Below are 139659 nucleotides of genomic sequence, written 5' to 3' on the forward strand. Positions count from 1 at the left end.
TCGGTATCGAGTATCGATAAATACTATGCTTTAAACTCATGGTAGAGCTACTGGTATTTGGTAAGTGCTTTGAAAAATTGGTTAAAATAGCACATTTATCAGCACCGTACGCGCCGATCACGCCGCATAGTACACGAAATGCGGATTGCAGCGCGTACGGTGCAGTGCGGACGAATGTGCGATGTTTCGCATCATTACATACAACGAATTCTAAAATGCGGTTCGTTCGACACCACCAGCTGCCTGCTGGCTTTGCGATCACATTTAATAATATATCAAGATCATAAACATAATCTAATATATAAAATTCTCGTGTCACAATGTTAGATAGCGTACTCCTCCGAAACTGCTTTACTGATTTTAACCAAATTTTATATGCATATCCAGTGGTCTGAGAATCGGCTACTGGGTACTTTTCATATTGATAAGTGCATTTGTTGAATAAATAATAGTAAACTATTACAACTCGAGACTGACGGCGACCATTGTTTGTGCGACGGGATAGCGATGGGCGTTGCCACGGTGACATACTTATTTAGTCACTTCAATAAAATAATACGGGCGAAATACTTTATATGGCAAAGAAACGTTTGCCGGGACAGCTAGTATTATGTAAAAAATTAAAAGATCTATTTTGTAACAAGTATAAATCGTTTATTCCTAACATAAATAAAATTTAGATAACTTATAATTACTTATTTACATACAGGAACGCCAAAATAATTTATAATCTGCTATTATGATACAATTTAAAAAATATCAAAATCATAGGAAATATTTCTGTACTACCTAATACAACTTACATAATGTATCTAAATAGAGCTCAGTATTGGGAGCTATAATGCTACCAATTTCAATGTTATTCATTATTGAACTTTGATATTATTTTTAAATTTTGGTGAAAAAAATACTTATTATGGCATTTTTTTTAATATGTCATACTATTTCATGAGCAGATACATACATAATCTACTCTATTTTTGTTCTGACAGAATGCAATAAGTCTTGTTATACAATATCTTATAGAATACTTAATAAAACAATTTCAAAGGTGTTTTAACTTTGTTCTTATAGACCTTTCAGGCACTATTATTTTTAAAATTCATAATATTATGAATAATGTTAGCTATCAAAAATAATTTCAATATTAGTAAGTTTTCCACGCTTAACATGGCCTTACAAAGTGATTCTTTCTACATTGTGACAGATCGACAAAGAAAACCTGTCACTTTCTCTTTTAAGCCTACCTAGCATACGCCAACGAGATATCTCATTCTCGAGATAATTAAAAACTACTCGTCTCATAATGTCAAAATCTCGACATTATCTCGAAAAAACTTTATTAAAATGTGTTATTTCGATGATAGATCTACGCAAAAAAAAATGTTTGTCATGCTAGGGTCAATAGAGATGAAGAGACAAACCATCAAACATCGAGAAAACATGTAGAGTGAGATATCTCGTTGGCGTATGCTAGACAGGCTGTCAGTGTTACTATTCTTCACATTTCTGCTGTGGTAATGCTTAGCCTGTTGCGCGTTGTAAATTCGCTAGTACAATCCACAAACTTTGTTTGCAGGTATTGCCTTGTCTGAAAAAGAAAGAAAATATTCAATTAATAATTATTCTTAGAATTTACCCAACTTATACTATTTTTTTTCGTCCATTGGGAATATGCGTTTGCATTCTCGACGGTCTTAGGAGGCCCAGGTATGGCCTATGTGTATGTGGGAATCCCCGAGGCGGTGGAAGACAAAAGTCTCGCCCAGGGAATACCCACTAAAACCAATGAGTATTCATGTGTTCCTACTTTTTAAATTATACTTACAAACATTACGTTACTATAACGTCGGTATACATAGCATGGATCTTTAGCATGGTTCTTTTTATTAACAAGGAAGTTAGTAACTACTCTCTATACTCTTTAGTCTATTGAGTATTTACTCTTGTACCCAAACTTTTAACCAACTACCAAAATTGATTTTTTATAGAAAGTTTCGTACAATTTTGAGTCTAATGTGTCTCAAAATTTTAGACCATGTCAGGCCTGTCCCACCTTTAAAGGGGCAGATCACAAGGGACTCACAAGCGAGCGGTGACGGGCGCGCAAGATTTTTTCGTCGCATATATCTACGTACTGATTTAACCGCTGTGACAGAATCATTATAAATCTGATAAATATGAACAATTGAAAAAAGTCAAAAAAATATTTCAATAAAGTAATTTAAGACTTTAAAATACAAAAAAAGATAAAAAAATATACACAAACATAGCAAATAAACCAATTTGTTACAAACAAACCGCATACTACACATAAATAAACACAAGTTACTATGTTTAAGTTGTAAAAAAATCCTGACCAGCTCCTACACTATAATCGAATTAAAACTATTATAAAATATACGTTGGGTTACTAAAATTTGATTATAACTATAAAAAAGTTTGCTATTAGTAGCTACAGTAATTAAAAGAAGATTACTTTATTTTCTAAAAGGTGACAATCTTGATTTCGTCAGAAAGGGTACCTCTTACGCGATAGAAAGAGAGCGCACATGTAGGTAAATATAATTGTAGGCACCTAGCACTGCGCGGTCGGAATTTGAACTTTATAGTATCGCAGCAAGAGTTGTTATTTTTTTAAACGGGTTTCACGTGTTGGAACTTTGTTGGTACTACTAATATATATTCTGTGACCATGTCTTAATTAAATAGACAGTCATTTAATATTTTGATTCTAAAGTCTAGTGTGTCTTAAAATTTTAGACCATGTCTTAAATAGACAGCCATTTAATATTTTGATGAAGCAACTTACCAATCATCTTAGGATACGGCAAATTCAAATTGTCCATAATCTGTATAAACTCCTTCAAAGACTTAGTTAGTCTCGGGTTATATTTCTTCTCCTCTCCAACAGTCGTAGCGGTTACACCTTTATAGTCATGAGCGGGGTACAGCGTATAATGATTGGGTAGAGTGAATATCTTCTGATGGACCGAGTTGTAGAGGGTTTCCGAACAACCTTCTTGGAAGTCTGTCCGTCCGCAACCTCTTATTAGTAGGGTATCACCAGTAAATGCCAGGGACTGAAAGATTAAAAAAGTACATGTTAGCTGTTAGCTATGATTTTCAAAAGGACAAAAGAGTAAAATTGTAGTAAATGCATAAAGTTAATATACCTAGCGGAATAGAGCAACAATTTCGAGCTGTCAAACGAAACCAAAATTGGTTTCCATCTGTGTGAAAAATATGTGTACATATACACTTACACAAGCATGATTGAATATGAATTCCAGGAGAGAAAATTGTCAACGTGCGGCACGCGTGCCGACTGGACGTCAAAAAAAGAGTGCTGCTGTCATGTATCACACGTCTCTTTTTACCACGCAGTGTTACTGATAGTGACATCTCGCTTGCTCAGGCCTTTGTTTCTCTATTCCGCTAGGTATATTTACTTTATGAGTAAATGAGATCTTGTTTGTGTAACAGTAAAATTTATTCATAGGCTACGAATAATAAAAAGTAAGGAAACGTAACTCCCATACAATTACCGTTTGTTTTAAATTTGGTTCTTTTCGAACTGTCATGTATAAACGTCAGCCTGATACCGCTCAAGGCCACCTAAATATTGCAAATGTATTGAAAATGTGTAGGTACCTAACGGCCGCACTCAGAGTGGAAAATTAATTAGTTAAATGTAATTAATTCAAAATTTTGACATAAAGCCCCATACGTTATCTGTCAAACTCTTCATTAAATTGAAGGTTAATCGTAATTAAATGTCTCTGAGTACAGTGGTAAGGTACACTTTTTTGACAAGACGTATTAATTATAGAACATGTTTTTTGACGGGAGTTACTTTTCCTCAGTTTTTATTATTCGTAGTTCATAGGCAAGTGACGGATGTATGACTTTAGCAGGGTTATGTCTGCCCAGCCAACATATCATGTCTAAAATTGTGTTGTTCTATGATTTGTGTTGAACACGACAACAGAGCTCCGTTGACTACTAATATTCGATGATGAGTAATTAGGTTAGTACAACTACTTAGTACTAAATAAATAAAAACAAACATATCAGCCTCTAAAATATTACCTGTCCATGACAAATATACGTCAAGCATCCATTAGTATGACCAGGAGTGGCCACAGTCAGCAGCTTGTGGGACCCAAACGTGACCTCTTCTCCGTCCACTAAATGTATGTCTGCTTGTGCACCGGATGCTTTGCCAATAACTGATTTGCAGCCTGGGAGGAGAGACTTCAGCCTGCCTGTGCCGGTGACATGGTCAGCATGCATGTGTGTGTTCACTGGAAAATTGTTAAAATTGTTGTTGTTGTTGTTGTTTAAATTTTTTGTTGTGTTGTTGTGATTGTTTAAAAGAAGAATAATATAAATTTTCAGTAAGGTCTATTTAATGTTTAATAAAGGATTAAATATTGTAAAGTCATTATTACATTTCGTTTTTTGTTTTCAGTAATGAAAAAGGAGGCATTTAGGGAATGCAATCCCGCAAGATAATTTCAATCTCTGTATTTGCGGGATTGAACCATCACAATCCCGCTGGATCCCGCATGGTGGACTTAAACTTTTAAAATAAATCGTTATAAAGACTATACTGATTTAGGGCTTGATGATACCTACTTCATACCTTAGATATAAAAAAACTAAACATTGTGTTTGGAAATGGCTACGTAATAATATTAGTTAAAAAACTAAAAAACAAGCCTATTTATTTTCAACATTTTTTTTTTTCGAAATACTTATAAAGAAAATTGTTTGCTAAAAGATTACATTACATACATACTACAACCCAAGCTTATAAAATTATGTTAAAAAAGTTAAGGTATTAATTGTGTCTGCCAAACGGTTTCTGATATTCGACACAAGGTAGCCACTAGCCAGCATCTGTAAAAGTTGACTAAGCTTCCACGCTGGTTAGTACAATAATTTCATCATCAATTTGTCATTTAATGTGAATGATTATAGGTGAATTGAATGTAAATTGTTTAGTGGGCTGCTTGTAGCCAGTTCACGCACCCCCGCGCGCAGAGCACGTTTGAATCCTGCTTCTTTGTAATTTTCGACCGAGATTAGTCCCGCAAAATACATGCGGGATCCCGGTATGTCGGGATCCCAGTATCCCGGTATTGCATTCCCTAGAGGCACTGTATGAGACATAAGAAATATAAGGCAGACATAAATTCTTTTCACAAAATATTCCTTTTGCACATACAAAGTCCCTGCCTTCCCAAACGAAGCTCGTTGACGTAGGCAGAAAGGCAGCTACCCTTAAGTGGAACTGGGCAGGTCACGTCTCCCGTATGCACCCGGACAGGTAGGCGCGTCTAGTTTCGGAATGGCTACCGACTGGTCGGCGAACGGCGTGGTCGACAGGCCGACCCAAGAAAAGGTGGCGCGACGAACTAGATGCGTTTGATAAAGAGTGGAAAACAACATCACAGGATCGTGAACTTTGGAAAGAGAGAGGGGAGGCCTTTGCTCAGCAGTGGGACACTGTAGGCTGATAATAATAATAATAACATACAAAGTCGCAGGCAACATTGAACCCGATTTTTACACATTTCATCATTCAAATTTCAAATTTATTTGAAAACTACTACAAAGCCATTCAAAGATACTTACTTGCATACAGCAGTTTAAAATTCAACTCCTTTATAATATTAGCGTCTCTCTCTGCGTGTTCGATCACTGGATCTATCAGCACCGCCTCTTTACTGTTCAAATCACCTAGTATGTATGTGTATGTACTGCTGACTGAATCGAACAACTGAAAAGGTAAGAGGAATTAAGAGTAATTAATAATAATAATTGTTATTGAATAAATGGTTTTGCAAATAAGATATCACAAGTGGACAATACCAGTAATATTTAATTAATTTTACTAAAGTGATTTTAAAAATTGTTATATTAAAATTATGATTAGAAAACCATAATAAATAAGATAGGTATAATGTTGAAGGGGAAACTATGCATCTACAAACAAAGAAACCACCTCTATAAAAGATATTGTACAATATCTATTTATCTAGTAAACATCACATAGGTAACCTTGAGTCTGTTTTATGATGATCACATAAAATAGTTATTATTATCTCACAAAACATTATTATTTATTTTATTTATTTATTTATTTAAAAAACTTCATGCACATAAAAGACCAAAGGTGGACTTAATGCCTAATGGCATTATCTACCAGTCAACCTTTGGGCGGTACAAGAACAAAATTGTGTAGGTGCCAGTCAAGTTACAAAAAAAAGAAAAACTTATACTTAACTTATCAAATAATTATTATATATCATAACATCAGTATTCAGTAAAACACAGATGTTAAAATAAAATAATGTTTTGTCCTTGTCTAGCACATTAAAATAATGATATAATAAACAAGAACATTGTTTAACTATAATGTCTGCGTAAACAGTATATTTCGATTACTAACAGAAAAAACTATTAAATAAAATAACACTAATGAATTACCACAAACATAGATCAAGATAGATACCTCATGTCCCTCCATTTGTATGAAAACAAGCATGTCACTTTTTTATAGCCACTGTGACATACCGATGATAAGAAAAGTACCCATTATCTAGGCCAACATTTCTATTTAAATTTGTACAGCTCAATACTGCACTTTTAGGCATTTAGGCATTTTAAAAATTCCGATTGACATCCGATTGCAATAGCAGATTAAAAACAGATTTCCAAAAGACGAGCATTGCTCGTCGTTTGGGAGCGTGATATGGCACGCGAAGTACATACACATGCGGTATCTATCATGATCAACGTCTGTGTGAATTACATTAAAATTAGTAAAGCTACTTACTTGCCTAAAAAAGAAATTGGAATCTCTTGATAATGTTGAGGACATTCTTACTGCATTAGGGACTAACTTCATCAGCTTCATAGATTGTAATGACAATAAAATCATCTTGTCAGAGATATTATACTATCAATATTATACTATGGGCTTGCACAATAATGGTTAAGGCAGTCACCCTGAAACAGAATAGTTATTTGTTGATGCCTGTACATAATTTGCATAAACAATTACGAATTATATTATTGCTATATGAAAATACTTCTGATTTTATTAATTCATTACAAAAAACTATTAATTGGCCCCCTTGAATGTAAAAAATGCATAATAATCTACAAATTAGCCACATTTTCAATTATAACTATTAAATAAGTTATTTCTTGAATACACAACAAAAATAAGACTACTATGATGAATGATGATGAACAGTTTAACTGTTCATTATATTATGGATTATGTTAATTGCATTAAGTACCAATTTTTAAGTGAAATGCATGGATACTTTCACACTCATAAATCTTGGTAAATTCTAAAAGGAGAGTTATTTGCTGGGGTTGCTGCTAATAGGCCTTGTGGACAAAATATAATACAATATAGAAAACAAAGTAAAATAATAAGGAAGTTTGATTTACCTTTGCCAAATGTGGTGTTTATTTTTTTTAAGTCCGTGTTTATTGCAATACCCAGAAACTGACTAATGACGTGATATCAACTTTGCTAATTATCACAAGTTATCGACAGGGAATGTCTTCGATTGAAGTAGTTTTGCTAGAAAATAAACAGAACCGATTCAAAAGTAAATAGATGAAAAAGACTCAACAATAGTTATTTAAAGTAAATTGTTTTTTTTTAAACGATGTTATCTTACTTGGTGCTTAAAGTAATATACTGCCCATTGTTTGCTAACCACAATCAATGATAAATTAGCGATAAATTAAATAAAAAGAAATAATCAGCATTTTCGCTTTTGACCAAAACAACAGACAAGGACGAATCCGTCAATGTCAAAGTCATGTTATGTCACCATTATGTCACTGTCAAGTCGGTTTGGCACCCACCAATGAATAAGAGCGTTTTCACACGAGAAACGACACGACACGACAAAATGCGGTGACGACTCCGGGCGCCATCACACGGCACCGCATGACACACGATTTTGAGACGACAATCCGCTATGTCGTCACGTTTTTTGTCTACAGATAATATACAAATAAATTCTTTATTGAAAAATTGTTAAATAAATAATTAATCATAATCTAACAGCCTGCCAAACTGCATAGCGGTTTTCTGGCGAGCATTACGCCGCCATATTACATTTACATCATATCTAGTATTATAATATGATAATAATTAACATTTAACATGGGCGTAGCGAGGTACTGGCAGATTTTTTATACTATACATAAATAATATTATATTATGACTACGTTTTATAATAAGCTTAACTATCAGCTTAAGACCCCAACAATAGATGACATATTTTTAAGAAGTAATGGCTGGTTTATACGTATAAATTGCTTATCGAGGTAACAGCTAAATTTTAACTTAATTTTAAGTTATTAATTGCATGTAAATACAAAATTTAGTAGCAAGTAGCAAGTTCAAATTTAGTTAAGTAAGTATAAAGTCATTTAAGTTAAAATCTTGTTGACTACTTATCTACTTAATACGTGTAAACCAGCCATAAGTGAATACGGTGTAGTCGCAGAAATCGTCTCTCGTGTGAAAACGTTCAAACGACAGACTGTGTGACGTCTGTCGTGCAATTTATATTTGTCTATGAATCGTGTCGTGTCGTGTCTCGTGTGAAAACGCCGTAAGGAAACAGACTTATAAAAGTCAATGGTACCCACAGATTACTAAAGATAAATCTAAAAAATGAGCCAGGCAAGGAGCCATAGATCAGCCAATTTATAAGTATACCATTACCATTTCGCTTATTCTCTGCAGAGTGCAGACTGCAATACGGTAAATGATGTAAAACTCTAAAGACTGTGTTAAGATATTGTCTTCGTAGTTCGTAACCGTGCGGAACTCACTTTGGAAATACCAAACCTAGTATTTTATAAATATCCTACCGAATTTTTATCCTTACCATAACTTGATTTAATCTTTACAAAAAAATTAAAATGTCGAAAAAAACGAAATATCGGGGAAAATGTTTTTAAATCATTTTGTAGCAAAACGGTTAAAAATATTATTACTAGTAATCACGGTCAAAAAATACAGTTAAAGCAGTAGGTGTTTAGTCAGTAGGTATTATTACTAAATGTTTCGCCATGCCAACTTGTTGCTTAAAATGTGAGTTGAGTACCTAATTTCTTTTAGATATTCAAACCACTAAGAAATTTAAGTCAGCAAAGCTTTAATAAAGCTGTATCATCATAAGCTCACAGGCAGGCCACAGCAAAAGATGCTGCAACCCACAGGACCAAAAATGTATTTCCAAGGCCAACGAACGAGTGGTTGTTTCTTTATTAAGTTTGCCCTATCCCATTAAGTCAAAAGTAAAGATAGACAAAGAGGCAAGAGCAGCGAAGCAGAAAAATGTCGCCGCGACATTTCTGTCTCTCGTCGACGCAGCCGAAAATATTCGGAAAGTGATTTTGTACGCAAAATTATTGTTATTGCCTCATTGTATAAAATGTGGTATTGAATATCATTATTCATTTGAATCTCGGTAATTTTCTGGTAGCGTTTCCCAGTTCCCACCAAGTTCCCACTCACTATAGACTATAGAGTAATGCATGTGTGTGCGTGAGGACGGAGGACGGAGCCCGGAGGTATTGCGACTGTGCAATCGGCAATGTATTGATGTAAACATTCTCTTGTCATTCGTTTACAGAATTTCAGAGTGTTTGCAAGATTTTCGATGCACTAAATGGCGCGCCTTGATAAATTTGTGAACAGCTGATGAAGCTTCTGTGCAAGTGATTATAATTTGGAATATTATTGAAACAACTTTATCAACCTTTACGTGAAGTTTTTTTTATGAGTGCGCAAACGTAACTTGTTTACACAAACAAAGGAACTCTACAATTTAACGTTTTCTAAAATCTAAACACGACTTGTAACTCGAAAAGAAGAGTTGTATGTTGGACAGCACTAAGGTGAGTTGTAAGCTTTTAAAAAAATTAATTAGAACTTCTGTGTATTAGTCTTATTCCAAGAATCATAACTTTATGATCCAATGTAGAGTTTGCCTATTTTTTAGCCCTGAATTAAATCATAGGCTTATTAATTTTATGCATTACACAATAAACGATTCATTAGTATTATGAAGCTTTGTGTATTTCTAAGATTAATAATTAATAATTAATAATTTCTTTCTCCATATCTGTATAACAAACTAGTTAATCGATATAAATTTCAGTACAATTCTCTCAAAGAAACCAAAATTATCCTATTTGAAAATCTACTAAATTTACCGTACAATGAAACAGAAAAGTTACTGACAATTATTTAAATAATAAAGTTGAGATTGTAGTGTTTGTTCTTGCCCGTACTTAACTCTAGATTAAATTGTTCTGTATAATTTTGTAAAATTTGTAAAAGTATATATTAAGTGCATGTCTTAGGTACGTTGTAATGATTATAGTTGCAAAACTTCTGAAAAATTCCGAATAATTCCGGAATACTTCTGGGAAAGTTTCTTTAAATTTGAATTATTCAAAATGAATTTAATAAAAAAAATATGAATTTTTATTTATGCTGAAAAATCGTATTTTGCATCAATCATCGATCGCCGCCGCGCATAGAGCGTCGCCCGCCGGCCGCTATCACCGCTTCGCACGCGCCGACTGCCACCGGCCACGGCGAAATATTCGACGGAAATATTCGAATGCGGGGTATACGACTCGCTCGCCCGTACGAGCGGGCGACGGCGGTGCGGAAGGGAGATGCTCCCCGGAGAAGTTTTCCCTCACCCCGCGGAAAGATTCGTACCCCGCATTCGAATATTTCCGTCGAATATTTCGCCGGAATAATTCAATGGAAATATACGTGTTTGTTTGTGGTTTGTGGTGGTTGAGTGAATTATTTGTTCAGTGGCACATTACGTAGGTACTTAAGTAAAATATAAATTGTTTATCTATACCTACTTCTAGGTTTAATATTATAAAGGCGAAAATGCGTCTGTTTGCCTGGCTGTCTGTTACCTCTTCACGCTCGAACCGCTGAACCGATTTGGCTGAAAATTGATATGGAAATACTTTGAGTTCCGAGAAAGGACATAGGATAGTTTTTATCCCGGAAAAATGTACGGTTCCGGCGCGATAAACGAATTTTGGCGCAACGGAGTTGCGGGCGTCATCTAGTTTTATCATAAATTAGTAATGGCCAATGGGATTGATTAATCTATACTTACCTACTTATTACTTACTTATATCCATACTATCCATACTGATATATCCTATTGTAAGTAAATCAGAATAAAAACCATAAAAAATAAACGAACTGATATGATTAGGTATTATCAAAGAAAAGTAACAAGCCGTTACCAGCCGCTATTTATCGCTAGTAATGATAATAAGCCAAAAAAGCCGTTTCTCGCCGCTTGGCTAATAATGTTAGTAACCGGCATCACATATTCTTAGATACACAACTAAAGATAAATAGTTTACAACTTCCAAGCGCAATTTTCCTCGTTATTTTTGACAGTTGAAATATTCCCAAAGTTTCGGAATATTTCGGAATACTTCCGAAGTATTCGACGGGAATAATTCGGAATCTTTCCCGCCAGCATCTATAGTAATGATGTAATACGCAACAATGTATTCCTTGTGCATCAGTGAATGTGTATATAAACTCCCCCACAGGACAGGCTTCGCCTAGCGTGGGGGCCAGAACTGTTGGTTACTGTAAACTGTTATCTATGGAAATAAATTTATTATTATTATTATTATTATTAATAATTATAATTATTAATTATTATGAAATACACATAAATGTGTATTTCAATTTTTAACTCGCGTGTTTTGTCGAAATACGTAGCTGTAACTTGTTTGTTGATATTGATAACACGTAACTATATAATTTAAAACCTGTAGCTTACAAGAAATTAAAAAATCCTTTATAATTTTTAATTAAAATACCTATTAAACATGGCATAAAATGAGTTGACTACCTACCAATTTCGTAAGGATACATTACATTTAATTATATTAGTACCGTAATTATTACCGAACTAATGAACTCCTGTTTATTTTTCGTAGTAAGTTATAACTTTGTATGTATGTATGATAGGTAGGTTTTTGTCACACATTCGTCAGATACCGAACTATAAATCAGTATCATTAGGTATAGCGAAAATTACGCGAAATTTTTTATGCTTCTGAATTATTACTCTTTGTCAATAGTGTATCACGCCTAAAAAAATTAAAGGAAATAAGTAGTAAATTTTCGCGCGTTTTTCGCCAGAAAAAAACTATAATTATACAGTATTATTTTTAAAATATGTTAAACCAGTAACAAGTTGACCCAATTTGAGGACAATGATTTAGAAATAATCGGCCAAGTGCGAGTCGGACTCGCGCACGAAGGGTTCCGTACCGGTATAGAGTGAAAGTAGACAAACAATTGTGTTTTTTGTATGGGAGCCCCCCTTAAATATCTACTTCATTTCAATTTTATTATTAATTATTAAAGTACAAATATGTTTAAGGATTTTGTGAAAATTTCAAGTGCGTAGCTGCTACCATTATTGATTACAAGCAAAAAGGTCAAAAAAATCACGTTCCTTGTATGGGAGCCCCCCTTAAATATTAACTTTATTTTATTTTTAGTATTTGTTGTTATAGCGGCAACAGATATACACAATCTGTGAAAATTTCAGAAGTCTAGCTATAGCGTTTCTTGAGATACAGCCTGGAGACGGACAGACATCGAAGTCTCAGTAATAGAGTCCCGTTTTTACCCTTTGGGTAGGGAACTCTAAAAATATCTGTATTTCTAAACCGTAGTCGTAACAGATGAATGTCAGCCCGTGACTCGTTTATCAAACAGCGCCATATCGATTTAACCCTGACCTAATTATTCGTTTACGTCTCTAGTAACAGGGATTCCAAATTCGAATCTAGGAGCGAACTCTGCGCTGATCCTCTAAAAAAGTTAAAGATTACCCAGTTGGTGCTCTATTTGAAAATCGTACTCACAGGTCGGTTCTTAGCTCACAGGAAAATAAGGTTCTTAGCCATTGGCGCCTTTCACTTCCACGCTACCCTCATTTATTGGATAAGGCCGATAAGGGGACAAATTAACCCCTGGATCTTGTCCAGAAATATGTCAAAATCAATGAAATTATTTCAAAGTAATAAAACAACGACCCAGAAACCTTATTAAATTATATTTTGTTACTTTGCTTACAAAAACTCAGATCAAGAAGCGATACAATTTTACGCGTGGATTTTAAATCGCGACGTGTAGACTGTAGAGTTCGAAACTTGACATTTACAATTTTTGAGTCTTGACTCTACTTGCTAATGTTCGGTGGTTTTTTTAGGTTTAAAGGTCTTTGATTTTTTGCCATGAATCTCTTTTTTTTCTTTCTATTTCTCATATAACGATCTATATTTTATGAACATTACAAGTTACAAGTTCACTTTACGCAAACACAGCAGTTGCATTATAAAGATTTCACGATGCAACAACGTTTTAGTCATTCTAAAAGGCAGTTTCGTGTACACAGTTTATTGCCGTCAATAAAATAACTACTATACTATACGTTACGTAATTTGTTAGACAAAGAGCACCGTGTAGTAATGCATTACAGGTCCAGACCGTCAGAGTATCTATTTATTTCGCACAGGAATAATAAGTTTAACGGCCCTTTTCAGAAATAATTCAGGATTACTTAAAGTTAATTTAACTAAGACTTTAACGTAAAATGTACGAAGCTTATGACAAAATCTGCGTTTAATGTGTCTGAATGCGGCCGCATTAAGAGTCTCAAGTTTAAGAGATCTCCTGACTCCTGAGTCCTCAGAGATGGACTTTTTACCTGCGACATTTTTTCTAAGCAAACAAAATTGCAGGCAAAGTCTAGATTTTTTTTAGTTGTACAGCAACAACGAACAAAAGCTTAGAGTTCGGCGCCCGCTCTACCAGCCCTACCCCCCTGGCGAGACGGGGAGTGGCTGCCCTGCCACTTGCATAGTGATATATGGCTAATGCACTGTGGCTGAAGCCTCTTGCACTCTAATATTTTTTTTATTTCTAAAGTAGAAGCGAATTTTTTGCCACAGTCTAAAAAAACTCTATTATTTTTAATTGTGTTTGTTTGTGTTGAAGCAGCGAATTTTTTGCTACAGTCTGATATAAGAGAGAATTGTTTCTTAAGGTACTGGAGATTTACGCAGAATTAATTTAAGACGTAGTGACCGTGAATCTCATATTATGATTCTTTTTTAATTCAAACAAGTTTCTTAACCCCAACCACATAGAGTTGTTAAATTTGGCGTGTCCTATGTAGGTGTATAATTATTGTCTGTCTGGTATAGTATAGCTCCTAATCGGTTGTACCAATTTTGATCTAGTTTTGTTTGAAAACTGACGTGATCAAGAGGCTTCTAGGGACAGATATCTATAATCTATCATCAACAGTCGGATTTTTAGGGTCCCGTAGCCAAATGGCAAAAAACGGAACCCTTATAGATTCGTCATGTCTGTCTGTCTGTCTGTCTGTCCGTTCGTATGTCACAGCCACTTTCCTCCGAAACTATAAGAGCTATACTATTGAAAATTGGTAAGAAGATGTAGTCTGTAAACCGCATTAAGATTTTGATACAAAAATGGAAAAAATATTAAAAATTTTAGGGGTCTCCATAGGTACAACTGAAACAAAAATTTTTTTTTTTCATCTAACCTATACGTGTGGGGTGTCTTTGGATAGGTCTTCAAAAATCATATTGAGTTTTTTCTCATATCATTTTTTTCTAACCCGAATAGTTTGCGAGAGACACTTTTCCAAAGTGGTAAAATGTGTCGTCGTCCCCCCCCCCCCCCCTCTAACTTCTAAAGTAGGGGCATGATAAGTCTAAAAATAATATATGATGTACATTACTTTAAAAACTACCAACGAAAATTGGTTTGAACGATATCTAGCAAGTAGTTTTTTTTATATGTCATAAATGCTAAACCTTAAACCAATAAAAAAAAAAAAATTTCATCTAACCTATGTGTGTGGGGTATCTATGGATAGGTCTTTAAAAATCATATTGAAGTTTCTTCTATAATGTTTTTGCAACCTGAATAGTTTGCGAGAGAGACTCTTCCAAAGTGGAAAAAACAGCATCGCCTCATCGGGTACATCGTCCACTAGCCGCAATGTACCGCGGCCTGGGCGACTCCGCATCGGCATCATCGGGCTTTCTCACTACACCGACCGGTCAGCAAAGCAGAGCACATCTCTCCTGGTCAGCACGTAGCATCGGCCCCGCACGGCAGCTATCCGACTCACTGGATCCCGTGCAGCAGCTTATAGTTCCGACTCACTGGGACTCACTGCAACAGTTCCGACTCACTGGAACTCTCTGGCATTGGCGACTCAAGCGACAAGACTTCAAGATTCGACCTCCGGTCTTCGGGGGGGAGTGATGTGGCGGTACCCACAATTCGCCTAACATTCCTGCATCGCGCTATCGAAGTTTTCTGAGCGCGTCGGTATATATACGACAGCTGAAATGTATCACGTGGGCTCCGGCCTGACCGAGCATAACACCTCGCTCGGTCGGAAGATCTTCCTTTGACCTGCACGCACATATCCCCACATAAGTAAAAACTAACGGAAAAGGATATTAGTAATTGCATTACAACGGCTTATCGGTGACTGACTAGATAAGAGTGTAGATGAAGCACTTTCCTATATCGATGCCCTAGATTTTACAGTCTTACCCCCTTACTAATAAACGCTGTTTATATTATTGACTTTGATTGATTATCAAATGACAACTTCAAAAGCAACGAGGGTCTTTAGGTATCTTGTTGGTATTTCTCAGGTCCATAACTAAGTACGGGGCAGATTAGAACAACAAGAGACCTAAGTAACAGTCAACTGTAACAAACATTTTAGATTTTAAACACAAATCAAACACAATATTACGTGCACTTTTTCCACTATATTCATTAATTACTACAAATTTAACATAGACACCCTTCATAGTAATTAATGAATATATTCATTAATTACTATAAAGGGTGTTTAAGTTGTTGAAAAGTGCACGTAATATTGTGTTTTATTTGTGTTTAAAATGAATTTCCACCAAGAACTGACAGTACAATCAATTATATATATTTTAGATTTTAAATATTTATGATTAGATTAAGGAGGCATATGAGCGCCATTTCAGTTCTTTAAAGGTCACAAAAAATTACTTCTTCACGTAGAATTTTAGTCCAAAGCACAGACAGATCAAGATAGACACCGTGTGTCGCTCCATTTGTATGAAAACGAGCGTGTCACTTTTTTATAGCTACTGTGTCGTCCCGATGATAAGAAAAGTGCCCATTATCTAGGCCAACGTTTCTATTTGATTTTCTACAGCTCAATACGGCACTTTTAGGTATTTAGGCATTTTTGAAATTCCGATTGACGTCCGATTCCGATAGCAGACTAAAGAACAGACTTTCGAAGGACGAGCATTGCTCGTCGTTTGGGAGCGCGATAGCCGATACGGCACGCGAAGTACATACAGTATGCGGTATCTATTATGATCTGTCTGTGGTCCCAAGTCTTAGTTTAAATACCAGCTATTTAGTTACATAGTTAATGGAATCAGGCGTTACTTTGCGGAAATCCATAGTTTAATTTTAGTTTGTTATTATTTTTAGCAATATTCCGCGAAAACAACTTCGACCTTTAAGTAAATGAGTGAGTGTACGCATAGGCATGCGTACAGCACCTCCCTCCTCCCACACTGCCTATGCGTACACTCGCATGCAAGAACTTGCAAACACCACCACCACAGAAGCAATAATGTTGGCAAATCCGTGCAAGGCCCCTCACCACCATGCAGGTTGAAAACCTCGACGCGCGTTTCGCCCCAACACCGGAGCATCCTCAGGATGCTCCTGATCATCCTGAGGATGCTCCTGAGTTTTCGCGGAATATTGCTAAAAATAATAACAAACTAATTTTTTTTTATTTAGTTACAATCAATTGTATGTTGCATTTTCTATTATGAAAACCCACAATAGTCATCCGTAATCAAACACGTGCTATGATGACAAACCGTCTCCAAATCGTTCCAACGTCCTTCAAATGGAGCCCAGTAAAAAACAGACAACTGCGCAATAGTGATAACAATATTTACCTCTTTGTGCTCTGTAGGTGTAAATTATAGGTATAATAGATATATAGACGTAATGCTTAATTGTTTTTAAGAAACCCTTACCTTGCATACATTTACATTGTCATGATTCACAATAATTCGTTTTATTTGTTAATAAAATTAGATATTTAATATGAAATAAATAAATTATTTTGGATTTATACATTTTAATTAATAAATAATAAGAGTTATACGTTACAGACAATATAATATTATGAAGTTTGCGTCAACTAGGTCGTCTAGGTGGAATTAAAAGGAAAAGTGAAATTAAAAATTAAGGAAAACTGTTGTTACCAGGAAAGACGCCAAATTGCTGCAAAAAGTAGAACGCTGTTGATAAAACAGGGGATTTTTGGCGCATCGCTCATTATCAGGCAAAACTTTGATTGCCCTTGATGTGTTATAATGAGGGTTTTTAAGTTGGTGACATCTGATGGCTGTTTGACACGACAAAGACCAGATTGATACGAAGCTCCTCGTAGCCTACCTCATCATTCAATTTTCAGAACCACGAAGCGCTGGCTGGTTCAGGTCATACCGTCTGAACCCTAGCGGGAAACCCTCATTAACTCTACAAATGGGCTCCTAAGGTCTCCTTACGACATTCGATTTGTGTCTTGCAATCTAGTGTTTCGTTTTAATTTGTAATTTCGTACTGAGCTAGCAACGAGTCGTGACGTTCACCTAATAAGACCTTGACTGACATTTAAATTAAACAATTGTTTCCAAGGAATATCAAGAGTAGCACTATTTGTTAGGGATTCCGTTTACCCAGGCAACGGCGAATGAATCACAGACTTAGACCCAGCTTTGTATAATATCCTGGATATTGGTCACTTAGCTACCTGAAAATTAATAATTAAGAATGGTCTTACATGGCCTACCATTCGGACCCTATCCTGGCGAGAAGAATCGGTGGCTGTTTGGGTCGCGACTCGCGGGTCGCGGGTTCAGTTCAGTTCAGACAAAAATCTGCGTTGATCGGAACGATGATACCTTTAGGGTGGGTTGCACCAGAGGCGTAGTTATAGTTAAGGTTAAGGTTATCGTCAAATATGGCGTCCATTATGGACTTTTGGTAGGAATTTGACAGTTCATTTGACATTTTGTTAAGTAAAAGTTATAGTTAAAGTAAGTGGGTGCAACCCACCCTTAGAAACCCGCACGACGTCTATTCCGTAACGACGTTACCTTTTAGCAAGAAGCTTCAAAATGACTGAATGCAGTCCTGCTTCATGATCCTTTGTTGAGCTAAGCGATGCCATCCCAGGTAGCACAAAATTGCTTTATAAAGGCTATGAGCGCGATTTTTACATAGCCATTGGCTATGAAAGTAGTGATATAATGGCTTTGTAAGCTTCTATTCGGCGTCTTCGTGACCAAATTAGGCACATTTTATATAGCTTTTTCTCCCTTTAAAACCCTTTGAACCCATTGATCCGACATTGGCATACATGATGATTACACTTGGATTATGCAAAGCGAGTGACGGAACTAATTGTTTCATACATTCACGTAACGATTGTACTTGGCCGTCGTTCATTGCAAAAACTCTGGTTTCTTAAATAATTATCTTTGAAATGACCTACATGCGTTGAAAAGATATTTAATTTTAAATGCCTAATTTTCTTTTTAGTGATGAGGCTACTGATGAGGTGCAAAATTTTGCGCTTAAAATTTCAAAACTTCATAATGTTACGTAGAGCTCAGGTGTTCCTAACTTTAGAATAATTATACCCCAGATAACATTTTATGCCATGAAACCTGACTATTTCATACTAAACATAAGCTTATCCCGACTAAAAATTGCGAGGGTAGATTAAAAAATCGCACACGAAGGGTTTCCCTACCACTATAGAGCAAAAATAGGAAAAAATGTGTTTTTTGTATGGGAGCCCCCCTTAATTATTAATGCTATTTAAATTGAAATTATTAATTATTAAAGTATAAATAAAACTGAGTATATTGTGAACATTTCAGAAGGCTACCTGTTGTCACCATTGATACCGAGCAAAAAATTTAAGAAAAAATCACGTTTGTTGTATGGGAGCTCCCCTTAAAAAATAAATTTCTTTTGTTTTTATTACTTGTTGTGATAGCAGCAACAGAAATACATAATTTGTGAAAATTTCAACTCTCTAGCTATTACCGTTCTTGAGTTACAGCCTGGAGACAGACAGACATACATCGAAGTCTTAGTAATAGGGTCCCGTTTTTACCCTTTGGGTACGAAACCCGAAAAACAAATCTATATCCTTAACAATGGTAAGATCAATTTATTGTGAACTTTAAAAGTGTAGATCAATTGTAGAGATTAGAGCGCACGTTTTTAATTCAAGGCTGATGTAGGTATTTATACGCGCCCGACGCCAACCGCCGTGTTACAACATATCTGCGGTAATGTAACTGCAGCTTGGATGTCAGCATTATCATCACCATTATTATCATCATCTTAAATATCAACATTATCACCATTGTCACCATCAAAGTCCACCTCACTATCTCTGCATCACCCTAAGGTTTGGCTGGATGAAAATGCCATGAGGCATTAAGCCTGTCTTTGGACAACAACGCGAAAAAAGTTTAAAATAAATAAATAAAAGTCATCCATATCTTTGGGTCTAAATGCTCATGCACATTCTCTGCATTTTAGTAGAATTTCATTTTACCACAATTTCTACCTAGTATATTATGCTTATTGATTATTCTAAAATTAACTATGACTCCTTCAGAGGCAGTTAAACTCAGACGCCAGCCGCTCGTAAGCTGCACTCATGCTGCAGTCTGCACTGGTTTTGATTGAAAGATTGGATAATGAAACTACAATATTAATTGAATGTTTATTACTTATTACTGTTTCTTCATGGGCTTCCTGCTCAGTGGACACTTATTGCTTTAAAGATATATGTAATTTTAATGTTTTTGATGAGATGATTTGTATCAAATGGGTCCGAAAAAACATCGCTGGTTTCTCATAAGTTCAATGATCGGATTTAAAAATCGTTAGTCCCCTCTAGTTGTTACCAACTTACCATAGTGAATTTAAAACCGAGGGTCTGGATTTGACATCCTCTCTGTTTCCTATTAGAGAGGGGTACCAAAGCAGCAATGTCCATTGTCCATTCACAATAAAGGGTCCAGAAATGCTTATTTACAAATCATACTTTTCGTTGCCATTTAATTCGGTGATAGCATAAACACCAATACAATCAAATTCTAAGCAATAAATGTTAATTACTAGTATTAATGAATAATTAATCGGCAACTAAAACAGGTAATCAGTAAATAAATCGCTTATTTTCTCCGATTACGCCATTAAAATTAATCGGCTCGGTTCCTTTGCGCATCGGCTGAGTGGTTACTGGTTTAGCATTCGAATCGTATGCGATAAGGCGGTAATATCGATGATTAAATTATTTGTTGTTGCATCTGCTTGCAATAAATATTAATGGAGTAACGTAATCGATTTATCGATAGGGTAATGGATGAATATTTACATGTTTTCCTGCTGCTCATTATTTCCAGCATTGTTTCTGATTGCCGGTTAAAAGTTTATAATCATAAATTGATGATTATTTTGGCTAGGCCGAGTTCCTCAATGGATAAGTCAAATATTCTCCTAGTTTTGTGTTTATAAAATCCTTTAGAACATTGTTATTAAGTTTTCTTGCCTTTGACATTCAATTAAAAAATATATTAAATGCCCGTTCTCTACAATAACCTATCAATGCCACCAAACAGCCGCAGAAATCGTTTCCGTTGTTTGCTTTTTGCTTTGAAGTGGTATTTACTGGATTGAGAGGGAAACAAAAAACTTTGCGGCCTTCGCGTACGTAACTCTGGCTTGTCCACAAAGTCTTTTGCCTTGACCTAGCCCAAAACACGAATATTTTATCACAACAAGTTCATTATATAAAACGTACGCGCAATAAGATACCAAAACATAGTTGTTTGTTTATGTCACCTTACAAATGCGTAGATAATACTATATCAAAAAGTTTAAGCTGTAAATATTAGATAAACCGAATATAAGATTTGGTTTTAGTCAAGTAGATCGGCTGCACATTCCTACCGTTAAGGGAATTATAAAAAATATGGAACAATTATTCAGACATCAATCAAGTGTCGAAATTGTAAAGTATACAGAATGTACAGATTTTTTTAACACAAACAATATTTTGATGAACAAAACACAATGGATATCTCGATGTCTGATTTTCAATTGATTTATAGTAGGCTGATTTTCATCAAAGTCAAGTGGCTAAATTCGGAATCCATTTTTGTTGTTTGTCCATTGATTGATTCCATATAGAGCACTCGATTGCTAAATTTGATTTCAATTAGCCTAATGCTTTACCATTATTAAATTGTAGATAATGATAAATGTTGTCTTCTAGCAGCACTGAAGTAGATGAAGAACAAAATATATTGAATACATTATACCAGCTCTATTATGTACTTTCACTTAAAGACCTTGATCTTTGACATCTGCAGCAAGAGGCCCTTTATTATTTATTCAATTAGAACTCAATTATTTATTCGTTACGAACTATTAAATTTTAAAATTTTCCGATGAAAGTATGTATAGCACTCAATACCTTAGAATCAGAAATTCTTTAAAAATCTAATATTTCTTTACAGATAAACCATGCCGACTCTTTTGGAAGCATTGGAGCGAAAGTATGGAGCCAAGGGAGAAGCGAATCCCTCCATAGATGATATGCCCGTAGCCATATTTGTGCCTAAACGTTCGCCAAGACTTAGCGTACCAACGTTGCTAGTATTAAACGACTGTGACATAGACAGGGCCGGGGACGCCATAGCTCTGGCCGATAAATGTGCGGATGTCGTTGAACTGGACATCGCGAAAAATAAGCTTAGTGATTGGGAAGAGGTAAGACTGATTAATTTGGACACTCTTGGTTGGAAATGTTCACGTGTATACACAATATTGCCAAAACTTAATTATTTGTTGCCTAAATATAAACAACCTTAAAACAATTTAAACATTTCATACTTATGAACGATTAAATGTAACGTTTTAGGTATTCGCAATATTGGAACAAACTCCTCGCGTAAGATTCTTGAATCTAAGTTTTAATAGGCTGACGGCCCAACTGCAAGCCGCGCAAGCTTTGCAACCTAGATGGGATAGCCTCAGTAACCTTGTGCTAAATTCGACGTACGTCGGCTGGCAAAGTGTGCATGGTCTTCTTAAAGCCCTGCCCGCTCTCGAGGAGTTACATCTGAGCCTTAATGAGTACTCTCACATAAATCTGAGCGGGAAGGATGTCAACGAGAAAGATGTTTGCGAAACTTGCTCGAGGCTCAACGCGGACGTACAAGAGCCAGTTCACAAGCAGCTGAAGAAGTTGCACTTCTCCGGTAACCCGGTTAGCAGTTGGCGAGAGATCTCGAAGTTAGGATACGCGTTTCCGAATCTAGAGACGCTTCTAGTGAACGAATGTCCAATAACGACGCTGGAGCCGGATCCGTGTGAGAAATGTGATGACAGCAACGGGAACAAGGAGTGCCATGATGCTTTTCCGTGAGTATTACTTTTACTTACCAAATTGAAAAACTAATGGGCCTTGAAATCATTTTACTATTCAAATTGAAGAACTCCAATAATGCCATAAAGCTAGAGATCCATAATGCCTCTGCCTTGAATACCATAAAATTCGAGGACCATAATAATTATATTTATACTATTAATATTAATTTGGTATTGAATTTTGAGAATGACATTTGCGAAATAGATTTTGCAGATGAAATAACAAACGTCTCGCCAATGGATTATGGTTAACCATATTGTTGAGTTGTGTTAATCGCCTTATCAAGCGGTCAAAACTATTGACCTCAATCGTTTATAGATTTACCCTCCCACACTCAAAGTTTTATGTTTCATATGTTTGCTATTAACTATGAACTTGACTCGAATACTTTCTCAGAAAGTGGATTAATGACATGTTAAAATATTTAAACGGTCAAGCTAATCTTTATATTTTTAAGTTTTGAACTTAGTTATAAACTTTGTGATAACTCGTAATCATCTACCAAGAACTCCCAGTAATTTTTTACATAAAATTTTACTGGTCTGGTTTCCGCTAACTGCAAGTAACTATCCTTCAGATTTTAGTTAAAGGCAGTAAAAATTTATATTAGACGTCGCCTTTATAATTTTATACCTCTTGTGTCCTCAAACTTGAAATTGCCAGTTTTTTTGTGTTAATAAGCTCCGCCTGCGCTGCGTCTCGAGAATGGAAAAATTTATAGTGTCAACTTTTTTATGTATGACATAGACTCAACAATGATAAGCGAAAGTTGTTAAAAGGGCAAATAATAGAGCTTTTAGCTGTGTAGTATCTTCTTTCCTACCTTTTTTGGGATGTTGATGTAATTATCTAACATCAACGCAGATAAACAGGCGAAGGCCTTAATTCAGATAGTGTAACCAATTATATAAGTGCCCAATGCCATATTAATAACTATATTTCCGTTCGCTATTGACCCCCGACCGAGGTAAAGCGTAATTTCGATTATCAAAAGATATTTCGTAATAATAATGAGCATATTATATTTTTTAGAGTGATTTAAAATTATATTTAACATTGTGCTACGCTTCGATTTTGTTTTTTATATTTACTGCGCTAACGCTTTTAGGAAAATTAAAGATTTAACTTGATGATGTTAGACAATATATTTCTGACGAATAGAGTCATACTTACCTGGTTCTAAAATTATATTTTTTTATAACCTTTTAGTGAGCCCGGGGATTCTTGGCACTTAACATTAGAATGCCTATTTCTTTCTTACCTATCAACAGCTATAGACTGTTTAGCTGTTAGTTGTTACTACTACATCTCATGGTGATAGTTTGTTGTAAACATTATATTGTTTGTTGTCAGACATTTGCGGTTCTTGAATCTGAACAACACGGGGCTGGCGACGTGGGACGAGGTGGATCGACTCGCCAAATTCCCAGCACTCAAGAACTTGCGAGTACAGGTGAGTAATAATATACACTTTTCATGCACTTTTTCCACTTTTATTAATTAACAATTATGTTTCACACGACCGGTTTCGATAAAATCATCGTCAGGCCATTTAGCCGAAACTTTTTCGTTTTCGCTTCGTTATAGAAGGTGAGGTATAATAACAGGTGAGTCCGTTTGAAATATTCCAGATAATAATTTTTGGAGAACACCTCCAATGGTCTATTGAATTTTTCTTCAAACCAACTAGGAACAAATTTGTTCCATAGTCCATGGGTCGACTTGCCAAATTCCCGGCACTCAGAAAAGGCTTTCAGAAAATTCCAATGGTACCTATTTAATGGAGCTTGCGTGTAAACGTCTAGCTCCAATGGTCCACACCATTAAATTTTTCTCCATACCTTTAAGAGGATACACCAGGGGCTAGAGAAATGAAAAAAAAGTACGTGTAATATCTATAGCTGTCTCCCTTACCTCAAGCCCATACCGCAGAACGCGATAGAGACAACTGCAGAAAATCAACGATTCGTTGTCCCCTGATTCCTTCTCCAAAACTTAACCGATTTAAGTACTTTTTTCATTAAAGATTAAAAAAAGGCTTGAGCTGTGTTCCTATGTTTTGCTTTTTTTTGTATACTCTAGCCAAATCTGTTTTCTGGACGTTTGAACACAGCGGAAAATCTGGCCATTTTTTTGGGTTTTTGAACGTTCATATCTTATTTAATAATTAAATTATGAAAAAAAGAAAACATAGGGACATTGTATTAGTGGCCGTAGATATTCAGGAAAAAAATTATAACTCTACTAGCATTATCCAGGGAGGAAACAGGGGACAACGTTTGTATGGAAAAAAGGGCGGTGTGGACTCCTCTTAAGCAGATCTGCCCCGTGGTTCAGACTCCAGACAGTGTTATTGATGCCGTTGCTCGTACTCCATTCCAAGCGTTCCACAATTATGTAGATTTGTCTGCTATTAGTTTGTTTTCATCCCACATAACTGTTTTGTTTTCGAACGGAGATGCTTTACAATTTGTATTATTGTTTGTATTATTAATTACAGAAAAGTTATTAATTTGTACATCAATGTGAAGCGTGCAGCGTTAGCTTATATAAGTAAACCTTGGTAGTTCCGGATACATATCGAAAGTCGACCTTGCGCTGATTTTTGTGTATATTTTGTTGATCGTCTGCTTGTGTGTTGAAAATGTTTTAAATCTCATTTATTTCGTCATTATAATCTTGATATTGCGTGTTGGGCGTATGTTTACAATTTTTAGCATTTTTATACAAATATTTGTGTTGTTATTGCCTCGTAAAGGACTGTACTGCGCAATACTTTGATTGGCACTAGCTATGATTTCAGACGATTTATATATTATAGAATATTTAACTAGCTAAAAGCCGAGCTTTTTGAGGGCTCGCGTCGTCATATCTTGACTGACTGATGATAACACATTTACATATAAATAAAAATTACTTACTTATAATATGTTAAAGCACAAATCAATAGGCGTGATAGTTTTTTTCGCAAAGTATATTACAAAATGTAAACATTGTGGGATATACTAGGGCTCGCTTCATTCGCTCTGATAAGAAACTCTATAATCAACTAATAATACAATCACCAGTTACTTATTGTGTAGATTTTAAAGCCGTCCAAACAATTCACGAGAGAAGGATACATCTTAAATAAATTTTGAGATATAATGATGGGTTAGGTTTACATTTTGCTGGGTAATTTCAATAGAGGGTCAATCTTTTTTCGTTTGGTTCAACATCCGTACAGCTTGTATTATAAGATCATAATAACAACAAAGAATCGAACATGCGTCGATGCATTCTACAAATCCGCATAACGATAGCTAGGTGATTCGATTCTATTATCGCGTACATAATTACAAGCGCCAATCGTTGCATCACTACTAACGAGTCACAGTCTCATGTAGAGATGTGATTATCGATAATAGGATATCAGTATTTTTTTCGTATTTTCTTTTATTAAAGTACTAGATAACGCACGCAACTCCGTTGCGCCAAAATTAGTTTATCGCGCAGGAACCGTACATTGTTGCGGCATAAAAAGTATTCTATGTCCTTTCCCGGCACTGAAAGTATCTCCATACCCAGTAAAATCTGTTCATTGTTTGGGCGTGAAGAGGAGACAGACACTGTCGAATTTACAATATTAGTATGGATGGTAATAATAAACATAATATGTTTAAGAATAGGTCATAACTCATAAGTCATAATATAGAGCCCAACTCACAGAAAGTTAGTTAATGGCGCAATTAAATTAATCCTCTTCTTAACTAGCTATCGACTATCGTTTAATAAATAGCGAATATTTCATCACTAGTCTTGTACAACACTAGATGACAAACAACAGCTCACTTAATCTGACCCAGTTATGGCAGTAAATTATAGGAAAAGCACGAGCCTCGTTAGAATTTATAGGATCAAAATGGCGCTCGTAGGAAGACAGTTTATTATATCATAGATGAGATAATTTGCAGGGATTCTATCGCGACCGTTATCGTTGTTACGTATAGCTGTTAGGTACTCAAGTACGAGTATAAGTAGGCTACTTTTACTAACCACACTTACAATCACATAAACAGATAATGGTTGGAAATGTTTAATATTGCTAATTGTTATACTTGATGATGATTTCCAAAGAAACATTCGACTAATTATGATTTCAGAGAATAGTATAATTACCGACTTCCAAAAAGGAGGAGGTAATGAATGAATGAATGAATGAAAAACATTTATTTCAGACAAAACAATGCGTGCGGCTGTATGTATCTTTTTTTTTGTATGTTCAACGATTACTCAGCCGTTTGTGATCCGATTTTCAAAATTCTTTTTGTGTTGTATAGGGTTTAACTCGAATTTGGTACCATGTTCACAAAAGTGGTGATCCGATGATGGGATCCTGGAGTAATCGAGGGGATTTTTTTAAATTTGTATGGAATCATATAGTGATTTCAATTTTTTCTAAAGTATTCGAGGCACATGCTACCAAAAAGTAAGACTTCACATCAGGTTATACCCTGGATCCGAAGGTACCCAACAGAATTTTTAAATCCTTATAGATAAAGGTTCGGGGATTTTTGCGGTGTTTAAACCACTGAAAGCATAAGCCAATATATCAATTTGATTAATCATCATCATCACAATTATAATTATACCATGGGTCATCACATTATGACCCAATCAGTGGTACTTTTCGTACTTTTCGTGATATTTTGCATCGAGTTTGATGATTGTTTTGCTGTTTATGGACCGATTTTTATTAAAATTCTTGTTGTTGTATAGGATATAATCTAAATTTTGTATAACAATTACGAAAATGGTGAACTGATGATGGGATCTATGAGCAGTCGAGGTAAATCCTAGAAATTTGTTAAAACACGCAAAGTTGTTTCTAGTAACTTAAACATATATGTTACAAATAAGTGAAATTTCATACGAAGGTGTCCCTCGACCCAGAGACACTGAACAGAACTCTTGAACCTTTAAAGATAAAAGTTTGGAAATTGTAGCATCGCTTAGATAACTGCAAGCATTTACCACATTTCGCTTACAGTAACATAATGTAAATAGTTAACATTCGTAGTGGCTATTTGCGCATAAAGCCTTATCTTGTAGATAACTAAAAAGAGTGAAATTATTATTTTTGACAAAAAATTAAAACCAACTTCCAAGGTAAAAACAATAATAATATGAACTAAAAAGTATTAAATAACTCTTACTCTTTAATATTGCCTTTTTCAGAATTCGTCTAAATATCAACTATTTCTGTACATACTACAGTCTTCATTATTTTGAAGTCGGTACCAGCTAATTTAATCGTGAGTTCAGTCAATGTCAGAATATCTGAATTTTTTGGGACTGGTACCGACTTCAAAGTAGTATGTACAGAAATAGTTGAGATTTAGACAAATTCTGAAAAAGGCAATATTATAGAGTAAGAGTTATTTAATACTTTTTAGTTCATATTATTATTGTTTTTACCTTGGAAGTCGGTTTTAATTTTTTGTTAAATATAATAATATATAACTCTACTTACTGCAAATTATGAAACATCATAAACTTTTAAAAATTGCCAACATACTTGTCATAAGAATGAATACCAAAAAAATGAATAATAATGTCACTTCGCCAGACAAAGAGAAAGTCCAATTACCGAAAGCTGCTTGTATCTTTCACACATCTGAAAATATTGGCATGTCTTGTTTTCTCACCCTGGTAATATGTATACCAGTTACCCAACAGTCAATTATAGATAAATATATGAAGGTATGGGTTAATCAATGAGTTTCTAAAATACTAGAGTAGCAATGTCTTACAAAAGATTCTGAGAAATGCGTAACCACTTTTTTGTTCAAAAGACAATGTCAAGTCATATATTCGTTATGTCATTATGTATGTGAGATATGCCTGCAGGCATCTTCGAAGTGGCAACGCGTTGCTACCGTAAACTTCCAATCTAGTTACGTTAGTAACATAGAATATCATTGGGGCTAGTGGTCAAAACTTAAAAATCTATATTTCCAGCGACTTTAGTAGGAATGTTAATCTTCTCGTTAAATCTGTCGAAGGTGAAGTTAAAGATAAACCACTGTTATTACTAGGGCAGTGAGTGACGTCCCTCGGGATCTCGCAACTGGGTGAAGGTCCGCCGGTTTTAGTTCCGACCGCGGCGTTTGCGCAACGCTTTTTATACGCGTTACTATCGTATCCAAGATGTTCGTTCTTGTACGCTAATAGTTAGAACAGAGTCTGTTTCCGTCAAAATAGCAATAAAATTATGTATGATGATGCGCAAAAGCATAAAAATATATATATTCTTCCTACGAATAATAAAAACTAAGAAAGAGTAACTGTGTCAAAAAAATTGTCCACCAGTCTACAAAACGTCACCCGAATACATGCATACTGTATGCATGCATACTGTATGCATGTATTCGGTACACAATTTTGTGTAAACATAGAAGTGACAATTAATGTCAACGGCTTTATTCCGTAAATTTGAGTGTTAGACGTGTTTCGTTGTTATTGCCGTATTTTAGTGTGCGAAAAGGAACCAAATTCAAAACGGTTGAAGTATGGGAGTTACGTTTCCTTAGTTTTTATTATTCGTAGTATTCTTTTTACTGTTATGTAGTCCTAATGATTGCTTATGTTTACGCGAATAATAATAGTTTTGAACCATTGTGTAGTTTTCCCTCTTGTGACTACAGCGTCTGGAAGCTGGAAAATAGCCTAAACGTTGGGGCTTGAGCTATTCCTGAAAAAGTTCACCACAAAATCCCCAAGTGTTCAAGCAATTAATACAAGCAAAAAATAGAGCCATTAGCAAGCTTTTTGAGCGGTTAAAAATTCTAAAAGTCAACTCCGTATTGTAGTTTATTGCTTAAGCTTAATAAGTCGTAAAAATTATTTAGGTTACTCTATCCAATATTGTGGTATGGCATTCTCAAATAGATCTCTACTCTCTATTGCTGGCGCATCAACTTTAGATCATCGAGTAAATACTTCTATCTTACATTTTTCTTTAATATAAAAAAGTTTGTGAAAGAATCGTCCCTTGTGTGACTAACCCTGAAAAACGATATGAGAGTACCAAGTGGTGTCTAGCGCATTTGTATTTCCAACCCTCCAACTCCTCAATGTAAACTGTGACTCAAGTCTGAAACTTTTATTGCCTTTGTTTACTACAGACCTTTTAGAAATGGCGTCTATTGAACCTTATGTCATCGATATATGAGCCCTGACAGGGGTAAAATAATTTTGAATTCTAGTAAAATAACTTGACGCTTGGCCCTCGTATAAAAAGTTAGAACTTGTCTAATGGAATCCGAATTTCGAAACAATATCTGACGGGTGTTCATAAGAATTGTACTATGTTTCGTTATCAAGGACAACAAGGCCAGAGTCAATGATATTCTATGTTACTAACGTGCCAGAGTAGACAGAATGATAGAGTATGCCGTCTTAGAACTGATGTTGAAATTTTTAAATTTGACGTATTATGACGAAAATCGTCGCTAGGGTTGTTAACTTGTTACCTACGAATTTAAAACTATGACATATTTGCTGGACGTGTTCCTCTTTGGTCGTATTGTTGTTTGTGTTTTGGCACATGCGATTAAAATTGTCAGAATCCAATTTTGAAATCTTTATTTTAAATATTTAAAAATAAATTATATCAGCCAGCGCGAGGCACATTCCGTTCATAATCCTAGTGAAACCCGACGAATTTGACAGATATTGAAACCTGTCCGTCTCTTTGCAGTCGAACTACTGGTCGTTATGTCTATTGTGACAAGGCCATTGTGACATCGTGATGTTATAGTCAGTCATAGTTACTTCAACTGCAATTGTCCATGTTTTTATCGTAACTATACTGATTCCGTTTGCAGTAACATAATTAGAGGATATGTCTCAATTAAACATTGACTAGTCAGCACTGCGAATTAATGGTTTAATTCCGGCCTAAGAGGCATTGGTCACTACGCTGTTGGCTCATAGAAAACCGAACGACTACAAGACGATTGCTAGAGATGCAGATACAAGATATAGGTGACGATTACTCCTTTACGCACTTCTCTGTCACGCTTCGAGGCACGTGAAAGTGTTGCAGTTTTTAACGCCTTGAATGACATACCTAGTGCTATATTATGTACTATATCTAGAACACGATTCACGTAATATTGCGACACGGTTAACCGATTGTGATTTGTGTTGTTACATTGCTACCGAGTTTAATTTGGAAGAGTTACATTATATTAGTAGTAAAGGTTTCTAGAGTTTAGTTATTTAATTACTCTTCTACTAATATTTTAGTTTACAGTCTGTCAAGAAAGTGAATAAATTAAAAAGTGACACCATCGTAGTGTCATCCCTTTCAAATCAATCTACGAAAAAATGGATATACTTTAGTTACTTTGTTACAACATGCGTTTCAATGGAAAATTAAACTCTACAGACTATTATTATCATTTTTCAGAATATGATTTCTAAAAAACCAAATTGTGACTGTAAATAATATTTAAATGAAATAAGACATCGACATAGAACTAACCATCCAAAACTAAACGACCATAAATAATATACATAATAGTATGCCCTACATTTCTTCAATGTAAATATCTATACGGTCCAAAGACGTGATTCCATTGAAGGGAAATGTCAGACTCGAGGCTGAGACCTTCAGTATATTTGCTAAGCTTTCAATTTGCTCGTCGCCAACGTAATGGGTTTTCCAGTAAAATGTGGGATTGGAATCTCAGAGAGTGGATATTAAATCCCTATTAATCCAATAAACCTAGATGGAACGTGGAATATTTTTGATTTTATGTAGATGACCTTTTTACGCTTAGAGATTTAGATGCAAGTAGAGATTTACCTCAGAAAAGAAGAATTTGGACTTATGTATCGGTAGATATGGGAAGGTCTATAACATAATATTAAATCTGTTACTTGTAATGCTAACAATATAATGAAAAAAATAGATATACCATTGAAATATAATTAGTACAGTTACAGTACAGTACAGTACTATTGTACTGTTGAAAGTTTGAAACCCTTCTCATATAATGTAAAGTTCTATAACTAAGTGGTGGCAATGCTAGTGATGATGATTATTATAATTTCCAAGTTACCGTCAACATAATTATAAGGTAGCAGCTTCATTGTTCGTTGGACAAGCTATGTTCGAGGCTAACAAGTTATATGTCTACCCGTAACTGTAGTGGATTCTTATCAGAGGTAAATGGCTATAATGACATCTAATATACTATCAATTAGATATCTTCCTCATTGTAAATAGCTATTTCCATACCAGTAATGATAATAATTGTATAATGAGTCTAGGTATATTTTTAGCAGCACCAAAGCATGCAAGTTACTTATACATATTATATTGTATAAATTAACAGATTCTTTGTTTTTCCAAAAAAAATTATCAACTACTTTTGATTCAATGAATAAATAGCTATCTTTATCAGCAATTAGGCAGATTAAGAAGATAGCTGACGAAGTACTTTATTTATGAGTTACTAGATGTCCCGCGCGGCTTCGCCCGCGTAAATTAGAAATTTTACAGAATCCGTAGCTACATTTTCCCATAAAAAATATTTCCCCCGTTTTTCCCACATTTTTCTGAGTTTCTTCTGTTGTATTAGTCTTAGAGTAATAATATAATATAACCTTCTCGATAAATGATGAGTCTTACTCGATAAATGATCTATCTAACACTGAGATAAGTTTTTAAATCGGACCTGTAGTTTCTGAGATTGACGCGTTCAAGCAAACATACTCTTCAGGTTTATAATATTAGGTAGATATAGATTTTTTTTAATTATCGCTTGACAAACTCGAGTCTCGATCTAAAAGACTATGAAATGGTATAATATGGTAGTGATGATGATGATGATGAAGAATGTAATTTGCATAGTAGCATATGCTTTCTGTTCTTAAAACAACGCCGAAACTCCCAAACTTGTATCTATAAAGAATCAGGAATTCTCTCAGCACCTTCCGAACCACGGTATACCAGGTATACCTCGGTGCAAAATCTTACTTGTTGGTAGCATATGCTTAGAATACTTCTCACGAAACCGAAGTCACCATATGTTTCCCTATAAGTTTTGAGGAGTTCCCTCGATTACTTATGGATCCTTCATCAGATCACCACTTTTCTGAATATAATACCAAATTGGGATGATACCCTATATACCAAAAGAAAAATTTTGAAAATCGGTTAACAAACGGCGGAGTAATCGTTGAATATAAGAAAACGAACATAACACCTCCCCCATTTTGAAAGTCGGTTAAAATTGTAGCCTATGTGTTATTTATTTAATATTTTAATCAGCACATGAATTGAATAACAAAATTTTTTTCAAATTAATCGTAGCACCATCTGTCAGGACAAACTAAAATTGAAATAGAATAATATTGAATGCGATGATAGCGCCGTCCGCCGGATCTAATGTAAAACATTCCAAAATCAACAACTCCTTATAAATAAGAAATTAATTGAAAAAACATTTTCCAGTAGACCAAACTGTAAATCTAAACCATTCTCGAATCTCCACGAACACACACAAAAAATTTCATCAAAATTGGTCCAGTCGTTTAGGAGGAGTTCAGTCACATACACACGCACACAAGAAATATATATATTAAGATAAGCTCCTAAAAACTTCTCCAAAAGGAAGGATGTCGCTAAAATAATAATTTGTTCGCTGTAAACTTCACAAACATGCTAAACCTTTGTCCGATTACTACCTAAGGTTCAACGTACAGGTTTGACACTGTTTTTAACCATACATGTGATTTAATGACGATTTCCGTTAGTATGACGAACTGTGTTGGGTTTGAACTGGTTCCGTGATTCAGCCTGCATCGGTCGATCGCATTGACAACCCACACCTCTACTGGCGCCCTTTGTCACGGCCATGGATGAGACCTTTCCTAGTTAGGTTAATTGGCTTAGACATCGGAGGATTTTGTGTACTTTTAAATTGCATGGTTTGCTTAAAAAAGCCTATCTAATTTCATTCGGAAAATCTTTCCTAAAACTCTTGAATGACGCAAGTAAATTTCGCAATGCCCCTTTTAGATCCCTTAGGAGCAAAGGAGGCATAATTGTATTAAAGCTAGAAGGGGCCCCACTTACACGCTGGCTAAATATATAATTCAATAAAGGTACTTGAACTATTGACGTCGCATGTCCTCAGCCTGACCCAAAAACTCCCCTCACAAATAAACACGACTTATCGTTGTAAAGGAAATACCTGAAAGTAGTGCATCGTGGATTTTGCAAGATATTCACGTCTATGGGCCTTTATGCTCAGGAACATTGGAGAGCTCCTTTTGTTTGACACAAAAACTTCTCGTATCTAAGATATTATACGTTGCTCAGAATATTATCAAGCTTTGGTTCATTCATGTTTGGTTGTTTTGAGATGTGATTTAAGGAACAGAGATTTTAGGGCAGTGGTTCAATAATTGAATGGTTTATCATTATTGGGCTTATATTTTTATACAAGGTTGACTTCTAGCTTTCCTCCATCAGATCCCAATTATTTTATTGTAGTCTTTTCGACCTTGGTTCCTGGGAATAAAATCTACTTTCTTAGAACACATTTCTACGAATGAATTTCACCTTCCACCTCTAATAGAGCTATCATTGTTTAAACACAAAGGTTTGAGGTAAACAAATGTGGATGAAACTGTTTTGTCACGTTCCGCGCACACTTTACTCTTTTGTTTACCGCCATTATACCCAAGTGCTGCACAATTCCAACTCTGAGTAAACAATGTGCTCGTGCTATTTATTATTCTGAATGTTACCTTGTTAATATTTTTTGTAATGTTATTTTTCTTTTTATTTTTTCACTTTTAGTGGCTTTGACTGTGGTAAGATGATTGAGATAGAGTATATCCAAAGAGATAGAGTAATCCCAATCTTTTAATTAGGAATACTAATGATTTTATACTTTTATACTTGAAGAAATTCAAAATACATTCAGATTATGTACCTATTCAAAGAACATCTATGCGGAAAACCTTCATGATTTTCCACGAAATCAATTCAAGAGGTGCAGCTGTGAAGTCGGATAATTCACAACCGAAAACAATACATTGCATTCGTATACGAGAAATTGAATCGTGCAACATAATGCATATTATTGTAATTAATGAATCGTGACGGTTCTGATACCGAGTGGCATACTGTACCCCCACACTTCACGGGCCAGTTCATGCCTCCCCAATAAACATCCGGGTGACGAATCAGAACTCAGAAGCTTTAAAGAAAACCAGTAGAAGAACAATATGTTCTAAGTTTTGATATCCCCGATAGCATTTTTACGTCGAAGATGTTAGGATCGTTCTTGCAGAAACTCGCAAGTAAAATACTGCCTAAAGTCCCAGGCTTAAGTTTGTAAAGATAGGCTCGCATATTATTATCGAAAGAATAAGTTCGACAAGTTCTCTACTTTAGAATTTAGATGAAATTTATTATGATCGTTCTTTTAGAAATAAGAATATTATAATGATTTCTTTACCATTATCGTAAAGACTGTCGACGACACAGTTTCGTTATAACTTATATCCAGATTAATACTTAGTTGTATGTAAATTGTAATGCAGCAACAATTTCTTATTGCGTATTTTACTGTAAGCTGCATATAATCTTTTCGGCCATTATACCGAGTCAGTAAACGATTTTCGTAACTTTATACTCCGGCCACCTGCGACCCAATTCGCTGGCGTGATGCTTTTATAATATTCTATTAATGCGTAGCAGTTTGTGGTGTGAAATATGGCTTCTTTTGGAGTGGTGTTGCATGTTTATACGTTTTAAAGGATGTCTCTAAACTTAAAGAGATAATGTTCAAAGAGTTTAAATCTTTTAATCCAAACCGCAGGCCACAATGCATATCAAAATGGTTGACGCAAGGAACATGGCTCATGGAAAGTCTGATTTGTTCTTCAATGGTCAATGGACGGCTGCCGTCGACTGCCGCTGACACGTGCCGTCGACTGCCGCCGACACGTGCCGTCGACTGCCGCCGACACGTGCCGTCGACACGTGCCGTTCGTCTGTAAGCGAAATAATTATCCGGACAATAATGACTTCTTCTTGGAATTTCGTTACGCTGGTCGTCCTACAATAATTGTACGAACCTTGTAATTTTAACACTTTTATTCGGAATGTAGGTTAATGTTGTTGTGTACTAGGATTGCATAAATTCTCATTAGTTTAATTAATTGCAATGCGGCATTGCAAGTCTAGTTTATCTTAAGCTTTCCGTGTTCCGTTTTCGGGCATTAGCGAGGCGAGTTCACGCGACCGTTGCTGACAAAGGGAGCTATGAATCAGACGTATTAAAAGGGTCAAGTGAATATTCCACATCTAGAAAGTAGTAGGTACTTTATACGTGGGAGAGCCATGCTTCGACACGAATGGGCCGGCTTGACCGGAGAAATACCACGTTCTCACAGAAAACCGGCGAGAAACAGCGCTTGCGCTGAGTTTCGCCGACTGAGTGGGTTTACCGGAGGCCCAATCCCCTACCCTATTCCCTTCCCTTCCCATCCCTTGCCTCCCCTATTACCCTATTCCCTCTTAAAAGGCCGGCAACGCACCTGCAGCTCTTCTGATGCTGCGAGTGTCCATGGGCGACGGAAGTTGCTTTCCATCAGGTGATCCGTTTGCTCGTTTGCCTCCTTATTTCATAAAAAAAGGTACGTGTTCAAAATCATTAGCTCTTTGTTCATTATCCATTGTAACTTTAACGGTATGTTGATAAACTATTTAATAACGCGGAAGGCAATAATGTAAGATATCCTGATTCCTGCGTCCAGACGTCGTGCTGTAGTAGCTTTTACTTTGTCATTTCCAATTCTTTTCACTTTGAAATTACTCTCCCATCGTTGAAAATAGGATGCAGACAGTCCTACACGTTTTTTATTAATTTTTGTGTTCCCTATATGGGACGGACGCAGCCTTGGAAGAAGCTATTCAATGCGGCATCTTATAATGTATGGGAATCGTGATCGTTGAAAGCCTAGAAACCTGTTTTGTATATCCTCCGACCTTATATAGACCTTTGGACCAGTACAATGTTTCTTTTATACCTGGATTTCCGGGTAGCAATGATATCATAGCCGTAAATTCTACGTCGTTTTATTGGTTGTGCTATTGAAATACATTTATGCACCTATATTATGGTAATGCAGTCATAATTTATGTATGTACATTCAGCTTTCGTTTATTATTCAGTTTATTGGGGAATATAATTCTGGAGGAAGAGATGTACCTATCCTAAGTTCAAACATTGCTTTGGGACTTCTTTATTTATTTCCTTCTTTTATCAAACCCAATAATTGATCAGTTTCGGCCCTTGTGTCCGCACTCCGCACTCTGAGAGACTTAATCATTACTCATCTTTAATTTAATAAAGATTTTGACATAAACTCCATACAACTTCTGTCGAATTCTTCATTAAATTAAACCTAATTAATCATTGTCTTTGAGTGTGGTCGTTAGGCTTACCTAATTAAACCAACGACTCTACATATAAGTTATAACATACTTGAAGATTCTATTTCATAGCATCCATTTCTTACTTTCAGGGTTGGCCGCTATGGGAGCGTTTCGAGTCTACCGAGCACGAGCGACGGTTGCTCTTGGTGGCGCGACTACCCCACATCCGGACCCTGAACGGTGGTGGGGCTGTGCCACCGGAAGAGAGGGATGCCGCCGAACGAGCCTTCATCAGATACTACATGGAGAAGGCCGAGGCTGACCGACCTGACAGGTATGTGCCCCAGTAATGCCTTGAAACCTACCTTCTATTGCAGCTCTGGATTTATGTATAGGCAGTATTATAGGCCGTGGCCTATGAGCGGCAGCATCCTATGGCGTCCTAGTGGAGGGGGGGCAGCAGCATCCTAGGATGGCGCGGGCGGTGGAGTTCGTATATAGAGGCGGCAAAATTAAAGTGGCCTATACTATAGATAATATAAAAAATAAAAATCCGGCCCTGAGTTTTGAACCTCAGTTCACCGTTTGAATTTTTTTATGAATTTGTCTTTTGAGTAGGATTTTTTTTAAATTAGGAAGAGTGCTACTACATTCCTAAGTAAGAAGACAATGGACATGGTATAAGATGGCGTTTTAGATAACAAACAGTATTTTTTTCACTTTTCGTGTCATTGATAAAGCCAGTATAAAATTACGTACCTATAGGTAAATATTTTTATTCACTTCTTTGTTTATAGTAGGTACCCACCAGTACCCACGAATATAATTAATATAAAGTTACAACTTTACTAGAACAGGTATTTCGGTGAAATAAATAATCAAATCACTAGTCCATAGCGTAAAGCGTGACGTGGGTGAGCCATGCTTCGTCACGAATGGGCCGGCTCGACCGGAGAAATACCACGGGCTCACAGAAAACCGGCGTGAAACAGCGCTTGCGCTGTGTTTCGCCGAGTGAGTGAGTTTACCGGAGGCCCAATCCCCTACCCTATTCCCTTCCCTACCCTCCCCTATTCCCTTCCCTTCCCTTCCCTTCCCATCCCTTGCCTCCCCTATTACCCTATTCCCTCTTAAAATGCCGGCAACGCACCTGCAGCTCTTCTGATGCTGCGAGTGTCCATGGGCGACGGAAGTTGCTTTCCATCAGGTGATCCGTTTGCTCGTTTGCCTCCTTATTTCATAAAAAAAGGTACGTGTTCAAAATCATTAGCTCTTCTATACCTAAATCCTAATATACCTAAAAGGAGTAGACTGTAGAGTGTAGGTGTTATGATGAAACATAATATTGCATCTAGACGCGAACGTAAAAAGTATAATCCTAATGTTGTATAACGCAGCACGTAACATCTTTTATTCTAAGTTTGTTCTGCAATCAAGACCAGCGGTTTTCAAACTTTTTTGGTGGCGGGATACCCTTTTAAGAAGTGACATTTTTGACGGACCTCCAAAAAATAATGTTTTGTCTTTGAATGAATTATCTCTGGATGCTGATAACTGATGACATTTCTAACATCAACTTGTGTATCGCTTGGGTAGCCCCAAAATAAATAAATTAATAAAATAAAAAAGGCCTTTCCGCGGAGTACACTTTGAGAAAGGCTCGTCTAGACCATTTCAGTTATAAGATTTCCGCTATTTCTGTAATGCAAACACAGTTAGTCCCTTTCGTGTCTTGCAGCTGGCTTGGGGGTATTCTAGGTCGAGAGGAGGTCAAGCAACTTATACGTAAAAGGGCCATAATATAACGAATAGTGAAATCGGCAGTTTGTTTTCAACTTTGTGCTAAATTGCCTTCTTGGAATCGGTAGCTAGTTTCATGAGCGAGGAATTGGGAACAGCATTATTGTACTTTGGTATGAAGTTAGTCAAGTTAGCTAAGAAAAGGAGTTAGGAACTCTTACTAGTTATAACTATTCATGTGGCTTTTACAATATGCAAGACAAATTCAAGACCTTGTAAGTTGGATATAGTTATTCGATATGTACCATCGAGGAAGTTGATTCCTATGCAATTGACAGACCAAATAACGTTGGTACATATTTTTTATTTAAAACGCCTCCGTGGTCTAGTGGTATAGAGCGCGGCTCTTGACGCGGAGGTCGTGGGTTCGATTCCCGCGTTGGAAACATGTTATTTCCAAGTTTGGTTAGGACGATGCAAGCTGATCACCTGATTGTCTGACAAGTAAGATGATCCATGCGTCGGATGGGCATGTAAAAAGTCGGTCCTGCGCCTGATCTCTCGCCGGTCGTGTCGGTCTTCCGTCCCACCGGGTTATGAGAGTAAAGGAATAGAGAGTGCTCTTGTGTACTGCCCACACACTTGGGCACTATAAAATTACTCCTGCGTATCTGGCCTGGTTTCAATGAAACCGGCCGGCGGCCACCGTCACCGAAACCGGTGTGGGAGCTATTATTATTATTATTTTAAAGGTAAGGGGGATAGTGTAGCTGGTTTCCACCACTCAGTTTTTTACGGACGTTTGCAGCCCAAGAGCTTTGGTAATTGGTAGGATGCAGATCCATGTATCAAAAATTAAGCAGAATTTCAAATTACAAAATAGAAACGGTTACTGTTTTATTCCTCAAATAGTTAGCTGCGAACACATACTGTATACCTAGCCGTACTTGGTCCTTCCGCAAAGAATATATTGCAAAATGCCAGGTTTTTTCTATTCTGCTTTTTCTCTTCTATATTCTAGGTACTGGGAACTGGTTGGCATCCACGGCAAGCTCGACCCGCTCGTGTCAGTGGACCTGCGGCCGGAGAAGCGAGTACAGATCACCTTCACGTGCGGCGATGTCAGCGAGGTGCGCACCGTCGATGTCTACAGGTATTTAATAATATCCTTCTCTTCCCTACCTTATTAAAGATAAATTGTAAACTAAATACCTTATATTAACCCATCAAGCCCCATAAGCTCACCGGTGAGCGAGACACAATAGAATAACAATAGATTTCCAAGAATCCACGATCGAAGGATTAATAATTTGTCTTTGATTGGTTGGTGAAGAGTGAAGACCAATCATTAATCTAAGCAAAATACTTAATATATCCTTAACCCTACTTACATTAAGGCATAACTTAAATGACCCCATAACCTGTACAAATTAGCAACAACTGACAATAATTATTTAAGGGCAAAGTGAAATGGTGACTGGTGACGAACATAAAGCTCATATTATTCTATATTAGGCACCGCATGCGCGATAAAACATCGACGAATATACGCCATGATTTATCAATTGTATGGATTAATGCTTAATGTATAATAAAATACTTTTTGTTGTGTTAAACTTATTTTTGATTTGATCACTTTCAGAACCGTGTCAGACTTGAAAACGCGCCTAGAACGCCTGGCCGGATTCCCAGCTTCTAAGATGAGACTTTTCTATGTCGACCAAGAGCTGAGAGACTCACAGGTAAATATTTAAAATTTGATTTGCAGTATTTGTACGCTTTATAACACCAGAGGAATTCCAGCATTCGGCAGTAGTATTGTTTAGTTAGGGCAGTTAATTTGTTATTATTTTTATTAACCTACAATAAACCAACTATGGGTGCTACTTAACAACACCATGTTATTGTAACTACCATTAGGTACATTATATTATAACCCTCCTGGCAGTCGGGTAAAAATAATTTTTATTTACCATTTAAATGCATCTATCATAAATCATCATAAAATCGTCATAATATAATAACACGGTAATCACGGGTAATCTAGTATTAATAACTTTTATTTTCTTACCATTTAAATGAATCTGACATAAATCATAATTATACATCGTCTTAATAACACATCTAGTATTTTTTAACCGAATATTACAAAATCTTAGCCGTTTCAGGGTCCAGAAGAGATGAAGATACCCTCGAAGCAGCTCTACTCCTACAACATCAGGTCCGGAGATGAAATTATCATCGATTCCAAACTCAAGCACTCGATCTCCGCTAACTCTAATTCATAAGATTCTATAATGCATTTTCTTATTATGCTGGCTTCTCACGGTGCGTAATATCACGAGCCGCGCCGCGCCGAGCCGATTTGTACGAGCCAGCACGAGCCAACAGGCGAATCCGTGTTACCCGTTCTCACGGCGCGTAATATCACGAGCCGCTTGAGCCGCGCCTTTGAAGTTACCGACTTCAATCGGATCGGACGCGCCTGCTCGAGCCAGCCCACGCCAGCTCAAGCCACCAGTCACCACCCTCACACGGCGCGTGCGGCGACGTGGCTCAAGCTGGCGCGACGCGGCTTGCAATATTACGCGTCGTGAGAAGCCAGCATTAAAGCATTCTATGCTTTTAAAATCAAATAGAATATTACTTTTTAATTATAATGCTAACCCTGAATAGTGCCAAAGCATTATTTGATACAGTCCGAAATAACTTTGGCAGTTACGTTTCCATCCATAGTGTAAAGGATTTTTTACTGCAATATGGTTCAGACTTCAGTTAATCAGTGCCTTCTATAACTGTCTTGCCAAAATTACAATTATTTTTTTTATTTTACAAACCAAAATCACACCTGCAGGCTGCATTTTGCATGTGGTCTCTCTGCAACATACTCAATAGCCGCGTACGAGCGAGCAGCCTCGCGAGGCAGCATCGGACATTTGCCGCAGTACGCATGCCGCGCGAGGCGGCCTCGGTCTGTAAGTTTTCTAATCCGAAGCTGCCTCGTGCGGCAACGTCGAGCCACCGTGAGGCTTATCAAGCATCAACGCTCAGTTTAACTTGAAACGCACAACTAACACGCAACGAAAAGCGAGGCAAAAAACTACCGTCTTGAGTGAACACGGCAAACGTACCGAGGCACCTTTGAGCATCGCCAAAAACCGACAACGCTCGGCTCGGGCCGCGGCACCAGGCACGCTCGGGCGAGGCAGCTCGTGCGTTTGCCTCGAGAAAGGCACGTTTTGTCCGACCGAGGATTTGCCTTGCGTGGCTGCTCGCTCGGCTCGGGCCGCGGCACCGGGCACGCTCGGGCGAGGCAGCGCGTGCGTTTGCCTCGAGAAAGGCACGTTTTGTCCGACCGAGGATTTGCCTTGCGAGGCTGCTTGCTTGGTCAGTACGCGGCAGATTAGAAATCTTGGTGATTTTAACATTGTGTAAATTATGGAAACTTTATTTTTATGTTGAAAGGGATTTACTTACTTATTAAAAAAATCAAAAATTACTATGATGTGATATTTTAATATTCAAACATGCTTTTTTATTGTTTCGAAACAAAATATTTTATGGGATGCCAAAATTATCATCTAAAACTTAAAAACCGTTTTAATTCTTTATATATCTAGTCATATCCAGAAATACTAGATATTGGGATTATTGGGAAAGAAATAGCGCGTCAAGTGTGTCTACTCTATTTGTATAATTTCTGACATAGTCTTGATTTTCTTTAAGTATTTCTTTAGTTTATAATTTGATTGTACAGCTTAAAGCTACTTATACTGCACAAACTTCTGTGATTTTATTTACGCAATAGGATTTATTTTATTTCATTTGAGCATCTGTTACACATAGCACATGCTACAGTAATGACTAACGGCCGTTCCCAATATTCAATCTATCTCTGGTTTGACATGCAACCGATCGCAGCTAACATTGAATTGACATAAAATAAATGTCTCTAATGCCGGCTCTTGATATAGGCGAACGCGTTGGCCAACGCGTCTGCAGACGCGTTGGCCCAATGTGTAGAACGGGCGTTCGCGCGTTGGCCGTAGGTATTTAGACGTTGGCCGACGCGTCTGCGAGCTTGCCGCGCGGGTCGGAAATGTCGGCGAAAGATCAAAGACATTTGTCGCAAGCTTCGCGCTCCATCCACACATAGGCCGCGCGATCAGTTCGCCCGGAGTTATAGTTATGATAATTATAATAATATGTAATAATTTTTATATGTAATAATTAAATAAATAATAAGTAGGTAATAAAATAATTACTTATATTATTTTAATATTATAAAATATTATGTAAAAGTGAGTTTATTTCTTTGTTTGTTATGTTTTCTCGCCTTTTATTTATTTATTTTGAGAAATTCTTTAAAAACTTTTTCTTGTCCACATTTACAAAGTAATTATAAGCTGTGAATAAATAAACAGCTGCAGCTGTTAGCGACTAAACATCCATTTTGAATCCGTCCGCACATTGGCGCGATCCAAAGCATACTGAACGACCTTCCTATGTGTGGATTACTCACAAACGCCGTTGCAAGCGCACTGCCAACGCGTCTGCAGACGCGTTGGCCAACGCGTTCGCCTATATCAAGAGCCGGCATAATGTCTAATGTGAGCTATTCCTATCTCTAGTAGGGCAAAACCAGAGATAGATCAAATATTGGGAACAGCCGTTAGTTATCACTAATGAATACCTTTTGAAATGCTTCTGAAGTCTTTTGAAGTTTAACCAGTGGCAATGGCAAAATTATATTTACTTAACCATCATGATCATTGCAATGCAGCCATGGGTTATGTTGTACTAATTTTATTTTAGAAACCAGAATATTAATGTGTTACATGTTATGTGTTACCTAATGACAAAAGGTTTCATGGCAGTATTAAAAGTTTAGGGTCACTATATTATTATTGTTTGTAGTACGAGTAAAGACGAAAATAAAATGGGCAAATATAATCTGTAGTTTAATTTATGTAAGTACTTAATCATTTCATTTAAATAAACAATTCTTAGTTCTAAAAATATAATCTTAATAAATTACTTTGTATCATCTATTAGGCAAATATAATCTACTTCCATAGACTGCTAACATTGCACTTTGCACTTCAACAATAATACATCTTTCCACATTATACCATTCAGGACTATCTATTTCTTCAACTCTTCTTCTCAAGAAATTTATTAAAATATTTAATGTCTCTAAATTTTTACTTATAACCATTTCTTGCATATAACTTACAATTAAATTGACATCACATTGTTTTGGACTTTGCCCACTATCAAACCAAGCTCTTAATAACTCCCTTACTTTCTGCCAGGGTAAGGCTAAAAACCCCTGCGGTTTTTTAGCTGCCTCAGGTTTCTCCTCTTTTATTTTAGGCTTTTCTTCTTGTGCTATGCTTTCGTGAACAACATCCGTTCTCGACACACTCGATTGTCCTTGCAAAAATTTACTTATAAGATTTTTTGAGGATGAAACTGGTTTATGTTTTGGCGGCCTTCCCCTTTTCTTCACAGTTGGGGATTTTATACGGCTAATAATTGGAGACTTCTTCAATGGAGATAATGGTGCTTTTGTTTTGACTGGTGTAGTTGGTTTCTTAACTACCATAGAATTAGCTGGTAAACATAGTTGTGGTGTGTTCGTTTGTTTAATTTTATCCGGTTTACCCGCAAAAAATTTTGTAAGTGTGCCTTTCATAGGCTTATTATTGAGTGCTTCTAATTTAGTTATTTGTATTCCAATACCTCTCATTTCTTTTGGATCAATATTTTGTTTTTTACATATTGTGATAACCTCTCTTGTGATTGTTTGTAAGTCATCTGTAGAGATTTGCAAATTAACAGATTTATTAATAACATCACAGAAACCATGACCCATAAACTTTGCTGTCTCCACTGGAGCATCTTTAGCTCTCACCATAAGTTTCAATGTTATACATTTACCTAAAACTTTGAATTGTTTCAGTCTTGAATGTACTTCTTCTGAAAGTTGTTTTAAAAAGTTTTCACATTGTTCATTATTTTCAAAACGAATCCCATAATTTACCTCAGCAGAAACTGATTTTCTTACAGTGTAAAAAGACAATGGAACAGGATCATGCCCCCTACACTGATCATACAATTGCGACCCAGTTTTATTTCCAAAGTGCTGCTGAAGTGTTGCTAAAGTTAGACTTTGAAGAGACCCACAAGTTAGATGACCCAATGATTCTAATTTGTGTGATGTTTGCCTACCCACACCGGGCAAATCTCTTAGTTTGATGCCAAACATAAATTCTTCTACAAGATTAGCTGTGAGGAAAAACTGTCCATCAGGTTTTGCTTGTTTTGTGGCCAACCTAGCTTGTAATCTGTTTCCACCAAACCCAGTAGAACATGGGCATCCTGTTTTGCTCTTGATCTCCTCTCTCAAAGCTCTTGCGAAATCTTGTGCACTTATATTTAATGAGGTTAACAGATCTGTACAGTCTACATACATCTCATCACATGATACAGCCTCAATGTCCAAGGTATATTGTGCCACAGTATTATACAATGTTAATGCTACTACCTTGTAACCCTCAAAGTCATAAGGTATTGTTTGTAGATTTGGGCACAGTTTTAAGGCTGATCCCATAAACATTCCATTGCTAACACCTTTAGCTCTTGCCTCATATGAGCATGAGGCTATTTCACTCATACTACTGAATTTGTCATTTTCTTCAGATACATTGTCAACTTTTGACTCGAAATATAACTCTTCCTCTTCAACACCAGTAGCCTTGCTTAGCTTTTTTGCTTGTCTTTGTTTATACATGCCGAATTCAGTTGCTCTATCAACACCCTCTCTTTTTGGTCTAGGTTGTCCACCTTTAGAATGTGTGACGGCAACAGGTTTCCCGACTAAATCTGGTCTAGATCGCAATCCCACAGACACAAAAAAGCAATCCATATCTATATGCATAATGGTTTTATTATTCTGAAATGACAAAACATTTTCACTATTCATATTTGATTGCTTCAATCTATTTTTAAAGACCTCCCGAGAAGGAAATACAAAATCACTGTTTTCCCTCAATTCATTTACATGTTGTTTGAAGTGGGCGCCTAATTGAGATATATGGTGCAATCTGGAATTATTGTAAAATTCTGATAAAAAATTTGGATCATTTGCATTTTTTGTCACTTTATCATTTTTTGAAATGTTACTTGAATTCACTGTCGATGTATTCCCAGTATTACTGAATTTAGGTAAATTGTTATGAACAGAATAGTTTGTGCTAGTTGATGTACATGGATCATTACTATTAAATGTCTCTGCAAAATCACTTTCCTGGTTTTCGTTTTTTAAATGCACTTCATTTTTTGTTTCCCCTTTCAGATTTGGTTGAAAATTTAATGTTGGTTGTAATTTTGAACTTCTATAAAGTAAATAATCTTTGTAGTTCAATAGTCGATTTGCCTTTAAAGATTCTGTAATCCATTCTGGTTTAACCACTCTCGTTAAACACATATTCTTCACTTTAGTATCAGGTAAATTGGAGGCAATGATAAAATCTTCACTTCTTTGATAGGTGTGATATACTCCTCCATGTTTAGCCATTAATTCTTTTAGTTCATCAGCAGAGGGTATTGTATAACCGTTAACATAAATACTTACACCATTAAATATGTTAGAAACCTTTATTTGCTCATTAGAAGTGGTCGCAGAAAATTGTTCTTCAAGTTTGGCAATTTTCGCGCGCATATATCCTCCCCATGCTTCAAAACCATTATCGGGGAATTTTTCATCACTTCGAGACATCTATCTGTATACTTGAACTAAGTCTTGATAGTATGTACTGTGTTCGTAAACAGTGGGAATTGAAACATTATGGAAAGTAAAGAAGCTACAACTCGGGCGAATTAACATGACACCTGGTTCAATTGACGTTTCTCTTAAGTACTGAGTGCAAAAAAAGTTTTTTTATTTTAAGTTATTTCAAAAAAAAAATTACGTTACCGTAACTAGTTATTTTTATAGGGCTACACTAACCACAGTATTAACCAAGTACGAGTTGGACTCGCCCAAGGGTTCCCCAGCAGGAATACGAGGTTTATGGATGCGTCCGATAATTTGTATCTAGCTTCATATTAATATATTCCGTGAGTAGCTAATTCATACCACAGACGCACGGCAATGTTCAAACGTTAATACGAATAACAAAAACTTAACAAATTTAACGTTCAAACGTAACAACTAACAAATAACACAACAAAACTCAACAAAAATCCAAAAACAATAACCATTAACTACTAACAAATAACTCCGAAACGCAAACTCAATAACACACGTGTAACGGTAACAGATATTATGCTAACGCTACTGGACGCGTACGACGAGAGCGGGGTGCTGCGCGGGGAAGCGAGGGAGGGGTAAAATTTAAGCCAGGTGTCAAGTTAACTCGCCCGAGTTGTATAAAGAAGTAATTCGTGAGCTCTCCTCCTTCTTCTTTAATGGCAGTTTCGTGGATTGCCAATGTCAGAGTGTATTGACAGATAGACTTTGCTCTATATGACCGGATTGCACCAACTAAGTTTAACTTTAACTTTGACTACAGTGCAAAATGTCAAATCTTTGGGTAAAGTTAAAAATGGACGCCATCAAGACGCCATATTTAACTATAACCATAGAGCTCGACAAGGTTTTAAATGCATGTGGCGAAAAAGGAACTAACGCTGTCATCATACAAAAACCGCAATTTTTGACAGTTCTCCTTTACCAGCAGCGCCCCCGCCCACGCGCATGTATAACCTTGTTGGATCAGCTGTCATCTGTCAATTTCTCCGGGCAAAGTTAAGGGTAAAGTTAAAGTTAAATTTACCTTAACTATAACCATAACTTTAACTTTACCCACGCCTCTGGTGCAACCCAGTCTAATTGTAGGTCTGGTGAAGCAATGTTTATTTTCATGCAACAAACAAAACCATAAAAAACAACACCAGACACATGACACAACTGACAACACTCAACACTTTTGACATTTCGCGTTTTGACATTTGACCATAGACTAAAGATATAACTTAGAATCCTGCCACTGCAGAGTGCACTGTGCAGAGTGCAGATTGCAGAGGCCAGAAAGACCTACCATAATATTGTCGCGAGCCGCGGCGACCGCGACTTTGCTCTCATAGAAATCTTTTAACGTGATCGGTGATGACTAATGAGTGATGACTGATGAGCATGCACCATAAAGTTAATATACCTAGCCTAATAGAGAAACAAAGGCCTGAGCAAGAGAGATGTCACTATCAGTAACACTGCGTGGTAAAAAGAGACGTGTGATACATGACAGCAGCACTCTTTTTTTGACGTCCAATCGGCACGTGCCGCACATTGACAATTTAATCTCATAGAAATCACGTTGAATCATGCTTGTGTAAGTATATACTAACACATATTTTTACACACAGATGAAACCAATTTCGGTTACGTTTGACAGCTCGAGATTGTTGCTCTATTTCGCTAGGTATATTAACTTTATGGCATGCAACCCTTAAGGGCTTGAAATGGTTTCAACCGGAAATACAGAATATGAAGGTTTCTTGTTCAAATAGTATTTTGTAAATATTATAATATAGCTATATTTAAAATTTAATTGTTGTATCTCGCTCACCGGTAAGCTTATGAGATTGATGGGTTAAGGTAAATGCACACTTATCAGAGCCGAAAGAATGGAACGAGCCGAAAGAAACGAATTTTAGAATAATTCTTCATACGAAATCCTATGAAACCTCGCACATTTGCTCGCGTCAAATCGGACTAATCTGGCAGGACCCCACTTGACCCCACTCCCCAGTAATGTTACGTAGTATTATAGTATATTACATTCTCTTTGCCCAGTAAGGCCTGTCTGTGTACGTGAACCTTTATTATCTGTCAACCTGTCATTTGCAAAAAAAAAAGAAGAAGAATGTAACGGTCATAAAATATTTGTATTTTTGTGGTGTTGTAATCATTTTGTTGTTTTATTTACATTTTACATCTTAAATTATAGCTTTATTGATTTTTGGTATTCACATAATGTGCCTCTATGATATTAAAAGATGGATAACGACATAACAATAGTGCCATGGGTTGGTCCCACCTCTTGCAAAAAGAACCTCAATGTTGCGGTGGTTTCTTCGAACGTAGAGGTAGCAGAAAACTTGTCTGAGGCCCTTACAGACGTCCAGGCAAGGGGAAACTACAGATGGAAACTCGGCGTCCTACGTTCACTGAGCTTGGAGGATATTGTGAGACAATCCAATGTAACCGGCAGACTTGCTATAGACTTTATAATAATCGCGATGGACACAAGCAAACTATTTTGCGTTGAGTGGGCGAGAAAAATGCTGGAGCATGTCCACCCGGATATGAGAATACGGCGTGTATTGCTGGTGAATGCAAGTGGACTTCCCGCTAACGCAATGGCTGTGAGTTCAAGTGAAGTGGTAACATTTTGTTTAGAAAACAAACTGGATATGTTAAATGCAAACTTATTAAAAAGTGATGAAGCCCAATTTGTTGCCAGAAAAATACTGAAGTATATGGAAGTGTCTTTAGGTGTAAGAACTGGTATACCTAACTTAAATATTTGATTGTGTTTTGCCTCTGTATTAGACATAAGTATTATAATATACCTAATAGTAAAAAAAAATCTTGTTTTAATATGATGGACCCAATGAATAATAAACTAAGGAAACGTAACTCCCATACTTCAAAATGTTTTCAATTTTGGTCCTTTTCGCACACTAAAATATGGCAATAGCAACGAACCACTAGCACTCAAATTTACGAAATAAAGCCGTTGACATTAATTATTGTTATTTCTATATATTTTACACAAAATTGTGTACCGAACATAAAGTAAATATACCTAGCGGAATAGAGCAACAATCTCGAGCTGTCAAACGAAACCGAAATTGGTTTCATCTGTGTGTAAAAATATGTGTATGTATACACTTTCACAAGCATGATTGAAGTAATATGTGCGTAAAGTGTTAACGCTTTGGAGTTAAGAATGAATTTGTTATGTTCAGTTTTAATAATTTGCTTTGATTTGCTTTGACTCTGCGCTAGTATAAATTGACCCTAAAAATTGAATATTGCTAAAAAGTGAGCTAGTGTATGATATTTTTTATATTGTGTGGTAAACCTACAACAGTGGGGTATTCAAAGGATAAAAAGTAAAAACAAAATTACACATTTCCAAATCATTTATTATATTTAATTGTACTACAAAATAATAGGAAGATTTTCTACAGTTACATATTATATAATACATAAATATTAAACAAGTACAGTCCTCAGGAGCGCAATCTCACATTACACACTATTCATAGTACCATTGCTAGAGATGCAACTTATGCAAATTATTAATTTGATTAATAAAACTATAATCTAAATTGAAATACTGTTTGTTTATTTTTATTATAAAACTATAAATAAAATTGTTATTATAAACTAGCAAATTAAAAAAACAACATTTAAAATGTTTCATAAAAAAATCTTTTAACAGTAAGTATAAGACGTTATGATAATAATTGAATCGGTTAGTAAAGAAAGGGAACAAGTCAGGTTTTTTCACATTTGGCAATATTGATGGCAAATAACTCTTTGGGCCAACACTCATACTGTAATCAAGAAAGGGGATAAGTCAGGCCATTCTAAGACAAAAATAAATGCGGATCACAAAATGAATGTAGTTATGAAACCAAACATGTCACTGACTTGTACCGTTTCTTCAACAAACTTGCAACACTGATTTTTTGACAGAAATCAAGTGACTGTTATCATAACCTTGTCTTAACCTAAACAAAATATTATTGAATTATTAATTGTTTGCTGTTATTTTATACCAAAAATGTCAAGTTCTGGGAGTGAAACGGCAAGAGAAGATGCTGAAAATATAAGAAAAAGAAAGGGGGTAAAAAATGAAACAAAAGCACAAAAAATCAAAAGATGTCGAGTTAAAGGCTTACAATACGAAAACTATAAGGGGGACATAGTACAACCTAAAAGAATTGGTGAGTCTTGTAACTGTTCTTTGAAATGCTTTGAAAATGTTGATGAAGAAACAAGAGTCATGGCTTTGACAGACTTACTCAACCTTAACACAAAAAATGAACAAGATATATTTTTGTATGGTCTGATAGAGCTTAAAAATATAAAGCAGAGACGTCCAAGAACTGCAGACCCTAAAAAATCTAGACCTAAGAGTTATAGTTTTAAGTATTTCATCAAAGTAGTTGAATCTAAAGTACTTGTATGTAAGAAAGCATTTTGCAGCATTTATGCTATAAAAAATAATGCGCTGTATAGGCTTCAACGTTTACTTCGTTTAGGCGAATTGCCATCTGATAAAAGAGGAAAGCAAATGAATCAAAAAATTATACCTGGCTCTGTAATTCAAGAAATAAAAAATCATATATCTAGTTTTCCAGTAAAACAATCACATTATGCATCAAAGGAATATGTCTATTTGCCTGCAAATTTAAATGTAAAACTTATGTACAAAATGTACAAAGAAAAACACCCATTATCACAAGCTAAGTTATCCTTTTATTATAATGTTTTTAGAAACCACTTTGACCTGCATTTTGGCAGACCTCAAGTGGATGTTTGTTGTGAGTGTGAAAGACTTAATATAAGAATACAGTCATCAGACTTAAATCAGACTGCAATTCATACTGCTAAAGCAGAGCTAGCAGTTCATAAAAAAAGGGCTCAAAAGTTTTATGCCAGCATAAAAGAAGTTCAGAAACTGTGTGAAGAAAGGTCAGATGTTATGGGGCTTACGTTTGACTACATGCAAAATATTTCCTTGCCTTGTATACCAGTTCAGGAAATGTTTTATTATAGACAACTGTCATTATTTCCATTTTGCATTAAAAATTTAAAAACTAATGAAAGCCGTTTCTTCTTATACCATGAAGGTATTGCGCTAAAGGGCCCAAATGAAACCTGCTCTTTTTTATTAAAATACATACAGGAACAGATTCCTTCAACAATAAAAGAACTTTACCTTTTCACAGATGGTTGTGGTGGCCAGAACCGCAATCACGTAATGATTAGTTTGTGCCAAGCACTTGTGGACACTGGCAAATTTGAAAAAATTTTCCACAGATTTCCAGTTCGTGGCCATTCTTTTTTACCAAACGACAGGTCATTTGGCACTGTAAAGAAAATATTGAGAAAAAGAGATAGATATTACCATCCCATGGAAATTTGTGAAATTATTTGCAGTGCTAATAAGAATTTTACAGTGACTATGGTGAAGACAGACGATATTTTAGATTTTAAAGACTGGTGGACAAGATATTACAAAAAGAGTTCAATATCCATTGAAACACAATCAAGACAAGTGCCTCGAACTCTGAAACAGAGTTTCTTGGTATCTCGTTTTCTAGAATTTGAATATTCATCACAATTGAAAGGGTGTGTTGTTACTAGGCCTTACATACAGAGTTTCGCGGGTGCCAACACTTTTGATCTAAGAAGAAATAAAGCTCAGATTCCTGTATTACCTACTAAAAAGGCCTATAATGGTCCAGTTCCCATCAACAAAAAGAAGATAGAAGACCTTAGAAAGACTCTGCAATATATTCCACATGAACATAAGGACTACTTTAACACAATCATTGAAAAGTGGCCTACTACAGACACTAATAATGATTAAAACCAATAAAAAATATAACTTTTAGTATGTATTTTTATAGTTTTATTTATCACTTTTCAATTTAGTCAAGAAAAGGAACATGTCAACAGCTTTTTGTGATTTTTATACAAAAAACTATTGTATTTTTTTTTAAGATAATAGTTTTATTACATTGTTTTTATCTTGGCTTATTAATAAAAAAATAAAAAACATATTATGTTCTAACAATATTTTCCAAAAAAAACTTTTTTGTGTCTCCTGTAAAATTAGGTTGCAGTGACATGTTCCCTTTCTTGATTAAGCGATTCAATTATAAGTAATCGTTATAATAAAAGATATCTAATGTAATTACGAAATATTATAAAAGTTTAGAATTACAGATAGATAAAAGTCATGTACCAAGCACTCTTCTTGTACTGTATGACTGTTATCAATTGCACAGCAAAGGAGCTATCGAAACATTCACATTAAAACGACTACTCTCCAACAAACTCTGTATTGATATGGTTGCACACAATATTATTGAATATTGTGTTTAACCATATCAGATCTTTGTTGCATTCTCGTGCATAATATGATCTCCTAAAAATAGGCAATACTTGAAATAATTTTTTACACAGAGATTGAAAGAGCATGCAAATCCTAGCCTAGAGAACACTCATACTAAATGCTTAGCAGAGCGATTCTCAATGTTAGCATCTGTAGCGTAGCATTTGGACACAATGATTTTGTTTCGTAGCAAATTCGCCCCTCCAGAAAAAAGCCTAACTATGCAATACTAAAATTAGCGTCACATCTGACATTTAACATAAACGTATACAAAAATTTAAGGATAATTGATATCACAAATAAATCGCCTGAAGTCAGGCTAATAAATAGTACAAAACACTGGGCAACACAAAACTTACACCATTACAAGATCTAACATAAATAAGTCACAACACAAACACAATAAATTTGGAATGGCCGACAAATTATAATATGTTCCGAATTCTATAAAATTGAGAGTGAAATATTGGCTGCTAATAAAATGAACTTTTTTTATATAAGGAGGCAAACAAGCAAACGGGTCATCTGATGGAAAGCAACTACCGTCGCCCACGGACACTTGCAACATTAGAAGAGCTGCAGGTGCGTTGCCGGCCTATTTAGTCAGGGCAAGATCTAGTGCGCTTAACGCTTAATACAAAAGTATATCATCTCTCTAGCCCCAACTGTTCATAATAATATAAACATATTTATATTATTAATTTTAATGTCACAGCAAATTATATTTTTGTACAAACAAATAAACTTGTTTCATTTGTTGATGATAATGTAAACAGTTTACACATAGGCAAGTGATGTGTAAGTTGTGACAGCTAAAATCACACAAATTTAATTTTTTAAGCAGGGATGCTTTTTCAATACATAGGAACATTTTAAAAATCTGGTAAAGATTACTGTTGCCAGATAACGTTTTTTCCAAAATTCCAAGACCTAAATTATGCACATGTACTTTTTCTAACAAAGCATTGGATTTAGACGGTCAATAGAAAATTTACCATACCAAATAAATATTAACTTTTTCGACTCCTTACTTATTTTATCGCCAAAGTTTTTGTGTCACTACTTGCTGTAAAGAACTTAACAGCTACAATTTAAATTAGGTGTGTTGTCTATGCCAGAAAAATTGTAGTTCACTCCACAGGCAGCACTGGCAAAAGTCAAAACTCACATCGCATTCTTGTAGTTGTATTTAAACACAAGACCATTTTCAAATGGAAATAATAAATTTCTCAGGTAAGTAATCTATCAAGAGTCTCACAATGAAATTGTTAATGATTAGGTTCAGTCGCACAAAGACACAACAGCTAACAAATATGCAGCACTGCGCAGCGCGATGCTCGCCAAATGTATGGCAGCAATACAGCATTTTCAAAAAGCATCACGTCGCGATTTTGTATGACTGACCCTTAGATACTAGCGCTAATGACACTTACACCTAAGTTCCTGTACTGAGAGATATAGTTAAAATTGTCACACATCCAGAAATACCAACAATAATTGTTCACTTCTGCTCTTTACATTCACACAAAAAGATTAAATATAAGAAAGGAATTAACACAAGCGACAATTTTGTATAAAATATAATGGTTCGATAATAATAATTAAAACAAAATTTGAAGTCCTCTTTTATAAATATATACTTTATTTACAATTTCTATCATCGGTCATAATTCTTTCTATGCATGCTTGTGTTAGCTCCATATTTTCTAATGTATCGAATATTAAGCACGTACTTTTATAACGTCCTTGTGAAACTTTCATATATTTGTGTACACTTGTGCGGAAAAGTTGTAGCCCCTCAATCAATTCAGATCCTTTGATATGTGATTGTGACTGTACTAACAAAAACCTGGCGGGCCCTGCCACGATGAGAAATGAGATTCATGATATGTGGTGTCAGAGTGAAATGATCAGAAAAGCAATCCGGCCAAGTCCATCGTGTGCTAAGATGTACCGTATAAGCCATCTTGCTTATAACATAGCACCCTATTTTCCTGAATATACATTAGTTCACGTTGCAATGTTGATGCTTGAAAATCTGTAACAATATTAAGTATTCTATATTATTGGCAATTTGGCATTAAAATTGGGACAAGACCAAGTTGGCAAGACCACAAAACAAACAATTCTTTCAATGTAACTTATTGAAAGAGCTGTTTTTGGAGTTTTTAATGCCATGGATTTTATTTATCGGTCGTTTATCATTTTGATAGTGCTTTAATAAAAAACGACACAAAAGCGAAGTAATTTAGCTTTTCATTGATGAACAGCTGATAAAATCCCCTCAAAATGGTAGTAGGACTTTAGTCCGAGTCCAGACGACTACCGACAATTTAGCATTAGAAACTTAGAGCGACCGCAGACTTACAATTTCAAGTTGGCCTAAATCGCATAGTATACCAATAGCTATAGCGATGTAGGGACCATGTATGTGTGAATGTGCGAGTGTCAGCAGTTTTGTGTCTGGGAGGCATGTATGCGAGAGACGACGGGCAGTCTCTGCGTGAGGCCTTGTCTGAATGAACGGGTATTAGTTTTGGGATAATAAAGGCAAAGTTTAATATCACCTTATTAGTGAGGGACTAAAGAGACTCGTACAGCGACTCATGAGAGCTCGCACATTGCATCAAACTAAATTGTACAACTAAATAATTGGACAACATTCGTATCAGAACCGCGATTCCCTTCCGATTACCCACAGTTAAAGGCACTTAAAGAGTTGTCCAATTAAATTGTGAAACTACGCAATTTTGTTGTCCGATAGTCGGCCAACTTGAAATTGTATATCTGCGGTGACCCTTACCAGTCTAGTCCGAGTCCAGATTAACTACGTCCCCGGTGGGCGGGGGCCTCGCGGGGGGCCGCCCCCGCGGTCTGCCCGCCCCCGCACGTTCGCCGAGCATCATCTCGCGCGCCCGCTGCTGCTGCAGCGCCATCGCCACAGGATCCCGACTGCCGAGCCCGCCAGCGTAGAACTTTGCGTTCATCTGAAATCGTATAGAAACATCAGCTACTTAGGGTCAATTCAGACCGCAACGCGACGAGGCGATAAATTTGTATGGGTTTGACAGATATTTGTAAGCCGTACGGTAGCGCGTGTTTCTTTCTCTGTCCCTCACTCTCTTTTTTTTTTATAACTTCGTTGCATCCGGGTGTCCCTTCTTCCACCTCTCAAGTTTTTCATATTGAAAATTTGTTTGTTTGTTAGCATGTATCTTTATGTTTTAGTAAAGACAAAATGCATTTATACTCTTTTTTCACGTGAATCACTTGATTGACAAAATACAATCACATGAGAATGAAAAAAGTCCTACGCCTTATATATCAGACATGATATCAGATGCTGCATTCGTACCAATGGGTAACGAGTAACGACTGAAGAGTAAGACAGTGTGTAGTAATATACTGTACACACACAAATAATCATGCAATATTTTTAATTTTGGTCGTAGTATACGGAGCAATTAGTTCACTCACATTTCTACTGACACTCGACTTGACGGTCGACTGTACTCACATTCTGATGCTGATGCTGCAGCATCTGCTGCAAACGCATTTGCTGCTGCTGTTGCTGCTGTCGCTGCCACGGTGGGTCGTACTGGAGGCCGCTGCTGCCGCCCATACCCATAGGAGGACCGCCGCTCGCTGACGAAAAGACGTCATATTAGTATTATAAAAACTAGCTGTCCCGGCAAACGTTGGTTTGCCATAATATAAAGTATTTCGCCCATATTATTTTATTGAAGTGACTAAGTATGGCACCATGGCAACGTCCATCGCTATCCCGTCGCACAAACAATGGTCGCCGTCAGTCTCGAGTTGTAATAATTTACTAATTACTATAATTTATTAAACAAATGCACTTATTAATATAAAAAGTAGATGTTGTCCGATTCTCCGCCCTAGTCGATATTTCCTCGATGGAACTATCAGAGAAGTTGATTCCTAAATCCTAGGCAGATGGCGGCCCTAGTATGTAATTTTTTCGCGTTATGTCAAACATAGCTAACATTGAATTTACAAAAGCCGACCAAATGACGTGGGTCTGGCAACTGCCTAGAAATCAATTTCCTCGATGGTACATAACCAACATAACCATCTTGGTCGCAGCAGTGATTGCGTTTAGTGTCATGGGGAATTGGGATTAGCACATAAACGCGGGGTAGTTTTTTTAAGCTTGTGAAAGATAAGACGTAAAATCTATATAACATCATAAGGTATGGAAATAATTGAAACTAAAGTACGCTCTTAGTGCGGTTAAAGAACTGGTAATAAACAATATAATTCTACAACATCACTTCTTTGTGTATCTTTGACTTGCAAACACTCCATCTTTCGAAGGAAAAAAAAGTCATTCGGAAGAAATATAGAGAAAAAGTATTACATTTTGTACCTGCATTCAACATTGGATTCATCATCCCTTGGGTCATCATGTTAGGCGCGTATTTGTAGATCTCGCTCATCTTTTGTAGTAGCTAGAAAAAAAGAAAAATATATTTTATAGTTCATATAATTGTGAAAATGTGCTTAATTGGCAGGTCATAAGCAATATCTACAAATTTGGTTTCTTCTATGCATCATAATATAAATCTCTATTGAAGTAAAGTGTACCGAAAGAATAAGTTCCATGTTAAATAAACGAAAGTAAATGATCTACACATTTAGTTGTGCCTGTAATCTAAAATATTATAACATGCAAACATGTAACTTGATAATAAATGCCAGTGCTAAAGCATCGTGAGCCCATTATAGTACAACTAAATATCTTATTTTACGACCGTTTTATCAATCCTTCAGAAGAACTTAAAGAACTTTGTTTGTATCTTTAAATCGAATCGTTTAAAATTTGAAATTAATTTAACATGCTAACAATACATAGACGTTTACAATTGTCAATGCTAAAAAAAACAAAAATGAATGGCTCTGAAATAAAAATTAAGGCTTTTAGAGACTGTCCAGATAAGGCGTTGTACGCGCGAGTGAGCGACTCGTACGTACCCGTACCCGAGATACTAGAGCTACATAATATATCGCGTCCAGATGCCTACGTGCGTTTTCTTACTCGCAGGTAAAACGTTTGCAATGAGCGGGACTCTCGACTCGCCCGTCATTGGAGCGTCTAGAACTACACGCGAGTCCGTTGCGAGTGGGCGTATTTGATTGGAGCTTGATAACTTCGAGTCCATGTTTGTAGTGTAAAAACGCGCGTAAAACGCGGTATCTGGATGTAATAGAAATTGAAACGCGCGTATGGACTTCGCGCGTAAAACTCCTCATCTGGACAGGCACTTAGCTACAAATAATAATAATTATTATTATTGATTACAATACTAAACTATCTATGGCCGGTATAAATAGTCAGTACTCAAGATGCATCCCGGTCTCAAGACACGGTTCAGGCTCTGTGATTGGTTGGCTGACAAAATTTGGACCATTCACAGAGCCGAACCGCGTCTTGAGACCGGGCCGCATCTTGAGTACTGACTATTTATACCGGCCTAAGTGTCAGGAGGTAACCGTCGCTGATAATACATGTATTTTATTTTCGTCGAAACGAACTAACGTTATCGAGAGGAATTTACTCGTGAAAGAAAAGCGATTTTCCGGTAAATTCAATTGATACTCTTATTCTGAATTTCGTGCAACATATCAGAAGCTAGGTTTGTGCACTAAAAGGTTATAACTTATAAGGTAAAAAGAAAATATTTCATGCTATTTACTATGTTCGCTATAGATAAACCTATTGATAAGTAATCTATCGTTAGAAACTTACGCCGTAATCATATCCACCGAACATCTAAACAAATAATTTGATCACTTCAATTCTTATATTTACGGAAAAGACTTACAATTTGGTAATAAGAACTATTTGGATTATCAAATATATAACCATTAATATAATATTATTTAATAACGAAAGTATTGGTGACGCACCACGATGCAGAACAGTGTTTCATTTCATTAGTACCATCATAGATTCATAGGTCGATGGCGGATGCACGTCATTAAGGCTGCGTTTCCACTGAAGCAGAGCGGAGGGAATCACCATGCTCGAAATCTTTGCTCGAAAGCACGATTGGTCAATTCGGGCACCGCTAAGTTCCGCTCCGCTCCGCTTCAGTGGAATCGCAGCCTTATAGTCCGTGCAATCCACGAAGACGCGCCCCACTTTTCCTCCTAATCTTTTATAGTATATGTGTGCAAGCTTTCGCCAATGTTTGAGTGTTATCGGTACACACTAATCTATCGCGCACACTACCATAAATAGACCAATTAAGAAAAAGCGTCACGGTGAAAGGGAAAGATGCTCATTCAAAAAGTGGTGGGGCGCGTCTTCGTGGATTGCACGGACTATAGTCGGGTTATATAAATTCCATGACGGTTATGAGCTGTCAGCGGGATTTGACGTAAAGCGACCAAATCACTTAGGTCCACCACCTGCCTATGAAATATGAATCAACTTTTCTGTTAACTTACGATAAAAGCCATATATAGCAAGTACTTACCCCAGGGTTCGCCTGGTATATCATAGGCAGCATGTCTCGAATTTGGTTGTCGTTGATATTGGGCATGTCCTTCTTCAGCATAGCCGCGACCGTCGCGTATGCCAGTTGCTGCTGCTGCAGCAGGCCGGGCACTGGAAGTGAAAAATTTAATAGTTGAACCATACATATTCGTAATAAAAATGTTATATATAGTTGGAGAGGAGAAGAGGGGATTTCGGGAGTAGCTCGAGCGTGTCAGACTAAGCTTGCATAGGCTTCCGACATGTGTCTAGTTATCATGGTATAGAAATCAGATTTCTCACGTGGTGGGTATTGTATTTTAACCCACCGCTAAAATAAAATATACGCTCTTTTTTTTTTAATAAGCTTTACCTGATGTACAAAACCTACTAGGTCTCCATGACGCTCGAGTGACTACAAAAATAGCACCCTCCCCTCCTCTACTATAAGTATTCATGAATGATAATTGATAGTACACCACGGGAATAAGGTCGGCACATGCAGAGCTGTTTATGTATAATATTATGTATTGTACACTTGTTGTATTTTATTTAGTCATAATGACACTGTAATTGTAAGGAAACGTAACTGCCGTAATTCAACCGTTTTGAATTTGGTTCCTTTTCGCACACTAAAATATGGCAATAGCTACAAAACACTAACACTCAAATTTACGAAATAAAGCCGTGGACATTAATTGTTACTTGTATATTTACACAAAATTGTGTACCGAATACATGCATACAGTATACATGTATTCGAATACATGTGTGGACAATTTTTTTGACACAGTTACTCTTCCCTAGTTTTTATTATTCGTAGGGCAGTACTTACTCATGCCGTTGTGCATATATCCGGTGAAGGGCTGGGGCGGTGGGCGTGTCTTCTCGTTCTCGAAGTCCTCCCACGCCGCCTTACGCTCCTCCTCCGAGAGAGTTTCCTCTTCTTTGTTCTCGAGTAGAGAGTCATGCTCGTGATACTTGTAGATCTGTAAACAACAGCAGTAGAGAGTTGAGAAGCAGCTTAAGGGCCGCGCTACACCGAAATGGCAGCGGCGAGGCGAGCACTTTCAGTGGCATATGATTTTAAACTTTATTTTCATTACTGTAATACCGCGATTTCTCAAGTGATGCTATGTATAACAATAATGAAGATAAAGTTTAAAATCATATAACACTGAAAGTGCTCGCCTCGCCGCTGCCAGTTCGGCCCTAAAGCAGCCATTTGCGTCATGAAGAGACAAGTTAGAAAATGCAATAATTTAAAAAAGTCAAAGTTATTTAAAAACATTGCGTCGATTGCTTTTTGAAACAAACACATTCAAGGCCTGCGTTCTATCTTTTATAATTGTACTGTACATACAATACAACATTCTAAATGTTCTTGTCTCTATCAGTATTTGACTTGCGATCAATTGTATTGTACAATATCAAGCTTTAATTTTATTGAACCCTAGACGGTCGGAATATTACGCAATAATTGACAATAAAATTGCTCGTCTAAGGCCAGAAATTATTCCAATAAATTAATGTTAAGTATTCTTATATATAAAAATGGATTTTCAAATGTGTTAGTCGCGCTAAAACTCGAAAACGGCTGAACGGATTGGGCTGATTTTAGTCTTTAAAAAATTCGTAGAAGTCCAGGGAAGGTTTTAAAGTGACACGAGGTTGACCGGGACAGCTAGTTTTTAAATATTTCTGAGAGTATCATGTCTGTCTGTGTATACCTGAGCCTCATGCTCCCTCAGCATCTCAGCGAAGAGGCGGTCTTTAGGCAAGGGCGGCAGTTCACGCGGCGCCGGCGGCTTCGGCTCGAACTTGTATAGCTCGGCCAAGTCGTTCTCGGCGTAGTGTCTGTCTATTTGTTGCTCGTCTATGACGCGTTTAGATATCGCCTGCTTCGTTACTTGCCGCTCGTAGATTTTCTCTTCCATCGTGCCCTGAAACGTGTATTTTTGTTTAATAAAGAGAGTTTACTAGAACTAGATATGGGCAGGGCCGGTATTAACACTACCAGCGCCCTGGGCGACATTTCTTCGGCGTTGAAAAAATTTGACGCCTCTTTTGTTTGCCTTCAGCGCCACTTTTTATCCGGCGCCCTGGGCTGTTGCCCCCCCCCCCCCCCTAACGCCGCTACCGCCTATGGGTTGAAAGCGAGCGGCGAAAGCCAGTGCGACATGTGTTGCGACAAAATTGATAATTCAATTTATCTCTCATACCTTCATTCTTGGTAGAGAAATTAGTTACAAAAATACGCCTCTAACTGATATTGTATAACCATTATTTTGTTAATGTGCCCAATTGAATGTGAAAATGTGACAATACGAGATAAAAGGCGTGATATAGTTTACGTGGGAGAGCCATACTTCGGCACGAATGGGCCGGCTCGGCCGGAGAAATACCACGTTCTCACAGAAAACCGGCGTGAAACAGCGCTTGCGCTGTGTTTCGCCGAGTGAGTGAGTTTACCGGAGGCCCAATCCCCTACCCTATTCCTATTAGTGATTTTTAAACTTTTTATAAATATAACACACAGTTTAAATAAAAATCACTCACCATAGCCAAGAACCTGTATATATAGCACGGCTTCTTCTGCCCGAAGCGGTAAACTCGGAATATGCTCTGGACGTCGTGCGAGGGATTCCACGACACGTCGAATATCACGACGCGGTTCGCCGCCACCAAGTTGATGCCGAGACCGCCCGCGCGCGTGGATATCAGGAATAATCTGATTAAAAAAATATTTATTTTATTAAGTACATCTTATACATATATATAAAATCTTATATATAAAATTCTCGTGTCACAATGTTAGGCCGCGTACTCCTCCGAAACGGCTTTACTGATTTTAACCAAATTTTATATACATATTCAGTGGTTCTGAGAATCGGCTACTGGGTACTTATTATATTAATAATTGCATTTGTTGAATAAATAATAGTAAATTATTACAACTCGAGCCTGACGGCGACCATTGTTTGTGCGACGAGATAGCGATGGACGTTGCCATGGTGACATACTTATTTAGTCGCTTCAATAAAATAATACGGGCGAAATACTTTATATGGCAAAGAAACGTTTGCCGGGACAGCTAGTAAAATATGTAAAAAAAAAAAAGGAAGTAAAAATGACAACAATTAAGATTGAAGCCGAACGAGCGTAATTTTCTTAGTCGCGAGTCGCAGAATTTCGGTTTATAGAAACCCTGCTGCATTCAGTGTCATAAAAAAAATCCTACTTTATTCACACGTGTACACGTTCGTAATTTTGTAAGTCATTATTTAGTATGAAAAATAATTTACGCGACCGAAATTCTGCGACTCACGACTCACTAAAGTAAACAAGTTTAACTGCAAAGAGTTAGTAAAAAACAAGTCAAATCACCTGGCTCTCGGATTGTCTTCCCTGTTGAAGTTCTTACACCATATGGAGCGGTTCTCGCACGACGTCGACCCGTCCAAACGGAAGTAGTCCACGCCGGGGGACCACGAACCTGCATAAAAGAATATATATTCGACTGGCCAAAGAGGATTATTATAAGGATGAACACACACAAAACTAAAAAGTCCTCATCACTTTTTTAAACCCCTTAAAATGGGTGGGCCATTTTTAAAAATTGCTTTCTTAGCGAGCCCCTAGACGATCAATTTTATTGTGCAATAGCCAATTAACCGTTTAGAGTTAATATTGAACGCGCCTGCCTTTCAATAAGGTCAAATAAGTTGTTCAATATAATATTATCAATGTAGTTCTAGGGGCTTAGTGAATTTCTAGTCTACATTGTAAAATCCTTTGGACAAACTTAGACCTTAAAATTTCGCACCAAGTTTGCGAAATTTCATGTTTCTACCTCTAAAGGTCTGCATCAAGTATTGCACGTCAAAGATTTTTCATTTTGTTTATGAGTCATGTGACACAGCACAGTGTACGGAGGAGACGAAAAATCAGAAATTTTCTATTTTCTTCAATTTTGGCATTAATATTACGAATGCAGGAGTAGAACACCCGCGTGTCAATTCGAAATAGTGTTACGTGCTAGGGTTCGAGGATTTGGAGAGAAAGACCTGGTGACTCTCTTGAAGACTTTATTAACACTGCACTAAACACTAGGTCACAACACTTAGCACTAAGTCCAAACACTAATCACTAGGTCCAATCACTAAGCACTATCACTGTCCTAGGTCGTAGCCAAGTCGCAGGTTTCACTGGTTCACTCACTATTGATCACTTGTTGTCGCTCCGAAATCGCCTTGATGAAAGCTCAAAACAAACTGAATAGCCGGGCCTGCCTGCGGCTCTTTTTATATGGCGAGACGAATTCCAGAAATTTCCCGATTCACGTAAACAAGTAAACAACCGTGGGAAATTTCTAGGAGGCTCGGGAATGTGCCACAATAAAACTGCCGTCCTTGCGATAAGCGCAGTAAGTTGAATTTAATTTAGACCTTATGGACTCAGTCATAAGGTCTAAATTCAAACACGCTAACAAATAAAGGGTAAACACGTAAACAAACATTGGACCTTTTTAGAAGGTTCGAGTATGTACTTGCGCACCACGTGTCCGTATACCATGTACCGTAACACTACTCCCCTCTTAGAGATGCTCGTCCCGAGCATCATTGTTACTGCCATGGTAACGCGCCAGACGGTCTATGTGTACCACTTTGAATGTCCCTCTTGGTTGCTTTTGAATCCTGTAAGTCACGTCATTCAATCGGGTAACCACTTTGTATGGGCCGTCCCACTTGGTCTGCAACTTTGGAGATTTGCCTTTTCGGCGAGTTGGGTTATGCAGCCACACCAGTGACCCTTCTTCGAAGCCGCTTGTATTCGATTTCCGGTCGTATCTGGTCTTCATGTTCTCACTTGACTGTAACCCATTTTCCCGAACCATGGCGTGTATATAACGCATCTTTTCCCTTAAATCGCAGACATAATCTGGTACGGTCTTTGGTTCTTCCGGTGATCCCCCTGTCAAAAGGTCTACTGGTACTCGTAGTTCTCTACCGTAATTGACATACGCCGGGGTAGCTTTTATGCTCTCATGCTCGGCGGTACGGTACGACAGAAGGAAGAGTGGTATATACTTGTCCCAGTCCTTTTGTTTGTCATCTACCAATTTCGCCAAATGCCTCTCAAGGGTCTGGTTAAATCTCTCAACCATTCCATCAGACTGTGATTGGTACGCGGTGGTCCTCGTTTTATACATTCCCAAAATTCTGCACACTTCCTGGAAGACCTGCGATTCGAAATTCCTGCCCTGATCGGAATGGATTTCTAGAGGCACACCAAAGCGAGATATTACTTCTTCGACTAGCTTAGAAGCAACTGTTGTAGCTTCCTGGTTTGGTATGGCGAACACTTCGGGCCATTTGGTGAAGTAATCCATGACAACCATAAAATACTTGTTTCCTGATTCCGTTACAGGAAATGGCCCAGCTACGTCAACTGCGATTCGTTCCCACGGTGCGCCAACGTTATACAAGCGCAGGCTCCCACGGCTCCTTGTCTGTGGTCCCTTCACTGCAGCGCAAGTAGTGCATTTGCGGCACCAATCCTGTACATCGTCTCGACAATGCAACCAGTAGAATCGTTCTCGCACTTTTGTTAACGTCCTCTTTACTCCTAGATGACCTCCTGATACGCCATCATGCATTTCACGGAGAACATCCGGTACTCTCGTTCTTGGGACAACTATCTGAAGATGGAACTCTCTGCCGTTGGTCTTCTCCCATTTCCGGTAGATTATTCCGTTTTGAAGTATCAGGCTGTCCCATTGCGCCCAGTACGCCTTAGTGATAGCGCCAGTGGGTGCAACCTCACTCCAGATTGGTTTTTCATCACCCCGTTTCTTCCATGTGATGATGTGCCGAAGGTCGTCATCTGTCTCTTGAGCCTCCCTCATAGCATCATTCTCCCATGGGCCCAAAGGACTTGTTTTCGTTAACTTTAATGTTACTTCATTAGATTCCTGCTTAACACAATGTTTGCAGTCTTCTGAACACGGCCTTCGTGAGAGTGCGTCGGCATTCCCATGCGACTTTCCGCTGCGGTGTTCGGTCTTGAAGTCATACTCCTGGAGCTGTTCAATCCATCGAGCTACTTGACCTTCTGGGTTCTTGAACTGTAGTAGCCACTTCAACGCTGCGTGATCAGTTCGCAGTAAAAACTGTCTGCCAATGAGATACTTGCTGAAATGTTGTAGCGTCTTTACGACAGCCAAGAGTTCTCTTCTTGTCACACAGTAGTTTCTCTCTGGCTTAGATAAAGATTTGCTGAAATATGCAATTACAACTTCTCTTTCACCCTGTTTTTGAGATAACACCCATCCAATGGCCGTGTTGCTTGCGTCCGTGTCGACAATAAACTGACCTTCAGGTTGTGGATACCCCAGGATTGGTGTTTCACACAGATGTTTCTTTAGTTTCTGAAAAGAATCTTCGGAAGTCTCGTCCCAAATAAACTGTCGTTTATCTTCTGTCAGCCGATGTAATGGCTTGGCTATCTCTGAGAATCCCTTAACAAAACGCCTGTAGTAGGAGCATAGGCCAAGAAATGCCCGCACTTCGGTTTTGTTCTTAGGGGTTGGCCAATTTTGGACTGCTTCTAGTTTCTCCGGGTCCGTCTGAATTCCATCACTGGAGATAACATGGCCGAGATAGTTCACCTTACTCCTGAATAAACGACACTTTTTCGGATTCAACTTTAACTTGGCCCCTTCTATTTTGGCGAAAACTCGTTCTAAGTTTCGCAAATGGTCCTCGAAGTCGCGGCCAACAATGATGACGTCATCCAAGTAGACTAAGCAAGCCTCTCCAACTAAGCCTGCCAGTACACACTCCATGAGTCGCTCAAATGTGGCAGGTGCGTTGCACAATCCAAAGGGCATGACGTTAAACTGCCATAGACCTTTACCGGTGGAGAACGCTGTCTTCTCCTTGTCTTTTGGATGAATTTCCACCTGCCAGTATCCAGATTTCAGGTCCAGGGTCGAGAACCATTTCATGCCACTCAAGGTATCCAGAGTGTCGTCGATTCGAGGTAATGGATAGCTGTCCTTCTTAGTGACATCATTGAGACGTCTGTAGTCCACACAAAATCTTGTGCTGCCATCTTTCTTCTTCACTAATACAACTGGTGAGCACCACGGACTTGCAGACGGTTCAATTATCTTATTCCTTCTCATGTCCTCCAAAAGGCCTTCAACTTCTTTTTCCTTTGCAATGGGTATCCGTCTTGCTCGTTGACGAATTGGGTTCTCGCTTCCGGTATCTATCCTGTGCTGAACCATCGACGTTCTTCCAAGGTCGCCTTCCTGACTGGAGAAGATATTCGCGTGGCGTTGTAAAAACTTCTTAGCTTTCATGCTCTGCGAATACGTCAGATTACTCTTGCAGTCATCGAGTAGCTCAGTCACTATTCCATAGTTGCTGGTGTTTGCTGAGTCTGAGCCTGTGATCGAATTACACTTTCTCATCCAGACAACTTCCTCGCACTTTCCAATGACATCACCTTTGTTCAAGCAGAACTCGCGATCACCAAGATTCAAAACTCTGACCACAGCGTTACTGCTTCTACTAACAAGGGTTCTTGCCGTCATCAATTTATGCGCTGATGTCTTGGTAGGTGTGTCTTCGATTAACACGCATCTGTTTGACTTCTTCTTTCCAGCTGGCGGTAGTTTCACCAGCACCCGAGCTTCCGCACGTCCAGGTATTATGACTTTCTTTACACATTCAACTTTCCCGCAGGCGCCTCCAAGGATGAAAATTTCTTCTTCGCCACACTTGAACACTCCGTCGGCGACATTAATTCTGCAGTTGTGCTTCTTCATGAAATCCAAACCCAAGATGCAATCATCCATAATCTCAGCCACGATAACGTCATGAGGGTATGAGGATCCCCCTACATTAATCGTAACTGACATTTCTCCCAGGACGGGTATTGGCTGACCGGAGGCAGTAAGGAGCCGACAGTTAATTCTCCTCTTGTGTCTTCTTGCGGCTTTTACCAGATTTGGGTTCACTATCGTTCTAGAGGCTCCTGTATCTAGAGTCATTTTGCAATCCGTCCTGTTAATAGTCCCCTGAATCACAAGACTGTTCCCGCTGCATGCTTGGGAGATAACAGTTATCGGGGCTTCCTCCGTGTCAGCCAGCACTCGCCCCTTAGTCCTGGCTTTTATTCGTTTCCCTGATCCCGGGCAGGGAACGAGGCCCCTTGCTTTTGCAGCTCCTCCATTTGTTTCAGACGTTCCTCGAGCATTTTCATCCTTGCCATTTGGGTCTCTTTCTGCGGGCAGTTAAGCTGAAGATGGCCCCTCTCGCCGCACTTGTAGCACATGGCTCCAGAACTTCTCTTCGTAGGAGCCTTAACCTCCTTGACTTCCTCAGAGACCTCGCGGATCTTATATGTCTGCCGTATGTCACGCCGAACAGCCTCGACCTCTAAAGCATGCGCCAATGCTTCCTTAAGCGAGGTGTGGTGACGTAGCCTCACTGCAGCTCTGACCTCCAGGTCTCTGATTCCGTCGACAAATGCTTGCACAATATTCGTGTCGACCATCTTGGCGTCAGCTCCTGGGTGTGCCTTCTTGACGAGTTTTTCAATTTCCAACGCCCATTGTTGTAGTCCTTCTCCTGGGCGTTGGACTCTGTCACGCAGTTGGGCACGGAACACGTGCTCCAGGTGTCGCTCCCCGTATCTGGATTCAAGTGCCTCCATCAGGTCTTGAAACCCATTTCCTGTATGCGCTTCTAGGACCGACAAAGCTTGCCCTCTGAGCGCAACAGTGAGAGCGGTCAGGCGTTGTTCATCATTCCATCCGTTGGCAGAAGCAACAGTCTGGAATTGCTGACGATAAGCATTCCAAGAAGTAGTGCCGTCGTATGGTGGCACTTTTACTCTTGGCCCATGTGCCACTCCAGAATTTCCACTACACGTCGCGACTCCTGTGGTTTCCAGGCGCACTACTTTTTTCTGTAGTTCAGTGAGGCCGGTTTTCACATTTTCCACATCCACTCCCAACCCGGTAACGCGTTCGTCCATTACGTCGACGTCTTTACGAAGCTTAGTCACCGTGTCACTAACATCCTTTATGGCCAAAAGCGCTTTTTCTTGGAGGTCCTTTTGTTGCTCTTGTGACTCTTGCAACGCGCTGAGCTTACGGTCTTGTGCCTCTTGCAAAGCACCGAGCTTGCGGTCTTGTGCCTCTTGTAAAGCGCCGAACTTGCGGTCTTGTGACTCCATCATTGCCTTTTGAGAATCTTTCAACGCCTGACTTTCAGCTTTTTGAGACTCCTGCAAAGCCTGAATTAATTCAATTATGCTTTCCAATTGAAGAGCCATTTGAGGGGCCGTAGAAACTACGGGCGTAGCAGGATAGATGGAACTAGTCGACGGAGCCTGAGCGGGCGGGGCCCAGTGGGCGGCGCCAGTGGGCGTGGCCTGAGTGGGCGGGGCCTGGTGGGCGGAGCCAGTGGGCGTGGCTACGGCCAAAGTGGGCGGAGCCTGGGGGGCGTGGCCAGTGGGCGTGTCCCGGTGGGCGGAGCCAGTGGGCGTGGCTTCGCCCAAAGTGGGCGGAGCCTGGTGGGCGTGGTCAGTGGGCGGAGTCAGGTGGGCGGGGCCAGTGAGTGGGACCTGTCCCTCAGTGGGCGGAGCTTGGTCCCCAGTGGGTGTGGCCTCCGCAACTCCCCTCTCGGAGTCAATGGCAGCAGCTCGCTGCGCCCTTGTCCTGACACTCCCCTTGAAGTCCTCTCTCGGAGTCAATGGCATCTCCAAATCGCACTTCTGACACCAGTTGTTACGTGCTAGGGTTCGAGGATTTGGAGAGAAAGACCTGGTGACTCTCTTGAAGACTTTATTAACACTGCACTAAACACTAGGTCACAACACTTAGCACTAAGTCCAAACACTAATCACTAGGTCCAATCACTAAGCACTATCACTGTCCTAGGTCGTAGCCAAGTCGCAGGTTTCACTGGTTCACTCACTATTGATCACTTGTTGTCGCTCCGAAATCGCCTTGATGAAAGCTCAAAACAAACTGAATAGCCGGGCCTGCCTGCGGCTCTTTTTATATGGCGAGACGAATTCCAGAAATTTCCCGATTCACGTAAACAAGTAAACAACCGTGGGAAATTTCTAGGAGGCTCGGGAATGTGCCACAATAAAACTGCCGTCCTTGCGATAAGCGCAGTAAGTTGAATTTAATTTAGACCTTATGGACTCAGTCATAAGGTCTAAATTCAAACACGCTAACAAATAAAGGGTAAACACGTAAACAAACATTGGACCTTTTTAGAAGGTTCGAGTATGTACTTGCGCACCACGTGTCCGTATACCATGTACCGTAACAATAGTTTTGATGCTACGAGCTACCAAAGTTTAGCGTTTTTTTGCGGCCCGGAAGGGAAAAATCCATATTTCTCCAAAACTTTTACGTAATAAATAAAATTTTGGTTTCCACCTGATAGGCTATTAAATAAGGTATATTTCAAGATTTTTTCTTGATTCGATACAAACAATAAAATAATTTTCAAATCTCACCTGTGAGATCCGTTTACTACCACTGCTAAATCAATTTGTGCAAAAAAAGTGCAAACATTTATATAACAAATAAATAGGTAAAGAAACTGACAAGCATACGATAAAAGGTCTAGAAATTCGATCAAATAGCACCTAACATGGACCAAGTTTTGTTCCAATTTTAATACATTTATTATGCGAATTATTTTCAACTTACCAACATAACCATTCAGCTTTTCATCAACTCTTCCCTCCTGTGTCGCTTCATCGACCTTACCGAGGAAATGTTCTATGAGGTCCAGAGAGTACAATGACTGGGAGAACACCAATCTAAAATTTGTAAAACAATATAATTAGTAACATCCATACTAATAATATTATAAATCCGAAAGTGTGTCTGTCCGTCTGTTATCTCTTCACGCCCAAACCACTGAACCGATTTTGCTAAAATTAGGCATGGAGATACTTTGAGTCCCGGGAAAGGACATAGGACATAGGATACTTTTTATCCCGGATAAATGCGCAACGGAATTGCGGGCTTCATCTAGTAATAATAAAATAATTGACAGTACTTTAAGACCTAGGGAGGAGCTCCTTATTGTATTTACACAATCCTAAAAAAATATTTAAACAAATTAATGACACAAAATTTTAAAGTTACAAAATACGAGGTCCGCAATCAATTTCTACACGCATAATTAGTACCATCGTAGAAATTCGACGACATATTTTAAAACATTGAAACTATTATATTTTGGCCAAAAAAAGTTAGGCTCAACTTACCAAACCCAAACTAAGATTTTTTAAAATTATGTTTCAAAATATTCAAATACAATAAATCTAACCTAACCTTGATCTTGCCCGATACAAGCTGAAGCTGCACCGCTCACCGAGATCACCGCCGAAACCGTCGCAAGAACATTCTACGAGCAATGGATAGCGAGATTCGGGTGTCCGACTACAATAACAACCGATCAAGGACGCCAGTTCGAGAGTCAGCTGTTCGTCAACCTAACTCGATGTATGGGAATAGAAAAAACCCGTACAACGCCGTATCACCCACAATCTAACGGGATGATCAAACGCTGGCATCGAAGTCTCAAGAATTCACTGAAATCAAAACTCATCAACAGTAATACATCGTGGATCGACGAGCTACCTACAGTTTTACTTGGACTGCGCGCCGCCATACGAGAGGACACCGGAGTCAGCGCCGCCGAATTAACCTACGGTCGTAACCTACGTTTACCGGCCGACTTCTTCGAAACATCATCATCGAGCCTAGATCATACCTACATCGAGCAACTACGAAAAAACATCAACTCTCTCAAGCCGAAAAACAATGTACAGAGCCACGGTAATCAACGCAACATCTTCATACATCGTGATCTACTTACGTGCGAATACGTATTTTTACGTAACGACGCCGTAAGGAAACCACTTCAAACACCGTACGACGGGCCGTACAAAGTTCTCCGACGAGAAGAGAAATATTACGTAATACAACTACCCGATCGCACAGCAACAGTATTCATCGATCGTTTGAAGCCCGCCTACATACTGAATGAAGATTACCTCGGCGAGTCAACGAGCAATGTACAACAGTCACCGGTAATTCTCAACTTACCTAATACCAATTTACCTGTTACCTTACCTTCACATACCAATAATTTACCTCAAAATACCTCATTACCTTTACCCGTTACCTCATTACATTTACCTGTTACCTCACAACCATTACCAAGTGCAACACCGATCAAGCAGAAGACACCAGCAAGTCCAGTACAGAAGACAACAAGAACGGGCCGTGCCGTCAGACTGCCGGTACGCTTCGCTTGAGGGGGAGCACTGTAGCAGTACCTACGTTTGTTCGCCGATTGAAAGAAAGAAAACAACGCGCCCTGAAAAGCACGCACGCAGTCGTACCACGACATACTAGCTGACTTCCCCGGCATCACACGATTGACAGCGATGAACATCACGCCGAAACATAGCGTCGAACATTTCATCGAGACGTCTGGGCCACCACTACATTGTCGCGCCCGACCGCTACAACCGCGTCGCTACAACCAAGTGAAAAAAGAATTCGAAAATATGATGCAACAAGGTCTCTGTCGTCCCAGCAAGAGCGCTTGGTCTTCTCCACTTCACGTCGTACCAAAGAAGACGACTAAACGCAGTAACGAAGCCCGACCGTTCCCCTATTCCCCGACTACGAGACTTCACTTTCCAACTCGCCGGAAAAACTATTTTCCTACGATCGACTTGAACCGGGCCTACCAGCAATTACCAGTCCACGAAGAGGATATAGAGAAGACGGCAATCATCACACCATTCGGTTTATTCGAATTCCCAAGAATGTGTCCCGGCCTAAGAAACGCAGGCCAGACATTTCAACGTTTTATACACGAAATATTGCAAGGCTACGACTTCGTCTTCTCGTTCATCGACGATTTGTTAATCGCATCCAGCAGCGAAGAAGAACATCGCCAACACCTGCGGTGTGTTCTTCAACGTCTAGAAGAAAACGGAATCACAATCAACCCAGCTAAATATGTACTCGGCAAGCAAGAAGTTAAATTCCTCGGCTTCACCGTAAACAGCGACGGAATCAAGCCGCCACAAGACAAATTACAAGCCATTGAAGATTTCCCGCTACCGAAGAATATAGAAGAACTACGTCGTTTCCTCGGTATGCTAAACTTCTACCGAGACAGCATTCCGAACGCCGCTACAATTCAAGCCCCGCTACACGCATACTTACATAATGCGAAAAAGCGAGACAAAACACCGATCGAGTGGAACGAAACATCGAAAGAAGCATTCGTGGCTTGCAAAAATAGCATCAAAAACGCTGTTTTGCTTGCCCACCCTAATCACAAAGCACCGATCGCTATTTTCTCCGACGCCTCAGACACCGCAGCGGGAGCTGTAATACAACAATTCAACAATAACAAATGGCAACCACTCGGCTACTTCTCGAAGAAATTTACAACAGCGCAAACGAAGTACAGCACCTACGATTGCGAACTTCAAGCTATCTACATGTCAGTAAAATACTTCAGAAAAATATTTGAAGGCCGAGAACTCATTATATTCACCGACCACAAGCCATTGACATTCGCCCTACAGTAGAAAACATCAACATCGGAAACTCCGAGAAGAACTCGACAACTACTTTTTATCTCCGAATTCACGCACGACATTCGTCATATCAAAGACAACATAGTCGCCGATACATTCAGCCGCATCGAAACAATCAACACGCCGTCAGCTGTAAATTACGAAGAGTTATCTCGCGCGCAAGAGCGAGATAGCACGCTACCTACACTCTACAGTCAATAAAACTTAAGTTTCAAAACAACTACGCTACCTAACTCCGATATCAAGATTGTATGCGAAACTTCAACAAAATACGTTCGGCCGTACATTCCGCAAGACTTTCGACGCGCCGTGTTCGACTCCATTCATAACATAAGTCATCCTGGAACAAAAGCAACAAGAAAACTCATCGCGCAAAAATTCTTCTGGCCGTCAATGAACTCCCACATTAGCGAGTGGACGAAAACCTGCATACAATGTCAGCGAAGCAAAATACAACGACATACATCGAGCGCCGTGTCGACATTCCCACAAGTCGATAGCTTTCAATATACGCACATCGATATCGTCGGACCGCTGCCTACAACAGCGACTGGTCATAGATACCTACTCACTATGATCGATCGCTCGACAAAATGGCCTGAAGCTTTCTCACTACACTTACACACACTTGACCGGTCGGGTCAACAAGCACAGCACATCTCTCCTGGTCAGCACGTAGCATCGGCCCCGCACTGCAGCTATCCGACTCACTGGATCCCGTGCAGCAGCTTACAGTTCCGACTCACTGGGACTCACACTGGAACTCACTGGCATTGGCGACTTCAAGATTCTACCTTCGGTCTTCGGGGGGGAGTGATGTGGCGGTACCCACAATTTGCCTACCATTCCTGCATCGCGCTATCGAAGTTTTCCTATCGATTGGGGATCTCTGAATTAATTTATACTCACAGCTTGTCCCCGATAGCTTCGCACTGGCGCAGTATGTCGAACAGCAGCACCAGCTTGTGCGAGTTGCGGATATCGTCCAGCTCGTCGTCGCCCACCAGCTTGATCCACCACTCGGTAGGGTTGTCCTGCTTCGTCTCCACCACTTCCGGTATATGCTCCTCCTCGTCAACGTCGACTGAAAATAATATTTGAATTTAAAGAAACATTTCACTTTTTAATAGCATTCATTTAGTCACACTTGCGCCAAAATGGGTGAAATTTTATGTTTCTCTTATCACGTATTTAATTTATGACAAAAAAAAAACCTTTTAACTTCAACTCGAATTGGCACAATCTGAGGGGATTTTGCGAATCGTCAAATAATCTATATTGTGTGATATATCCTTTTACCTTTAAAACAAATACCTACACTCTTAGCGGGCCCTTAGACGATCAATTATATTGTGAAATATCACATATTGTGCAAAATTATTGACCGCCTAAGGTTAATATTGGACGCGCCCGCCTTTCAATCTTATTGTCAAATAAATTGTTCAATGTTATAATTGTAGGTCTAGAATCTAGGACCTAGGCGCTCTCTAAGATAGCCATAAATTTAGATCTCTTATAAATGATTGCAACTCACTAGGGTTAGCTCTAGTGCCGCGCCTCGCGCCGGCTTTCCCCTTCGACTTCTTGTTGGATTTCTTCTTTTTACTCTTCTTGCGGCTGTCATCGCTCATATCTGACGAATCGTCTGTTGTTTCCTCGCTCGATGATTCCTTAAATATTATAAAGTTAATTCGTTGTCTAACGTTGCAATTAAGAGGGAAGCCACAAAGGATCGTTGCGTTGCGGCGCTGCAACGTCGGTGACGCTTTGTTTTACATACGTTTTGTTATTACTATACATTGGCGCATTGACAGAGAACAAATAAAACACATTCGAAGGTTTTGTAATTCTTTTTGAGCTCTTATTGGCCGATACTGTTATGTCCGCACATTCCATACACACACACACACACACACACACACACACACACAGCCATTACACACATGACACAATAATAATTAGGAGTCAAATGATGAAAACATGATAATGTTACGGCCAACTTTAAGGAATGTTTTTTACCTCAGGAGTAGAATCGTCATCAATAAAATCGACCAATGATCCTTCAGAATCTTCCTCTTCTCTTTCCCTCTGAAATTAGAAATTAATAATTAACAAACTATTAGAAAAGTCATTATTATAATTATAGCATTAAATCGTGTATTGAATATCACGCTGTCTCTATGTGTAAAACTGTTTTACAGAAAGCTTATTACTTAACACGCAAATACAATATACCTTTTTCTGTTGCATAATTTCATATCTCTCCGAGTTGTATTTCAACACTAGGGGATGAGTCCATATCCTCTGTAGCGATTGGAAATCGGGAAACAGGAATCCCGAAGATTTACCAGGTAGGGGTCTGAAACGTAAGACATAATTTTTAATACAATCATGATAACTTTCTGTGACATTAAACAGTATAACCTTAGCCAGTTTTATAAGGGTTTAGGGTTTCAAACCTTTTTGAGACCTATGAAATATGACTACTGACTACAGACTACTAATACTATGACTGTATGCTCCCATTTAGATAATACTAGCTGTGCCCCGCGGTGTTACCCATGGTTTATTATGGAAAATAAAGTGTGAGAACTTTTTACTGCGGGAAATCCGCACTAAAAAGTTGCCTATATGTTAATCCAATCAACTAACTCCATACCAAATTTTATTAAAATTGATTAAGAAAAGAAGTTATAAACATATAAACTTACAGACCCTTCATAATATAAGTGTGATTTAATTTAATCTTTAGTCACGTCATTGTTTATTTAATTTTGATAAAAGTTTGTTTTAACATACAGTTTAAATGACATACCTTCTAGAATAGTTATCCAAGTATTCTTGATACAACTTGATCTGAACTTCAGAGAGCGTTATAAACAGGACATACTCGTGTTTGGGAGGCAGGAATGGCGCTAGTACTCCATAATCCCTTCGCTGTAAAATAAAATAAGTATAATCAATTATGAATATTGGAATTTGTTGTTTTATACTCACGTTCGCGTATCTACGTACACTGTAAATTATGAATATTAGAATTTGTTGATTTATAGTCATGTTCGCGTATCTGCGTACACTGATAATGTATATTATGAATATTAGAATTTGTTGTTTCATAGTCATGTTCGCGTATGTTTACAGCTTAAATTTATCAACTTACAACAAAAGGAAATATCTCAGATCAAGTAAAATTTATTACATAGAATCAATGCTACATATTTTTTTTTAATATGATTACTTTCTAACTTTTATATTTTAAACTTATATTATTGTATGGGTCTATTGCCTCAATTAAACGAAAAATGTGTCTTTCATACACGCACGAATATATTGTTATCGCGTTTATAAAGATAATAATTGGCAGGAATATAAGCATATCATATTGTGTCAAGTTTAGAAAAATATTATAATAAAAGATTGACATGACAATTACGTCTCGCTTCTATCTTTTTAAAATACTCTTTCAAACTACAAGTAAACCATAATTTGCGGTGAGCTATCTACGCAGTCATCAGTCTTTACTACTTTGACATTTCGCTAACAGCTCACTTTTGACCACAAGTAACCTGTAAGCTTTCTAGTGAAGCAGATAGTAGATACACACCTGTACGGCCCCATCCAACATCTTATGCAGCACATGCGAGCGTCGTTTCATCACTTTGATGTCGTGCTCCGTGGAGTCGGTGTATTGACCGTTGGTGATGGGATTGACGAATCTGTTCAGATACTCGTTGTACTTTCCGAGGAGATTCGGCTTCACGAATTGCACCATGCAGTAATCTGTGGACGGTGTTCGATTTTTAAAATACTTAGTATTTTTATAATAATAATAATAAATCGTTTATTATTCATCTCCACAAATTACAAGTTATAAAGTACTTAAGAACTAATTGTTTACACGAGTTATTGCTGTAACTTGTGGAAGATCTGGAGTCTAAACCTAACTAGGCCAAGCTGTAATATACATTTTCACTTTTGTATGGGGAAGCCCATGAAGCTCGAGCTTCCCCATACAAAAGTGAAAATAAAATTTAGTCTTTCAGCGCTGCTGCTTTCACAAGGAACATGTACCCTAAAGTATTACCACTTAGTTTTGCAACACCCTGTAGATTTCCAGAATTTTTAATTCCTACAAAGTCTAGAAGGTCTAAAAGAGTAGAATCGAGGTTTTGATAGAATATAAGTTTTAATAGACAGATAAAACCATAAACCATAATATCTATAATATAAAAATGAGTCGCTGAATGTGTTGCTAAGCGCAAAACTCGAGAACGGCTGAACGGATTGGGCTAATTTTAGTCTTAAAATATTCGTAGAAGTCCAGGGAAGGTTTTTAAGTGATACGAAGTTCACCGGGACAGCCAGTTTTTTATAAAAATAAAACAATATTATATTTTCAGTTATGTAATAGCCTGAGGTCTATGGTCGCCCCCCTCCCCCCTAACTCCGCTATTGAATATTAATATTAACTAGAGATCGCCCAATGGTCGAAATTCGACCTTAGTTTCAACGACATTAGGACTACTACGTTTAATTTATAAAAAAATATTTTTTTTATTAATATTAATTATTCCCAAACCCTATGCACCATAATACACTTGCTTCTTATATTAGACCGCCAAAGTCATCTTACATCAAACTAGATGGCGCTGCTGTAGCCCTACATCGCACTATCGCTTGCTCGAATGTTTGAGCACAAGAAGTTTCAAAATTCCATGCAACTTCAGATGGACGGCGGACCCTAGTGAAGGGTTTCGTACCGTTAATTTATACAGCCTACTTTTTGGGATACAGTACTTAGTACTGTATTAATACTAGGTGACGCCCGCCACTCCGTTGCTCCAGAACTCGTTTATCGCGCGGGAATCGTACATTTTTCCGGGATAAAAAGTATTTCCATACCTCAGCAAAATCGGTTCCGCGGTTTGGGCGTGTAGAGGTAACAGATAGACAGACTCATTTTCACATTTATAATAATATTAGTGTGGATTAGGGGCCATCCATAAAGTCATCCAGTGTGACGTACTTTATGGATGGTCCCTTAAATCATAACATTATGTCGGAAGTGGCCAGTTCCGCGTGTACTCACACTCCTTGAGGTTGTTCTGCAGCGGGGTGCCGGTGAGCACGATGCGGCGCTGCGTGCGGATCCGGTTCATCGCCTGCGACAGGCTCGTCTTCTCGTTCTTGAGCAGGTGGCCCTCGTCGCAAACCACTAGATCTGGACCTGGACACACACAATGGTTTTAGATAAGTACTTCAATTTCATATTTCAATTTACATATTTATTTATTTCCAAAAATTAGTACATAAAAGGTCGAACAAATTAGTTTCATCACAATTTCTACCACATGGGCGTGGAAATATTGTCATAACCACATGACAATATTTCCACGCCCATGTGGTAGAACTAAATTGTTAGACCTTTCATTTACTAATTTTTGGAAATAAAAAATTATTAACAAAATATTACAATAATTAATCAGTACATTTAAAACCTGGCATTTCTGAGTGAGTCAGTAGTTTAAATACAATACTAGATGACGCCCGCAACACCGTTGCGCCAAAATTTGTTTATCGTAATTCGTGAGAGAACCGTTATTAATTAATTATTAAAATTTAGCAGCTCTTCTATTTGTTGTAATTGATTAAGCTATAGTCTATCAAGAAAGTGAAGAAATTAAAAAGTTTTTTCTTAACTTTTTCTTAGATTGATTTGAAAGGGATGACACTACGATGTTGCCACTTTTTAATTTCTTCACTTTCTTGACAGACTATACATGCTCGTTAAACGCAAGCAATCCTTCATGTATTATCATAATATGATGAGCCTCCCAAAAACAAATTACACTACTCCCCCGCAACATTTTTTGACTTTTCCTCAGAGCTGGAAATATCATAAACATTTTTTTTACATTTCCTCAAAACTAAGCATCATAAATGTTCTTGAAGTGACATACCTGGATCAACAAGACTCTCCTGGAAGTTCTTCAACATCTTCTTCTTGAACTTCTTGGTGTTGTCTGCGGAGAGGTTTCGGAACATCTCGTATCCCAATACACAGACACCGCCGTGCTCGAACCACGACGTCAGCTGACGGGCGCGGTCAGAGTTCTGTTTGAACCTGCGGGTGAAATGTTAGTTATAATTAGTTTTGTCTTCTATAAATCTAATGAAATAGTTTATCAATCGATACAGAGCCTTATGCCATGTCCCAAATAATGTATATAATATACATTTTGGGAGTTGGGACATGGCAATGTAAATGTTTAAAAAAATGTTATCTATAACAACCTTTTTTGTTTACATTACACTACTCTGTGCACTATGAAAGAGCACTCTGAGAAAGACTTCAAGATTCTAACTTAGCGAATATTTAATTTCTAACATTGATCGGCTGAATAGCCGGTCGTATTTCAAAAACTGAGGACAGCTATCTCACTTACACTTGCCGATTATCTAGACGAGAGAAAGACAAAACGCTCGCACATAAAATATAGTATAATATATCAGGGGTTCCCAAACTATACGTGGGAGAGCCATGCTTCGGCGCGAATGAGCCGGCTCGACCGGAGAAATACCACGTTCTCACAAAAAACCGGCGTGAAACAGCGCTTGCGCTGTGTTTCCCCGAGTGACTGAGTTTACCGGAGGCCTAATTCCCTTCCCTATTCCTTTCTCTACCTTCCCCTATTCCCTTCCCTTCCCTACCCTCCCCCCCTGCCTATTACCATATTCCCTCTTAAAAGGCCGGCAACGCACCTGCAGCTCTTCTGACGCTGCGAGTGTCCATGGGCGACGGAAGTTGCTTTCTATCAGGTGACCCGTTTGCTCGTTTGCCCCCTTATTTCATAAAACATAAAATAAAAAAAACAGTTACCTGGACAGCTCGTAGACGTCGACGTCGATGTCGTTGTGGGTGTGTTTGAGCCACATGCGGAACTCGTTCACCCAGTTGAGCACCGTCGACAGCGGGCACACCACCAACACGCGCCGCACGCCCGTCAGCTCGCCGTGGGACAGCAAAGTGTGGGTTAGAGTCACCACCTGGGGGAAAATATAGTTTAATCATTAACACGTTGGCTGCCATGAGCATCACTGGTGGGACCACATTTTCTTCTCTGTGTGCCCATGAGCATCACCGTTGGGATTAAAAGGCCATTGTAAACTGTATAGGGCGTAGGAGAAATTACTGAAGGTGTAGTATGGTCGGCAGCATACATGTTAATCACTTAAGCCCTTATACACAGGCTGCGCATAATTATAAGATCGATTGACTAAAATTAAGGGAAAAGTGTAGTTTCCAATTAGTGCAACTTTCAGGTACGCCAAACGATCTTGAGTTGTGTCCGTTTTAATTAAGGGGCATTTTAGACGTCATTCAATTCACTATTTACACAAATTATTTATTTCTGCATCTATTAGCAACTGTACGAAATTCTTTACATCCATACTATACTAACATTATAAATAAAAAGGGTGTCTGTCTGTCTGTTACCTCTTCGCGTTCAAGCCGCTGAACCAATTTTGCTGAAATTTGGTATGGAGATACTTTGAGTAATGGGAAAGGACATAGGATACTTTTTGTCCCGAAAAAATGTACGGTTCTCGCGCGATAAACAAATTTTGCCGCAACGGAATTGCGGGCGCCATCTAGTGTTCAATAAATGTTGTGTACCTGCAATGTCTTTCCTAGACCCATACAATGCGCCAATATGCAGCCGGAACCCTTGTCTTTCTTTATTCTCTTCACGCTCTCGAAGCAAGCGTCCCACATAAATTTGATACCGTTCGCCTGAAACGTAACATACAATCAATAATAATTTATGTTTATGTAGGTGTTGGCGACTGGCTGGACAGACCATTCTGTTTTTAAATATTGTATTTTTTACTTTTCTATGTCACATTTTCTCCTTTTGACGTTTTTACTGTTTTTGTGATTTAGTCTATCTTGGAACATTACAGTTGTCGCTTCACTTGGTGTTATCATTTGGTAGTTACAGTTTTCCTCATCTTCGTATCATACAGTCCATCTCTCCCGTCGTTATCATTTGGTCCTTCTTCGCTGTAATTTAGAACCATTATTTTGTCTTCATCGTAGTTTTAAAATCGTCTTAGTTCTAGTTCATTGTCGCCTTAGCGTAGTACTATCATTAATGCGTTGTAGTATCACCTTATTTTACTTTATTTGTAGTATCCTTCTCTTCACCGTAGCTTATTTTCGTCATTTACTTCACATTACATTTTAATCTTTCGTTTACGCATTTTTTTTAGAACTTCATCATGTTGACGCGTTCTAAGAGTTCTAGAAAATCCATCGCAGAAGCGGCAACTGCCGAAGCCGAGCAAACCCAGTGCAGTGATCGTTCGCTTCACGACGTTCGCCTGGTTTCGAACACTGGTTCCGAGATTGACCCGGCATCGTTGGCTGGGAGAGTCTTACAGCCCACAGACACAGCGCCTTCCGGCGCGTCGCCAGGGCCCGAGGCAGACGACCATCCCAGCCGGCGCCGAACAAGGGAGGCTTTCTTTCAAAGCACTAACGCGAGTTCTTGCAGTGGTCGAACCGGAAACGAGTGCACGCAGTCTTCGCGCTCTTCAGCAGCCGTAAGGGCAGAAAGGTTGACCCTGGAGGCGGAGTGCACGCGGCAGCAACTGAAGAGGCAGCGCGAGCTCTCACAACGCGACGCCGAGCGCGAGCGCGAACTCGCGCGCCTGGAGGCCGAGGTCGAGCAAGCGGAGCTTCGTGCGAAGCTTGCCGCATCGGAGCTAAAAGATAAGTCTCGTTGTAGTTCTTACTCTAGTTTACGACGTACCGCGTCATGGGTACGCGGGCAAAACATGGCAATTGCAGGTGACAGGCCAGGTAGAACCCCAGCTGTGACTTTGGGAAACACCCAAGGTCCACCCGTACAGCTGGCGGATCTGACCTTCGAGGCCTTGTCACCACGTGCTACCGCCAACCCTTGCCCACCCACACAAATGACGGGTACTAACGGAGGACTACCGAGAGCTGATTCATCGTCCGAACCGATCGCTCGACTCGCCCAAGCCATCAATGCTCTCGCCGACCGCCCTAAAAGACCCGAACTGGTCCCCTTTGCTGGTGAATTAAGCCAATGGCTTGCCTTTAAATCCAGTTACGATAGAAGTAACGCAAATTTTTCCGCAGCGGAAAACATTTCGCGGCTGCAAAACGCGATTCGCGGACCCGCCTACCACTCCGTGGCGTCCTTGCTGTGGACGTCTCTTGACCCTCAGGAGATTATCGACGCCCTGCAGCAGACATACGCCCGGCCGGAAATTCTGGTGGCCCGAGAAATCTCGGACATACGAGGCAGTCCTAAGATAAGTACCCCTGAACATTTAAATGCACTTGCGAACAAACTGCGAAACTTAATTAGTACAATCAAAATTTTAAATCAAAATGACTACTTGTACTCGCCCGAGCTTTTCCGCTCTATTCTATTAAAACTAAACGAGCATACGAGGTCTCGATTTACCGACTTTGCCGCCGCTTGTATGCCTTCGTCTCAAAATATGACAAAATTGGAGACGTTGTCAAAATTTCTTTTAGCGGAGGCGGACAAACAACTTAAATATAACTTTGTATTCGATATTGTTAACGTGACGCCCAGGCCGCCTGTTTATACTATGCACAAAACCTTTCCCAAACGAGTTGAGTCGGTACACGCAACAACGTCCGGCAACTCCGTACCCACTTGTAGTTTTTGCAAGAAAGGACAACACCTCATAAGAGCGTGTCAACCATTCCTTTCTCTATCGGTAAGCGACAGGTGGCAGTGGGTAAAAGACTCAAAAGCGTGTTATCGATGTCTTAAAACTTACCCACACTCGTGGAATAACTGCCGCGGAACTAAACGCTGCGGGGTCGACGGATGTCTCAGACGACACCACGCACTACTTCATGGCCAAACTGACATTACATTACGCGCACCGGCCGACGTGCAGGTAACCAATACCAGTACCGACGTTCAAAGTGCCGTCACAAGCGCCACCATACGTAACAGTAGCGAAACAGAAGCACCGCTACAGATATCTAATACTGACCTCCCACAATTTCCAGAAACTCCGCAGCCCGTCAACTTCCCGCGCGGCCTTCTTAAAATCATTGCGGTCACTATTGAGGGCCCCGACGGCGAGTATGAGACGACGGCACTACTGGACGAGGGCAGTACCGCGACGCTCATCGACAGCGAAGTAGCGACTCGTATCGGTGCTGTTCCCATCCGACGGGAGCGGGTCAGGTTAGAGGGGGTTGGCGATATGTCGAAGGTCGTGGACGTAAGTTATGTCAACTTCTACATCCGTGGTCGCAATAAAACCGAACGACACCTTGTCGAAAACGCAAGGGCCATTAAACCCCTTAATTTGCGGGTGCGTAACGATAAAGTGAACGTGGTAAATTACGACCACTTGGCGGCTTTGTCCACCGACCTGACGACAAGCAGCGACCCCCCTTCCATACTTATCGGTGCCCCTGACTGGCATTTGACAGTCAGCCGTGAGGTGCGTTGTGGACGGAAAAATGAACCTGTCGCCTCGAGAACCCTCTTAGGGTGGGTACTCCACGGTGCCTCGTCTAACTCTTCCAAGCCAATGCAATTCGTGAACCAGCTCAACGTTCACCAGCACTGTGACGAGTTGGACGCCTTGATTAAAAGTCAATACGATATTGACTCTTTAGGCATTACAAAAAGCCTACCTCGCCAGAGCGTCGACGATGCACGCGCCGTCAGTATCATTGACGAGTCGGCTCGACGACTGGCGGATGGCAGGTTTGAAGTCGCTTTACCCTGGAAGGAGCACTTACCAAACGTTGTACCCGATAGTTACCCACAAGCGTTGTCCCGCCTTAAGGCTCTTGAAAGGCAAATGTCAAAGGACCCAAAGTTTGAAGTAGCGTTTAGAAAATTTATTACGGATATTCTATCTAAAGGATATGCCGAGGAATGCGAACCTAGTACCTACCACGGAAGCGACCAGCATCGTAGTCGCGTCCGCTGGTACCTACCTATATTTGGTGTCTTCCATCCGCAGAAAAAGAAGTTGAGAGCCGTTCACGATGCTGCCGCTACGACACGAGGTGTCAGTTTGAACAGCATGTTGTTACAGGGCCCGGACCTCCTGCGATCTTTGATAGATATACTATTCAGGTTTAGAGAAGGGCCCGTAGCTTTAAATGCGGATATAAAGGAGATGTTTCCCCAGATTAAAATAAGTCCTAAAGATAGGGACGCTCAGCGCTTTCTCTGGCGGTCAAACGGAGTGGTACGCGAGTATCGTATGTCGTCGATGATCTTTGGCGCCGTTTGTAGCCCTTTTATAGCGCTCCACCTTAAAGATAAAAACGCTAAAGAATTTCAATCGACTCACCCAGAAGCCTGCAGCGCCATCTTAAACGATCACTACATGGACGACTACCTATCTAGCCATTTTAACATCGCTGACGCAGCACGAATAGCTTCGGAGATAGTCATGGTTCACAAAAATTGCCAATTCGAAATGCGATCCTGGATCTCCAACGTACCAGACGCATTATCTAAAATTCCAAAAGAACTCCGAAGCGATTGTGATGACGTCTACTTACCCTCTAACAAGGAAGTAGGCGTTCTTGGCGTCAAATGGAATCCCGCCCGAGACACTCTCACCTTTCGGGCGACCACTGAAACGACTGACGAAGCCGTTACCAAACGAATTGTTCTCTCAAATGTGATGAAGCTGTACGACCCTTTAGGTCTTCTCACGCCCATCACAATTTGGGGACGCATTCTTATACAAAAATTATGGCGCGAAGGCGTCGGTTGGGATACGCTACTGCCAAGTAAGTACGTAGAAGAATATAAAGCATGGTGTAAACTCCTAAGGGAAGCCTCCTCTATAGAGGTGCCACGATGCTACCTTCTCAACCTGGAGCGGAGTGACATTCAACTTCATGTCATTTCGGACGGTGGAGAACAAGCATACGCCTGTGTCGCCTTCTGGCGCGTGATCTACACAGATGGCACCGTGTCTGTAGCCCTAATCGGTAGTAAAGCGCGAGTGGCGCCACTGAAGCCGTTATCGATACCCCGATTAGAGCTACAAGCAGCGCTAATTGCATCACGTTTCTCGCAAAGAATTAAAAGTGCCCACCGTCTAAAACCGTCGCGGACAATATTTTGGACGGATTCCACTACAGTTTTGAAGTGGATTAGGAGCGACGCGCGTAATTTTAAGCCCTTCGTAGCGCATAGGTTGGGAGAGATAGCGGAACTCTCCAACCCGTCTGATTGGAGATGGCTCCCTACCTCTCTCAACGTGGCTGACGATGCCACGAAGCCTAAAGTTTTGAAACTCGAGGCTAACCATAGATGGTTTTCTGGCCCGCCTTTCCTTTTGCAGACTGAGGACTTTTGGCCAAAGGAAACGCAAGCCAATACCGCGAACCTTTCAGATTCCGAATTAAAGCCAGAAATTGTTGGTCTTCTTACCGAAGAACCTTTTTCAAAATTCCCAGTGCCCGATCCGAGACGTTTTAGTAGTTGGCTGCGCCTTCTGCGATCCACTGCACGCGTTTATCAATTTGCTAGATTGTTTATGTCCAAAATAACTCGTTCGGCTGATCTTAATTCTTCAATTTTCATGTCCATAGGTCCAGGGAGCACCACGTCCCTTCTTCAACTTCTAGAGTCCGACCTCGCCTGGGCGGAGAAGACATTATTGAGACACTCGCAATGGGATTGCTTCGCCGAAGAAATCACACACCTGCGGGCCTCGCAGCCCCTTCCCAAAGCCAGCCGAATAGCGTCTCTCTGTGCGTTCCTGGACAAAGATAACCTCCTGCGGGCGGACACCCGCATCAAATTGGCATTAACGGCTACCGAAGACGTAAAAGCCCCAATAATATTGGACGGTCGGAGCCACATCGTGCGATTATTAATAATGGAACTCCACGTAAAGATGGGACACGGGTTTGACGAAACTGTTCTCAACGAGCTTCGACAAAGATACCGAATTACTAACGCTAGAAAAACCATTAAAAGCGTCTCGAGCTCTTGCGCTGGGTGTCGAAGATTTAAGGGTCGCCCGGTCCTACCACCAACTGGAGACCTGCCCCTGGAGAGGCTGAACCACCACACAAGACCATTCACGTTCACTGGCCTAGACTATTTTGGTCCGTTCGCCGTAGCTGTGGGCCGTCGTCAAGAAAAAAGGTACGTCGCCCTTTTCACATGCCTAGTCACGAGGGCTATACACCTGGAAGTGGTTACAACGTTATCTGCCGACGCCGCAATAACGAGCCTAAGGCGGTTCATCGCTCGAAGAGGATCGCCCAAGCAAATCCTCTCTGACAACGGAACGAATTTTGTCGGTGCAAGCAAAGAAATGAGAAAACTCCACGGTGGCCCCGTTATTGACTTCGCTACGAATGGAAGAATACGATGGCGCTTCATCCCCCCGGCCGCGCCTTTTATGGGGGGGGCCTGGGAACGGTTAGTGCGCACCGTGAAGAACGCGCTCAAGACAACTCTCAAAAACAGGTCCCTCCCCAAAGAGGACACATTCAGAACATTGCTCTTAAAGGCTGAGGCAATCGTCAACTCCCGGCCACTGACGTACGTCCCCACGGCGACCGACGCTCCAGAAGCGATAACACCATTCCACTTTCTAATAGGCACGTCATCGGTGGTTCCTTGGACTAACGACCTGACAGATGGGGAGTTTTCACAACGCCAGGAGTGGCGGAAGGCACTTCGGCTGGCGGACCACTTCTGGGCTCGATGGTTGCGGGAGTACCTGCCAACGCTGAGAGAGAAACTGAAGGAGTCCCAACCATATCAAGACATAAAGGAGGGGGACGTGGTGCTGATCGTGGACCCTACCCTTCCGCGCGGCTTGTGGCCGCTAGCTAGGGTCTTGAGGACGTACCCCGGTCAGGACGGTCGAGTCCGCGTAGCGGACCTCCTCACAAAGGGAGGTACGCTGCGCCGACCGGCTAGAAAATTAATTGTACTGGAGGCCCAGCCAGTCGCCACCGAGTTTTAGTGTCCCACTGGGGGAGGGTATGTTGGCGACTGGCTGGACAGACCATTCTGTTTTTAAATATTGTATTTTTTACTTTTCTATGTCACATTTTCTCCTTTTGACGTTTTTACTGTTTTTGTGATTTAGTCTATCTTGGAACATTACAGTTGTCGCTTCACTTGGTGTTATCATTTGGTAGTTACAGTTTTCCTCATCTTCGTATCATACAGTCCATCTCTCCCGTCGTTATCAGTAGGGTTCGTTGAATGAGGTGCTCTCACTCACCGAGCGCAGCATAGAAGCGATAAAGTCATTATTCAAACAGAAATAGAAGGGAATATTTAAAAATAAATTTGTTTATAAATATTGATTCATTTACACAGAGTTATGTTTAATGGCAATGAATATTCGTTTTCTTCCTTAAATTACTAGATGTATCCTGCAGAACCGCAAAGAATATTTGATTGCAATAAAAGTGTTAAATGTTCTTCAAGATCATGTAATTTAATACATAGTTTTGTTAGGGCTCAAATAGTTGAGCATAAGAGGTAAGCCCGTCATTAAGTGTTCTGAAAATTATGGTTTTTAAACCATGAAGTTAATATACCTAGCGGAATAGAGCAACAATCTCGAGCTGTCAAACGAAACCAAAATTGGTTTTCATCTGTGTGAAAAATATGTGTACGTATATGTTTACACAAGCATGACTGAACATGAATTCTATGAGATTAAATTGTCAACGTGCGGCACGTGCCGACTGGACGTCAAAAAAAGAGTGCTGCTGTCATGTATCACACGTCTCTTTTTACCGCGCAGTGTTACTAATAGTGACATCTTATGTTTTGAAAACAATAATGTTATTTTACTTGTACTGTAAAGTACCACAACATACCTGATGAGGCTTCAACTTCTTAACAAGTCCTTTGTCCACTTCGATGAGTGGTTCCTTTGTCTCCGGGTCAAAGTCCAAAACCACTTTATCAAGTACCACTTCATCAGGTTTGCCGGATTCATCGAATTGCAGATTATTGTACTGAAATAAATATATTTGTCAATAATAATAAACTTATAATGTACTATACCATTCTAATTGTGAATGAATGTCAAATAAAAATCTTTTAAAACTTGTTTAATCAAGTTACATTAAAATACAAAAATGTAACTAGAAAAAATTATACATAAATAGATGATTAATAAAGACATAAAAAGATTGCGTTTTTACAACCAGTTTTGCCATAGACAACATAGATAATAAATATTCGCCATTGTCTTTATTAATTTTAAATTCCCTGTAGGAAAATAAAAAATTAGATCATCTTACCAATTTTTGTCTCTCAGCTATTCGAGCAATCCTCTCTTTCTCTTGTCTGGCCGCTTTTTTTGTTGCCTCTTCTAATTGATTCTTACCCATAACCTGTTGAACAAAATATTATATATAATATGTATTTAAAATATAAAGAATCTTAAAATATCTAAACATTACAGACAAAATGCAAGAAGAACATTTTTTTGTGAAATTGTAGAAGATCATACCTTTCGAATATTCTTTCTTCCATGTTTGTTTTTTCCTTCATTTTCCGTCTCCGATCCCGAACCATCACTGTCGTCAATATTTTTTATTCGTTTCCGCTTCTTTTTACTGAAAAAATATTTCGCAAATGAGGAAAAAACTTATAACTTTATTTTGAATGTCTGAATTGTGACAACAGCTTTCGACACATTGTTTGGTATTAATTTGTATGGTTGTGATAATGAACATTCTACTAAGTTCCTAGTTCTATCCAGTCCATTTCCTATTAAAAAAACAAGATAAATGAAACGGCAAACAGCAGATTTTTGACCAATCAGAACTCATTTAACTTGGTTTGACATTCAAGAAGAATAGCATTTATAGTTTGACTAGCTGTCCCGGCGAACTTCGTATCACTTTAAAACCTTCCCTGGACTTCTCCGAATATTTTAAGACTAAAATCAGCCCAATCCGTTCAGCCGTTTTCGAGTTTTAGCGCGACTAACACATTTGAAAATCCATTTTTATATATAAGATAGAAACAGGAACAAACAAGGAATGAAGCTGTATCAGCATTCAACATTAAGATGGCCGATGGATGGATGGACTTATGGCCTGTTTCACCGCTTCCTGATAAGGTGCCCGATAGGGTTATTTGACAGATTTTCCATACTCCATCTGTCAAATTAAGTGGTGGATAGCCTTATCAGGAAGAAAGTATTTACCACTTTCTGATAAAGTGCCGAATATGCTATTCATAGCTTTTTTGACAGATTGTCCATACTTCATCTGTCAAGTTAAGTGGTGGATAGCCTATTCGGCACTTATCAGGAAGTGGCCTGTTTCAGGCCCTTAGGAACTAATTGCTGGTTGGGAGCTCCGATTCTGGGGCCATACAACGAAACCGTTTTGAGACTCCAACGAACGAATCGGAATGCAGCGTCCTACTCTAACAAACGTGAAATGACGTTGTTAGAGCAGGACGCGGCATTCTGTAGGCCTGCTACGAAACCGTTTTGAGACTCAAACAATCGGACAAGAATGCCGCGTCCTGCTCTTACAACGTCATTTCACGTTTGTTAGTCTCAAAACGGTTTCGTGGTACAAGCCCAAATTCGATGATTTGAATCTCAAAACAGTTTCGTTGTAGACCCCCTGATCGCTATATGGCAATCTGGGTCACTACTGCAATAACATAATGCCTCTCTCTCACACATAGGAATAACGAGAGAGACCAACCTGCCGCCTACAGACGAGGAGGATGAACCATCGCTCTCGCTTCCCTTTTTCTTCCGTTTGTTCTTCTTATTGGGCCGATCCGAGCCGGAGTCCTCTGAGTCTTCGAAGTCACTCAACTTCACATCTTTATCTTTCTTCTTGGATGAACCACCCTCGTCGTCCGAAGATATCGTGTTCGCTTTACGGCGCTTGGTCGTTAAACTGCGAAATTAATTATTACATTTTGAAATACTTAAAGCATTTGGAATATAATTCTTTTATTTCTTTTTTGAGTTAGTCGAGACACATCGTAACAGATTAGATTAAAGGAGGGTTTTTGAAAGATCTTTTATAGTGTTATTTGTAAATGTTTTGATTAAGTATGCCCTACGCGAATTGGGTATATTGACGAAATCACTACTTACATTATAATAGTAAATAAATACACTTACTTTTCATCTGAACTTTCATTGTTATCCTGCAAATTAATAGAAATTACAATTACTATTTCTGAAAACGTTTAGTTAAAAAAAGTTTAGTAGTTTTAAATATCTGTGCAAACAGACAGCACGATTGAGTCTTGTACCATCATAGAAATTGATCAGTTGGAGGACCAGTTATTTGGTCGGATAACGTCAAGTCATTATAATGTTCGGACACAGCGGGAACCGCCCGCTTTGGACCCGCGCGGGGCTCGCAGCTTATTACAAACTACAAAGGCGTTGTATTACAGCGTTCACACTTAACCGCTCGGTTTCCGCACGGGAAACCGCGCGGTTCCCGTTGTGTCTGAACCATAAAGTTAATATACCTAGCGGAATAAAGCAACAAGGCCTGAGCAAGAGAGATGTCACTAACAGTAACACTGCGTGGTAAAAAGCAGCACTCTTTTTTTGACGTCCAGTCGGCACGTGCCGCACGTTGACAATTTAATCTCATAGAATTCATGTTCAATCATGCGTGTGTAAGTGTATACATACACATATTTTTCACACAGATGAAAACCAATTTCGGTTTCGTTTGACAGCTCGAGATTGTTGTTCTATTCCGCTAGGTATATTAACTTTATAGTCTGAACAAGCAAAATCGCAATCTGTCAGCTAGGTTAGACATTACCAACCAAATTACGTAGGTCTGAAATCTACCTAGGTATGGATTTTGCTTTAATAGTACTATCTGACAAAGATAACAAGAATATAAAAGTACCTGTGAGGCCGTGTTGTCTTTCTGTGTGTCGGAGGAATCGCTGTCTCCCAGCAGATCCTCCTTAGCCAAATGTTGTATGCCGTCTCCATTTAGGCCGATTGACACGGCGGGTAATTCTGAAATACCATTTTATGCATTGGCTTTTGTTTCCAAATATATAGCAACAATATAGATTAAATAAGTACTAGCCACTAGGAAACTATAATATGTTCACCGCTTTATAAAAACTGAATCTTTCTTGTATTATGACCCCCATAGAGGTAAGAAGGACCAGCAAGTGTGGAGTTCCGGTCGCGGTTACTTAGGTTCGGCTCTGTGATTCACAGAGTCTGAACCGTGTCTTAAGACCGAGATACATCTTGAGTGCTGACTATTTATACCAGCCTTAGGAGGAATCCATTCTTGAAGGACCTTCGATAAAATATAATGCAATTTTTTTTTATCTTATTTTCTTTGGACTAACTGTAGGAATGTCGTCATCCACAGCCAGACATTATTTACAGTTCCTTCCCACCGTCAGATAGCCCTAAGTATTTGAATTTTGAGGTGGTGGTGGACCTTGGTTTAGTGATACGGCGATAAGATGAGGTTTAAGACTACGTGATTAATGGATAGTCCCATGTTCAGACAAAGATCCAAGAGAAAATTGTTAGAAAGAGACAGCTAAGCCGACCTTCCGCCGTCTCGCTCTCAGCAGCCGACGCCTCGGCTTCGGAGCTGCTCTCCGCCTTGAGGAATCCCTCCTGGCTGATCTGAGGCTTGGGCATGGTGGACCGGGTGCGTCGTGTTCTGGAATGCCTCGTACGAGTTCGCCGCAGTGACTTTAGGTTGGTCAGCCTGCAACAAGGAACACTATTGTCAGTTGTTTTTATTTTATTGAAGTTTAATGAATGAATGATTTTAATGATTGACTTTTTACCCATATCCTTTTAGCCTAGTAAACGAATGATTCTGGTTGGAAAAATCGAAAGCAGAGATTTTGACTACGGCACTTTGTTTGGACTAGTTAGGAGATAAACATACTAAAAGTCCTGACCTCTCCGAGGTGAGCCGGAGTGAGGGGAGGGAGGAAAAAAGGACCCATTTTTGTTTTTTTTGCCTAATTTTCGAAAACGGCCATAGAAAAGTAATGTGCCACCAAATCTTAACTTCGTTTTATAAAACTGAAAATTTCATTCTAATGACAAAAAATCTTTTACATTTTTATTGCCATTAATTCGCTCTATTGTGACTAGAACAGGCAACAATGAAAACATTTAAGAGATGTTCTAGTAACTTAGATAACAGGAAAAAAGATTACTTGAAATTACAAAGAACATTAAGCCACATACCGCAGAAAGACTCAAAAAATGTATTTTTAGGTAAGAAAAGTCGGTACTAACCATCGATTAGGATTCATTATTATTAATTTGAGTATTCCCAATAATAATGTAACAGATTTTTCTCATTACGATGAAATTTACAGTTTTACAAAACGAAGCATGGCCATTGAAAAATCATAGATTTTTTCTTAGAGACAAGAAAATCTGGAAGTTTTTTATGTTTTATAAAAGACCATTAAATATAAGCTATCATCTTATATCTATATATCCATTTACTGTCTTCAAAAATTCCTGATAGACTTTTAGATATTTCAAAAAATACAAATACCCTTAAGTCGTATTGATGTGTGTATTTGAAAATCGACCACTTTTAAAAGCTCATTGCTAGGCAACCATTAGAGAATTGGAGATAGATACAAAGTGTAAAGGACAAAGTTGTAGAGAATTTTATAAGCTTTTATTATGTAGTACAATAAAATGTTGTACGAAGCACCGTTTTCAAAAATTAGGCAAAAAAACAAAAAATGGGTCCTTCTTTTCTCCCCCTCCCCTTCGGCTCACCTCAGAGGGGTCAGGAGTCAGGACTTTTAGCATGTTTATCTCCTAACTTGTCTAAACAAAGTTCCGTAGTCAAAATTTCTGCTTTCGACTTTTCCAACCACACCCCCATTTTGAGCATTCATTTACTACTATTTGTATATCGTTTTTTACATAATTTAATCACGTACCAAGTTGACAGTTCGATTGTCAGTTTATTAAACACTAGATAATGCCCGCAACTCCGTTGCGCGTTTATCACGCAGGAACCGTACATTTTTCCGGGACAAAAAGATGTGTCTCCATACCAAATGTCAGCAAAATCTGTTTAGCGGTTTGGGCGTTTTTAACGTGTGGCGTATGACACGTGAGCCGTGTCATTTAAAAAACGATTGTATCTCCCTCATATTACACTTTAGAAGGTTCTACTCTGAACGAAATCATCTTAATTTTCCACGGAGAACAAGCCTATAGACTTCGCCTCTGAATATTCTGTGAATTGAAAAAAGGAGGGGCTGTCCCCTTTTTTAGCCCGGCCGTACATTATCCGCTGATCAGAAAAATTCGGACAGACAATTCGGTAGCATATGACCAAAATACATCCTATACAACCAAAATAACCATATGTTCCTATTTGATTTTCAAGAAGTCCCCTGGATTCCTATGGTTCCCATCATCAGATCACCACTTTTGTGAACATGGTACCAACTCGGAACCGGATTAATCGGAACAAATACCCTATACAACAAAAGACAAAATTTTGAAAATATGTTCACAAACGGCGAAGTAATCGTTGAACACACATAAAAAAAATATCCACAGCCGAACGTATAACCTCCTCCTTTTTAGAAGTCGGTTAAAAAACTTAACAACGAACTTCTTTAAATTTATCTACGAACGTATAATTTACATCGGAAACCCAGATCTATTTGATATACTCATTTTTCTAACTTGGAAACCTACAAAAGGTTTGCAACATCTAAATAAAAAAATCGCTTACCTGCCATTTTCAGGTTAAAACTTAGTAAAACTACTCGAAATCAACTCAAAACAACGTAACCTTCCGTTAACATCAATGGTTTGGGTTCAACTAAATAAAACAAGTTAAAAAACGCCTAAAAACCAAGAAAAACAATAAACCTTTTAGAACGTGGCGGGTGACACGGTAGCCGTGTCAATTGTCATCTACTTCTATGGCGTATGACACGGCTCACGTGTCACGAGAAAATTGTATGCCGCCACGACGGAAAGTCTTCAAAAATATGCGCCGCTTATTAAAATGCGCCTCAATTAAATATTAGTCTAAACTCTAAAGACATATAAAATATAAAAATTAAATTAAGAAATAAAACAAAAACCCCGCCAAAAAACTTTAAAAAGTAATGAAATAATATTTACTGACTTTAATTTTAAATAATTCCTAAGTGTAAAGTAATATTTTAGTCCATAATTATTGTTGTCACGGTGTGTCGGAGGACCGCCAGGTAACTACGACAACAGCGACTTTTGCTTTTGTATCGCAAAGTCGCTGACTGTCTCGATTCGGTTCGCTGTTAACTGACCCTTAAAGAGTGAGCCCATTGAGACGGGCCGTGCCGAGGCTCATCGCAAAAATCTGCCTCCATACAATTTGTATGGAAGCGGATGCGCGTATCGCACACTATCTCGGGGCGCAGCGGATTTCCGTCAATGCGACAAGGCCCGGCAACACCCGACAAACCCGCTGCGCCCCGGCAACAGTGTGACCACACTTCACATTAGATTTCCACTTTTTGGTAGACTTGAGGTCAAATGAATGACGATTTAGTAGTCCAAATTTTTTTGTAAATTTTAATAGAAGATCGATCTTATATAACAAATAATATAAAAAATTAAAATGCATAAAGTAGACTGCAAATAATACAGTCCATATAAACATCTTAGTTTTATTTTAGTTTCAACCCCGTAGAATACATTGATTAATAAAGGTAGATTTTCGGTAGAATCTAAAACACGGTCTAGTAGATTTTAGTAGAATATCTCAGTTTTTGATATATCGAGTCACGAGTGATTTAAGAGTGGTCACACTGGAACTATCCAAAGTACTCAAAATCCGTCAATACGATGCGGCCTGGCCCGGCAATAGTGTGTTATAGCGCATTTTGCGCTGCGCTGAGCCCCGATCCGCCCCGGCGGCCGGCACGCGCCGACAATGTGAGCGCGAACCTTTATACTATAATGTTATTTGAAATCAAACATGTACATTAACGGTCCCCCGACACACCTTGACAACAATTATGGACTAAAATATTACTTTACACTTAGGAATTATTTAAACTTAAAGTCAGTAAATATTATTTCATTAGTTTTTAAAGTTGTTTGGCGGGGGTTTTTTATGACAGTACATTTGTTAATTTTATGAAAAGTGAATATATATTTTTTTTATTATTAATTTTATATCATACTAAGTAATTATTGTTATAAAAACAGGAATATAAAGGATTGTGTACTTAAATGAAATGTTTTATGAATACATCACAATTCACACCCAAATACAAATGCTAAAATATTCATAATAAAAATTTTCAACCCAAAAATATTGTAAACCATGCTTTAACTTATCTATGCTGTCTTAGTCCAATATGTACCATCAATGAAATGGATTCCTATGCAGTTGACGGACCTACGTCATTTGGTGGGCTTATGGCAATAGGGATGATGACAAGGTCAAAGATTAGCGAATTTTGTTAATAAAATAAAGAAATCACGGTGAAAAATAAGTGTTCCCAAAATTACAGCTCGATAGCATTTTTATTTTTTTTGTTATGCGCCTTCAAAGTTAGATAATCAAGTCGATTTTTTTTTCAATTAAATTTCTTAATATTTGTATAGCAATCGATAACTTATGCAATTAAAAGCAACTTTTATTATGAAACCCCTTTCATAAACGCAATATTTAATATACCTATCGAACAAAGTTCTCTCCCGATGCGTACGAACTACTAAAGAGTGACGTCAGTCTTTCGTAGCACTTAGTATGAAGCGTTTCGGGCAGGTCTATTTTATGAGATGTTTGAATTGTCATATCTTGGTGAATTTTTAAGCTATCAGAGTCATTCTTTCAGCGATGTTTCTATTTCTTAAGGGTCTTTCAATTACCAATAAGAAAAAAATAATAGTCATCAAGCCTATTCAATGTTTATAGCTGCGATTTAGGATAGGTTTAACTTAACGCGACCAATTACTTAGTTCCAGTTCTGGCATCTTCCTACGAATCAACTTCTCTTATAGTACAAAACCACATGGCAGACAAAAAGCAACAAGGAATAGCGTAATAGTGGAGTGCATGTTGAAAAGTGAGCCTGTTGAGTCTGGGAATGAAACTCACCATCACCAAAATATACAAACAGTTTTGACGAGTATTTAAACCAATGTTTTAAACATTCTTGCACACATTTTAATTTAAGCACTTTCATTTAATATTTACCCATCAATGTCTTTCTCAATTTGATCTTCTGTATCTGAATTATTGTGGCTGCTACTGTTCACGATTGAGTTAGGCTCGCTCATCTGCAATTAATTTTTTTTCTGATTTAAAAACTGTTTATATACCTTGACCAAAATGTTTTGTCTTTACTTAGAAATAAAAGACCAGCTTGAGGATATTATATTTTAATAGTGGCAATCGACCTATACAAATGACATGAAATTAAATGCAATTACGTAAATAAATTTTGTATATAATCTCAAACATAATATTATTTACAGTAAAAAGTCATAACTCATACACATCAATTAGATCCAGTGTGCAACTTTTCAACGTATTTCTTAGCAATATTTTCCAATAGTTGTACACAAATAGACTACCATCGGTTTATAATAATTTTGCCTATAAGCAATTTAATATTTGGATTTTAACACCAATTACACCTATTTCTAATCTTAAAGCAATATATTTCCTCTTGACCTCATTAAAAGATATTTTAGTTTACAAAAAAGTAAGTTCATATTATTGAATGTGAGCACTAAAAAAGTTTCTTTATCTTCTAACCTTTTTTGTGCTGGAGTTTGAATTTTCTTCTTCTATATTATTACTCAGTCCATTTTCCACAACTTCTGACTTATCACTATCCTCTGTGTCATGTTTAGATTTCTTTTCCTCGTCTTTCTTATTAGAATCAGTAGATTTTTTTGAAACATCTCCAGTCTCTTCGAGAAGTGATTTTCTTATCTCTCTTAAAGTTGATTTGAGCTGTTCATCTTCAGTTTCCGAGCTTGATGAGTATGTTAAAAGCATCTTCTTTGCATGCATGCTTTCCATTATGTGTTTTCGTTTTGATGGTGTTATACTATCACTTTTTCTTCTTTTTTTCTCATCTGATCCCTTAACATTTTCATCTGACGAATCTTTCATAAGAGATGATTTAACTATTTCTGTTTCATCGTCAGATTTTCTTTTACTGTTTGGTTCTGGAGTTTTCTGTTTTTCAGTATCCTGTAGTGTTCCATTACCTTGAGATTCTTCTGGTGCACTCTCTTTATCACTTCTTGGACTTGAACTTTTTAAGAAATTTTCAATGGCATTCTTTGTTTTCTTGATAATTTCAGTATCAGATTTTTCAGAATCAGAATCATTCAACAAAGAATTTTTAACATTATCATTACTAGCAGTAACATTTTTACTTTTCTCAATCATCTTATTAGCATCGACTGTTGGTTCCATATGACATTCAAATAAAATTTTTCCATTTTGTGTTATCCTTTTAAGATTCTGTGTGACAAGATACTCGTCAGTAAATTTCGGCAATTTTACAACTTTGATATTAAATTCCTTAGGAACAAATTCTTTCACTTCTATCCTCTTTTGTATCCAGTACTCCTCATCCTTATCTGTTCTTGTTCCTGATTGTTTATCTTTACTCCTTTTTAATTTACTTTTACCTTTTTTATCTCTATCTTTTTTATCTTTATCTTTGGTTTTTGAAAGTTTACAATGTACTATTTTTACTTCACTGTCGCTATCACTTATTTCAACTAAAGTTGCATCAACTGCCTTACTAAACTCATTCTTTTTAGGACTACTTAGCAACTTACTAATATCCACACATTTAATGAGCGGTTTTGTTTCTGTTTTTACATCTTCAGGACCATTTGTTCCTTGGACACTACTGTCTCTGTCTTCTTGTTCTTTTTCTGTAATTGTATTATTGTCACTAGATAGCTTTGTCTTTTTAGAAGGGTTGTCATTATGTTGGGAATTTTCTTTATTTTCACTATGAGATTTATTCTCGTCCATTTTCCCTGCAGTAACTGTACAAATATTTTTCTTACTAATTTCATTATCTTTATCTACTGTACATTCGTCCAATGATGGGTATGGAGTTTTTGGGATTTCTTTATTTAGTTCTTGTGTTTCTTTATCTGTATCTGAACTGTCGTCAATAAATCTTATGCGTTTAAGTCTCCTCTTTTTAATTTTATTTTTATGACAATTAGCCTCTTCTAGTGACTCTCGGCTTTGAGTGTTTGTTTCATCAATATTATTTTTACTTTTTCTCATTTCTTTATCTTGCCTATCACCATTTTCTTTGCTTGAGGTACCTTTTGGCTCTACACTGCTCGATTCAACTTCATTTTCTGGGGACACCTTTGTTTCAAGTTCACAAGGTTTTTCTACTGGTTCTGCAAGAGGCTCTTCATCAGTACAAGTTTTAATATTAGCAGTAGGCTGGGCTTCGACTGAATCTTTTTCTGTACTAAGATTGACTTCTTTACATTCAGGTAAGGATGTGTTTTCTTCGCTCTCATCTTTACTACTTCTGTGTCTTTCAAGTATTGTGCTTTTTCTTTTTCTCATTCTGTATAGCTCGCAATCATAGTAAACGGGATATTTTTCTTGAAAATCACTAGCCATTGCAGCTGCCTTTACTTTTGCTGACATATAATGTTTTACGTTTACACTTTTTTTTATTTTTAGTTTGCGTGATTTATAGACGATATACTCAGTTTTGGTATTATCGGATTTCTCCCTTTTTGTTTTCCCGCCAATTTCAGACGCTTGATTATCACAGATATGTGTCAATACTCGTTTCACGCCGCTCTCCACGTTCTCTATCGACTTTTTGGACAATTCGCATATAAGTAAAACCTTGTTGGCCGCTTTTCGAACTGCGTGTGCATTTCTTAACTTCTCCTTACTAATTCTTTTATCTTTTAAGCTTTCGGTACGAGTCCGCAAGTTGGATCCTAATCTCGATAAATAATCCATTGCTTCACATAAGACATCACTAACGGGCACTGCGTCCGCCATTTCGCGTTCGACTCGCTTATATTGATGCACTGTATAAATATTTAATGAACGCAAAAGTTAAATGCTTAAAATTAAACGCACTAACTTAATTATTCGACATTTTTCTACGAAAAAATTGGTTACTATTTTCGATAAACATCAAAATGTCGGACATTGGCAAATGACGACCAAAGAATAATAACTCCGGGCATAGATAAAAAAATATTTTTTTTTTATTCAGGACATTGACACGCTCCGTTTTGTGAATATGTAAAATAAACATTTTTATACATTTTTTTGTACCAGTTTCTTGAGTCTTTTATTTATATTTGCTCAAAAACTACAATCTCTAATTGATTTATAAGATGTAGCTATAATTTAAAGCGTGGCGTAAACCAAGTCATACATAATTTATTTGAAAAGTGTTAAATATCTCAGGAAAAATCGGCTTAGAATGAAACGTTTATTGGCAATAATGCTCCCTAACTTGATCGGGTTATATGAACCACTATGTACAAAATATACACCTATCACGAAATAGCGGCACTATTTTATATAGAGTATGTATGTGGATATGTGCATAATTTATTGCGATTCTCATATAAAATTTAACACTGCAGACGAAAATGTTAATAGTTATTACAGTATGAACTAGCAATCTTACAAGGAAAATTCAAGCGCTAGCAAGAAATGTAGCACAAAAAAATAGAGGTACTAATTTTTTTGTACTTACCAATCATGTAAATGGCTGATCCAACGTTTTACTCACTTATAATGAGAAAACTAAACTTAACTACATTCACAACACATAATTGTACTTAGAAGTACGTCATGGACACTAAATAATCTAGCATTTTTCACTTTTATTCCGAAAAATCGGCGAAATAAGCAAGGTAAGTAAACTATCCAAAACAGTCGTGAAAAAGTGCCATAGACAATAAAATAATGCAACACAAATCAAAATGTTCGAATTCTGAGCAGAGGGCGCTAAGATACACAGACTCAAAATACCATACGGTTTCATTGCATAACGGCTTAAATACACGGTCACTCTGAACATATTCAAACAAAATAAAGTACCGTCGTCAGAATAGCTGTGTTTTTACTTTTTACTAAGATAACAAAGTATTAACTGAAAATCACAAGGTCTATTTTATACATTTTAAATCCATACTGTGTTCAGAATATTCAGGGCTTCAAATACCGGTATTTTTTCATAACGTTACTAATTCAAGGGCATAGATAACGATATGAAAATTTACCCGATACAATGATATAATAATAAAAAAACTCAAAGCAGATATGTTACTACCGCGCGCGTTGTGAAGCTGCAAATACGACCCAGTTGGGCCGTCTTTTATTTAGTCTGTCTCTTTTATGTAGATGGCATTTCGTATCTTTTGTTTCACTTATCTGTCAAATTTGTCAATGTTTTTCGGAAGAGATTTAAGCCGCAAAATAGTATGAACGTAACAGATCTGTATAAGTAGAATATCTATTGACCCGATACTAGAAATAACGGTAAAAATTTGAATTAATACCGGTATGTTATAACGGTAAATAGGATTTGTAACGGTAAATATATGTTCTTTGATAACGTCACCTTTTGTAAAATAAGTACTTAATTTAATCAGTCAGTTCAGTATGCAGTATGCACAAAATTAAACTAGACGTGTCTGGTGACCATTATAGGAAAAATGACGTCTATTGAGAATGACCGGGTCAGTAGTTCAGTGCTCAGTATCTTTGTTCAAATATTATTAACTAGCTGTTGCCCGCGACTTCGTCCGCGTGGACTTCAGTTTATAGCGCGCGATGTCAACAAAATTGGTGTCAAAAGCTTTTATAAAAAACCCTGGTACCCCTAAAATCAATACAGCTGTGCAGTGTGCACACAATAAGTATTTCATTTTTTTATATTAAACTTTATATTTTATGCCAAATTTTAAAGCTTATTTAGCCCCCCAATTACACAACTTTACCCATAAACTATTTATCATTGATAGGTTTAAGGTTACGTCACTGCATAGATAAAGTACTGAGTTATTTAATACCGTAGAATAGATATAACAATCGAAAATAATCGAAACTCCAGTAAAAAAGTAGCCTATGTCCTTTTTCAGGCTTTAGACTATCTGTATACAAAATTTCATTACAATCGGTTCGGTAGTTTTGGCGTTTGGCGTGAAAGCGAGACTGACAGGCAGACAGACAGACAGACAGAGATACTTTCGCATTTATAATATTAGTATAGATTATGTGCACACTGCACAGCTGTTTTTGGGTATTTTGATTAATTAAGGGCCGCGCTACACCGGAATGGCAGCTTCGAGGCGGGCACTTTCAGCGCTGCCATTCCGGTGTAGCGCGGCCCTAAGAGGGGTACCACTTACCAGGGTTTTAAAAAGTTTTTAAATTTGACACAAATTTTGTTGACACCGCGCGCTATAAACTAAAGTCCACGCAGACGAAGTCGCGGGCTACAGCTAGTAACTAATAAGTATGATTAGTTCTATGTCACAATGAAGTAAAAAATAAAACGCCATCTGTTGAATCGTATTAGAACTAAAATGTTCATTGCATCGATATATTTCTGGATTTTTTATAATATTATACATAAAATATATTTAAGTAAAAAATAAAACGACATCTATTTTCATATATTACAATTAAAATGTTGATTGCATTGATATATTTTCTGGATGGAATATAGGCCAACACGGTACACGAACTCCTTTATTTTAGAGCGCCTTCTGTTGTCAACTTGTCACATATATTAGAAATGCAGTAGGAGTTCTTTAAGATAAGATAGATTGATTATTATTATACCAAGTGATAATATTATTAAACATAATATTCTAACGTATTAAAAACTATAAACAAAAACATAATAACTAATAAGTATGATTAGTTCTATGTTACAATAAAGTAAAAAATAAAACGCCATCTGTTGAATCGTATTAGAACTTAAATGTTCATTGCATCGATATATTTCTGGATTTTTTATAATATTATACATAAAATATATTTAAGATTTTTGAAATATTATTTTAATACACATCCAAGACCCAGGAACATTGAAAACTTTTTGTTCCGCTTGCGGGACTCGAACCTAGGACCCCCGGGATGAGCGCTGGCCACGCGCAATGCGAATTAATTTTCATCGATATTTTCATGGAAATAAGATATTTTCCCACATAAAAATGTAGCCTATGTCCTTTCTCAGACTCTAGAATAACTGTGTACAAATTTTCATTGCAATCGGTTTAGTAGTTTTGGCGTGAAAGCAAGACAGAGCGAGACAGACAGACAGACAGAGATACTTTCGCATTTATAATATTAGTATGGATTTATGGTTAGTGTAGTAAATTATTGTATTGCCAGCACGTGCGCCGTGCGCTGGCTGCCGGGCGGACTCTGTTGTTTTGCAGATGACGAGCGGGGTGGGCTTTTTGTCCACGAAGAAATAAAGACCGCGTCTGCCCGTCGATGTCTGCAGCTGCCCTCGCCGTGTAGGTACACAAAGCACACGCTGGGTAGAGACAGTCAGTTCAGGACGTTCGTTCTAGTGGAGATAGAGAGAATAGAGCTAGCTGCCGCCTCGCGACACCGCGCCGTCTGCGTAACTGCATGTAAGCTGGTTTGTGTGATCCACGGACATGCCGCGCTGCCAGAGCCCGCCGGGGACCTGCGGGGTGGTCTTTTTGCCCTTGGTGTGCGTTGGTAATGCATATTGTAGGATTCCCTTTGTGCTATCCTTGGCGTGAAATTGACCGGTCCGCCCCGCTCTGTCGTGTGCAAAGCGCCTCTGATCCGACGGGCTACGCTTCTTAAAATATTCTCCGTGTTATAAATTTACCTACCTACTAATTATAATAAATAACCTACATATTTTGAAAATGCTATCATATAATTTTGTGCTTCCTTTTTTAACTGTGTTGATATTTTTAACTACAGTCTACAAAATATATATGTATTAAACTTAGAATTCTAGTAATAAATACTAAGACATACAAATAATTATCCATATTTTGCCCATCCCCCGCATTCACTTCAATTAAAACAAGTAAATAAATACGGACATAGGTACCTTGCATAATTTTCTGCATTCATTGACTAAACAAATTGCAGCACCATCTATTGACTTATTAAGTCAAAGTATCTATATACAGTGTTTTGCTTTTTACGGCCCATTTTTACTCCAAAACAATAACTATTATTTTTATTATTTCTCTATGCATTAAACTCCTAAAAGTAGGAAACACAAATCTCGCAAAAAAAAAAACTGGTGCTCGGAAGTCGGAAGTTGGGCTGCGAGTGAGATTTGTTGCACGACGCATACCGCATACCTGATACCAGAAAATATCGTTATATTTACCGATATTTTTATAACGATATTTTTTGGTTATGTTACTAGATATCGATAAAAAAAACCGTTATCTGGCTACCATTATTTATGAAAATACCGGTACGTTACGATATTTTTCGGGTAGCCAGATAACGGTATTTTTTAACGATATCTAGTAACATAACGAAAAAATATCGTTATAAAAATATCGGTAAATATAACGATATTTTCTGGTTTCAGGTATGCGGTATGCGTCGTGCAACAAATCTCACTCGCTGTCACGTCGCTCGTCGTAGTCAGTAGTCACTACTCACTAGCATAGCTGGGCACCGTTAATCAAATAGTTAACTTCGTTAATCGGTTAAAAAAATGTTAGCTTCGTTAAAATAAATAAATAAAAAATGTTTTATTTCTGAGTAAATTTGAATCAAATTTTTTCAGAATATCTACCTGATGCCTACCACCGGTTCGGGAACTACCCCGGCGAGAAGAACCCGCGTAAGAAACTCGCACGGGTCCCACTTTTTACCAAAAAAGTAAGAGAAAAATTGTTCTTTTTAAAATAAAGTTTACAATTTTGTAACTTAATATTATATACAATGTCAATCCAGCTTGTGCTTATTTCTAGTATTTCTACAGTGAATGTCACTTTTAACTTTAAATTTATTTATATTTTTTCTAACATATCTTACATTGTCCAAAATGTATTGAGAAGCAACAGTTAGAATACCAATTTCTTTAAATTTATCTCATAGAGATTCTAAAGCAGACATTTTATAAATAGAACGTATGGCTCGCTTCTGCAGCACAAATTTTGTATTAATGTCGGCAGCGTTTCCCCATAAAAGGATTCCATATGACATCCTACTATGAAAATAACTAAAATATACTAATCGTGCCGTGTCTTCGTTAGAAATTTCACTAATTTTTCTGACTGCATATGCTGAGCTACGCCTACCTGCTAGATTAGCAATGTGAGGACCCCACTGTAATTTACTATCAAGTGTAATACCTAGGAATACAGTGTTATCTACCAAATTCATCTTCTCATCATTTAATAGCACATTGGTTTGGGCTTGCCTAACATTGGGCAAAGTAAACTTTATACATTTAGTTTTACTAGAATTTAAAAGTAAGTAATTAACATTAAACCAATGTACTATTTTTGAGAGAGCACTGTTTACCTCGTAGTAGTTCGACTGCTGTCACTTCACTTTAAAATAAGTGAAGTGTCATCAGCAAAAAGCACTATCTCATTATTATTATCCTTTACTAGATAAGGTAAGTCATTTATATAGATGAGAAAAAGAAATGGGCCTAAGATAGATCCCTGTGGGACACCTTATTCTATTTTGGTTCCATTAGACCTTTTACTATTTACCTCAACCCTTTGAGTCCTATTTTTAAGGTAAGAAGTCAAAAGGCTGAGAGCAGAGTCCTTTATGCCGTAGTGGCGCAGTTTTCTGATCAATGTAGCATGCTCAACACAATCGAAGGCTTTGGAGAGATCGCAAAACACACCTAAGGCATCCTGCGACTCCTCCCAAGCTTCAAAAATAGCGTTACATTTCGGACGAATTAACGCAAGTTAACGTTAATCGTTAATCCGTTAATATGTAATGTGGCCTTGTTGTAACTTATATCATTGCGTTAGTGTACATACAAAACCTGTTGGATTAAGGTTTCGGAAGTTAAAATGTTAGGGACAAAACAAAATACTTCTATAATTATTGTATTCTATCTAACTAAATTATACTGCCCTCTTCTTTATCAACATGCAAATGATTTATAATAACAATAAACAAATCACTCTCTCTATAAGCACCGGCGCGGCGCTGAGTAATGAAATGATAAAACGAAACAAATCTCTTCTCACTTGCACGCTCCTGAAAATGTATCAAGTATTGTTTTTGTTTCACTCGCTGCTGCGTTCCGTGCAGCGGCGCCGCGCTGCCCACCCGCCCGGCACTTGTCGTTTCATACTAACTGTCTGAACCTGTTTTCGCGCCGCGCCGCGGTGCCGTGCGGTAAATAGTAGGCATTGGACTAACGATTAACGGACTTCTGCATATTAACGGAAGTTAACGAGTCTGTTAATATTTTTAAAAGTTAACTTAAAAGTTAATCCGTCAATCAAAATGTTAACTTCGTTAATTAACGATTAACGGATTAACGAGTTAATGCCCAGCTATGCTCACTAGTCAGTACTCAGTAGCATAGATAATACAGATAATATCTGTTTTATCTACGTTACTATATTATATACTCCATAAACCTATATAATGCCATAGCATAATATATACTGTCGTAAAGACCACCTAACTCGAAAATGCGTGACCATTTTTGATCTGTCAATGTGTGCGTGTGCTAGTGATGTATATTTTACTATCGATAGTATAGTATTTTGCTATCGATAGTTTAGTCCGTTCGAGTTATTTTACCTGAGTTTCTATAAGAAATAAATAATATGCAACTTTGATAGATTTGTATTTCAAATTAGGTATCATAAATTTTAATTGGCAAAAAAAGGTGACGATTGAAAAGTAGATACACATTTTCTTTTGGAATGATTTTTAAATCGTCGGATATGTTATGACATGAGGTTCTTATAGGGGTAAATAATTTAACACATTATAAAGTTACTTATTTATTACTCAGGTAAAATCTATCTGGTAAATCAGTCCTTACATTGAAAGTAAACGTTGAAAGTAAACAACACACATAGTATATTATATTTTAGTCTTAAATTAAATACATATTATAAAATATCATAATATTTTATTACAATTATTTTGAACCGACTTCCAAACAGGAGGAGTCTAGACGTTCGCCTGTGGATATATTTTTATGTATGTTCAACGATTACTCCGCCGTTTATGAACCGATTTTCAAATTTTTTCTTTTGCTGTACATTGTATTGTTCCGAGTAGGTATCATGTTCACAAAAGTGGTGGTCTGGTGATGGAAACAATGAGAAATCGAAGTGACTCCTTGATATTCAAATGGGAACATATGGTCCCAGAAAACGTTCAAAATCTTTCGATTAATAAATTTAAAAAAGTAGTCAAAGAACGTTTTGTGCCAAAGCCAAAATGATTTCATAATTGATGGCACATATTGGGAGTAGAATGCTGAATGACTGCTTGCAAGGCTACTTCTACATGACTTACAATTATTATGTATCTATCTATGTTTACATTGTATAATTTTTAGTTACAGCATTGTAAATTTTGTTTTAAAAGATTATTTTTTTCTCACTTTTTTTGGTGAAAAGTGGGCGTGCGAGTTTCTTACGCCGGTTCTTCTCGTCGGCTTAGTTACCGAACCGGTGGTAGGCACCATGTATTCTGAAAATATATTTTATTTTAGATTTGTTCAGAAATAAAGCAATTTTGATTTTTCTTTTTAAAACACCAACTGTAAGTATAGAAAACGTTAAGGACAGCTAAAATGAGTAAAATTATTATTTTTAAACAAAAAATTAAAACCGACTTCCAAGGCAATGACAATAGTAATATTATACTTAAATGAACTAAAAAGTATTAAATAATTCTTATTCTGTACTCAATATTAATTCTGTTCTCAATCTTCATTATTTTGCAATCGGTACCAGCTAACCTAATCGCCAGTTCTCTGACAGAATAGGTATAACAGCAACTTATATACTTAGGACTGGTACCGACTTCAAAATTATGAAGATTGAGTACAGAATAAGGATTATTTAATACTTTTTAGTTCATATAAGTATAATCTTAAATGAACTAAAAAGCATTAATTGCTTATAATTGCTTATTTTTAATATTTGCTTCAGTAACAAGTGCAACAGTATGTCAAACTTACTGGCACAAATAAAGTTGGGATAGCTCCTTTAACCAAAATAGTATTTATTCTATTTTTTCTTTAAAAATTTTCAATGAAATGTTTGCTACATATTGTTGAATTTTTCTTGGAATTCCAACCAACACGCCCAATTAATTTCAGCCATTTTCCTCTTATTAGAGGATCTTGAGGGAATCTGTAAAACAAAAGATTATGATATATAAATATAAACCTTCCTCTCACTCTATATTATAGTAGTTATATTATATTAGCTATATTATACTATACTATATTAAATTAGTTAAAATAAGATAATATGTCCTTTTTAGTCCGGCCGCACATTTTCCGAATTTCTGATCACAAAAATTCGGACGCCCCGCCCCGCTCATACATTCTGACACGTCAGAAATTCTTTTAGTATGATGGGTCTACAACAAAATGTATGAACAGAGTGCGTTCCGCCGGGCGTCCGAATTTTTCTGATCAGAAATTTCGGATAATGTGCGGCCGGGCTTAAGGTGATAAATATAAAGGTAAATGATTTTTATTTTAGATTTATGTTATTGTAAAATATCGATAAGCATATCGATAAATTTGATTCAAGCACTAGCGTATATGTAAGAAATTTTGATGAAAAATTTTTCTTCAAAATTTGTGTAATATAGGAACAATAGTACCTTTAGTTACGCAAAATATGAAAGTAAAAGGGAGGATTCACAATATTTTATTTGAAATAGAGAACTAAAGACCAGAATATAGCAAAAATAAACACATCGTAGCAATTAGGACATGAAGATTAATTACGGGTGAAATGTATATTTTTCAGGATTATTCCTATGATTTACACTGCAATCACTCACAGCACAAGTTATTATTGTTATATATAATTTATATTTGTTGAAAATAACATACGATTTAAATAATAAATTGCAAATACCGAAAGGGCATAAAAACGATTGACGACTTTTGACGACCTGTCAAATAAAAGTTGTTACAATTTTCATTAGACTGCCTCTCTCTTTTCATCTTGTTATAATTCCATAAAGGATTTTCTTCTCTCTCGCACTCTTTGTTGGTCTTTAGCATTATAGGTAAGTTGTACTTTACTGTCTGAACTCATGGTCATGGGTCTTTTTGATGAAAAAATAAACTATTATTTATGAATATTTTGACAGTTTCTGTCACATTTTATGTCAATATTCAATAAAAATCATAAAAATCGATTGTGTAACAAACGACCAAAAAGAAAATGTTAGCTAGATCTAAATTAAACAATGTATTACGTATACTCCCAAGATTCTTCAGCGAAAGTGCTGGCCAAAATCAAGGTCCGACAGGATCGTCATCCATGCCACCACCACCAAAAGTAAATGCTGATGTTCCAGGACTTAGTTCTGCAGTTATTCATCCAGCTCAAGAGCAATTAGGCCCTGGAGTCGACCCCAACAAATGCGGGCCTTACAAAGTGCCGGAATACTTCTGTTACGACAATGCTAGTTATTTTGAAGCTGAAGTAGAAATGGCGAAGTACAGGTTGCCCCAACCATCTGCTCTCAAATAGTGAAGATACTGTGCAACTGTTGTAGATATTGATCATTATGTTAATAATTAGTCAATTTATAAAATCAAATAAATTTCTATTCTAAGCATTAAATTTATCCTTTTTAATTTTAAATAAAGCCAAGAGGGAGATTTACTCAACGGAATGTAACATAGTTGCGTTAACACATTGTATGTATATTTTACCAAATGGTTCTTTTAATTCTTTATTTTGTATAAAATAGAAATGTCAATTTAAATAATTAGATGATACCTACCCAAAAATCTTTAGAAACATGGTCACATTCATACAAGATGTTTTTCCTTATATTAACAAATCTACCTTAATTTAAATGTACAGTGTAAACTCCATGTAAAATCCCTCTATTTAACGACAAACTCTCTAAAGTGTTGAAATCAATTGACTTTGGTTGGTTTAGCTTGTCTACCATATAAAAACTGCACAACTGTGTATGTTTTTTTTGTCGCATTGTTATCCTAAACTGCAATAAACTCGACTTTCGGCATCATACATACAGAACATTCCAAGATTTTAGTCCTTTTGTTTACAAATTGAGATTGATTGCACATGTAGGTCTGTTTTAGACCCTAGTCCGTAACTAATAATGAGTCATGGATTATTAATATCTATTCGTTATCATATTCTCAGTTATACATAACTCATAAGCTTTCAGACTGTAAATACGGTTACTAAAAGAAAATCACTGTATATTGACGAAAAGGTATTGATTTTTCTTCACTCCATTTAACGACAACTATATAACGTCATAAAATGCACAGTCCCTTCAGTGTTGTTATATAGAGTTTACACTGTAATTAGTAAGTATTGAAACAATAATAAGGTTTTTATGTTTTTTATTATAATATTCACCCATACATACTAAAATCCTACAACTATATAACGCGAAATGCATTTAACAGACATCATATTATTTATACACTTATAGAGTAGCTAAATAGCAACTGAAGCAGCGCCAGTAATTAAAACAGCAGTTTCTTGGGAAGAAAGAGTAGGCGCAGTCTCCAGGCTTGCAGCATACTCTTTCTCGGCCTCATGTTACTTCTTCTTTGCCAATTTCTCTGAAAGGTCATCAAAGGTGGGATCCTGAAGATTGATCATCAAGCTGTTGCCAGGAAGGAATACTCTGTTCTGTGACTGGGCAATCATTCTTGAAATGCTTTGGGCGGCTCTGATTTTACGCAGCTTAAGGTAACCGGGACTCATGCCCATAGCTTTTCCCAACATCTCAGCGGCCTCTGCTTCTCCCTCGGCCTGCACAATTTTTTGCTGGCGCTCCTGTTTGGCTCTTTCAACTACGAAAGCAGCTCGCTGAGCCTCCTGCTGGGCCACCTGTTTAGCTTCAACGGCAGCAGTATACTCCTTACCAAAACTCAGTTCAGTCAGGGACACATCATCTAGGATTATATTGAAATCTGCCGCTCTTTCGACCAGCTCTCTTCGGATTAGCAGGGAAACTTGTTGACGCTGAGTGATCAACTGTGATGCGTTAAACTTGGCTACAACAGACTTTAGTACCTCGTTGCAAATGGAAGGCAATACTTTTTCATCGTAATCCAATCCCAACTGCCTGTACATAACTGCCAAGTGCTGAGCATCTGGACGCGAGAGAACTCTCAAAGAAATGTTGACCATTTGCAAATCCTTTGAGCCTGTAGGCGAGGAGATCTTTCGGGGTCTCGAGCGGATGTCATAAATAATGGGATACTGGAACCACGGAATTCGGAAATGAAGACCTTCCGCCATCACCTCTTGTTGCACACCACCGATTCTATTGAACATTATGGCACGATGACCACCCTCCACGGTAAATAAAGACTGTGAAACTCCGTAAGCCGCAGCACCGAGTACGGCTGCAACTTTCAGGCCAATGCCTAATCCAGGTGGTCCACCCTTAGCAAATTTACCGGCCATATCGTTTAACTTACTTTGAGCCATTGTAATTCAGATTCTTCCAAGTCTGATGAAATTATTTAATAAACTTAGTTATAACCTATTAAAAACTACAAATTGTGCAATACAGCAGACGACCGGAGGAAAGTGGAAACCAAAGACTTTTTTTTTTTAATTCGTTCCGGTCGGAAACCAAAGACTTTATTGAGGGATTTTCCTATGCGTCAAGAATGTCTAGGAGGCGAAACTTTTTTTTTAAGCAATAGCAACACTCTTTTGACATTTGTCCTTTTGTTGTATCAATACTCTATGACATAAAATTTACAAAACAAAGATTTTCAATTTGCATTTAGTTTTACAATGTGAAAACAACATGTTACTGTGATTAATATTAATAATTAAACTGAAAGACGTGTCATAGTGCTGAAAATTTGAAGATTTTCATTGAAGAAAAATAATAATACGAGAAAATATCACTGAAATTCTCGCGTCCATATTTCCGATTCTGATCGCACAATCGCCATAGTAGCAGGTAATTAAGCGTTTGTTTTATCCATTTTATCTGTTTATTTTATTGTATAATGCAATTCTAAGTAGCCTGAGTAAGTATTATGTGGTATAATAAAACAACAATTTTACTTAAACCGTTTACGTAAACAATGAACTGTCAAAGAAATCTATCATATAACGCGCCTAACAATGATTGATACTTTGACTTAGGTGCTTTGCGTTTTTAGACGTAGGTATATAAAATTCTCGTGTCACAGTGTATGTGCTTAACTCCTTTAACACTTTGATGCAGCGTAATATAATATTATAATTATTACGTTTTTAATTTTTACGTTACGTTTACAGGTAGCAGAAAAAGCGTTTAACGAAATAACCGAAATGACTGGGAGAATTTATACTATCATTTTGGAACACTGAAAATAAATACAAGGAGTGGGAATTAACCCTTTATTAGGATATCCTAAATTCAATATTGAAGAGCTGATCATTGAAGATGAAAGTGCCTCTTCACTGTGACACCACTGCTGTAACTATATGGACCTAGAAAGTGGCGATGATTCTGTTTCCGGCTGCATTGTAGAATATTATTTGGATTATCATATTTTATTAAAATAACAAAACCCTGTTTTTCACTTATTTATTTTTTGTATTTTCTTAAATAAGTAGTTCCATAATAAAAAAGGAGTGAGCTTCTCTCAGCTCTCACTGGTCATCAAAGTAGCTCTGCAGCTCTCAGGGAGAGGGTACTTAAATAACAGGTGTTATAAATTTCTAATAATATGTAGCACTAGTGACTAGATGTCCCGGTGAACTTCGTGTCACTTATAAACCTTCCCTGGATTTTAGTCTTTAAATATTCCTGGAAAGGAATATTTAAAGACTAAAATTAGCCACATCAGATCAACCGTTTAATCGAGTTATTGCATTTTTATATAGTCCGTCAAGAAAGTGAAGAAGTCAAAAAGTGGCAACATCGTAGTGTCATTTCTTTTTAGGGTTCCGTATCCAAAGAGTAAAAACGGAACCCTTTTACTGAGACTTCGATTTCTGTCCGTCTGTCTCCAGGCTGTAACTCAAGAACGGTAATAGCTAGAGAGTTGAAATTTTCACAGACTATGTATTTCTGTTGCCTCTATAACAACAAATACTAAAAACAAAATAAATTAAATATTTAAGGGGGGCTCCGATACAACAAACATAATTTTTCAAACATTTTTTGCTCGGTAACAATGATGACAACAAGTAGGCACTTGAAATTTTCACAAAGGCCATAATTATAATATGTGTTATATTTTAATAATATTTAAATAAAATAAAAATTTAAGGGGTGCTCCTATACAAAAACACAATTTTGGCTGATTTTTGCTCTATAACGGTACGGAACCCTTCGTGCGCAAGTCCGACTCGCACTTGACCGATTATTTCTTAGATTGATTTGAAAGGGATGAGACACTACGATGTTGCCACTTTTTAATTTCTTCACTTTCTTGACAGAGACAGACTATGACTTATACAAAGATTATAATAGGGAGGTACTTTACATAGATTAGATTGTTTCTTGTAATGTCGTAAATTAAACACACGATATAACTACATCATAATTATTTCAAATTGTCTTAACTACATAATATATATAAATCATAATATTTACAACGTGTTTTTAAACTGTATTTAATATAAAGTATCAAAATCTTTTATAGTGACTGGATACAGTGTGGCCATAAGAGGCCTCACCGGAAACATGTGGCGACTCTATTAATGTCGTGACTTTTTTGACGGGCTATATTTTTAATTCGATTGTCAAACTGTTTCCATTTTAGTAACTAGATAGCGTATGGGTAGACAACTATCGGTAATACCCATTGACTTTTATAAGTGGATGCGGCATAATGGTCTCTACCAAATCAAAATACTGTGGCCGGTCCGCCATTTTATGTTCCGGTTCTCCGAGGTACGTAAACTGTCAAAGTGTCGTATTATAGGGATGTCGAAATTGAAAGAAAATATCGATATATCGATACATCGATATTTGAAAAAATATCAATATCGGTCTCGATATATCGCGAAAAAAATATCGATATATCGGTCAAATTTTTCTACCAATTTGCTTTTTTTTTAAATGAATTTATAGTCCGTCAAAAAAGTGAAGAAATTTTAAAAAGTTTGTCCTTGGATCGGTACGTTTATATTTTTTCTAAAATGTTTGTTATTTTACCGATGGCTTGACTTCGTATGTGCTAATTTAGTTAATAATTAGACAATAAATAAGGTTTAGTGATAGAATAGTAACATAACATGGCTTGATTTTCGATATTATTTAATCACCATAGAAATTACTTTTTATTTGACGTTTAGTGATGTACTTTTTTATCGAATTTAAAAAATATAAGGTGAAGAATCAGATCATTTATCTAAAAGATTTTAACCTTAATAGCTCACTTATAACATCTTACTTATCGATATCTTCGACAAATGTCAACCGAGTGTCCCATCACTATAGACCGCCATGTTTAGTTCTTGGCAATATGGCACCGGCCACACTTTTTTGTAGTTATGTCGCTTCCATCTGTTTCCTTATTCATTGGTAATACCAGGGAATACCATCAATAATTGCTACAAAACTGGGCAAAAGAATGTAAACCTTGATACATTTCAACTTGAAAAAGACGCAATAATATTCCAATGAATAGGATAATAAAGTTATTATAACGATGTTTCAGCTAAAATTCACGGAAGAAGGAGCCCTATTTACCGATATTCACACCAAATGTCACAGGAATTATACATTTTGGTTTTGACAACATCTTACCTGCACTTGTGCAAGATAACGGATATTTAATGGCTAATATTTTACAAATAATGAATATCAAAAACCCAAAAACCATAATTTGGGAAAAAATAATAAAAACCACACCAACAATAAAAAGTAGAAGAAGTTTGAAAGTGACATGCCCGCCAAAACACTTTCAGTTGTCAAGTTTCAGTTTGACAAGACTCCTAAATGGGGAGGCTTACGCCAAAAGAAGAAGAAGAAGTTTTTATTATGTCAGCGTGTTCCTAAACTATTACCAGTGTACTGGCCTAATCGCTAAAGAATATATTCCCATATTGGGGAAAGGTTCATAGGAGGTGATACGAAGTTCACCGGATCGGGTGAAGTCATAAATTATTAAAAATGCACGTTTCGCATTGCCGCAATGGCTAATGCTTACACGTCCATCTTGGACGACGTTTAGATCACAACTGAACACGGCCATCATGTAGAGGTGTTGCGACCATTGCATAGCCATCGCATGCGCCATTCGATCGCCCAGCGCTGGCCCATCTTGAAGAGGGACCATCGGTACAAGCAAGAAAATTGCGTTATTGCGATATATTCCATTGCGGTGCGCGGCGTTATTATCGCAGTGTGTAACAGTAACTACATGCCCATCCTAAATCCTAATACAAAATGTACTGAAAAGTAAAAACAGATATCGCTATAACGCATGCGTTATTATCGACCGATAGTAATTATTATTAGTACTACTTACTTGATAGACTTTGATACTAATATTATTTTAGTAGTAACGCGCCTGTGTGCGAGAGCCTTAATTTATTGTCTTTGAAATTTGATAATGTCAGCTGTTTGAGTGAGTTCAGAGTTGTCAAGTGGTTTGCATTTTGCTTGATTTTGCTGACAATGACAAACAATGATAACACAAAAAGTTGTTGAATCTTTATTATAAATAATGTGAATTGCAGATAATAATTTTGTTATAAGTTTGCCTTGGTTTATAAGAAGTAAGAGGAAAATATAATATTGAAATTGTACGTGGATATAAGGGAAAGTATAAGAGTAAAGTCGATTGTTATCGGCCCAAACCCAAAATGGATTCTTGTTTAGGAGTTGAGCAAGATTTAGACAAAGCCACTACTAAGTTTACGGCTTTAAATGATCAAACAAGTACTGCTATTGATGAACTAATAACGAAAGTGGAAAATTTGAAGAAGGAACTCGCAAAGCGTAAGTTTTAGATCAATTATTCGTCTTTGTGACAAGTGCTTTGCCATGTTTTAAAAACTTAAATGTACTTTCTTACTTTCTCTACATATTATCTAGTGTATTTACTTATAATAAACGGCTTTGCGGATGAGTCTGTCGAATAAGGACAGTGTTCCACAAACACTTTATTTTTATGGAAAATCACACCATTTAACAAACAAACCCACATAAATATATAAAGTTTTAGTAGGTAAGCATACAAGTTGCTGTACACACATAAAAATTAAGAATATGAAATACATTCATTACTTTACAACCTTTATTTGTGTTTGTTAGTGACTTCTATGATATTTTGATTTATTTATATGCATTATCTAAAATAGTGACATGTAATACATTTCACTATTTTTCTGTGCATATAAATAAAATTACAATTTGTAACTGACATAGTATTTTACACATTTCAGAATCTCCCGATGACCCATTACCACCAGAAGAAGTTAAACTCATTGTTGATATGATTGCATCCCTTAAACAGGCAGTTTTTCAGATGTCCACAGGTACAATGTTATTAAAATAAATCAATGAAAAAAAATACATAAAGATTGAATAATACATCCATTTTGCCTCAATAAGTTGATGAATGCTTTATCCAATCTTCTGCCTCCAACAGTATATAATAAGCTTAAACTTCTAGATAACGTATTCATTACTAGGCAATTCAACGTATTCAGTTTCATGACAGTGAAACAAACTCAAAATCTAATTATCTATTATGACAGTTTAATATTTTATTAGTTTTTCACATTGAGTGATGATGATGATTTTTATTTCAGATCATCGTGAGCTTCATGCCACAGTGTCTCGTGTCGGAAAGTCAATTGACAGACATTTCATTGCTGATTATGCCGCTGTTGCTCCTAAGGCTGAATCATTCTGTTCAGACACTAACAGACCTCTTATGGAGCAGGCTATAGCACAACACTTGTATAGACAGGTATAGTCCGTCAAGAAAGTGAAGAAATTAAAAAGTGGCAACATCTTAGTGTCATCCCTTTTTTCTTAGATTGATTTGAAAGGGATGACACTAAGATGTTGCCACTTTTTAATTTCTTCACTTTCTTCACAGACTATGTTATACAATTACAGACAGGTTCAACTTAATAGTAACTTAAAAACCTTTCATCATCACTAAGCCTAAACCTTAATGAAATGTGTGTGGTAGGTAAACTTACAAAATAATATGAGTTTTGGTACTACTAGGTAACAAGACTCATATATTTTGATACTAGGATGAACACCTGAAAATATCTGTTTACTTTTTGATTTAAGGAAGATTTTCTGTAATGGATCCTAAAAGGAAACCTACTATACACCTTAAAAGAAAAAAAGACTACAGTGGGACAACGCTTTATATGAAAGTGGGCGGGGGTGCCGCAGGTAAAGGGAGAACTGTCAAAAATGGTGTTTCCCTATTACTTAGTACTCACATACAGTTTGCTCGTTTGAGCAATCACATCAAGCTAAACCCGTGGCTTGGGCTTTTGTCTACACATTCAGCATTCAGCATTGCTTGATATATTTAATTTCATCATCGGCTCGAAGCAAGCCTTCGACCTGGCTCGATGCGAGCCTTCGCTGCTGCTGCTGTGAGTTTTGCGATCCACACAGTAATTATTACTCGATTTGGAGTAAAACTATAGAGCAAAACCGCATGTGAGTACATAGCATAATATGATGGCGGCGTTAGTTCCTTTTTTCGCCACATTCATTTAAACCTTTGTCACACTATAATTTGTAGATGTTACGTTTCGCCATCTTGCTCTTTCCTGTCTTATTTGCTTTTTTAATTTATTACAATATCCATGTTAAGGGCCTGGAAGATGTCGGGGACGCGTTTATCGCTGAAGCCCGCATACCACCGGTGGAGCGCACATGTGCGTTCGCTCAGCTGCAGCGCTGCGCTGCTGCGTTGGCTGAGGGTGATCCGCAGCCAGCGCTGGAATGGGTCGAGGAGAGAGCTGAGGACTTGACACACTCACCGCTGCCGTTTACTTTACACAGAATGAAGGCTTTGAAGGTATGGACACCTAAAAACTATAACATCCATAATCAAACAAATGTCATTTTTATAAATTTTTTAATCTACAACTCTGCAGTCCATGAAGCAATGTATGTTAAGTTTTATATTTTGCATGTAATATTTGTCATACTATTCTTGTCATGATGTGTATTCTATATTTTACGATTTCATGAAAGAAAATAAGTGATTTAAAGAAATACAATAAATATTATACATTTAAAAAATCTCACATTCTTATTCTTGATGTGTCGTCTGACGTCTCCTAATCGTCACACAAGAGCGTGGAAAAAGAATATATATTATACACTCAAAAACATAACTGACACAAAGACAGTCAGTTAAAAATGTCATTGTCTATTTCAGCTGGGTCGCGAAGTGGGCGTCGGCGCAGCCATCGGCTACGCCCGCGCGGTGTTCCCGGCGCACGCGGCGCGGCACGAGCGCGCGCTGCGGGCGTGCGTGTGCGCGCTCGCCTGGTGCACGCCCGCGGCCCCGCCCCCGCCGCCGCACTACCGCCGCCTGCTGGACCCCAAGGCGTTGGGTGAGTACTTCTTCTTCTTTTTGTTTATGGCTTCTATGTGAGTCGCCATAATATTAAAATTTGCTGGCGTAGACTCCATCCTTGTACTACATACATTGTTTTTATGAAGAAAAGAGTACGGTGAAAAATATGCAATTTGCTGGGTGACTAGTTGAACCAAATATAGTAATAATGAAGTAGAATGTCATAATATTATGTCATTTGAGATGACTTATATACATTTTCTTTACCTGCATCCTCTCGAGTGCGAACCAGAGGTCCACCGCCGGCCACGGACTCTCTCAACTTGGTTAATACAAAATACAAATTAGCTCTCCGTTCATAAAAAGTTTTTTTTTGTTAAAATTCTGTGAATCTTCATTTCAGGAGCGGAGGCCGCCGAGGTGTTTATACGCGAGTCGTGCGCGCTGCTGCGCCTGGCGCCGCTGTCGCCGCTGGCGGGCGCGGTGTTGGTGGGCGCGCGCGTGCTGCCCGCGTTGCACGACATCCGCGCCAAGATGGCGCACCCCCACGTTATAGCGGCCTGGGCGGACGACGAGCTGCCGCTGGAGGTACACTGAGGTCTCCCACACAAAACCGCGAATTCGCATCGCAAATATCTGTGACAAAACTCATGCTATAAATTACATTGCGATAAGAATTCGAAGTTACGTGTGGCTGGATTATGTCACACGTGTCATTTAGTTTGAAGTATCCATACTAATATTATAAATGTGATAGCGTGTCTGTCTGTCTGTTACCTCTTAACGCCTAAACCAATAAATCGATTTTGCTGGGTGTGAACATACTTTTAATCCCGAGAAAGCACATAGGATGAATTTTTATCCAAGAAAAATGTACTTACGGTTCCCGTGCGATAAACGGCATCCACATCATTAATTAACTATTGTCTAACGTTACACTCAGGTTGATCTCGGCGAAGAGGGCGGCAACTACCACAGCGTGTTCGCGTGCCCGATCCTCCGACAGCAGGCGTCCGACGCCAACCCGCCGATGCGGCTGCTATGCGGACACGTCATCTCGAGGGACGCGCTCAACAAGCTCACTATGGGCGTCAAGTGAGTACGACAGTTGTATTAGTTAGATCATAGATGTTATATTAAATGCTTCGTTAATATTGTTCGGCATTGTTCAGCTCTGTTGGTCAGGGAAGTAGGCACAGAGTGGCTGAATGTAATATAGTATCTGAACCTATACGACCTGCAAAACTTCAAGAAAAGAGCGTATTCTCTCTTAAAAGGCCGGCAACGCACCTGCAGCTCTTCTGATGTTGCGAGTGTCCATGGGCGACCGTAGTTGATTTCCATCAGGCGACCCGTTTGCTCGTTTGCCTCCTTATTTCATTTTAAAAAAAAGTGGGAACGCGCTCAAGCTGGGCGTCAAGTGAGTATGATAGGGTACATAGAATAGTGCTACATTAATTACGTTAATACCATAAAGTTAATATACCTAGCGGAATAGAGAAACAAAGTCCTGAGCAAGAGAGATGTCACTATCAGTAACACTGCGTGATAAAAAGAGACGTGTGATACATGACAGCAGCACTCTTTTTTTGACGTCCAGTCGGCACGTGCCGCACGTTGACAATTTAGTCCCAATTTCACCAACGACTGTTAAAGTTAACGCTCGAATTAGTATCACGTTACCTCTTTCGTTTTTCTTATGAGTGAAAGAGAAGACATGACATTTTAACAAGCTGTTAACACTAACAGATGTTGGTGAAATTGGGGCTAATTCTATGATGTTCAATCATGCTTGTGTAAGTGTAGATATGTACACATATTTTTACACACAGATGAAACCAATTTCGGTTTCGTTTGACAGCTCGAGATTGTTGCTCTATTATTGTTGCACCCCTGTATTAACCATAAAGTTAATTATATTTATTATAAATATAATTAATTTTATGGTTAATACAGGGTCGTTATATTTGTCGCAGTCATCTGGTTAAATTTGCTATTTGTCTATATGCATTCGCGCATTGAATAAAACAACAATTGAATGACTAAAGGTTAACTCTTCAAGTCATTGATTGTAACGTGACGAGAGGACGTAGTCGCTAGCCTAAGGATGCGTTTTGGGTATCGAATGACTACACGGCCCGGGGATCTATCATAAATGACGTCATAATTCACATTATGTGAAGGGAGGCCGCATTCACTAGCTTATAGGCGTCAAGTGTCTTTTGCCAGTGAGACGTTCTTGACGTTAGATATCACTCATCAAACCTATACACTATACAGGTTGTTTGGGTGAACACCGTTATCCTCAAAACCATCAAATGAGCCCGTCAAAATGAACAACTTTTTCTATGAGAACAATGCTGGGAACACAAAAAATCCGTCGTCATACCCATACAAATTGCCGATCCGGACAATTTGTATGGTTATAAAGACGGCATTTAAAAAAATACCCGCGATAACCACACCTTACCTTACGATTTGAGGCAAAGAATTGGCATACTTAACTTCTAACCTATGAACGGCAATCAGTTTCACAAAGGTACGGGACTCATGTGCACGAATCCAACTCGCATTTGCCATATTTTTTACTCTTTGTTATTTATTTCCAGGTTGAAATGCCCGTACTGCCCCATGGAGCAATCGCCGTCGGAGGCCCGTCAGATTTATTTCTCCTAGACGTTACTTCAAGCCTCGATCACACGTAGAACGCTGTTATATGTTTTGTATTCGAATGTAGATGCAATCTTTCAGATTAAAATTTATATTATGCGTCAATTGTAATATTATTTACGTAGTTTTTATAAATAAAAAAAAAATCTTATATTCTTTTTTGAGAGGAGTAAGCTAGGGACAGTCCATAAAGCTAATATACCTAGCGGAATAGAGAAACAAGGCCTGAGCAAGAGAGATGTCACTATCAGTAACACTGCGTGGTAAAAAGAGACGTGTGATACATGACAGAAGCACTCTTTTTTTGACATCCAGTCGGCACGCGCCGCACGTTGACCATTTAATCTCATAGAATTCATGTTCAATCATGCTTGTGTTGGTACGTACACATATTTTTCACACAGATGAAAACCAATTTTGGTTTCGTTTGACAGCTCGAGATTATTGCTCTATTCCGCTAGGTATATTAAATTTATGGGACAGTCACACCAAAACTAAACGCGACAATATCATGAAGTAGTATTTAAATAAAAAACAAAATGATTCTCAGTACATAATTTATTTAATGGATATGTACAAAGACAAAAAGTTATAATTTACAGGACAAATAAAAATTTGGCAATAATATTTAACAACAGCTTTTAGTGGTATACGTAAGCCGGCAAAATTTAACAATAATGATTTATTTTAAAGTTATTTTATGGCGTAGCTTTTACTTTTTTAAATAGTAAAAATTAATTATATTATGTACTAGTTATTGCTTGCATGAATACATTATCCCACTGTTTGTGGAAGGAATTATCTTATTATACAGTTACATTACGTGAGCCCTAGAATATTTTTTTTATCAAGCTAATTTTTTGTGAGTAGCTTTATTTTGATAAGACGAATAACATTTTTATTTGCGGAAAATCGCGAAAGTGATGAAGTCTAATAGAGATAGAAAGGATTTCATACTTTAAATTGATGGTCCTAAAATATGGATAGTTTTATTTGTACGGCCACTCGTGGCCGCTCGTTGCCGCGATATGTATTACAATAATGAAGATAAAGTTTAAAATCATATGACACTGAAAGAGCTGGCCTCGCCGCTGCCATTTCGGTGTAGCTCTTAAATTATATGACTATTAATCTATCAATATACAAAAAATCTGCTTGTTAGGATTCTGTTTTAGGGTTCAGTAGCTAACCAAGTTTTGTTGATCACAAAATTTTTCTATAAATGGTCGCTGTTAAGCATTTGTGTACTAACCAACATTTTTTTTTGTTGAATTATGTTTGCAGTCTTTTTCAATTTTTTTCATTTGGAGAACATAACTGCATTTATAACTCGATACGTAATTTTTATGTGGGATGGTACACAAATGCTTAACAGCGTCCAACAGAACAAATTATAAAATTTCGTTTAAAAGAACAAAGTTATAATACAGCTACGCCAATTTATACCGAATTGTAATGGTTACAGCATTGCAATTACAGGCCGTGTAATAGCTTTCTAAGCTTATTAGAGTCCAAGCTAGGGTCACCAGTTCCGCATAAAAAGCAGGACACATTAAATAATTGCTCCAATAATATCCTGCAAATACATATGTAATTATCTGAATAATAGTTGTAATTTTTACACAAACATTTAAAAACCATTTACTTCAGACAAAATATCAGGTACTGATAAAAAATTACATATTTTCAACTGGCAACCCTAAGCTACTAATTGATTACATGATTCTCGCAAAACAATTCAATATAATTCTAAAAGTTACATCAAAAAAACCTTTATACATAAAATTGATAACAACTTAACTAGTTTAAAAATAAATTAAACGATAAATAATTTGATAAAGTATGAGCCGCAACAATTTTAATATCATATCGATATAACTTTTGGTAATCTAAACAGAGTCCACAGATAAACGTCATACAGTCTATTCGCGCTTAGATTTCAGTGACGTCACCAGCGAAATGTCAAACACCGATGACGGATCCACGACTAGTCGACTATCAATAGAGTAACTATTCACTGCTTACCGCGAATAGACCGTACGCAGTGGAGAAAACTAGTGGCCTATCATGAAATATAATTTAAAAATTTTCACTTACAATTAGGTATATTTATCATAGAAATTTATCACACAATTATACAAGTAGCGACTACCAGCAAACTACGTTAGATACTAATTATTGCTGTAAATTTATCTACATACCACCGAAAGAAAGGCAAGTGAAACTACAGCGGGGGAAACGATTCATGTCTGGATACCCGTAACAATATATTTTGTGTCTTCGTGTGTAATGAGAAGAGTATTTGTAGGTGCAAAGGAATGCGCCTACAAATTCTCAGTGCTGGCTTCTCACGGCGCGTAATATCACGAGCCGCGCCGCGCCGCGCCGAGTTTGTACGAGCGAGCACGAGCCAACAAGCGAGTCCGCGCTACCCGTGAGCGGCGCGTAATATCACAAGCCCTTTTTTTTATCTTTATTTAAATAAAGGGCTTTTGCCACAAGCCGCTTTGAAGTTACCGATTTCAATCGGATTGGATGCGCCTGCTCGAGCCACCCCCTTCACACAGCGCGTGAATTTTATGCCAAGGAGTGCGTTTTATGCCAACCCTAACAATATGCATAGCTTTAAGCATCTTGCTTTGAGAAATACTGTCTTAGCAGTATATCTACAATGAACCGTACTTTCTTAACATTTTTAGCTATTAAACTTTTTTTGTATCTTATCACTGTAAATAACATTTTCATCTATACTTTTGCAACTTTTGAAAAATAAACGGCTTTCTTTGTGATACAACATAAAGCACATATCTTATAGAAAGGACCACTTGAATTATTTCCCCCGACTGTTATAATCTTAGAGAAACAATGAGTAAGATGGAAGACGCTCTATACAGCAAAAATGTACGTTCATTTCAGCATTAAATTACATTAAAATATCACTTAAAGCTAAATTATCTATGCTTCATATAATCATTTTATATAAATACACTCGAATTTCTGGTACCTATTTTATTTGAATTATGAAAAACGGCAGTGCTTTCAATCAAAAGAAAACAATTGAACACAGTCAAGAATTTTGATCGTTATTATTTTTAAGATTTCATGTATGAGGTTTACAAATAAACTGCCTCTGTTATGGAAAATGCAACTATACTATGTTGTACTGTAGTATGAGGTGATTCTATGTAATATAAAATTTTAAAAAGCACTGCCATTAACCATACAATATAATTAATTTGGCACAATAATATCCATATCAATATTGTTCAGTGTGTAACAACTGTTGACAAACAGAATATGCTAAGCTTTTTAAATAAAGATTTGACTAATATGTATTGCTTGTGTTCAGTCGTTGAGTCAGTCTAATCAAATTATCTACTTTATATACTACAACAACGAACCACAGTGTAATTTGTACAATAGAGATCCCACCATTTTGAGTTGGCTCTAAAATATGTCACTTTGTCAGCTTGGCAAACATGGCGTCGTTTCATAGATTATAGAGTGCCAGGCAAAATATAAATATGAAACGTAGCCAACGTCTATTTAAGCTTTTTAACTAATTTTGCCAAGTTTTAATGATTTAATTTACAAAAAGTCTGATACACCAAGACATTTAAATGTGCCACTTCTGAGTAAGTTATTCTACAAAAATAGGCACTTTCTGCGTTACAACTGCAATGTTAAAGCGAAATAGTGAATAATTTTAGAATTGATACAAGGCTAAACCGTGTTCTTGAAAGATTAAGGAAATCATTGTTGATTACAATATTTATATCAACTTTCGAGATTGAAAAATATATTATTATTGCGTACCAAAGTTAAGTTTCAACTTCGATATTATTCGATTATAAAATTACATCAATTCTATTTCATATGATGATTAGATTATGGGATATAATAATATTATGCTTATATTAAGCAATCACATGATCATGAACACAAAATATGCTTACAGCTTATTCTATAGGATACATTATCACTAAAAACATTTGATTTCATTTCCAGTGAGCCCTGTATTTGTAAACGATCTGATGTCATTAAAATGACAACAGTTTATTATTTAAACAATAAATTAAAATTGATTTAACCATTCCGTTGAGTCAGATTTAGCAATTTCATATTTATAATATTGCCAGGTAAATGACATTTCCATTATTTATGACCTTGCAATCGACCTGGCAAAGTAATTTATATGGCTACTGGCAATAGTGGGCAATGAAAAGTCGGATATACAGAAAGGACTAATCATAAAAATAGTTACCTAATATACCTACTTTATGAAGAACCTAAATGCAGAACTATTTTCACTATTATTGTTTAAATGTATCACAACTATCACTATTAAGTTTTCTATTATTATAGATTCTTTAAAAAGCAACATTTGTACAATATCTATTGTAAATGTGAACAAGAAGAGCATACTAAAATTTAGACACAATACAAAGGTTTGGTAACATACATTTCATGTACTTAAATAAAAAAAAACATTTTTTGAAGCCAAGTTTACATTTGGCAAAAGTCGACGAGTCTAATATACGACGATTTTTAGAGTCAACAATTTTTTCGCCGTTATAAGCAGTAGATCAGTATAATTATTATAGGCTTGTTATAATAGTTTTATATTAAGGCTTGTTCACACTTACAGCTACAGAACTTTATATTACATAAGAATTCTCACGTGATGTGTAATAGTTTGAACTTAACTAATGCCATTATACAGAAATATAAACTTTCTAGATAGAATTTATTGAAATTTAATGTTGTCTTTATAGGACTAGAGAATGGTAATCTTTGTCTATTAAATCATAGACAATAATTGTCTGCAGCATATATAACTTTTGTTCTACGAACATATATGTCAAACATCACTCACTGAGCGGGCTAGGCCCAATCTATTACATACAAATTAAAAACTATAAAACTTATCATAAAAAAAAATTTGAGCAGACGATGCCAAATTTATAAAATTATCTTAAAACGATACCTACCTATAGGTAAACGAACCCCGGGAGCTTAAAAGGACCAACAAACTATACTAGACGTTATAAATTAAATAAATAGTTCATAATCGCAAAAAGGGAAATTAACTAATGTCGTTTGATTAAAAGCGTGGCTTTCTATAGGAAGACTTACATTTTCTGCCCGGTGTTACGGCTCCCGCGTTATCACCATTTCTGCCGCCGTTTCTGAAATGTTATAAAACAATAATTCTTTAACGACAGTATTTATAACATAAGGCGCTTTGCAGACGACGGGGCGGGGCGGGCCGGTAAATTGAAGCTGCGTACGCCCCGTCGATGTCTGCAGCTGCCCGCGCCGCGTACGCAAAGCACACGCCGTCTGCGTTACTGCATGTAAACAGGTTTGTGTGATCCACGGCGGGCAGCCGCGGACATGCGCCGCCAGTGCCCGCCGAGCACCTGCGGCGCGGTCTTTTTGCCCACCGTGTGCGTTGGTAATATAGGATTCCCTTTGTGCTATCGTTCGCGGCGAAACTGACCAGCCCGCCCCGCCCCTTCGTCTGCAAAGCGCCTTAATCGCTACGTGAAGGCTTAAAGTAACAGAGCTACTGAGCTCAGGTAGTAGTTTTCACTTGTTTCTAGTAGTCGAACTGATTGGAATGTTTCATTAAGATTAGTTGCACTGGTAAATGCCCAGTAACGTTTTTGCCTTTTGCCAGTTGCATTCTTGGTAGACGGGCTAGCTGGTAATATGCCTACGTCAATTGGTCGAGTTATTTCGATCAATATTAGTCGTGATCTGTTTGGGTTTGACCATAAAGTTAATATACTTAGCGGAATAGAGCAACAATCTCGAGCTGTCAAACGAAACCAAAATTGGTTTCATCTGTGTGTAAAAATATGTGTACGTATACACTTACACAAGCATGATTGAACATGATTTCTATGAGATTAAATTGTCAACGTGCGGCACGTGCCGACTAGACGTCAAAAAAAAAGAGTGCTGCTGTCATGTGTCACACGTCTCTTGCTCAGGCCGTTGTTTCTCTATTCCGCTAGGTATATTTACTTTATGGGTTTGACATAACTTGACCAAATTTTGTAGTTCTCTATAGTACCTACGTGGCGGGCTAGCTGGTGGACACTTTTTTGGTCTGGCGCATCATATGTACCAAGTAAGGCCCATTTATAGAATCCCCCCCCCCTCATCCGCTCCTCTAAACTTATGTATGCCTACCTGGTGGGCGGGCTAGCTGGTGGTGGGCAGGCCGGCGAGGTTGAGCAGCGCCTCCGCCGTGCGCCGCTCCTCCCCGCCGCTGTACGAGTGCTCGTCACGCGCGCACCGCGATATCACCAGGTGCGCCTCGGGGGGCAGCTATAGAACAGATAAAAAATTAATTACGAAATATAAAACAAAGGAGAAACACTAAAAAGTATTTTACATACTTTCACCTAAACACTCTTCAGTCTTCACCAATTAATTTGACGTGGTGTAACCTAAATCAATGATTTGACGTGGTGAAACCTAACGACTTTTTACCAATATTTTGAAGTGGTGTAACCTACTACTTTTCACCAATATGACCTTACCATATAATTTTGTAGTGTAACGTCATCTCATTTACCTGATCCATAACAGCGGGGCCGTATTTCATGGCCAGCACGGTGGCGGCGGCGAGGTACTCGTCTGCGGACGGCGCCGCTCGCTCCGCCCCCTGCGCCCGCTCCGCCCCCTGTGCCCGTTCCACCCCCTGTGCCCGCTCCGCCCCTTGTGGCCGATCCGTCACGTCCGCCCGCTCGGGGCTTGATACGACCTCAAGCGGCATTAGCGGCTGACGACCGAAAGCCTGGTGAAATATAAGCTCATTATTACCTACATTCAATAGAAACATTGCTCCAGTGCAGTTGCATGTGTATTCCACATATTGTCGACGGGGTAATGTTGGAACGTAACCATAAATAACTAATCACGTTCATGTTGAAATATAACTATGATGCTGCTAGAATGCTATATAATTTTAGCTATAATTCGGAATAATTATAAATTGTTATATTTAGCATAAGGTACGATAGGATTGACATCGTCTTTCTGTACAAAAATCCCTTTAAAAAATAAAGATTAAAAAATAACTATACCAATAGATGCGCGAGACATCATTATAATTTTTATTTTTATTATTTGACACACCAACAAGGAAATACATTAGACAAGATCTTGATATAGAAAGCATACAATATTGTAGAATAAAGATTAATCTATCCTAAATTACAGGTGTACTTCTACATGCACAATCATCTTAATGTGGGCAAGTGCGGCATCAATCGCTACAAGCAATCCCTCGACAAAAAAAAGAAAGAGCCAATTATCATAATTATTATTTAGCTTCACAGCGGCTTGTGTCCATAGACGCAGTGCCGTAAATAGGGCGGTGCCACCGGTGCCCAGGCACAAGGCGTAGACTGGGGGGGCGCAAAAATGGCCAAACCAGACAGGAGTATTATTTTTTCGGTTTGCTCCCGATAATAGTTCCCGCTGCGCCCCTAAAGCACGATTCCAACAGTAAAATAGACCTATACATTGCTTTGGGTAATATAATATCTAAAAAAGCAAGGGCGCAGTTGTAAAAGCTCGCACAGGGCGCGAAAAAGCCTGTTTACGGCACTGCATAGGCGTACCCAGGATTTTAGCTAGGGGGGGGGCAGCATACCTGTAGGCCTACTACGAAACCGTTTTGAGACTCAAATAATCGGACGAGAATGCTGCGTCCTGCTCTAACGACGTCATTTCACGTTTGTTAGAGTAGAAGGCGGCATTCTCGTCCGATTGTTTGAGTCTCAAAACAGTTTCATGGTACAAGCCCTGTTTCGAGAAGATGGTCAGTCTATATTGAAAACTTCTGGTATTTGAAACAAAAAATCATGCAAATTGACTTTTATTAATCTGACTCAAAAGATATTTTGTTTTCAACACTTATTTTGCGCAGAGTACGTAACGAACGTTTTTAATTCCCACTTGCCGGGAAAATTGACGTTTTTTTAATCTTCTATGCGGGGGGGGGGGGGGGGGGGGGCGGCGTCCCCCTGTCCCTACCTGGGTACGCCCATGCTTGTGTCTCTTATAAAAGCGGTGTATCAATAGTAGCCTATGTCAATATGTGTTATGTATTTACCTGTAATAACGACGACCTGTGTTGCGGGTCAACTGTCCAAAGTGAGCCTTTGCCTAGACCGGGCGCAGCGGCCACCTGTAATAAAAAACAGGAACTTGATTATAACATCACTTTTTTCCGAAAATACTTTATAGTTTGATATATAAAAAGAGCACAGACTATTAATATGATTCGATAATAAATTTAACCACGGTCTGGCCTATGTAAAAACAGTATCCCACGCAAATACTATATTTGACTGTTCCGAATAAAAGTAGCCTGCATATTATGTGCATAATTCTCGATACAAAAACATTCCTACATCCAAATTTAACAAAACTCAAAAACTAAGTCCAAACGACGAGATCACAAAACTTCATACCAATTATCACATTTCATTTTCAGGAGCCGTACCACGAAACCGTTTTGAGACTCGAACAATCGTACGAGAATGCCGCGTCCTGCTCTATACAAACGTGAAAGGACGTTGTTTGAGTCTCAAAACGGTTTGTAGTAGGCCTACAGTATTGTTTCCTCATTATTTTAACTACAGAGCACAAACATACCTTGTGAAAACACTTATTCAGCGACAGATTATGTCGCACACTGTTCTTCCAACCCTGAGGCGCGTGTCGGAAGTAGGGGAAATGTCGTATAATCCAGGCGTATATCTCCTTAACCGGGAGCGCTCTAGTGGGTGCCGCTTCTATGGCCATGAATATCAGACAGGAGAATGAGTAGGGGGGTTTGGTGTGTACTGGAGGGGAGGGGGGCGCCTTGCACGGTGTCCGAGGGGGCGACGGTATGCGGCATATAGGCGGTGGGGTCTTTGACGGCTCTGACTGTGAAAAAAATAGTTAAGAGTTAGTTAAGGCCTAATTTCATCAATGACCATTGAAGTTGATACTCGAATTAGTATCACGTTATCTCTTTCGTTTTTCATATGAATGAAAGAGAAGACGTGACATTTTAACAAGCTGTTAACACTAACAGACGTTGGTGACCAATCCTTAGCTTAATCAGAGTAGATTTTAAGGACAAGATGACAGACAGATGCTTTTAATGACACTTTTTATTCTATTGTAGAAAGAGGCTCTTTCTATGACTGTTATGCTAGGCGGCACGTGTAATAAAGAACTCAGTAACTTTTTCAATTCTTGAAAGAGAAATCTCTTTTCTGACTAATAATAACCCTGTAAAACACTACTTAGGTTCATTGTAACTTGGCAGTTTTTAAACAATGAATGCTAGCTCTTCCTTAAATAATTAAGAAGGAACTAAATACTTACTTTGATGACAACATGACTGCCTATCAATTTTGATTCCTCAATGTCGTTCTTTGTAAGATTTATACCTGAAAGAAAAAATAAGTTAAAACTTTGTTCTCAAACTCTATAATTCTATGGTTATTGGTAACGTTAAAATATTGTGGCGACTAGGAATGCAGAATGAATACTCGGCTAACAATAAGCAAATTTTTAATGGTAACATGCAGAATAGATATACAACATCACTGGTGAGACATTTTCAATACTCGACGACATGATATTTGGCTATTATATTAGACGAAAAAAAATAATATAAAAAAATATCAATTGATTACTGAGTAAATGTAGCTTAAAGTTAAATAATTATTTACCTAACGCATGGACACCGCGCGCGGGAATGGTAGCGGCGCGTCGCGGTGTTTCTCTGGTGGCGCACGCCACCGCGCACCAGCCGCATAGTATGCCTACTTGCCTAGCCGCGTAATTCACTCAGGATCGATGATTAATTTATTTAAAGGGAAATTCGGTAAAAAATTAATTTTATTAAGTACATAATTATAATGAGAATCGAGTACCGAATACACTCCTTAAGTATTGCAAATGTCTCACCAGTCATGCAGTATTTCAGCCATAACATTCTGTTTTCAAAGTAAAAATAATAGTTTAAAAAAACTAAAAAGACACGCTATTCATTTTAATTTTTTAATTCTTTTTTAATTTTAACAAATTTTTGCATTGTCAATAGCTTTATCCACACTGTGCCTTTTTCTGTTCGTCAAGGGCATGCGTTATAGCGCAGTCAACAGCGAACGTGAGGCATGCCCGCGATGCATGCCCTCTGACCGTATCCAAAAAACAAAAATACAATGTTGGCGTTGCGTTCGATGACGAATTCTTTATTGAATGCGCCGAAAAAGAAAGTTAAATGAAAGAAGATGACGAATATTGAAGACGAAAGCGCATAGAGTGGAGCTATTGGCTCTTAATACGTAGGCAAAGTTTCGAATTAATTAAGACTACTGCCGGGCTAGCACGTCCACCGGTAGAAATGCGAAAGTATGGACAAACTGTGGAGATAAACTTAAGGTGAAGTTCCGATCTTTTTTCGTTCCGAAAAATTCAATTAAAATGCCACTTTATGACAGACTATAGTGCTAAAAATTCAAATAATATCCTACTTTATAACATATTATATTATAGTCTGTCATAAAGTGGCATTTTAATTTAATTTTTGTCGGTCGCGATTAGCCGCGGTAAAGATCGGAACGGCACCTTAAGTTTATGTCCACAGTTTGTCCATCTTTTCGCATTTCTACTGATGGCCGTGCTAGCCCGGCTGGAGATTTAAACTCAAAGATTCCGTTACATACATACAGCCCAAACTATTAACGCTTTTAGCTTGGGCTGTATGTATGTAACGGAATGTTAACGAAATGCTAAAAAGAGAGGGAACATTCTCTTACCTCTCAGCAAATTCTTGTCCTGTAGCCAGCTGAGGCTGGTGAGGTCGTCATCATGATCAGGCGGCGGCAGATTACCAGCGTTCCCTCCACATGCCACTCTGAAAAAGAAAATATTCACTTTAAAACTTTTAGTTCCAGAATAATATTTAAGTTATTATTGAAAAAGAAGTTTCTCTTTAGGACGATGATAATATTGTTGCTTAGGGTCAATTTATACTAGCGCAGAGTCGAAGCGCATCGAAGCGAATTATTAAAACTGAACATAACAAATTCAACCTAAACTCTAAAGCGTTAACGAACATATTACTTCTGAGAATTTCAAAAGGCGCGAAAATTTAAACTTTCGCGAATTCTCTTGACCACCGCTTTTTGGTGCGCGCGCATCCAAACTCTGCGGCCTGCGCTATTATTAATTGACCCTTAAATATTTATACAGTTTCAAAAACTTCAAAACCTAGAGCGTTGCTCGAAGTTTCAGTGGTAAGTGAAAATTGGTTTCCAAGGGATAAAACTCTCTCCACGACGACCTCTGTGGCTCAGTGGTGAGCGCGTTGGTAGCTCAAGCCGGGGGTTGCGGGGTCGAATCCCACCGACGGAACAAAAAGTTTTCAAAGGTCATGGATGTGTTTTAAATATGTGTATCATAATATAAAAATCTTAAATATAATATTATTGTGTATAGTACTTATAAAAGTATTAAATATATTTCCGTTGTCTGGTACCTGTAACACAAGTCCATCAGGTACTTACCACGGGGCCAGACTGACGTGGTGTGAAGCGTCCATAGATATAAAATCCTTGAATACTATAAATATCATAGAAATACTTGCAAGTTGCAACAGTTGCAACTTGCAGAGATATTATACGATAAAAATTGTCTCATAACTCATTTAATGTTTACCGTTTTTCGTCGTTGTCATTTTGTTCAGCGTGTTTTAGTTGTGTTACAACTTACAGCATGCTTATCAGACGCCAAATAAGCGTGTTGTTAATGTTTACATAATATTTGAGTACGGTCACAACTCACACGGACACTACAGGCGAAGCTACAGGCTGAAGAAAAATTATGCATTTTTTTTTATGAAAATTTAATTTACCCCTGTAAACGAGCAAACGGGTCACCTGATGGAAAGCAGCTTCCGTCGCCCATGGACACTCGCAGCATCAGAAGAGCTGCAAGTGCGTAGCCGGCCTTTTAAGAGGGAATAGGGTAATAGGGGGGGGGGGGGGGGGGTAGGGGGTAGGAAAGGGAATAGGGGAGGGTAGGGAAGGGCACTCACTCGGCGAAACACGCCGGTTTTCTGTGAGAACGTGGTATTTCTCCGGCCTATTCGTGCCGCAGCATGGCTCATTTTTCGGTAACTGTATGTACATTTTAATAAAGTAATCGTTGCTTGAATAGTAGATACAATGTAAAGTACCTGTACTAAACATACAATATTTTGTGTATTTTGTTATGTGATATATTGTTTTGAGTATGTTGACTTTAGTACTTTATATCACAATTCACAACTCTAAACGCATGAGGTACGGGATCAATAGACCGAGCTAGCTCATTTGTGCAGACGCATAGATATATATTTTACACATCTATGCAACTAGATGTACCTAAACACTAAATTATTCTGTACAGCTATGACCTATCTTCCCATTATAAACCTTTGTGAGTTATTATAGCTATCCTTTGAGCCAAGTGCTAAAAATGACATATGGAGACAACTCAGTTATTTTGCTAATCAGTTACATATTTTACAAGGTCACGTCTCACCCAGTAACCTAAAAATTTGATAACACAATCTCCTTTTGAGCGCTTGTGATTGATGACAGCACAATCTCGCGCGAGATAGTATGTTTAATAGTGATAAGAGTTTTACAACAAAATGTAAAGATAAGTTTTAAATAAAAAGTTGCGGAATTTCGTTACGATATTCAGGTACAATTTGCATAAATAACCTTAGATTATGAATGGTTCAACCTGGGAATCTCATGACAGTTTTCACCAACCTAACGCTATAGTGTCCCCTAGCCGTTTTTTATGGTCATATATTATTATCTTTTAAGAAAAATACGTTTTGAACTAAACTTATACGTCACCTTAGAAGTTAGACCCTATTGATTTAGGTAAGATATAAACGTTGGTAAAATCTTCAAGGATCGGTACACTAAACTGCCTCTAGCTTACACTTAGCGTTAGGGGGCGGTAAGTGAAAAATGAAAACGGGCATTAGTATCTCAGTTTGGTCAGTCTGTTCGGGCGTCCTATGTGAACGATTCAGTGTGTTAATGGACCAGAGATTCAAGATACAAGAAATAGGCTAAATTGGGCTCCTGAAAGCATCGAAGCAAAAGGAACTTAGGCAGTCCTTACTTACGTACTTAGGCGATCCGTCGTCGATATCGTCGAAGTCTTGTCTATGGCACGACCCGAAATTTAGAGTCGTTGCAGCGACCGGCCACTGGAGGCGACATGTCGCACTATCTGTCTGATGATGCGGTTATACTTCGACGGTCGAGCTGCCCGATCCGTCGTCAATACTTATCGTCGAAGTTGTGTATGACACGACCCTAGACTTCGTATCGTCGCAGCGACCGCCCGCTGAAGGCGACATGTCATGCAATCTGTCGTATTAATGCGATTATACTTACGCAGTCTGCGTCTCCATATCCGAACCATCCGAACCGTCGTCGATATCGTCGAAGTTGTCTATGACACGACCTGAGACTTCAAGTCGTCGCAGCGAACGCCCGCTGGAGGCGACATGTCGTGCGATCTGTCTGATGATGCGACGGGGAAGCGGGAGAGAAGCGCGTGCTCCGCGCGCCGGGGAACCACCTCGCTCACCACGCATTGGCGCCATCTGGAAATGGAAGATTGTATGGTGAGAATATAAAAAGAACGAGAAAAAAGTCCTGTACTTAATTTCTTTTTTATCATGCCAAGATAAAAAAAATACAGTTTGGTCTGCAGGGCCTGTATCATTCATTGCCTTTGTCACTTCCATGCAGTTTAGTTACAGTTCACTTATCAGTTGTAAAGTGAATGGTTCTGTTTCGGTATCATAACCACTTTTACTTCTGAATAGTTTTAACCTGTAATATTTGTCTCTGAACTGGATAAAGAAATGTCAAAAACGAACGTCAAATTTGACTAACGGAATTGTTTTTTTTTAGGAATTGAAATGGCTTAGCCATAATGACTAACGGAAAATTGTAAATCAAGATGAAAATATAGTTTATAAAAAGATTGATATTTTTTATTATAAAATATACTATTTTCTAATTAACCCCCGACAAAAAAGAGGGGTGTTATATATAACGTGGTCAATGTAGGAATAGTTACTTTTGCACCGATTTATTGTATTTAAAGGTGATTATTATAAATGTGTAAATGGTTTTATTTATATTTTTTGGTATTTTATAAGCCCTTTATCAAAACACTGAGAAAATAACACTCCTTCATGTTTATATTATCACAAGCATGGCGATCTAGAGGAGAAATAATTCTCTGACATTGGCAACTCACTGTGTCGGCAATTAAAAAAAAGAAGGAGACAAAAAAAAGATAATTAGATATTATTATTTATGTTTATAGAGATTATGTTTTATGCAAGAAATTGATAAGTTTATTGGTATTTGATACCTACGCTAAATAATGAACCTTAAAAAAGTCTTAGAAATGCATCAAACTTGTGGATTACAATTACATGCATTACAACAGAGTTGATGTCATGAGTTGAACATAGTTTGTTGAACTTGAACTCATTCTTGAACTAGGTACCTACTTTTTTTTGAGCTTTCAAATAGGTATTATTGTAACATAAACTGGCAATTTATAAGTTTAATAATCCCCTTTTCGTGCCTTGTAAGGCATTTTACATATGATTGATAACACTGAGATACTATAAGTACTACATTGCTAATAAAGAATTGCAAGTGTAATGATGACGAAGTCCTAGGAAGATAATATATATCTTATTAAGTAACTAACCAACTAAATAGCAATATAATTTAAGACTAAAAAGTATGTAATATTAATAAATAAAATTACTTAAATGTAAACTATTCAGTAACAGCTACTCGTTGGTTGGTGTTTATTGAATTGCTGTATTTGACGTAAAAGCCAGCCAGCTTATGTCAGTTGTGTTGTCATGATACGAAATTACTACTCAGTTAACAATGGAGAAGTGAGTTTTGTGTCACATGACCACTGACTGACTGGAAAAAAGAGGTCGTGGTACCAAAATGCGAGCCATTCAGTATTCTGGCTGGTTTTAAGAGCTTGTGATAGAGGCCCAGTATGTTTAACAGTAATGTATAGTAGGTTTTTTTTTAAATTGAAATAAGGGGGCAAACGAGCAAACGGGTCACCTGATGGAAAGCAACTTCCGTCGCCCATGGACACTCGCAGCATTAGAAGAGCTGCAGGTGCATTGCCGGCCTTTTAAGAGGGAATAGGTTAATAGGGGAGGATAGGGAAGGGAATAGGGTAGGGGATTGGGCCTCCGGTAAACTTACTCACTCGGCGAAACATAGCGCAAGCGCAGTTTGGTATTTCTCCGGTCGAGCCGGCCCATTCGTGCCGAAGCATGGCTCTCCCACGTGTAAATATGAAACTTATAGTACATTCTGTATACTTCAGCTGCATATTCTCAATACTGTCATTTGATGACGTGATGGGAGGGCAGCGGCAAATACATCCGCCAAAATAATGAGGCAGCTTTATGATATCAAAAGATTTCATTCAAAGACACGATTAACTATGAATCATCCATAGAAATGACAAAAATAAAATCATTACGCTGCGTTCACTTTTAAGTTTTAACCAAGTCTAAACCCAAGGGATGTGCTCGGCCGAGGGCACTGTCTTGCTACTGTACTCGGTAGGGGTAATAAGTAGGCCTACTACGAAACCGTTTTGAGACTCAAACAATCGGACGAGAATGCCGCGTCCTGCTCTAACAACGTCATTTCACGTTTGTTAGAGTAGAACGCGGCATTCTCGTACGATTGTTTGAGTCTCAAAACGGTTTCGTGGTACAAGCCCAGGCCCTAAGTGCTAATTCATAGAAATATCAAAATTGGTGAATGAAACATACGTACATCGTGTACCTATTTTAAACAAAGTAAAAGCCTTATTCTATAGACTATAGATCTGTTGACCCGAAACGTTAAGGGCGATAACTCTTAGTGCAATTAGCGAAACACCCACGCAACGTCACATGACATTCTATTTTAGGGAACAGAGGTAAGATTTAGTTTTAAAGCGACGCTAGTTTATAATATTATAAACGAAACTTAGAGTCTATTACATCATGTTCATTAGAAACATTTATTTACTTATTGCACAATAATATTCTGTGATCTCTCTCAATTAGTTTTTATAAGTTTTTTTATCTATAACCATGAACAGTTTTTAAGATGATTGTCTTTAGTTAATGTTTTTTGTTATTGAGGCAAGCGCCTACAAAAACATAATTACAATAAAATACATAACACTTAAATAAAAATCGATTAAGAAAACTTATCAAACTTAACTCTAGCTAGAGCGTAAAAAGGGGGTTAAAGTTACAAAATTACAGTTCATTCTTCGGTAAATTTTTGACGAAATTTTGTTTACACTTACACTTTGCCGCATGTTTTTTTTTTATGAAATAAGGGGGCAAACGAGCAAACGGGTCACCTGATGGAAAGCAACTTCCGTCGCCCATGGACACTCGCAGCATCAGAAGAGCTGCAGGTGCGTTGCCGGCCTTTTAAGAGGGAATAGGGTAATAGGGGAGGGTAGGGATGGGAAGGGAATAGGGGAGGGTAGGGAAAGGAATAGGGTAGGGGATTGGGCCTCCGGTAAACTCACTCACTCGGCGAAATACAGCGTAAGCGCTGTTTCACGCCGGTTTTCTGTGAGAACGTGGTATTTCTCCGGTCGAGCCGGCCCATTCGTGCCGAAGCATGGCTCTCCCACGTATATTGAACCAAAAGCATGTAGGTATTATGTAATAGGTAGCAAGCGACCTCTACGATATTTAACATGTACGATCAATCAATTAGTGAGGCTATTATCATCAGTTTCAGTCAGACACACGTATATTATAAAAGACATGGAAAAGTGCGGCCATTGAACATACTTCGGGACTATTTTGGGTCATTTGTAGTTGGATATTTGGCATAAGTATCTAATTATCGTGAGTTTAACAATTTTAGTCAAACTTTAAAGAAAATTCCCTACATGGGGAAAAGCATTCAAGATTCGACAAAACTGAATCAAAAGCTGCATAACTACTGTATTTTTAAGCTCCGTTAGGGCCTGATTACATCTACCGAGTAGACGAGACAGGGCAATGACTGCCCGAGAGCACTGACTCGCCAGTCGCCACTATGCTCGGTAGGTGTAATCAGGCCCTTAGTGGAGTTAAAATATTTTGTCATGACGATTTACATCGAGTCATTCACCGAAAAAATCAGCAAAAAAAGCCACGCAAAAACGTCAAATGACTGCAAGACAGCCAACGCAGAGTGAGGCGCCAAAACGTTGCCATTTGCCAAGAACATGAATGATGCGAAAAAATAACTCAATGAAAATGGGACATTCGTATTTGACATACTTTATTTTGTCTATTAATACGTGTAATATTGAGTTACAGAAATGAGAAACTCGATCCAGCGACACAAATAAAGCCCAAGAAATAAAACTAAAGTTGGGACGCGGATGACAGAGGTATAATTCAGCCGTTGACCGAACTCAAATTATTGTCTCTCTTCAAGACCCTCTTGTAATTCTGACAAGATTATGTAGCTATCTCGTTTCCACCAGAATAGCAATAGTTCGCGAGTGAATAAGACAAAATATAATGCTCGATCAATGGCCGAATTCCTCCTATTTTGTAAAGTATACTGTATATCTAAGCAAGAGATACTTTACAAAAAATAGGAGAAATTCACACAGACGACGAAAAAAATCAAAATAAAAAAAAATGCTTTATTTTTATTTTTTTAACACATAATCACGCGATAACATGAGATTTACTTCCATAATAACTAGATGACGCCCGCGGTTCAGCTTTTGGAGCGTGAAGAGGTAACAGACAGACAGACAGACAGACAGACAGACAGACAGACAGACAGACAGACAGACAGACAGACAGACAGACAGACAGACAGACAGACAGACAGACAGACAGACAGACAGACAGACAGACAGACAGACAGACAGACAGACAGACAGACAGACAGACAGACAGACAGACAGACAGACAGACAGACAGACAGACAGACAGACAGACAGACAGACATACAGACAGACAGACAGACAGACAGACAGACAGACAGACAGACAGACAGACAGACAGACAGACAGACAGACAGACAGACAGACAGACAGAGACAGATACTTTCGCATTAATAATATTAGTATGGAGGATTTTATTTAATTCACAACATTAAAAAAATCGGCCAAGTGCGAGTCGGACTCGCGCACGAAGGGTTCCGTACCGTTATAGAGCAAAAAAAGGCAAAAACTTTGTGAAAATTTCAAGTGCCTACCTGTTGCCATTATTGATATCGAGCAAAAAGGGCCAAAAAAATCACGTTTGTTGTATGGCAGCCCCCCTTAAATATTAATATTATTTTGTTTTTAGTATTTGTGGTTAAACGGCAACAGATATACACAATCTGTGAAAATTTCAGAAGTCTAGCTATAGCGGTTCTTGAGATACAGCCTGGCGACAGACAGACAGACTGACAGACAGACGGACGGACGGACAGACGGACGGACAGACAGACGGACAGACAGACGGATAGACAGACGGATAGACAACGAAGTCTTAGTAATATCAGAGACCAGATATTTATTACTCTATGGTTATATAGGCTCCCGTTTTTACCCTTTGGGTACGGAACCCTAAAATCGTCGACTATTTCTAAAGAAGAGTTTATATTTTGATTTAGACCCAGTTTCATCAAGCAATGTTAAAGAAATAATGGCTTGTTAAATCAGTTAATGGCCTGTTAGGGCTATCGAGCGTTCTACCATGCCCTAATGT

General features: G+C 38.0%; 8 protein-coding genes across 18 annotated transcripts in view; 3 read left to right on the forward strand and 5 right to left on the reverse strand.

Moving 5' to 3' along the window:
* Nucleotides 1-1431: 1431 nt before the first annotated feature.
* LOC121734640 (persulfide dioxygenase ETHE1, mitochondrial) lies at nt 1432-7832 on the reverse strand. Of its 2 annotated transcripts, none has more exons than XM_042125230.1 (7): nt 7710-7832; nt 7474-7609; nt 6848-7020; nt 5644-5788; nt 4093-4307; nt 2813-3083; nt 1432-1591 (listed from the first exon to the last, which is right to left on the reverse strand). In XM_042125230.1, the coding sequence occupies exons 3-7, from the start codon at nt 6950-6952 to the stop codon at nt 1551-1553; spliced, it is 777 nt and encodes a 258-aa protein (XP_041981164.1). In that variant the 5' UTR covers nt 6953-7020; nt 7474-7609; nt 7710-7832; the 3' UTR covers nt 1432-1550. The 2 variants fall into 2 exon arrangements, with proteins under 2 accessions (XP_041981164.1, XP_041981163.1); XM_042125229.1 differs by having other exon boundaries at nt 2813-3086.
* Nucleotides 7833-9611: 1779 nt separating this feature from the next.
* On the forward strand, nt 9612-42402 carry LOC121734632 (tubulin-specific chaperone cofactor E-like protein). 3 transcript variants are annotated; one of them, XM_042125221.1, is made up of 9 exons: nt 9612-9951; nt 21808-22060; nt 22212-22714; nt 24075-24174; nt 37320-37504; nt 39932-40063; nt 40553-40652; nt 41070-41219; nt 41517-42402. In XM_042125221.1, exons 2-8 carry the CDS (start codon nt 21815-21817, stop codon nt 41196-41198), a joined length of 1395 nt encoding a protein of 464 aa, XP_041981155.1. In that variant the 5' UTR covers nt 9612-9951; nt 21808-21814; the 3' UTR covers nt 41199-41219; nt 41517-42402. The 3 variants fall into 3 exon arrangements, with proteins under 3 accessions (XP_041981155.1, XP_041981154.1, XP_041981156.1); XM_042125220.1 differs by having other exon boundaries at nt 41070-42402; XM_042125222.1 differs by having other exon boundaries at nt 9613-9951; nt 41079-42402.
* A 1443-nt stretch (nt 42403-43845) lies between these two features.
* On the reverse strand, nt 43846-46775 carry LOC121734633 (DNA repair protein Rev1). The gene has a single exon (XM_042125223.1). The coding sequence runs from the start codon at nt 46691-46693 to the stop codon at nt 43955-43957; it is 2739 nt and encodes a 912-aa protein (XP_041981157.1). The 5' UTR covers nt 46694-46775; the 3' UTR covers nt 43846-43954.
* Nucleotides 46776-48848: 2073 nt separating this feature from the next.
* LOC121734729 lies at nt 48849-49557 on the forward strand. Its single transcript, XM_042125330.1, has one exon. The coding sequence runs from the start codon at nt 48976-48978 to the stop codon at nt 49507-49509; it is 534 nt and encodes a 177-aa protein (XP_041981264.1). The 5' UTR covers nt 48849-48975; the 3' UTR covers nt 49510-49557.
* A 5219-nt stretch (nt 49558-54776) lies between these two features.
* LOC121735070 (transcriptional regulator ATRX homolog) lies at nt 54777-100296 on the reverse strand. Of its 8 annotated transcripts, none has more exons than XM_042125743.1 (30): nt 100119-100296; nt 96584-96666; nt 91932-92095; nt 91259-91374; nt 90505-90530; nt 90074-90274; nt 88858-88963; nt 88646-88738; nt 88217-88357; nt 80975-81091; nt 80177-80343; nt 79257-79420; nt 78386-78523; nt 76901-77076; nt 76112-76233; nt 75532-75655; nt 75316-75384; nt 74831-74966; nt 74206-74380; nt 70370-70482; nt 63010-63118; nt 62182-62353; nt 61353-61565; nt 60458-60611; nt 59624-59754; nt 58891-58914; nt 57502-57592; nt 56635-56762; nt 55921-56104; nt 54777-55155 (listed from the first exon to the last, which is right to left on the reverse strand). In XM_042125743.1, exons 2-29 carry the CDS (start codon nt 96664-96666, stop codon nt 55925-55927), a joined length of 3633 nt encoding a protein of 1210 aa, XP_041981677.1. In that variant the 5' UTR covers nt 100119-100296; the 3' UTR covers nt 54777-55155; nt 55921-55924. The 8 variants fall into 8 exon arrangements, with proteins under 8 accessions (XP_041981677.1, XP_041981671.1, XP_041981672.1 ...); XM_042125737.1 differs by lacking the exon at nt 100119-100296 and adding an exon at nt 97148-99575 and having other exon boundaries at nt 57511-57592; XM_042125738.1 differs by lacking the exon at nt 100119-100296 and adding an exon at nt 97148-99575 and having other exon boundaries at nt 55921-56092.
* A 9654-nt stretch (nt 100297-109950) lies between these two features.
* Nucleotides 109951-111187, reverse strand: LOC121734832 (prohibitin-2). The gene has a single exon (XM_042125458.1). The coding sequence runs from the start codon at nt 111067-111069 to the stop codon at nt 110170-110172; it is 900 nt and encodes a 299-aa protein (XP_041981392.1). The 5' UTR covers nt 111070-111187; the 3' UTR covers nt 109951-110169.
* Nucleotides 111188-115194: 4007 nt separating this feature from the next.
* LOC121735067 (E3 ubiquitin-protein ligase RMND5A) lies at nt 115195-120881 on the forward strand. Its single transcript, XM_042125734.1, has 8 exons — nt 115195-115540; nt 115987-116079; nt 116356-116516; nt 117393-117599; nt 117966-118143; nt 118510-118694; nt 119050-119201; nt 120716-120881. The coding sequence occupies exons 1-8, from the start codon at nt 115405-115407 to the stop codon at nt 120780-120782; spliced, it is 1179 nt and encodes a 392-aa protein (XP_041981668.1). The 5' UTR covers nt 115195-115404; the 3' UTR covers nt 120783-120881.
* A 3775-nt stretch (nt 120882-124656) lies between these two features.
* The window catches only part of LOC121735068 (forkhead box protein N3-like), a 22929-nt gene continuing 7926 nt past the window's right edge, over nt 124657-139659 (reverse strand). The window contains exons 2-9 of the mRNA XM_042125735.1: nt 134267-134478; nt 131621-131718; nt 130179-130243; nt 129456-129731; nt 128911-128985; nt 127366-127587; nt 126978-127115; nt 124657-125965 (exon numbers count right to left, since the gene is read on the reverse strand). Coding sequence (XP_041981669.1) covers nt 126990-127115; nt 127366-127587; nt 128911-128985; nt 129456-129731; nt 130179-130243; nt 131621-131718; nt 134267-134478 — 1074 coding nt within the window. The 3' untranslated portion in view covers nt 124657-125965; nt 126978-126989. The remainder of the gene's footprint in view (nt 125966-126977; nt 127116-127365; nt 127588-128910; nt 128986-129455; nt 129732-130178; nt 130244-131620; nt 131719-134266; nt 134479-139659) is intronic.

The sequence above is a fragment of the Aricia agestis genome, chromosome 16, assembly GCF_905147365.1.
Source record: "Aricia agestis chromosome 16, ilAriAges1.1, whole genome shotgun sequence".
Taxonomy (NCBI): Eukaryota; Metazoa; Arthropoda; class Insecta; order Lepidoptera; family Lycaenidae; genus Aricia; species Aricia agestis.

Excerpts from the sequence above, each read along its gene's own strand:
- LOC121734640 (XM_042125229.1), bottom strand. The coding sequence starts at position 6,952 with ATGATTTTATTGTCATTACAATCTATGAAGCTGATGAAGTTAGTCCCT. Across the intron at positions 5,789-6,847 it reads CCAATTTCTTTTTTAGGCAA|TTGTTCGATTCAGTCAGCAG; the intron begins GTAAGTAGCTTT and ends TTACCTTTTCAG. Across the intron at positions 1,592-2,812 it reads GCCGTATCCTAAGATGATTG|ACAAGGCAATACCTGCAAAC; the intron begins GTAAGTTGCTTC and ends TTTCTTTTTCAG.
- LOC121734632 (XM_042125220.1), top strand. The coding sequence starts at position 21,815 with ATGCCGACTCTTTTGGAAGCATTGGAGCGAAAGTATGGAGCCAAGGGA. Across the intron at positions 22,715-24,074 it reads GAGTGCCATGATGCTTTTCC|ACATTTGCGGTTCTTGAATC; the intron begins GTGAGTATTACT and ends GTTTGTTGTCAG. Across the intron at positions 40,064-40,552 it reads CGCACCGTCGATGTCTACAG|AACCGTGTCAGACTTGAAAA; the intron begins GTATTTAATAAT and ends GATCACTTTCAG.
- LOC121734633 (XM_042125223.1), bottom strand. The coding sequence starts at position 46,693 with ATGTCTCGAAGTGATGAAAAATTCCCCGATAATGGTTTTGAAGCATGG.
- LOC121734729 (XM_042125330.1), top strand. The coding sequence starts at position 48,976 with ATGGATAACGACATAACAATAGTGCCATGGGTTGGTCCCACCTCTTGC.
- LOC121735070 (XM_042125736.1), bottom strand. The coding sequence starts at position 99,406 with ATGGCGGACGCAGTGCCCGTTAGTGATGTCTTATGTGAAGCAATGGAT. Across the intron at positions 60,612-61,352 it reads TGAGGGAGCATGAGGCTCAG|ATCTACAAGTATCACGAGCA; the intron begins GTATACACAGAC and ends TGTTGTTTACAG. Across the intron at positions 56,763-57,501 it reads GTTGAATGCAGGTACAAAAT|CGAGCGGCGGTCCTCCTATG; the intron begins GTAATACTTTTT and ends TCTTTTCGTCAG.
- LOC121734832 (XM_042125458.1), bottom strand. The coding sequence starts at position 111,069 with ATGGCTCAAAGTAAGTTAAACGATATGGCCGGTAAATTTGCTAAGGGT.
- LOC121735067 (XM_042125734.1), top strand. The coding sequence starts at position 115,405 with ATGGATTCTTGTTTAGGAGTTGAGCAAGATTTAGACAAAGCCACTACT. Across the intron at positions 116,080-116,355 it reads AGTTTTTCAGATGTCCACAG|ATCATCGTGAGCTTCATGCC; the intron begins GTACAATGTTAT and ends TTTTTATTTCAG. Across the intron at positions 116,517-117,392 it reads CACAACACTTGTATAGACAG|GGCCTGGAAGATGTCGGGGA; the intron begins GTATAGTCCGTC and ends ATCCATGTTAAG.